Source organism: Homalodisca vitripennis, chromosome 2 (assembly GCF_021130785.1).
Source record: "Homalodisca vitripennis isolate AUS2020 chromosome 2, UT_GWSS_2.1, whole genome shotgun sequence".
NCBI lineage: Eukaryota > Metazoa > Arthropoda > Insecta > Hemiptera > Cicadellidae > Homalodisca > Homalodisca vitripennis.
Window position 1 is genome coordinate 146,670,995 of NC_060208.1, and position 122,031 is coordinate 146,793,025.

The 122,031-nt window shown below is 34.1% G+C and overlaps 2 protein-coding genes across 2 annotated transcripts; one reads left to right on the forward strand and one right to left on the reverse strand.

Annotated features, from left to right (window-relative positions):
- Positions 1-13,152: 13,152 nt before the first annotated feature.
- Positions 13,153-86,900, reverse strand: LOC124354861 (NSFL1 cofactor p47). Its single transcript, XM_046805619.1, has 8 exons — positions 86,635-86,900; positions 82,752-82,921; positions 74,666-74,836; positions 71,319-71,425; positions 29,061-29,205; positions 22,603-22,740; positions 21,175-21,378; positions 13,153-13,574 (listed from the first exon to the last, which is right to left on the reverse strand). Exons 1-8 carry the CDS (start codon positions 86,734-86,736, stop codon positions 13,442-13,444), a joined length of 1,170 nt encoding a protein of 389 aa, XP_046661575.1. The 5' UTR covers positions 86,737-86,900; the 3' UTR covers positions 13,153-13,441.
- Positions 47,777-62,066, forward strand: LOC124354860. The gene is made up of 6 exons (XM_046805618.1): positions 47,777-48,468; positions 53,944-54,298; positions 59,786-59,983; positions 60,330-60,520; positions 60,853-61,001; positions 61,567-62,066. The coding sequence occupies exons 1-6, from the start codon at positions 48,185-48,187 to the stop codon at positions 61,935-61,937; spliced, it is 1,548 nt and encodes a 515-aa protein (XP_046661574.1). The 5' UTR covers positions 47,777-48,184; the 3' UTR covers positions 61,938-62,066.
- Positions 86,901-122,031: the final 35,131 nt, after the last annotated feature.

Sequence of the window (122,031 nt, forward strand, 5' to 3'; positions counted from 1 at the left end):
TATTTAAAAATATGCTTTATCCTTCATCAGAATTCAGTTTCTATTATGACTAATCTTTGCAATGATAAATAAAATGCAAGGTAATACCTTTAAAAATTGGTATATATTTGGGAAAACTATTATTTGATCATAAGACAATTATATGTAGCTTTTAGTAGAGCAAGAACAAAAGATGCACACACAAGGAAAAATAAACAAGGGCAATTACTACACACAAAAATGTGTTTATCAAGTAGTACTATGGTGATTATAACACAATACACATTAATATTCAATTAAATAAATTAATGTCATTAAAATTGTGTTTGTATTTTAGTTCAAGAATAAAGGTTAAGATGCTATCGTTCAGTGAAACAAGAAAACAGTAACACTACGTTTCGAGATCTGCAATCTGATCTCTTCTTCAGGTAAAGAACTAACCTAATACATAATTACAAACTAGGTTAAAATAAACAAATCTTACTAAAACGTTATGGCACGCCTAAGTCAGGAATCACAACCTACATGTTGTTTGTCAACTTCACTACAGTAGAACCCCTCATATCCGGCCACCACGGGACCGAGCCCCTGGCCGGATAACGATTCGGCCGGATAAACCAACCTACAGTACACAGCACTTGACGAAACAAAACAATTGTACTGTACTGTACTAACCGGACTGGAAATAATCAACGAACTGTTTACAGGTTAAACCTATTAGCTCAACTGAGGACAACACAGGAAAATGTAAACAAATAGATACACCAAAATAACGCAAGAGTCGTGGGAGACTAGTGCGTGCAACTGCGCGTCTGCAAGCCGTGGTAAATAAATTTCGCTATTGGCTTCCGGGAAGTGGCCGGATAAACCGAGGTGCGGTAAAACCGAGGCCGGATATGAGGGGTTCTACTGTAACACTAAAGACATGCACTTAATACAAAACTATACAAAACACCAATCATTAAAACTAAACTACGGAATACAGGTCACAATACGTCTTCACTCGTCTACTAACCACCTACGACTGACCAGAGGGACTAGCCAATGGTAATCGTGACGGCTGGCTAAAACAAGATGGCGGAAATACAAGGGAAGGGGGACAGGAATGGGCCCTTTCGTTATTATTGGTTCATGCGAGATGAACTTCTTAAAACCATATTGTGACTCCGCATTGGTTTATTACAAATATCCGATCCGTTTGATACTTTTGGTTTTCTCTTTAGTTCATTTTTTAGAATTGGCAACCAAAGCGGCCTAATCTCGACTGATGGTTGACTGATTGGTTGGTCTGCCAATTTTATGTATGTTGCCTCAATTAATTTCCTTTTGAAGAAATGTGGTTCCCGATGTATTATGTGGGCTTCATCCCAATTCATATGATGGTCTTCGGACCAACAATGGTGTGCAATTTTTGACTTTTCTGTGAAACTTTGTCTAAGAGTGTTGTGTGTTTTAAACGCGGTTCTAATGTTGTACTTTCTACCTACTCTTCTAATTTTCTCCGATAATCCCGGCACATAAGGGATTGACATAAACGCAAATTTATCACAATTCTGTTTTTCTGACTCAGGAATGATTCTTCTGGTTCATTTGCACTTATTAATTACTAATTGAGGGTATCCATTGCTTCTGAGATCCGATTCAATTTTCTTAAATTCTTCTTTTTGTCCATCTTTATCTGAGCACAAGCTCTTTGCTCTATCAAACAACGAGTAGGCTACTCCTTTTTTGACAGATTTTTGATGGTTGGATTGATAATTTAAATATTTTCCTGTGTGTGTTATCTTTCGAAAAACAGTTGTCTTAAGGACATCCCTATCTCTTAATACACACACATCCAAAAAGGGAAGCTTGTTTTGGACTTCCACTTCCATTGTGAGGCGGATGGAAGGGGAAATACTATTAATGTGATTCAAAAAATTATTTAATTCAATGTCTCCATGAGAAAAAATAACAAAGGTATCATCCACATACCTCCACCAAATCTTCGGTTTGAACTGAGCTGAAGCCAAAGCTTTTCGCTCGAATTCCTCCATAAAGATATTGGCGAAAACAGGAGACAGTGGAGAACCCATTGCCATCCCCTCATCTTGACAGTAAATTTTACCCTCTAACTCAAAATAATTGCATTGAGTGCATAGTTCTAACAGTTCCATAATTACTGGCACGGGAAGTTTAGTTCTATCCTTTAATGTTTGGTCTTCTTCGAGACGTGATTTAATAATTCCGAGAGTTTCTGGAACTGGTACATTTGTAAATAGACTTTCGACATCAAAACTTACCAGCATTGAACAACTACTGAAAGATATACAGACGCTGATAAAAAACTCCAAGCACACCAATCTTGCACTGGCTACAGTTCCCATGAGATTTGACACCCCAAACCTGGATCTAAAAATATCTACAGTTAATGTAGAGATTGAAAACATAGCTAAAAATCATCCAGAACTAAAACTTCTTCCTCTACACATCTTTCCTCGACATGCATTCACTAGCCATGGGCTACATATGAACAAAAAAGGAAAGGTGAAGACTGCTGAAATGTTATTAAAATTGTTACAAAATAATTCCTCTCCAGTAAAAGAAACAAATATGGCAACAAATGATCGAATCACAGTACTGGAGGCAGAGATGAGTCAGATTATAGAGCAATATAAAGATGACCCATCGGTTGGTTTTGCACACACTATATCATATGATTTCCATGAAACAAAAAAACATATGTCTGCTGGGGTAGCAGTTGTATTCAAGCAAAAGTTTAGTCGGCCCCACATATCAGATCTCATTTATAAAAATCTAGCTTACCAGAAGGTACCTAATGGATCATCAGTGTACAGCCTTGTAACAAAACAAAAGTACTACAGTAAGCCTACCAACAATGACTACAATGATGCATTCTACCAGCTCGATCTAGACTTCAAGTCGAAAGGACTGAAAACATTGATTTGTTCTGCTATGGGCTGTGTTAGGGACCGTATTCGACCGCAACACTTTGCACAAAATATTCTGCAGTTTCAACACTCAACGGGAGCCACAATATACGTAATTTCTTATGACCAGACAGCACAAAGAGAACTGTGGAATGGGCTCACCCATAGTGAGTTTGTAGAGACCCTGAGAAAACTGTTTTCAACACCAAGAATCAAGAAGTTTATTGCAACAAAACATTCACAGATTTTACAACTTCAGATGTTGTGGGAACAGGTTGCTTGTCAATAATAAATACTAAATCTGTAATACAATTACATCAGAATAAAACTTACATTACATTAAAATATTACAAACATTAAAACATGTGATCGTAAAGACTGTCATGTAAAAACTCAGTTATGCTATAGTAAGCTTTACTAATTAGTAGACTTTTAACTGAGTTCTTAAAACAAGACATTTTAAGCTGTTTTAAATGAGGAGGAAGCTTATTATAAAATTTAGTTCCCATATAACTTGGTGAACTTTCAAATAATGTTAATTTGTGTACAGGAAATTGCAGTCTATCTTTAAAACGGGTGTTATACTGGTGCTCATGTTGCTTTATATTTCCTGAATTTAGACGATTATGAATAAAAAATTAAACAACTATAAATATACAATGATGGAATTGTCAATATTTCTAAATCTGTAAATATTTTTTTACATGAGGTTCTTATATTCAAAAATAGCATGGTTCTTATGTATCTCTTTTGAATTTTGAGGACAGAGATAATGCCAGAGCAGCTGCCCCATATTTGTATTCCATACTGTGCTAGTGAATAAAAGCAAGAATAATAAACTATAAGCCTAGTCTTAATGTCTACCAACTCCCTTAATGTAAACATTTGGTAGCAAGCTGAACTCAGTTTTTTGTTTAAGACATCTATGTATGGTCTCCAGGACAAAGTTTTATCAATAAGGAGCCCCAAAAATTTACTAAAATCTACAGCAGTCAGAGTTGTATTCTTGAAATTTATCTGAAAATTTGACAGGGTCTTGCTTTGCAATGTTTGGAATTTTACAATTTGAGTTTTATCACTATTTAGTACAAGCCCATTATATGTAAACCATTTTTCTAAATCTATGAGCGAATTAACAATTTCTGATTTAATATGTTGTCCTCGGTTACATTTTACTAGGGATGTAGTATCATCTGCATACAATATCAAATTATTTTTAACATTATAAGGCAGATCATTTATAAAAATAATAAATAATAAAGGACCCAAAATAGATCCTTGTGGTACACCACTACATATGTTTGCCCATGATGATGTATGTTTTATGCCATTATTGTTGAGTAATATTCTTTGCTTCCTATCAGTAAGGAATGATTGGAACCATTCCAAAGGCTTACCTAAGATTCCATAAAATTTAAGTTTACTTACAAGTAATGAGTGATTTACACAGTCAAAGGCCTTGGATAGGTCACAGAAAATACCAGCAGTATCCTGCGACCCATCCAAGGCCTCTAGAATTTGCTCAATCATTTCAGATGCTGCCTCAATAGTGCTGTGGCCAGAGCGAAAGCCATACTGATTTTTACAGAGGAAACCATTGTTTTCTAAATATGTACATAATTGCTTGTGGGCTATCTTTTCAAAGACTTTTGATATGCTAGGTAATATTGACACTGGCCTGTAGTTGTTAGGGTCTTGCCTTTCCCCTTTTATAAAAACTGGTATTACATCTGCATATTTAAGTTGCGAGGGAAATTGACCGCACATGAAAGAGTGGTTAATAATTAAAGCCAGAGGTTGTGAGATGTAAAACGCAGAAGCCTTCAGCACTTGCACTGGGATCTCATCCCACGCAACGGATTTTGTGTTCCTCAGACTCATTATTACTCTATGGACTTCTTGTGCACTAACATTTTTAAAGACAAATGAGGCTTGCTTATTACAATTAAAGTTACTTAAAAGTTGAATCGCAGAGTTGATCTGTGGGTTTGCACTAATTTTATAAGTAGTATTTACAAACATAATATTGAGGTGATAAGCAATGTGCTTAGTGTCTACACAAATTTCATCTTTTATTTTGAGTCTTGTACAGTCTTGTTTTGTAGTCGTACTAATACCTAACTCTGACTTCACTACATGCCACACAGCTTTACTTTTGTTTTTGGAATCACTGATATATTTACAGTTATACATTCTTTTAGCAGCAGTACAAACTTTTTTAAAAATGTGTTTGTAATCTTTTACATACTGAATAAAATTTACATCATTGCTAGATTTAGCTATTTTATGTAGTTCCCTTTTTTTCTTACTTGACTCGATTATACCATATGTAATCCATCTCTTGTTTTTTAAAATATTTTTAGATCCACATTTAGCTTTGACAGATTTATAAGGGAAAGAAGATTCAAAACATGTCTTAAAACTGCTAAGAAAACTATTGAAATTCTCCTGCACAGTGCTTAATTGACAAACATTCCATGATGTATTACTAATACAGTCAACCATACCAGCAATATTCTGAGCTGTAAATATCCTTTTTCTAGTGGAACCTTTTTGTGCTGTAAAATCATTCTTACAATCAACTGATATTAATAAGGCTCTATGGTCAGATAAACCTAGCTCAATATTTAATAGTTTACTTTGCTTAACTCTATTATTGGTAATAATGTTGTCTATACATGACATAGTTTCTTTAGTTACTCTAGTTGGCATTTTAAAATTGTAAGTATACCCATATGAAATCAGTAAATTTAAAAACCTATTTCGTAAATTGTAATCTCTGCATGACTCCAAAATATCAATATTAAAGTCTGATGTTATATAAACCTGGTTTCTTTTAGATTCTCTTTTTAGTGCCTTAAATAGTTTTTCAAGTGTAATCAAAAAGCCATCTACATTGGACTTATTTTTGTTATGATAAATTGAAATAACAAGTTGGCTCTCATTAGGGATTGCTATACAACAACTCTCAAAAACGAAATCTTCTTTGAGAGAAACAATCAAATCATTTCTTTCAATAAACTGTGTACCTTTTTTAACTAAAATACAGGAACCTCCTCTAGTACTACTTACCCTAATATAGTGAGAAGCCAATACAAAACATTCAAAAGTATTCAAATTTGATAGCTGAGAGCTGTTCAACCAGTGCTCATTGAGACTAATGACTTTAATGGGAAATTTATTTACAAACATTTGTAATTCTGTTAACTTTGTAAAGGACAGAAGACCTTGAACATTGTTTTTTTTTTTTTTTTTTTTTTTTTTTAAAGGAGAAGCCGATCTCCTATTATGCCTTATTCTGCCCGTCCTCATGGACCACTGGCCTGTGCGAGGATCTTATCAAACAGAATAAGGGGGAGAGTCGATACAGTACAAGGTCGATGGTACTGATAAAAAGTGCAACGGTCACAGACAGGATTCGAACCTGCGCTATCTCTAACGCAGACACAAAGTCCAACGTCTTAGACCACTCGGCCATCGGCACTCCCGATGGCCGAGTTACTTCTTTACTTCTTCTCTCGGCTGGTTACTTCTTTGTAATGAAGTAACCAGCTATTTCTATTAACAAAAGTATTTTCTAATATGTCTAAGTTATCAATATAATTCTCATAATCATCTACATTGTACATTTTGTCTAAAACCAACTTCAACTCTGTAATACTATTTAAAATAATTTTATTACTATCGCTACTCATCATTTTTGTTTTAAAGGGGGCCAAACATTTAGGTTTAAAGGGTTGGTTTGATTGACATCACTGACACTAGAGAGCCTATCCGAAGATGTTTGTTTCTCCTTCTCTTCAACTGGTAGTGGCTCGGAGCTTGAAGTGAGATCCAAGATGCAGGTTACTTCAGTGGATTTTAGACCATTGTGCGGTTGCAGGTGTTCTGTGTTGCTATTACTTTCATCTCTTACTAAAGGTGACTGCATCCGGATGTTTTCCTGCGACGTAGGCAGTTCTGGTTGAGTTCCTTTAGTCAGTTCCTCACATATTTTCTGGGCGAGCCACTGCTTTCCTTTATAATTGAAATGCATCCCATGCCGTGTGTGTAGCTGTCTGTCTGCTATACTGCTCTTCACCAAAGATACATTAGTAAATTTAACACTTATAGCCTCTAGAGATTCATTTGATTTTCTGATTTCATTATTTACACAGGACCAGTCCCTCAAATCGTGTCTTGTAGGCAAATCCACTAATATTATCTTAGAGCTCTTATATTTTTCTAAAGTCTCTTTGATTGAGGTGATTGCTTTTTCAGTCTCGTTTCGGGCTACGTCATTGGATCCACAAGCTATCACAAGAACATCATCTGGTCCCAGAGCTTCTCCATCAATGTTGTGGGAGTTCAAAATTTGCTCAGATAACCCCCCAGGCCTAACAAAGCCAACAGTCTCAAACGATGTTGAGTTTTTGTTTAAATGGAAAGCCAAGTTATGGCCATGGCTATCCGCACATATAAGAACTTTTTGCTTTTTTGGGCTTATTTGTTTGTTATTGTGGTTGTTTCCTCCTGCTGAACTGAGAAAACTTTTTTTGTTTTTTCTTTTCTTACTTTTAATCCTTGGCATTCATTTGAGATATGTGCATTGTTTGGTGTGTTGCTGCAGTTCTCTTTGTCAAATAAGGAGTCACTTTGTAATATTTCATAAGGATTTTTTGAAGTGAAATCAGGTTTATTTTGTGTTTGACATGCATTGCTCAACTTCCTATAATTTGTTTGAGGTATTTTCTGCCATTTATTGGCTTCAGAGACTACTTGCTGTTTGGAACTGTTTTCAGTAGAAGGAAAACAATGAAGACATGGAGATTTTCCTGTATCTTTTATTTCATTTGCTAATTCTTGTTTGTTTGTCTTATCTTTTTGTAAAATATTTATTAATTTCTCTAAAGTCCGAATTGTATCTAACATTTTAGCCATCTCTTGTTTGTAGATTATACAACTATTACATTTTCGAACTATTTTCTCATTTTGATTGTTTTTTTCTTGGCTTCCTCATCTAGCAGCAATATGAGGTTTTCATTAGCTTCTTTTTCATTTTTTATTTTTTGTTCTAAAAACATTATTTTGCTTAATAATTCTTTTTCTTTTTCATCAAATGATTTTTTCAGTGATTCAATGGTTTCTTCATTTTGTTTTACTTTATCTTCAAATTCCAGCAAATAAAGAGAGCTTGTGTTCTTTGCTACATGGAGTTCTTGTTTTAATTCTTCATTTTCTTGTAGTATAGATCTATTGATCTCGTCAGCTAGAGAGGAACAATTTAACTGTTCGATACAGTTTTCCTCATTGTCATTTTGTTCAACAGTTAGGACCTCATTTGTTTCAGTAAGGACTTCACAATTTGAACACTTCCAGACTACCACGTGATCCTCCCTCTCCATAACTTTTACCTGTGATGAAGTTAATTTGACAAAAAATGAAACCATTTATTACATAGACCATTACACAAGATTGCTGATGATCTAACATTTTTCTCACAAACTCCACAAGGATATTTTGCCATGATATTTTACTTTTGCACTTCACTTCCAGATAAATATATAATTTAATAAATAATTAAAACAATCATAAATAATATAAAATGCAATAATTTTATGTCCATATATAAAAGCCCTTTGTTATATGTCCTCTATTTATTATTTCTATTATTTACAAACAAAATTTAACTTGCAAAAAGTTTAGCTCTGACATTGATTTGAACCGCTGATCCCAGTATTGAAGGCAGACAGACAGTATTGTGACTTAGCCAACTGAGCTATCAGTACATGCAGATAAGAGTCTCTCAGGATCCAACCAGCCTGCTCACACAAAATCCAGCCAGAACAAACCACCCATTGTAGCAGATTTTTCCAGCAAACAAAAGTTCATGTAAACCCTGTAGTTTATGATCTCAGTCAGTGCCTGCTAAAATTATAGAAATTTATATAGTAAATTGTCAAATTGACTCTTAATTAGTTTTCTGTGATTTAGTTCTTGAAATCTTCTTGAAATCAAGGCCAGTAGAGGAAGCTCAGCAGATGGACCAATCAAAAGCTACTGATGTCACTTATACTGCAACATCCACAGTCCACCGTCCTTCTGCCATTTTCACTGCTTCTGAGTCTTCTCATCAGTCTGCAGGAGTCGTGCTCGGTGAAACTTCTAATACAAATCTTTGTTGCATGAGTGATGAACTGAGAGTACACACTGTTGGTGTAGAGAACGATCCAGAACATTGTGTTTCTTTTGTAAATAATTCAAATGTGAATAGTACCGTAAGTTTAGCTAGTTCAATAGGTTTTTTAGGAATGTAGGGAATGACAAATGTTATGCTAGTAACATTAAAACGTCAAATAAATTAAAAATTCTTCAGGTAAATATACAGTGTGTGAGAAACAAATTACTAGAATTAGAAAGCTTCTGTAAGGAGCATAACATTGAGGTGATCAGTCTGTCCGAACACTGGCTCACTTCAGAACAGGTGGATATATATACACCTCAAGGTTATGTTCCAGTTAGTTTTTTTTGTAGAAAATTTTTCAAAAATGGAGGGTCAGGAATTTTAGTAAAGCTGGGTACTGAAGTTGGAGTGATTGAAATGAATGAGTATTGTTTGGAAATGGATATTGAGTTAAGTTGTGTAAAATTAATTTTGCAGAATTTGTTTGTTATTTCTCTTTACAGGTCGCCTCAAGGTAACATTAATACATTTTTTGAAAAATTTGAATTGGCCATAAAGAAAATTATATCTAAAGACACAAAAGTTATTGTCTGTGGAGATTTTAATATAGAGATGTTGCAAACTGGTAACCAAAATTCGATTCGATTTCTAAACTTATTAAGATCACTCAACATTTACTGTACTTATTTGGCACCAACAAGAGCTAACTCTTGCATAGATAATATATTGGTAAATTTCTCTAAGGATTTGTATACTGTAAACTCTGTAGATGGCCACTTTGCAGATCATATTCCACTTGTAATCAGTTTAAAATATGATGACCTAGGCTTAAATACATCAAAAAACATAATTTCTAAAACATTCTTTCGTTCTCAAAGTGTAGACAATATTGAATTTTTTATTGAGGAATTGAAGAAAGAAAAGTGGAATATGATCACTGATTTTAAATTACGAAAGATAAATGTTTCAACAATGTTTGACAGTTTTTTTAGCCACTATATTAATCTATGGCATTTTTGCTCACCATTAATTAGTAAAAAACGAGGTAATAGTAAACTACACTGTAGAAAAAGTAAAATAAAATGGAACAATTGTGAACTTGCTCAGGAAAGAGATTATATGTTAAGTTTATATAATATTTATAAAAACATGTTGAGGAATGGATCAGAGCATACTGAGTTAGCTTACAATGCATATCTCTTTTGTAAAAGAAGCTATAGGGCACATCTAACCTCTGCCAAAAAAATAGCCTGTGAAAAGTACATAGACCAAGCACAAAATAAGTGCAAGGCAGCTTGGGAGGTTATATCTCAAGAACACTCTCCAAATTCTACTAGAGACATCACACTTGACCCTGAACAATTAAATTATCATTTTAAACATTCTGTTGATGAATTGGCAAGTCAAATTCCAGACACTAACACTAACATTTATGATTTACTAGGAAGTAGACTGATCAATCCAAATTCTTTTAATTGGACAAATATTAATTCAGAAGATGTACAAAAAATAGTTTCTAAATTCTCAAATTCTAAAAGTTCTGATGTTTATTGGATTTCTAATCATTTATTGAAAAAAACAATTGGTTTAATTAAGGAGCCGCTTTCTTTCATAATAAACAAATGTTTAGAATGGGGTTACTTTTCAAATATGTTAAAGATATCTAAGATCACACCAATTTTCAAAAAAGGGGATAAAAGTCTTCCTCAAAATTATCGCCCAGTCTCAGTTGTCCCTACTTTTTCCTAAGTCATTGAATCCATAATGTATAATCAACTTAGTAATTATTTTGAAAAAATAACCTCCTTTCTGAATCTCAATTTGGATTCAGGACAGGCCATTCAACAGTTGCTGCAGTAACCAAAGTAGTTCGCAAGGCATTGCAGGCATTTGAAAATAAGCAGTCAGTTTCTCTTTCTCTATTAGATTTAAGTAAAGCATTTGATTGTGTTTCATTAAATAGTATTTTAACTAAATTAGACTTTTATGGAATATCTTCAAAGTCTATGAAAATTATTGAGTCGTATCTAATAAATCGTAGACAGTATGTAAGTTTAAGAGGGACACAATCATCACTAATAGATGTTTCCTTAGGCGTTCCTCAAGGTTCTGTCCTTGGACCCTTCTTTTTCCTTGTGATAATTAACGATTTATCAAAAAATGTTGGTGTGAATTCTGTCATCTATGCTGACGATTCAACTCTGTTCTCCTGTCATAATAATCTGGAAAGTTTAAAGGCTACAATGACTGCAGCTCAAAGTAATGCTCAGAAATGGTTCACAACAAATAAACTTCTCTGCAATGAAAGTAAAACGCAAAACATATTGCTTAGCCTTTCTCAAAACGAACACCAATCTGTTAATTTACTGGGAATTTGTATTGACACGAAATTGAGTTGGAATGATCATGTTAACGGTTTTAAAGCAAAAAAACTTTCGAGAGTTGCTTTTCTGTTTTGGAAATTAAGATCTATAATATCTACTGAGTACCTTAGGACAGCGTATTTTGGATTATTCCAATCACATATTGCTTATGGCTTGATATTATGGGGCCATTCTGTTGCAGTGTCAGATCTGTTAATAATCCAAAAAAAGGTTATTAGAACCATTTGTCATGCTGCACCATTAGATCATTGCAAATGCCTATTTATACAATTACAAATACCTACCATTATTAATCTCTACATTTACCATATTATATTATACACTAAAGCTAACCTCAGAAACTTTTTCATTAGAAATCAATTTCATATACACAACACCAGAAATAAAAATAAGCTTGACATTCCTCAACATCGACTGGCCAAATTTGGAACATCCCATATGGTAAATTGTGTGAGATTTTTTAACAAGCTTCCAGAAATTGCTCATGTTACTCCCATAAGTAATTTAAAAAGAAAATTTTATTTGTGGCTTTTAGATAATCCATTTTATTCAATTGACGAGTTTTTAAATATGGATGTCAATATTCAGTTTTAAATCATTGGGTTTTAATTTTAAACTATATATTTATTTTACAACTGTAAGGTAAATGTTTTTGTGTCTCTTAAATCTGTTTTGTGGTTTTCAATGATAGTTTGTTTTTATATTAGTATGTTTTATACTAAAAAGTGTATTGACAATGCCTATTTCATTGTATATATGATCAACGGCAATAAATATCTTATGTCTTACCAGTTTGTCAGTTTCAGTCAACTTTAGGGATTTTGACTTCTCTACGAAATCCCTGGAATTTTTGATGAAAGAGTCAGTTTTTCCTACCAATGGCGTTAAGATGTCCAAGAGGACTTTAGACAATTCCCTGCAAGGTGAATCACGAGAACTAATGATGGGCCGGAGAGGGATGGTAGGTTTGTGGATTTTGGGAAGGCCATACATATGGGGGATTTTGGAGTGGTGAGGAGTTAATTTAGATCTAAATTTATCTGAAAAAAATTCTTTATGTTTTCTTAAGGTGTTTGCTACTTTGCGTTCAAATGAATTAGTCGGGTCTTTATTTAAAACTGTATATTTGCCAGTATTTAAAGTTTCCGCAATCTTTTCTTTATACGCTACTGAGTCAAGTACCACAGTAGCGTTGCCTTTGTCGGCAGGTAAGATTTTGACCGTGTCGTCTTTCCCAAGGATCGACCTGGCCTTTTTCTCCTCTATTGTCAAATTGGGTTTTGTGGGAGGAATTTTTCTGAGTAAAAGACTGGCCTCACAACGAAACCGGTCACCCTGTTCCTCAGGTAACTGTGAAACAGCCGACTTGATTCCAGTTACAAAATCCAGTGCCTTTACGTAGTGTTACTGTTTTCTTGTTTCACTGAACGATGGCAAATGTCCGGAAAAATCCTGTTTCCTTCACAATCCTTCCATCGTCAAAAATAACCTTCAAACAAAGAAAGGTTAAGATGTTACCTTAATGACTACTTTTAATTCGTATAATTAAAAAAAACTGTATTACTCAAGTATTACAGTTGTATATATATAGATATTCCTTTCTAAAACATAGTTACATAAAATTTAATTATTGAGAGGATTTTCAACTATTTGTAAGAAAAGGTCAACAATTATATAAAAATAATAATACACAAAGGAACTGTGAAATAATTTATTATAACAAGTACTGTATTTACAATCATTTGTATACAGAAATGCAAAAGTGAAAATTAGAATAGAAAATAATAAAAGAAGCATACTTATTACAAAACAAATATTTCCAATCAAAAATCTTTAAGGAAGAACGTTTTCACCTACTTTAAGAACGTTCAAAAGAAAATTCCAACCAATCTTTATTATGCTTAGTAAACTTTAGTAAGACTTCTAAGTTAACAAACATTTTTTTAGTTGATGGTGGTGAGAAGTGGAGCTACTGTAAGAACAAGTCAGGTGAGCCTCTGCACTATGGCGGTGTTGAGTAATCCTGCCTCTGCCAGAGTCTGGGAGTTCTGAGTCAGCTCTTTGTTGGGGAACGTCGTCAGCAAACTGAATGTCTGGTGTTCGAACTGGGGTCGGGCTCTACTTCTGAGTTAAGAACTTACAAGCACTGAAGCAATTGAATATAACCATTGTTTACAAACAAGGATAGTAACCTATTAGTGCAGTCATTGAAGCATTATGGCTCCGAATTTTTTTACTGTGAACCGAATTGCATAAAATTTTGGAATTAGGTTCATCTTACCCTTAACTTCAAAAGTGAAAATGATTTGAACTCCGCAACCACCCTGGGGGTGGTTGCCATCCCTTCTCGGGGGGTGAATTCTTTTTTTTTCAAAATAACCTCGGATATCGATAGAAGGCGTAATTTTAAGAAAACATCATCTATAACGTTTTTCGAAAAATCCAATACTTTTCAAGTTATTGGCAATTGAAAATTCAAAATTTTTTCACGTTTTTCATCGGTTTTTTGCAAATATCTCCAAAAATATACGTTTTTAATCGAAAATTCTTTGAAGAACAAAATTGTAGCAGGTAAAAAATGAACAATTTGGTTTTTTATAAAGTATTCTAAGTGCAATATTAAGCTATATATTAAAGATCAAAGCAGTTTTTTATTTTGTCTGAAATTTAATCGATGTGGTCAATGCCATCTAGCGGCGAGCAGATGCATTTTAGGCATTCTAATAAAAAAGGGGTTTGTAGTGCTAGAAATAAGCTTTAAAATGAGCACTATTAAAAGTCTTTTGCACGTAAAATAAGTGAGCTGTATTGCAAATAAGAGGAGCATCTAATGTTTTTTCTTTTAAATCAATGGGTTTCATAAGTGCCATTTCCACCAAAATTAAAATTAATCGTATTCCGCCTAGAATTAACTTTATTATGAAGAGTTTGATAGATTGTATCAGTTTGGCTGCTTCAGGACACATATTTTTCAAAAAAGACACGATAAAAAAATTCAAATTTTTAAAAAACCACCTTTTTTTATAATATCTCAAAAATGACGACAGATACGTATAATAGTGTAGGGATGAAAAATTTAGGTATTTTTCTGACAAACAATTTGGTTTTTTTGTTTTTTATGTCAAACAACAATTGACGGAGATATGATTGTTTAAAGAGCACGTGGCAGCGCAATCACAGCCTCTCTTAAGCCCTTTAACCCTTCACCGTTTGAGAAAAAGGTTTTTTACTATATATTGCAAAGGATGTTGTAGCTCTGTAAATGGTTTTTTATAAATTGTGATAGCATGAAAATTGAAGGAGTTATGGTCCAAAAACTTATATTTTTTTCTACTTAGTAAATGAAAATTTCGGAGTGTGAATTTTTGGAGCAATGTGAAAGTACGCAGTATAATAGAGACCTACATAATATGGCTCATATATTTTGGAAACGTAGGCATGAATACATACCAATGTTCTTATATGTATATATATATATATATATATATATATATATATATATCACATTTGAGTGAATTTGATATAATTTGTAAATATTTTATTCAATAAATGGCAATTTTTTAATCAAAATAAATTATTTTTAAATATGTAATCATATATAATTCCTGTTTTAATTTAGGGGTAGTTTTAAGGGTAGAAAAGTTTAAGAATATGATAATCATTTTCGAGAGTGTGGAATAATATTTAAATCCTTTTCATTTTATCAAAAAAATTTTATAACAATTTTTTATCAAGGGGTAGTTTTCAAGGGTTGAAAGAGGGTTAAAAATTTGATAATTATTATAGAGAATATAAAATATTACTTACTCTATACTTACATCATACCAAAGTATTTTTTTGTGATTTTTTCAATTTAGGGGTTGTTTGCAAGGGTTGTAAGATTTTCGAGGGGTTGAAAATGATTTTAATATGAGGTAATTGTGTTAGAAAGCACTTTACAATTTCACCACTTACTATTAGACATGTTTTCTAGCGATAAAATGGCTTAATGTCAATTTTTCCATTAAGGGGTTGTTTACACCCCTTAAAAATAATAGGCAGAGTTCAGATCATTTTCACTTTTGAAGTTAAGGGTAAGATGAGCCTAATTCCAAAATTTCATGCAAATCGGTTCACAGTAAAAAAATTCGGAGGCAAGACCGTATTTCTAGCTTCAATGACTGCACTATATGGAGCACTTCATATGATTGCCAGGATTGATGTGAAAAACTATAATAAAGATGTATAGTATATTTAGTTACAAGGTCATGTATTTAAATTCACTTATGCTGATCTAATTTTCCATCCTATAAAGCAATTATACAATATTACACATGCATTAAACTCAAACTAACACACATTTATTTTAAATATATTAAGGATGGGCAGATACAAAAAAGTTTTGTTTCCAATACTAATACCAAAATTGTGGTTTCAATTCTGAATTTAAAACTGATTCCGGTGTTATTTGTAACTAAGAGTATGGGCTGATTCTAAAACACACACACACACACACACAAAGGGTATTGAAAAGTCTTGAAACGGTCTAATATCTTCTGTACTTGTAAACGTACCAACATTAAACTTTATATAATTACTTAGGGCATAAAATTTAAATTTTTGATGCAATCAGTAGATCTTCATCACCTCAGGGGGGTGACCCGTTTGGAGTTGGTGGAGTTTCAATTTTATGCCCTATGTCACTGTATAGTTTTATGTTTGTATGATTACAAGTACAGGAGATATTACACCGTTTTAAGACTTTTCAGTATCCCTGCATATTAAACATTCTTCTAGAATTAAATTTACAAACTTCACATATTACAAAATATACTTAACCTGTTTGAATTGTCATGAAAAAAAGTTCAAATACAACAGAAATTAATACAAACACTTCATGAGAGACATGAAGGATTATGATTTTGTGATTTATAAACAGAAAACAAAAAGTGAGCTAAGGTTAGCCTGCTCGTTTTTTCAACAAGAATAGTGTGGACTACTCATAGCCCGCTTTGACGATGTACTTCATGAGCTGTAAAAAGCACGCTCGTCCTAAAAGCGTTAACTTAAATAAGAGGTATTTAGGGGAAAATTCTTACTTAAATTAGCTATTACAATGAATAGGGTAACATTAGTGACCTATTTTTTCCACCATTCTTCTTCTCTTAACCCCTTGACTCCATGCCCATATTATCACATTTCAAATAGCTGCTTAACTGCATGATGCCTAACAGCTGTTTAGCATATACATATTGGCCTCTTATAGTGTTTATTTAAACTACTACAGATCCTCAATAGTGCTGTTTAATTGCTCTATGACAATCAACTAAGGAACTTTCACGAAAGCACATGGTGAAGTTTTACCCCGATGTTAGAAACAGAATGTTACTTTTTATAGTTTTTACCCCCCTACTTACCTTTTCCTAAACCATATGGAGTGTCCCAAAGCTCACACTTAGGCCTGCTGTTCTTATGCCTCTTTATTAATAATATTGAGAGTGTGATTGGAGCGGGCCGGCCGCAAGCTTGAGCGCACCAGGATGACGGTACTTGTGCCCGGCTCTTCGGTGCACCAAACTATACTACAAATCCTAATAATCCAATAGATATTATAGTGTATACTATACCAATGTAGCCAAACGACTCATTTTTTCTTCTTTCCTGTGATAGAATAAATTATGTAATTTTAATTACCTTTATTATAAACTTCTCAATAAATATCAAAAATTTAGGACCATTGGTGTGGTTTGTCGCATCCCCGCCGGACGGTTTCGCCTAAAAATATCGCGTTTGTTCTTATTCAATTTGTTGAAGTATATCCTGTGCATGGCTCAAATACTGAAAATAAATTAATTATCATTTTCAATTATATTGAATAACTTTAAATTCTTTTTTATTTGATGATATTAAATTAAAATTAACCCTTTTTAGGACCAGACCAAAATTTGACATGTGCAAAGAAAATTTTTGCGTTTTTCTGGCCTTGCTCCAAGAACTGTGCACATTAAAAATGTGCGATTTTTCAAGCGTTTGAGAGAAAAATCATATCTTCAGAACTAATTACTGTACAGATTTGTTTTTAGGCTTAAAATGTTTATAATTAAATTGTTCATTGTGATAAAATAAATTTAAGTCATTATATAGCAAAAACAATTTGATTTATCTGTTTATCAAATAAAAAAAAAAGAAAAAGAATTAAAAAAAATTGAGTTTGATCTTCAATAACTACCAAAAATAAGAATAAACTATTTGTGGGAAATGGTATTTATTAGTTCTACATATAATTCTCTATAAACTGTACAAAATTTTAAAGCCCTGGAATAAAAAATAAAAAAGTTTGTAAATGAATTAAATTTTTTTGTAACACTGGTAAAAACACACTTTTCAGCATTAGCCTAACATACAAAACCTTATAGGCTACTAAGGATATTATTCGGTACTTTGGGATTATACCGACCACACCAGTATGAAGAACACAAAAATATACATTTATAGAAACAAACATGATAGAACGAAAAAACAACTCTTTAATTACAAAATTACAAACTTACAACAATTATCAATAATTGTTAATGGGGTCAGATTCCGTTATATGCCCCCAACGCTTAACATTTTTTCAATGAACTTAGAACGTTATAAAACGATGTAGTTGAGTAACAGAACTAACATTCCATCAATCAACAAGCGTTTCCAGGTATTGTGATCGGTATTGTTGTCGCTGTTATCTTATCTTTCTCGAGAATCCCGATTACGGCTGCAGGCCGCGCGCGGCATCACATGATTATTTGTTTTTTTTCACGGTACATAAAAAACAAGTTGTGTGTGTTTTTTTCAATAAAGAGTTTAGTTTTTGTGTTTGTAGAAATGTAGGGGTAAAACACGGAAGTACAACAAAGCGACGTACCAGCTGAACGGGCGGCGAGACTCTGCAATCACGTTATCTACTAGACCGTTCGACTTTGACCTCTGTCTGAGGATGGGGAGGGGTTTGCGATAAGATAATTCCTGTTTTATATTGACGAAATTTGTTCTACGCTAATCTAGTAATCAGTAGAAGCAAAATGTCAAATAACGATTCATGTCTGGGTGTGATCGGTATAATCCCAAAGTACCCTGACAACATTACGATGCAACATGGCCGTTAAAATATTTTTTTTTTACCAAGCTGATGATTCCAAAGACGTTTAAAATTTGATATCATAGTTATAAACATACAGGGAATAGAAAAAATAGTATATTTATTCCATATAGAAGATTAAAATATCTCTTAAAAAATATGAAAAGTCCGCTGGCAATAAAACAGATGGCTGGTCCTTTTCGCATAGTACGCCGCCGGCGATAAATCAGACGGTTGGTCCTTTTCGCATAGTACGCCGCCGGCGATAAATCAGACGGTTGGTCCTTAAAGGGTTAAAATCAAAAGTTCTGTTGTTCTTTGAGCTGTATGAGGGCGGGCGTTGTCATGGACAAACACAACACCAGATGTCAGAAGACCACGACGCTTATTTTGAATTGCTCGTCGTAGCCATTTCAAGGTTTCACAGTAAGCTGCAGCTGTAATCGTCGTACCACGCTCCATAAATTCAATGAGCAAGATGCCCTTAGCATTCCAAAAAACTGTAGCCATCAACTTTCTCGCTGAAAAAGATTGGCGAGCTTTCTTTGGCTTGCTTGGCAAAGCGGTATGACCCCATTGCATTGACTGTTGTTTAGTTTCGGCATTCACATAGGCTACCCAAGTCTCATCTCCTGTAACGATCCTGTTCAAAAATGTTTCTCCTTCAACGTCATAGCGAGTAAGAAAGTCTATGGCAGAACTCATTCTTTTCATTTTGTGATCATCAGTGTTTTGGAATCCAACGAGCACAAAACTTGTGATAGCCTAGTTTTTCTGTCACTATCTCATGCACAAGACTTCGAGAAATTTCAGGAAAATGATCTGAAAGTTCCGAGATTGTGAAGCGACGGTTCTCGCGAATTTTCTCATCCACTTTGTTCACCAAGTCATCACTGACGAGAGATGGTTAACCACTCCGGTCTTCATCGTGAACGTTCGTTCTTCCATTTTTAAAAAAACGAACCCATTGACGGACTACACCTTTGTTCATAATGTTTGGGTCATACACCGCACTCAATTCACGATGAATTTCAGCTGCTGTGTAACTTTTCGACCACAGAAATCTTATTACACCACGCACTTCACACTTAACGGGATTTTCTATCATGGTGCTCATGTTTTTACGTTGTAACAAAAGAACGCGCGATCGCACAATGCTCTCCCTTGCACAGCTAGAAGCGTACTGAACGGCTGCGCACGCCGATGTGAGAATGGCGGCGCTACCCCTACTACTTATCGCGCCACGCCCAAACGGCGGTTACTTTATGGACGACCCTCATATTATTATGTGTCCTCTATTAGTTAATATTATCTCTAATTACTGATATATGTAGTGTTATTTTTTTTATTATATACTCATTCTTATTGTTACTTACTTCTCACATTTTTTATTCAATTGATATTATTTTTATATTTATCATTATCTTTTTTAACTCACTATTACGTTTCATAACTTTTATTTTGCATGTTTCTCATGCTTAAACTGATCTCAATTTATGTTTTCTTTTTCTTCAGAAATATTGTAATACAAATACTAGTGCTAATTATTTGTGAATTGGTAGATTAACACCGGTAATAAATAAATACAGAAATTTCCTGCGGCTGAAATGATAACTGACGTGTCTTGAGTCCATGGTAAAGAAATACTCTTTTGAAAAACTATTTCTCGCCTCCATACAAAGTAAGAGATAAATGGAATACAAAGGAAGTGTACCCTAATAAATGTGTTCTGAAGTTTTACATTGATGCCTCACGCCTAGACTTTAGGGCAGGGTTTGGAGTATATGAGCCAAGAGCCAAACTGACATTGCCTTAGGTAAATATGCCAACATAAGTCATGGCAATTGAAACATGTGCCAGAAGGCTCACAAAAAGGAGGCCTAAAGGTGGAACAGTATTTAATAATTTCAGACAGTCAGGTAGCACTAAAAGTGCTCTACACCTGCTCCTTTGACTTAAAGGCAGCATTGGAATGCAAGAATGCACTAATGGAACTGACAAAGAAGAACAAAGTTGCCCTTGGTTGGATGCCGGGCCATAAGGGCATTCCTAGGAAAGCCATTTGATAGGACCAGAGCCGGGCTGTAGAGTAGCCTTCTCCTACAATAAACCTCTAGTAAATTTTCGAGAAAATAGGATTAGAACCAAGACTTGGAGAAAGGTCTCAGGGAATGAAAAAGGATATATGGTACAACTAGTATTTGGGATGCTAACAGGTCATGGTCCTCTTGAAAACATCTGATGGTTGGGTCAAAGCTAGACTGATAAATACAGACTCTGCAAAACCAGAAAAAAATCCTGGGAGCTTATCTCCAGAGCCCAAAGAACACTAGAGAACAAGTGCCCCAGTCTCATTAGTTTCTGTAAAAAGCCTCAGATTCTGAGTCTAAAACTAAAAAAAACTATTTGCTTTCAAATATCTATGTAAGCTAATTTTCTTTACCTGCTCCTGCCTAAGTGCTTACCAAAAATACATTTTAAACTTGATTTATTAGTTAAAAAATGTAAATCAAATATTAAAATACAATTTTGAAAACATTGGGAAAAAGTATTTGGTACCTTTATATTTTTCCTATTATCAATTGAATCTGTTTATGTTATAATCATGTTGCAAAAGGATACTGCATGATATATCTGCGCACGTCACCAACCGTGTGGGTGTGGTTGAAAGTAGCTACAAGTCTGGAGCCGTCAGCCAACCGAATCTGCACCGAGGTGGTGGGAGCACCGCTGTCCACGCTGACAGTTGCTTGCGCCTCTTTCTCATTTGCAAGCTTGTCCTTTTCGTCTAAGGGCTTAGTAGTGCCAACTGTAGTGGGTGATGGACTGCAACATTTACATTCTTATAGCACTGTCTGTTCCATTAGTTATTGGTCAAACTTAACCGCAACAAATCTCAGGCTTAAATTGTTTATTAATCTATAGTAATATTGATCTCATCATTAAATCTATCTTCAACTAAAGAATTAAGGGAGGAAATTATTATGAAAACCACAAATATGTACTTAGTTTAGGATAAAAGTCTACATATTTTACTTGGACATACTGGTTTTCAGTTTTATTCATAATTAATTAGGAGCTTACCATGTAATGGATGATTCAATTAGATATTACAATTTAAAAAAATAAATGTATACACATTTTAGTTTACTTACTTGATATATTTTTATTTAAAACATTTGTTAGAAATTGACATTAACATGAAAAATTATATCCATCAAATGGCAGCCTCGTACAGCCATATAGATTTTAACACTTTTGATTAAATTTTTCATCACTTTCTTGTTAAATTGTTGTGGTATTTGATAGATAACTCTGCAAATCTCATCTTTCAACTTCAGAATAGAGTTGGGCTTGTTTGCGTAAACCTCCGGTTTAAGAAACCCCAAAGGAAATAATATATTGGTGTGAGGTCATATGATCTTGCTGGGCAACGTTGATCACTGCAATGAGAGATTAAACAAGCAGTAAACTTTGTCTGTAACAACTACAGGGATTCTCGAACTATATGACAAGTGCCACCTCAAGTTGTTCAAATCAATATTACCACCCAATTCTTCCAACTGCGGCCAGAAGTAATTGCTCATCATATCCTGATAACATTCTCCATTGACTGTAACTGCATTGCTATGGGCATTTTCAAAAAAGTAAGGTTAATCACGTTGCCAACCCAAAATCCATACCAAACGGTCATCTTTTCCAGGTGCATTTGCTTCATGTGAATAGCATGAGGTTTTATAAGTCTCCAAGTACAGCAGATTTGCTTATTTACATAGCCATTGAGATAAAAATGAACTTCATCAGAAAACGTGATTTTGTTCACAAAATTATTATCATACTGATTATTCTTCAACACCCAGTTAACAAATTCATGCCTCTGTTGATCAGTCTGTTAAGAATCAGTTTAAATCCAGTATGCCATTAGAAAATAAGAACAGTATATGTCACACTGATGAAAAGGCAAAATCCAAGCACTTAGAGATAAGTTACGCAATTGGGAAATAGCTGATTAAAATTTATTAAAGTTTAATACTTTATACATTTTCTTACCTCCCCAATAAATGTCCTTTCCCTCCAAAAGCTTTGACTTTGGTCTTCTGAGGTAAAAATTCCTCATGCCTATGGTCCTCCATGTTGAGATGAACCTCTCCACCCGTTGCATTCTGCAGTAACTCTCTTGGTACTTCACTGTAATCAAACAATTCAACCATTGACATGCTACTTTTCATCACTCTCAGGAGTTACTAAGTTTTCATGGTTTGGCTATTTACCAAAAAAACTACAATAGCTTGAGTTTTACAGGAGATATCGTCATGAAACTTCACCAAGTTACACTTTAAATGTAAATAAATACAAACACACGCATGCACAAATACCTACTTGATGTATTAATTTTTTAGTATGTAAAATACTAAAAAAATTATATTAATACCGCCTATGTAAAATATTTTAGTATAGTATGTCACCTTCTAATTTTATTCTTATTAACAGTGTTATTTTTACTATTCAAACTAACAAAACGAAGTGATAACAATGTTTAGATTTCATTGCATGTAAACATACTATCTGTGGGCCACACTGACAACAGCAGAAGTTCCCTTTGAGGTCGTCAAAGCCACAAGAAATATGAGCTAGCAAGAAAGATATGAAAAAGTAATATTTATACTTCTTTTGTATATTAGGCAATATTTAATTACATTGTCTTGTAGGTCAAATAACCAATCTGTTGTTTGTTAAAATATCAATATTATTAGGATAGTTTGTGCCCATCCACCATTTCTTAAATTGCCCTCTTCTTTCAGGGGGAGGGGGAGGGGCATAACCCCCTTGTCACTATGTGATGGTGCCTATGGGTCACCATATCATCCCATCTTCTTTAACTAACCTCACTTGATCTGAACAAGTATAACTCAAACATTTTAAAGCTTTGTGAGTTCAAGGATAAAATACTCTCATTCCCAGCATTTTATTATTTTGTCTGGGCTATTATAGAATACACAACAATGTTGACCCTTCTGCTTTTCTTCATTTTCTAAATCCACAAAGAAACTAAATATATTTAATTTAACCCTTTTAATGCCGACGTGCGCCGCGAGCGCTCGTCACTGTTTTATTCGAGAAATGCCGACGTGCGCTGGGGGCGCTCTGTACTGTATCTAGACAGTACTACTATTGATAAAAAAAAATCTTTTTTCCTCTATGCTCAACATGTGATGACGTATATCAGCCGTTTTCAACCTCATTTATGTCCAATCATTCAGTGAGCGTCTTTGGTTGCTGTGGTAATACGTTGTTGCTAGGTTATGTTTTAATGGGAATTATTCGTGCTTTTCTTTTGTTTATTTCAGTTTGATTATATTATTATTAGTTTTGTGATTATTGTCAATAGATTTGACCATGAGTAAAAGAGCAAGATCGCCTGTAAGCGAAAATACAATTGTAAATAGTCTTGTACAAAGTGAATCAGAATCAGAATCAGAAACATCTTTATTCATATTAATACACATGGTGTACATAAGAATGGTGTCAATCCAATATAATAATAACATTATTAACATTAACATCATTGTTAACAATAGTAACAGGTCACAATTCATTATATAATACAATAGTTTCATACTAAAATTATTAAAATTACAAATGAAAATTTAAAAAATTAAAGTTAAAGAAACAAAAATGTAATAAAACTGTTTTTATCCATGTTTTCCACTATGGATTTCAAAAAATTCAGAAAACGAATACAGGGGAAGGTTAGTTAAATATATTTTTAGTTTAACATTGAATAAATTATTATTTTCTAGTAATTTTATGTAGTTTGGCAACAAGTTGAAGAATTTAGCTCCCATGTATTTTGGTTTTTTACAAAAAAATTCCAAATTATGTCGGATGACTGCCATATTATTTCTATTTCTTGTATTATATGAGTGGTTTTTACCACATTTTTCAATATCATTTATTCGATTTTTCACTGACAGTATAGTGTCATATATGTATGCACTATAGACAGTCATGATTTCTAATTGAGGAAAGTGGTTTTTTACGGATTCATTCCATTGTAAGCCGAGCATAATACGAATTGCCTTTTTTTGTACAGTTAGGATGGAATTTAAATTTCTAATTGAAGTTGATCCATATAGGGCAATACCAAAAACAATATGTGAATGAATATGAGAAAAGTATACTGAATTCAAAGTATTGTTTGTACATAATTTTGATATTCTTCGAAGAGCATAAAGACCAGAACCCATTTTTGAAAGTACATTGTCTATGTGTTTATTCCATGACAATGAGCTATCCAATGTTAATCCCAGAAATTTTACCTCCTCGACTTTTGCTATAGAAATTTGATCCATTCGTATACTAGGATTAATTTTGTTTCTACACCGGTTAGTATTAAATTCAATATAGTTTGTTTTGGTTGGATTTAGAATTAAATTATTTTCTTGGAAAAATTGATTTAAATTGGATAGACTAAGAAACGCATCCATTTCAATGTCATACTTAGTTGGTGCGCTTATTCGCAGAGTGGCATCATCAGCATACAAACATAATTTTTCCAATTCAGGAAGACCTTTTAGGTAGCAGAGAAATAGCAGAGGTCCCAATATGGAACCTTGAGGAACCCCAAAAATGGTTTGTTTTAAATTTGATTTGTAGTTGATACTAAAATTATTTTTAGTGTTTTGGTGAGCTATTTCTACAAATTGTTGCCTATTTTGTAAGTATTGATTTAAACCAATTGTATTAATTTTCTTTAATACCTAGTAATGCTAATTTAGACAGTAATGTGGTGTGACAAACACTATCAAAAGCCTTATGTAAGTCCATGAACACTCCTATCACTTTATCTCCTCTATCAATAGAATCAATCACGCCTTCTAGAAACTCAGTGGCAGCTGTGACAACAGATTTCCTTTTTCTGAAGCCGTGTTGTATGTTATCAATTAAATCATTTTCTTCTAGATAACTGATCAACTGATCAGCCATTGCCCGCTCAAATATTTTTGATATAACTGGTAGCAAAGCAAGTGGCCGATAATTTGCAGCATCCATCTGATCGCCTTTTTTGAAAAGAGGTTTAATTTTTGTTATTTTAAGTTTTTCTGGAAAAATTCCAGATAATAAGGAAGAATTAACTATATGAAGCAAGGGATCAATTAGAAATTCCATTACACTTTTAATTACAGGTACTGGTATGTCATCATATCCAGTGCTATAACTGTTATTTAAACTGCTAATAATTTTTACCATATCTTTTCTATCAAGTAATCTACATTTGAACTGATTTGTATATTCTTGTATATTAAAGCTTGAAGTGGTTAAATTAATGTTTAAATTTACTTTGTCCCTAATTATGTTAATATAATACTCATTAAAAACTTCACAAACTTTTTTAGGATGTGTTATTGTAATATTGTTGTGCCTTAGTTGTATGTTTTTTATGTTTAATTTAGGCTGACCAATTTTGGAATTAATAATTTTCCAGGTATCCCTTTGACAATTTTTGGATTTTTAATTTTTGTATCATAGTAACTTTGTTTTTTCTTGTATAATTTTTCTTTTTAAAAAGGTTGTATTTATGTTTGATGAGCTCAATATTTCTTTGTGATTTATTTGTTCTGGCCAGATTACTTTCATGGATTAAATTCCTTTTTTCTATTTTTAAATCTTCAGTAAACCAGGGTTTTTTATCTAAGTGTTTACGAACTTTTACTATTGGAAAAAAAGTATTAAAATATTGTAAAAATATACAAATAAATATGTCATATTTAAAATTATCATTAGCTGTATATAGTTGTAACCATTTCTCTAAGCTTAATGCTTGTTTAAAATTTTTCATATCAGTGGTCTCGCTGTTGCTAGTGAAGACGATCTTAGTGATCATTTTGTAGACAATATATCAGAAACTGATAGTGAATTAGGTTTAGGATTTGATGACGATACGGACAATGATCCTGACTATGAGGCTTCAGGTATGTCATCTGATGAAAGTGATGCAATGCCAGCAAGATCAGGTAGGGCTGTTCCGTCTAGTAGTAGGTCTAATGTAGATGCAATAATTGATGAAGTAGCAACAAACCCACCCTTTCTCCACGTCGTATCTGGCAATGATTCTGATAACGATGGAAATATTGATATTATTCCTGATTGGACTGTAGTAAATGAAAATAATGATAATGCTTCTCAGACTTTTGTTTTCAGTGAAGTAACTGGTCCAAAACATTGTCCTCCTCACGATGCCCCTCCAATATCATATTTCAATTTATTTTTTACTGTAGGCCTTCTTACTCAGTTCGTAAATATGACAAATAAATATGCCAGAGATTATATAAGATCACACACTCATAACATGTCACCTGAATCTAGGGCCTGTGATTGGAAGAACGTAACTATACAAGAAATGAAAGCATTTATTGCTACTCTCTTGAATATGGGTATTATAAAAAAAAACCCACAATCGAATCATACTGGTCCACAACTCGCCATATGAACACAAATTGGTTTGGTAAAATGTTTTGCCGGAATCGATTCCAATGCTTGTTACAATTTTTTCATGTAGCGGATAATGATTTTACTTTCTAAACCTGGACAACCTGGCTACGACCCATGTGGCAAGTTCAATTTTGTTGTAGAACATGCTAACCGGGTATTCAGAACATATTATACTCCACACCGTGAGGTGTCAATAGATGAGAGTCTTGTGGGCACAAAAATGCCACTCCCAAATCCTTCAATATCTCCCCAACAAACACCACCATCGTTGGGGAATCAAACTATGGATGCTCTGTGACTCGGTCAGCAATTACTGTCTGGCTTTTGTATGCTATAGAGGTAGTAGAGACACTGAGAGTAACTTAGGACTTCCCTACAATGTTGTGAAAAATCTTTTTGGATATTGGTCAATATTATCAAAAAGGTTACCATCTATTCGTTGATAATTTCTTTATGAGCATTCCACTGGCAAAATATCTGTCTGAGAACCTAACTTACATCACTGGGACAATTAGAAGAAAACCGCAAAGGTATACCACAAGAGCTAAAAAATAAATTTGCAGTTGGACAAAAGACTTATATGCGTAATGATAACTTACTAATGTTAGGATACCGTGAGAAAAAAACCCAAAAAAACCCTGTCTTATTACTGTCGACTAAACATAAAGCTGAAAGTGTAGAATGTAGAAGTAAAAGGAATCCTGACAAACTAAACAAGAAACCAACAATAATACATGATTATAATAAATTTATGGGAGGTATTGACAGTTCGGACCAAATACTATATTGCTACTTAGATGAACGCCGGACTGTCAAATACTGGAAAAAAGTGGTATTCAACATATTTGGCCGAATGATTCTGAACGCATATATATTATACAAGGAAAACACAGCTAGCAAACAACTAAGTAGACTGCAGTTTACTTCATCTATTATAGAAACCCTAACCGATGAATGGTTTCAACACAAACAAATCCTTCAAGTGAGCGCAGAAGATGTACCCCCCCAAAATCATGAATTTGGGATGGAATATTTACCTGGTCGAATGTTGAAGAACTGCAGTGTATGCAGCATACTTAGTACAAGTAGTGGGGGGACAAGAAAACGTACAAGAACAATTTGTAATTAAAGTGCAAGAAGGGGATTCATACTTTGTGCTTTGGCAAACACAAGTGTTAAAAAATTTTAAATTATGTACCCTATATTGTAAATAATTAGTTTTAATTTTATGTAACCTACTTTCTTTATTATTTCAACAAACAATTTACACATTGGGCTAAACAACACGTGTAAATAAAGTAATTTTGAATGAAACTGACCAAAATATGTCTTATTGAATTTTGCTGTAAAATCTGGACTTTACAAGGTTTTCGATTATAAAAATGCTGTAACTTCTCTATTTTTCAAGGTAAGTTCTTCAAATTTTGGTGTGTGTGTTAACAATTAAATATAGTACAATTGCCAGTAACTACTTTTTAGTTAAGGCTAATAACAAAGGTACTTTTTATATGTTCAAACTCATTTTTTTTTTTAGTTTTTGTTTTTTATTTTTTTGTTTTTTACAAATATAAATTATATAAATTTGTAAAAATTTTAATACTCATTTGTTTTTAAACACTCCACATTATTACGTAAAAAACAACACCTCAATGGATAATTTCCTTCAATAAATAAAAAAAGTTATACATTTTAAAAAAAATAGTTGTCAAATTATGGAAAAAGGGCCTGGCATTCTTCGCATGTACCTTTTTGAAAACAGGCTGGCATTTTTTCGCATGGTCATTAAAAAAATGTCTGGCATTAAAAGGGTTAAATGAGGTATAATCAATCTGTGATGCTTTTATTAAAATGCACTATAAAAAATTTTTTTGAAACATAACATACACAAAGTGTTATATATTTCTTCTTTATAGTAACAAATATTGAATTCAGTACGGATCAAATTTGGAAATTTTTAATAAAATGATATTAAAGAGAATGTAAAAACATTTATTTTATATATATAAAATTTTTACCCTCTGCGAACATAATCCAAGAACTCTCCATTAGCTGGATCAGCATATTCTCTTAGTGGTCCATCATCCATGCTGAAACCTTCCTTCCATAACTTCAGGGTTACTTCTGTGTGTGACTCTCTGCGGGCCTGGGGTAACGACACCACTGCAAACAATAATGAGAAATATCATCATATTGTGATTTCTGTTTAAATATAAAGCAGGGGCCCATTAATTTGAACCAATCAAGAACAGATTCTGTTTAGATCAGTCAATATGGTAATATAAAAAGTGTACAGATAAAAGTTGGCTAAAACTACATTATGATTATAAAACAGGAGAGCTTTAAATTTACAATGAAAAGAAATGGTACAAAGATATTTTTTATAATAAAGTTACTATCATCATTATACAGTTGATAACATAAGAGGGAACTCATTGAATTTGAGACTTAGATACCTTTATCATTTTAAATAATTTTCCTTAACAATCCATATAAAGATAATCCAAAATTAAAGATTAATATTATAACGACATAATTAAAAATTAAAGAATCGTTATTTGTGCACTATGAAGACGGCATAATGCCAAAACACCAAAACATGTGCCATGTTTAATTTAATAAAAGGTTCAACACTAAGAGTTTGGCTTTTATAACTGTAGCTCTAAATTATGGACTTAAATTGACAATCTTTTTAAACAAATGGTGTTTTAAACAATCAAATCTTTATTGTTGCTCTTATAAAGCTGCATATTTGACTTGAAAAGCTTCTATTTCAAGAGAACCTTAATATGTATGCTAGTGTACCATATCATAATGACCTGTATGTGGTTTAAAAAAAACATTTCTATAAGTAACCACTAAACCAACTACAGAATCATTCATACCAGTACAAACTAGTGATGGGTCCAAAATAACGGATCTGTTATTTTTTAACAGATAAATAAAGTAACAGGTAGACCTGTTATCGATCAGTTTCTCTTAACAGGTCTTAATAGGTCCCGAGAACTGTGGACTGGTGGGACTCGGAACGGAACAGAATAGAACAGACCTACCGACCGGGAGTCCGGGCCGTTATCTGTTACCCACGCATATGCCAGCCAGCAAAGCAGGTCTCAATAACAGGTCCCAGTTTTCTATCTGGCCACCAGACTGCAGCACTAGTTGGGTAGGCTGTTCTTCTTTCTTTCTAGTTTCTTCTGTTTCATTCTATTTCTCTAGTATTGATCCATTCCATTTCCATTGTTCAGGACTAGGACCGGTTTGAGTTGAGTTTCATTCATTCCTCATTCCTCCATAATAAACCAGATATGACTTGATGGAAATGAGAAATAAATCTTCTTATGATTATGATGAGGAAGAACTCATTTCCAAAATCGTTAAAAATTGGTCCCCAACATTTAAAGTTTTTTGTTATTATTATTCATTTTTATTAATTTATTGTCCACACCATTTTTATACCTTTAAAAATATTTGTTGTTAGTATATGTACCAATTAGTTATTATTATTCATTTTTATTGATTTATTATTATATATTTATTGTCCACCGTTTCATATTTTATAACTTTAAAATATTTTTTCGTTAGTATATGTACCATACCAATTAGTAATTTATTATTCATTTTTATTGATTTATTATTATTTATGTATTCTTCACCATTTCGGGTGGGTCCGTGAGGACCGAATCCGCCAGGGCCGAATAGTGAAATTTTCCGCCAAGACCGAAAACGAAACTTTCCGTCAGCTCCGAAAATAATCCGCCAAGGTCGAAAAATGGACTTTCCGTCAGCTCCGAATTCTAACGTAAACATTCCTATAACCTCGAATACTTATTCGTAGAGTCCGCCGGCTCCGAAATAAGATATTGTCCGTGAGATCCGAATATGTAATATTCCGTTAACACCGAATCCTATAGGGACGAAAGCAGTTGCAATCCAGTAAGGCCGATAAAACTCAATCGTCCGATAGGGCCGAAACTGAAGCATTCCGTCAGCGCCGAATTATAGCAGGAGCAGTCCGTTAACTCCGAATAAATACGTAACAGTCCGCCAACTCCGAATTGGGATTTTTCCGCCAAGTCCGAATCTGATTCTTTCCGCGAACGTCGAATATTGGACTCGCCCCCAAGCGGAGAGGTAATGCGCGCAGTCGGTGAAATGGGAGGAGCTTAGTGGCGAGTCCGCCCAGGCCAGGGGGGAATCACAGGGGGTTCCCCAATCACAGTGTTCCGGTTCACGAGCTCCTCATGCAGCGGCATAATGAGTGGTGATGGAGGGGCCCCTCTAGTGGTGGGAATAATCGAATGAAAATAACTGGTTAGTTCGGTTATTTTATTTTAACCGATTAGTCGGTTATTTTTGCTGCATCCAGTTAAATTAGTCTATAGACTAATTTTTCTATAAGTTAACTGGTTGTGAAGACTTAGTCTATATTTGAATTAATCGTTGATTCTGATCGGTTATTTTAAATTAGTCTTTAGATAAGTTTTTCTACCGACTAATTTTTCTATAAGTTAACTGGTTGTGAAGACTTAGTCTATATTTGAATTAATCGTTGATTCTGATCGGTTATTTTAAATCAGTCTTTAGATTAGTTTTTCTACCGACTAATTTTTCTATAAGTTAACTGATTGTGCAGACTTAGTCTGTACTTGAATTAGTCGTTGATTCTGATCGGTTATTTTAAATTAGTCTTTAGATTAGTTTTTCTACCGACTAATTTTTCTATAAGTTAACTGGTTGTGAAGACTTAGTCTATATTTGAATTAATCGTTGATTCTGATCGGTTATTTTAAATTAGTCTTTAGATTAGTTTTTCTACCGACTAATTTTTTCTATAAGTTAACTGATTGTGCAGACTTAGTCTGTACTTGAATTAGTCGTTGATTCTGATCGGTTATTTTTAATTAGTCTGTAGATTAGTTTTTCTACCGAATAATTTTCTGCAAGTTAACTGGTTGTGCAGACAGTCTATACTTGAATTGCTCGTTTATTATAATAAGTTATTTTTATTACTGAAATATCGTTCTTTAGCGATTAACTTTCGGTTAACTTTGGTGATTCGTAATTAAAATAAATTATAATTTTGCAATTTGAACGGTAATTATTTTGTAGTGTTATAAATGATATATGATAATATAACTTTTTAAAATGTTATGACTATAACGTATGCACAGAAAAAAGTAATAATACAATTACAGAATTTCGTTTTCAATTACGGTTCTGCCAGTGCGGGTTTGCTTGGAATTTTTTGATTGTATATTCAGGTCCGAACTCAGACCGGGTTTTCGTACAATTTCTTCTGGAGCCAGTCACACGTCTATATGAAGGGACTGTGTCTGGTGGGGGGACACGACGGGGCCCGACCGAATATCTTTACCAGGGCTCGCCAAAGCTAAGTACGGCCGTGAGTAAATTGGCCGCGCCGCGCCGCGTACCTGTCTCAACAGGAATGGTTCATTCCCCCACCACCCCATCCCTAAACTGTGGATAGAATTTAAAAGGTAATCGGTTATTCATTCGACTAAAATAACCGATTAACGACAAAAATAACTGACTGGTTAGTCGGTTATAAAATCCATTCGGTTATCCCATCACTTCGTACAGGTCAGACTGCGGCGGGCTCCGCAACAGGAAGGTTCATTGTTCTCTCGCTCCATTGTAGAGAAGAATGTTATGTGATTACATATAAATGACTCAATTAGTCCATCAATGAGTATAATTTGAATGGTATTTATTCTACGTCATAATTATGTTGGAAACGTGAACGACATTTTAAGAAATAATTTTAAAACTCACATGGAGCTTGAATATTGTATGAACATATTTAGAATAGAATAGAATTCAGAATAGAATATATTTATTTTTCGAAAGTAATTACAATCTATCACAACTAAAATAATCTGGTGCAAAATTATCAAAAAAGATGGTAATAATATTAATTCACATAATATAGTCTTAAATTTGACTGCAATTAAACTATACAATATCACAAATTATCATAATTAAAAGAATAAAAATACTATATATAAGTTTAAATGCAACACACATATTCTAGTATATATCCAATATATATTTACTTTCAAAAACATAGGGCCTCTAAGGCAAAGCCTGTGTAGAGGTTCCTTCTCCAAGATTAAACATTTTGCGCTACAAAGATTTTTTATATTTTATTTAACTACATAAATTCCCACTAAATAAATGCATTGTGGCAATATAACTTCAACAAACCTAGCCGCTTAGAATAATGTTTGTTTCTTTACGATATAGATTTAAACACAAATTAAACTTGTATATTAATAAGGTGATCAATATTATCTTTTTTTAAAAGCCAAAACTTCAATTTTTTTGCAAACAACTTAGCATTTGTACAATTTGCAATGCTTTTCGGAATAATATTAAAAATTCTAGGACCCATAAAACAATAACTTTTTGTAAAAAATGTCAAATTTGGCTTGGGTACTTCCAAACGTTCTTTACACCTTTACACATTTAATAACATCAAGTGTAGTCACATTTTCCTTCATCAATAAGTATAATCCTCATTATCATTATATTTCCACTACAATTATTGTACGTAAAATTTAGTTTTAGGAATTTGTGTTGAGTCTACACAGTCAATTCCTTGGTAATATATGCATCATATTTTTCATTAGCACATCAACTTTACAGGCATATAGTTAATCGTTTCTTTACATGTGGCCTGTAGTTAATAGTTAGTTAATCTCATTGTAGTTCTAGTATGGGCCGGGTATTTATAGAATACTAGCTGTTACCCGCGGCTTCGCACGCAATCTTAGAACCAAAGTCCTTATATTACTTAGTAAAAGCAATTATGATGTAGGCTAATATGATGGAAGTCCTATAAAAATTTTAATTTGTAGGCATACATCAGGTAGATATTATTTAAGTTCATGGTAAATAGTATCAGAGTTTAACTCAATTATTATATCATGTTTGGCACATGTGGGAGCATTTCTGGTTAAAATTAATTATGTACATAACGTCACAGCTGAATCTGCCTTGTCATCCCGATCAAGAAAAGACAAATCTCAGATCATACAGGTCTCGGAAACTTACTTCGGTCAAAAAGCGTATATTTCTAGTCCTCGTCATATATTTCAGGTCTAAGATATTTCCAGTACCATAGTTGAGTTTGCCTTGTTGTTCTGACGAAGAAGAAAAAGAATATATATATATATATATATATATATATATATATATATATATATATATATATAATATCTAATATATGTTAGTAATATATTAACATATATTAAAGCATTATTTGATGTTTCAACTGATTTTCCTCAAAAAGGTTGAAAGAAGTTTAACCCTTTTAATTTTATAAAATATTAGGTATACAGTGCTTGGTCAGTAGTGAAATGCAGATAACATAGACAAAAGGTACATTGTAAAATGCACAATGGCACTGGAAATATCTTAGACTAAAAGAAGATTGCAAGTTCCGAATGTGGAAATTTTTTGACCGAAATAAGTTTTTTGAGACCTACATCGTAACTTATATTATAAATGCGAAAGTGAGTTTGTTTGTATATTAACATATAGGCCTATTCGTATTCCAAATTATGAAAATCCTCATCTTGGTCTCTGAAGTTGTATTGCAGCAAGGAAATGTATTCAAAGACCTGTTAAATGTAATGTAATGTGTGTAATGTATGTTTTGTGTAAACATAGTTTGCTGACGGTAGATACAATCATAGGTTTAACTATATAGTTTAACCACTATTTTCAATTTGGTTACATTTATAGGCTTGAAAACGTACTGAGAGCTTCATAGTAGCATCACTTATCTCTACATTTTCTGCAACCGCTGTTTAGCACTGAGTAAGAAAATATCCAGATAAGATAATAACAGTTTTTGTGAAAATAAACTCTAAATTTTAGCAAATGTTAATTTATTCTGTGCTTGGTCAGTACTGTGACGCTAATATAAAGGACAGAGTCACTATCTAACTTACTATAAGCTTAAATAAAGTTGGTTGTAAAACCCATCTTAGTTGTCTTGAGAGAAGCTTTTCCCTGCCCTGTATACATATTTTCTTGATCGGGATAGAAGACAAAATTGTGGAAGAAAAGAATGCTAAGACAACATTAATTTATAATGGCCATATTTAATGTTACGATATTACACTTTTGACAGATTTTTCTTTATCGTGGCAACAAGGCATACTACATCGGCGTCGGAAATATAATTCACTCGAACAAGAAGTACTCGTGCACAAATAAAAAGCATACGAAATTGCAAGGCAATCCGTGAGTAACTTCTAGTGATATGATACATTCTATAATAATAATGATTCATTTCAACTTCTCTTTCATGAAGGATACCTCCAGGAAACTATATATTTTTTTACACCTTCATAAATTATATGTTTTGCAATACTACAACCAAAGAAAATTAAATTTACTTTTCATTTTATTAGCGTGTTAGTACTTAAATAGTTTAACCTGTGAATCCGTTTTTATATACTTACCGTGAAAACTTATTATTCGATGCAATTCATCTATTGACATTATTTTGATCAAGTAACAGGATTCGCGGAGGTTGCATAAAAAATTGCTATTCTATGTCTCAGTTCATTCTTAAGATGCACTGTGCACAATCAGACAAACAATCGTACAAAATAGAGTTTTTTGAAACTAAAATTACCTATAATAAAACTCAGTCTTGTATAAATGAAGTTTCATGCAAAATTTTAAACCTTCATATGAAGTCTTTCTTGGCATATCTTCCAGATAATACATTCAAATTTTTGTTCATTAAATTGGGTTTCATATCGGTGTTAAAATCATAAAATTCTACACACTAATTCACTATTAATTTACATATGTGTTGGGATAGTTAGGCTACATGCGTTAATATGTTAATGAGTTTATTTTTGAAATTTATTTATGTTGATACTGTCTCGTTTTTATCACGGTTGCCCAATGTAGTCTAAACATTTAGTCAAAATCCCATGGAGTGACATGTACCATAATTTAACTTTAATTAATTTAATTTAGCTTTATGGTACAGTTTTAAGTTTGTAGGTTAGTTCGTTTTCGTGCGGACAGATATACAGACAGACAGACAAACTTACAAATTAAATTTGTTTAATCCCACAAGTTACAGGCCTCGTTAGAGCAGTCAGTGAAAATGTGTATTATTATACTCTATTTAACTAAATAACTTTTTGACTTTTTGTTTGTGCACTAATCTATATACACATACAATTTAGAGATATAACGTACCGAAATGGACTCTTTAATTATTGATTTAGTATAATTACACTGAAAAGATACATATACTTATATAATCATTGGTGGTGACTTTTGTACAATTTATTGATGACAAATCTATAGTTGAACCATTCCTGTTTTGTAAAGATCTCCCTGATACAACAAAAGGACAAGACATTTTTAATTTAGTTGATAAGTTCTTTGAAAATTCCAAAATATTATGGCAGTCCTGTTTAAGTGTCCCATTTATGGGTGGGCACTTCACAGGCTTTCTAACGTTAGCAAAACAGAAAAACACAGATATAGTTTATACACATTGTTTCCTACATAGAGAAACTCTGATTGCCATATCTTTGGCTTCTGGAATAAAAGTAGTACTCGACAGATGTGTAAAGTTGACATACACAAAATAGCTTACCCACATTTTTCATATTATTCGTTAGTTCTTCGTAAGTTCCTGTTAGTTCTCACAAAAGTTTCGTTAGTTTAGCAATATTAAAAACTTTACAGCCTTAATTCAATGTGTCACCATAAAAATTAGCCTACCCAGATTAAATAATACGTTTTCGAAATTCATATCGTCAGTCCCCCCTCGTTATTTTTCGTTACTTCAGCAATAATATCTATTTTACAGCCCTAATTTAATGGCTAGGCATACTTCACACCGTGAAAAAGTGGCGAAACAAGATTAATGGGTAATTAGATTGTAGTAACATCGATGCAAAATGCATTCCAGACAACATACATTTTTGGTAGGTTTTGTTACGTTTGTCATTCACCACCTTTGTTTTATATTTAACGAAATATTAAGAACCCTTAAGTTTTCATTTCTGGCAATTTGACCCACGCAAAATAGCCCATTCACTTACAACTGGTTGGATCCTTAGTATACGTTAGTTTTGCTATTCCCGAAGTTCTTTATGTTGTTATTGTAACGCCTTTGTTATTATAACATAAACGCTATAAAATTAAAATTAAAATTAAATTAATTGGTTTGAACAAAATATTGCTTGTCATAGAAAATAGGTATTGTGAAATATTATGGTGGCTTGATAATTGAAATATTAAATTGTCCTATTTAAAACATTATTGTAGTTGCAATATTAATAAATACATATAACAAATGAGTTTTGGGGATATTATTTTATTAAATAATAAACAAACATTATAATCCAAAGGAAGTATCATCTGTAATTTACAATTTTAATGAGCAAAATAATATTTTTGCCCTGAAACTATCCTCCCGAAGACTAGACTAAAGTTTGAACAGGCTATTATCATTAAATATGAAAGATTTTTGTTGATAAGTCTGCTTCGGAATTTATTCTTAAAGAAGTTCATGTTAGAAAATGCTGCTTTCAAACATACGTCAACCCATACAAAGTAAGAAGTTTCAAGGCTAGTTTTCTGGATATTTATTAAGACAATGTAGACGTTTTATCCAAAAGTATTGACATTACACTTTCTCTTTTTGATGTTTAACAAATGTATTTTCTTGGAAATCGATCATTTCTATCTTGAGAGCAACTTTATTACTCCCGAAAATATTTGCACCTTCATTGCTCCATTCATCAACAGAATCCAGAGAGTAAATGTTACTAAGGATGTCGACAACAATCTCAATTTTCTTGAAATCTGTGAATTTGTTTTCAAATTTCCTTTTTAAGGTCCTTAATGAAACGTTTTGTATTGGCCGACGTCAAGCTTGTTGTCACTGATTATTTTTTAATTAGGGAAGTGCAGGCGTTCATTTTCAGGATCAATGTTAAAAAGATTTAGTTTGTGCAAAAAGCTTTTTACTTTTGTCAGGAACTGCCATGCAAGCTTTTCTTTGCCTTTAAGTTAAAGTTCAGATTATTGAATTGTTAAAGAATATCTGATAAGAAAGCAATGGATGTGTTTATTCTTTATTGCCAAGAAAACTTAAGTAGGTGATGGTTGATATCTGATCAATATTGAAAAGAAATGTCTTCGTCTTCTAAAATGGTAAAGAATCGTTGTAAAATGCAGTCTTTGCTTTCAACCTTTTAACCACACATTATTTTGCAACAACAGAACGTCATCTTAAGCATCTACTTCATAAAGAAATATTTTCAATTCACGATGTATTGCACGAAGACAGTTTGTTATTTAAATAATTTCTTGCATTATTCTCTCAAGAATAGGATTGCGTTTGAAGAAAAGCGCAGTATGCTGAATGATATAGTGGTTGGAAAAGAAATTTTCATTACTTTTACATTGATTTTTAGTAGGTGAACTAGTCGCTTTTGACCCAATAATCGCTGGTGCACCGTCGGTAGTTAGTGATAAAAGCTTTTTAAAATGTAACTCATATTTAACGAAATAATCCATTACCGCTTCGATTATGTATTTCCCTGGGTTTTTCCTATTAACAACAAAATAACTAATAGCTCATCAACAAAAGTTTCTCTAATTTGATCCAAAAAACGTACAAATATAATGAATTGTGCTTCAACAGTAATTTTACAAGAGTCATCCTTAGCCAATATGTAATATTCGGAATTATATAACTATCCTTTCAAATAAAAATGATTTTATTCTACCAAAACATGTGTGTTTTTTTAGTGAATTTGCAGACAATGGAGTTTCAACACCATGTTTTCCGTTATCACTAGAACATTGCCTACATCGGGCATGTGTTCCTTAATTATGTCAGTATCGTTGAATAGTTTCATGTGCTTAGCAAGAGTCCAAGAAATACATAAAGAAGCCTCTCCACATTCCACCTGCTCAGTCATTGATTTGAGTTGAAGATACGTAGATTGACAGTAAACTTTAGATTTACTAAGATTACTGGCAGGTGTAAATATATCAGCATATTATTTGTGTTTGATCTCATAATGTCGTTTTATAATCCATCTTTTAAATAACGCAACTGTTTTTTGACACTTCAAACACAATCGTACTGCTCTAACACGATTTGGTACCAATACGCGTGAAACAATACAAATCGGTCCATTCTGGCAAAAAACTGTTAATTTTCGACTTCCACCTTTCTTGGAATACCTGATGATGAAACAGGTAGTATGTAAACCGTTTGAATGGAAGTACGATAAATATAGCCTATATACAAGTATTTACATGAAAAACGTATAATACTTATAAGAAGGTTAGAAAATTAAAGAAAATAATATCGCCCTAAGAAATTTCAAATTTTAATTTCTCATGACGTATGGCCTAAAATGAATCCGATATCTAAAGTTTAAAAACATAATGAGTGACCATGTACAAGAAAAGCGGGGGAGTACTTCCATCTTTTGCTTCACCTGTACTCGACCAAGTTGTAAAAAAGAAACAGTAGAGCACGACTTGAAATTGGCCTTATTCGTTGTTCAACCTCTACAGCGGAAAATAGTGTTAACATTAACCAAGAATGTGAATAATGGAAATCAAGAAGTATTTTGTTTAATATTTTCCAACTTTTACTGGTTGTATTATACTACTATATTTTGCTCAATAAGTTAAAATAAATTAAGTTTCTTTTAAATGTAATTTTTTTTCTTTCACTTACCCAAGAAAATTATATTATTTTAATAAATAATATAATTTTCCTGATTTTTGTTGTATAAGTACGTTTATATCAAGTACTTAAGCTTAATCAATGGCATAAAGCAATAGGTGTGCCGTTTTTTGTTGTGTGCCGCGAGAAAAAAACCGTTTGGGAAACACTGATCCAGAATAAAAATGGAGGGTTAAGAAACGAGGTTGAAAAAAGTACTGATTGTAACATACCAAGAAAGAGACTTTGCTTATTTATAATCAAAAATCAATTTGATGAAATCACAACTGTGTAAACTTTATTAAATCTGTACACAATCTAATTGCCTTTGATGAAAAACTTGTTCCTTATAACGTCATAGTGACAATATATACCTACATATGGTTATTTAGTGGGTATACATGAAAGTACCACTTAAATAAAGTTATGATTAGTTCATCCATCAATTATGAGATGAACAGATCGAACTACGTTATGTGATATTGAGACAAGATATTCCAGGACGTTGATCTCCCAACTACTGTTTTTTCCGGTCAGGGTGTATCTATTTTCAGACATGTGATAAGAACCGTGAGAACCCCGGTAGGGGGAGAGATAGTGGCCAGCGTACCTACTGATCTAGCTTCCTTTCGAGTTCATCGCCTTTTCCCTCTTTTAAATCAAACTCTTTCCACTAATACTTGATTACTTTGAAAATCAATGAGCCTCTTCTTTTTGTCACACTTCATTCTATTTATCAGACAATTTATTGGACAATATTAGAACTCTGCATGTTGTGTTTAGAGAGCGATGTCTCTCAAGTTTAGAAATAAATAAAGCTGTCTAATACGCATATTTTATTTAGACCTGAGGTAAGGCGGGAGGTTTTGGAAAACAATGTACACAAATACACTATTTAATTGTAATTTAATGTGCAAATTTAAATCACTAGCTATTCATATTTTTAAAAGGAAAGGAATGAAATCAAATACTTTTCTTTTGTATGTATTATACTAATCTTCTGAAAGAATTCTTCGTCTTGTAAAGGACCAAAGAACATTGCTCTATGTGACAATAACAAAACTATATCCTAGACAGACTAATTCCAAAAATTTTGTAATCGTATTGCTAATAAATTATATGCTTATTATGAGAAGTATACGTATTGTTAGAAAACCTGAAGGCATTAGTTTTTCAGGTAGTTTTTTCCGATTTTTCTTTATCTCAAGCCGACCGAATATGTGACTTTCGTATTTAAAGAAACGTTCAGTCTATTCACATGCACATTTTCACATGAACAGTTGAAGGAAACGCTATTTCGGAGGCAGAGATTGAGAAACGTTTCAGAAACCTGTAATAACAAAGGCTTATCTAAAAAAAGATGTTTCGTGTAAGTATTGGTGAAAACTCTAAAACTGTATCAGAGGTATCTCTAATCATGAAACGACAGAATGATACAAACTATAAAACTTTTGTAGACTCTAGTGGATTATGTGACCAAATAAACACAATCCTTACATCTTTACCTTCTACTGACAAAATAGGAGATCTACCGTTAGTCTGTGTACTTCATCCACCAGATACCGAAGAAAACTACAACATACCATATAGTTTGCTTAAAGAAGTGCTTAATACAAACACAGACAAGGTGACTATATTTCTGTTAGACGAAACTCTTTACACATGTTTTTCCTAAATCTAATTTACTTTTGTGTACTTTCATGTATGTCAAGCAGTCTGGAGGTGGCTGTGGGATATAAAAACACAATGTGTTGAAATAAGATATGAAAACTAAAATGAAAAGTTTCCAAGAGGTACAACAAGCAGACTGCAAGAATGAAGAAAGTGCGACTTCAGTCGGTGCAGCAGAACAATGGTATGAGGACTAATAAATTAAGAATCGTGAAAAAGGAGTACCTATATGTGTTATTTTAAAACTCTTTTGGAGTGGAGAGCTCTATGGTGCTATCGTTTTGCAACATTGTGATGATCCAAAGGGATGATACAAACAAGTACTGTGAAGCGTTCGTGAGCTTTTTGAAAGATTAAAATGATGTAAATCTCTCGATAGACTATGCTTTGATTAATTATATTTGCAATTGATTTGAAAACTACCCGTGATGAAACCAGATTCATTGATTTCGCCAGTTATCGGTGTGATCAAAATATTATGGAAGCTCAGAAATCACTGAACTGTCAAGAGCTCACTAAATACTATAAGAAGTATTGTAATATCTTAAGGAAAGTAATTCTTGCTTCCAAAAAAATGGCAAATGACAGATTCATATTGGATGCGAGGAATAGGCCACACGCGATGTGGGAGATGGTTAATAGAGAAACTAACAAGTTAAAAATTAAAGCGGATGAGGATCTTGAGTCCCCTTCTTCCAGTGATTTCTAAATTTTTTGAAAAAGTAGTCCCAATCACAATTCTTAAACATTTTACTAAATATAACATTTTGTATAAAAATCAGTTTAACTCATCAACAGCCTACGCAGTGTTTGAACTAATTGATACAATTTTATTTTTCAATTTTGACAAAAAACATCATACTGCAACTCTTTTCTGTGACCTATCAAAGGGCTTTTGTTTGTGTTGAACACAGAAAAATGTTAAAGAAATTAGAATTTATGGCTTTTCAGTTCACAGTTCAATATCTTCATATTTATCACATAAGAAACAAAAGGTTACAATTAAAAATAAGTCTTCGATAAAGTTTTCTTCCCACTGACAACTCAACGATCGTGGCGTTTCCAAGGCTCAGTGCTGGGTCCACTACTATTTCTAAATTACGTGAAACGATTTTTCATCTAACCTAACTACATTATCTGTAGTTGTGTTTGCTGACGACACCACTATAAAAACAAAATCTCTTGATGATTTAGAGAATAAAATTTATCAAGCAACTGACGAAGCAGGGTAGTGGTTCTCAGCTACTGTTCAAAGAAAATAAAAGCCAATTATTAATATTCTCAACACTCCAATCGGCAAGCACGTATATTAATTTTTAACCTAACTAATATTAAAGTAACATCGTCATGTACATTTCTTTGTTTAGTTGTGGATAATTCAATATCATGGACAGAACGCATTATGTATTCCTTTTAATGTATATTTTGTGACTTGTGAATGTCCATTTGATAGAAGAGGCCGTTATTGTGACACGAATGAATAACATACTTCATGTTTGTCTACGTAATATTATGCAAGGTTATAGACAGCTCAGCCTCACGCTATAGATAGGATATACGGGCCAGCCAGTCTTCGGATATCTCTGCCACGCGCCTTGGCAGACCCGACTGGCGACTGAACTAGTGGTGGGAATAACTGAATGAAAATAACTGGTTAGTTCAGTTATTTTATTTTAACCGATTAGTCGGTTATTTTTGCTGCATCCAGTTAAATTAGTCTATAGACTAATTTTTCTACCGACTAATTTTTCTATAAGTTAACTGATTTTGCAGACTTAGTCTATATTTGAATTAATAGTCGATTCTGATCAGTTATTTTAAATTAGTCTTTAGATTAGTTTTTTCTACCGAATTATTTTCTGTAAGTTAACTAGTTGTGCAGACAGTCTATACTTGAATTGCTCGTTTATTATAATAAGTTATTTTTATTACTGAAATATCGTTCTTTAGCGATTAACTTTCGGTTAACTTTGGTGATTCGTAATTTAAATAAATTATAATTTTGCAATTTGAACGGTAATTATCTTGTAGTGTTATAGATGATATATGATAATATAACATTTTAAAATGTTATGACTATAACATATGCACAGAAAAAAGTAATAATACAATTACAGAATTTCGTTTTCAATTACGGTTCTGCTAGTGCGGGTTTGCTTGGAATTTTTGGTTGTATATTCAGGTCCGAACTCAGACCGGGTTTTCGTACAATTTCTTCCGGAGCCAGTCACATGTCTATATGAAGGGACTGTGTCTGGTGGGGGGACACGACGGGGCCCGACCGAATATCTTTACCAGGGCTCGCCAAAGCTAAGTACGGCCGTGAGTAAATTGGCCGCGCCGCGCCGCATACCTGTCTCAACAGGAATGGTTCATTCCCCCACCACCCCATCCCTTTGACTCTCCATAATCAAAGAATATAAATAATCAGTTCAGTTCGCACCTACTTATCTCCAATACAAGATCTTCTTTTATCAAACTTTGATGTTTGATTTTTTATAAGACATAAAAAAATAATTGTGTAGGTATTATGGTTAAGGTGTTTCGTGAATAATAGTGTTTTGTTTAAATACAAAAATGAAATGCGTTATATTGAGAGTAAGTTAAGCAGAGCATTAGGCTAATTGTTTAGGTGTAATTGTTATCTGTAAATAAACTCTGAAATTGTGTACTAAAATGTGGATTGAATTTAAAAGGTAATCGGTTCATTCGACTAAAATAACCGATTAACTAGAAAAATAACTGACTGGTTAGTCGGTTATAAAATCCATTCGGTTATCCCATCACTAACTGAAGCCACTTTGGGGTTGTAAATACGCGTGCGGGCGGCGCGGGTCTGAATGCGCCACGACCACAAACTGGGATGCTCGCAGAGGCTTTGTTCAATGTGCGATGTTATGAAAATCATATCCTGCTCGTCCGCACAGCACCTGCGTTCAATGTGCAGGTGGCCTACTGTTAGCACCTCATTCATGGCCTCATTCATGCACCTAACGTTCGCGCTGGCTGACCGAGTGAAAGATTATATACACCGAACAATAGAAATAACTACAAAGAGCACAAATTATTTCAGAACTTATCAGTAGGATAGAAACTTGTGCTTAAAATTCGTAATGTATCGTAGTGTACTCATTTCATCCAATATATAATCCATTATTTTTTTCTGTCCACAGCCAAATAGGGTTTTACATTTAACTCATTATACATAATTTAACTGTCTATTACGTTAATTAACTGACTATTTCCCTTGGTTTATTTTCTACATTTTTAATAATATTTTGAATCATTGGTAGATTAATTCCATTTTCGACTTCCTTAACCCTAGAGTAGACGGGCTGGGTCTGTGAGACCCAGGCGGTTTTGTTTGGATCAGAGCTTCAAGGTCAAAGTGACTCACGGTGGCGAGACTCCGTGTAGCTTTCCAAAACACTCCACATAGTGCTCTGCCGTTATTGTTTTTGTTTCCACGTCTCAGTCTTTGCGTAGTTAAGTGATTGATTACGTTTTGGGTCTGGTAGGCCCAGCCCGTCCGTTGGCGTCACGTTTTTACAGATATTTCGAATTGTTCTTATTTATTTCATCGCCTATTTTACATCGGAAAAGTGTTTATATACCATTGTTTTTATTGTAATGAAGTTTTAGAACATTTAAATAAATATGGCTCATAGACATATTGACAGAAGCAGTGAAATTGACAGACTATTGTTACGAGACTGTGAGAGTGAATCTGATGACGCTGATCCAAACTTTGAAATATACAGTGACCATGATACAGAAAGTGAATTCGATTTGGATGAAGTTTGTGAAGCAGGACAACATGAAGAGGAAATTGACAGGAAGGGACGGTCACTCTTACAACCTTACATGTCACTTCGGGCACAACAAGGCAACTTACCTAGGGAAATTCGAGCCTTAGCTGCAAAATTTTCGGGAACTCCTATTCCTGCAAAAGAAAACCCTGAACCATGAAAACGAGGCAGGTGCTCTGTGCAAAGACAGCAAAACTAAGTATTTTTGTAAGCAGTGTAAAGCGTGGCTGTGCTTGTCTCACGCGGAACTGCTGTGCCGGAATTGCGCGGAGTAGATCTAAGATAATGACACAACGGACACCTACAACTTGTATTTATGATTGTGAAAGTAATTTAGTATTTTTTCCCCCTTCTTAAGTTAGTTATAGTGATAAAATGATAGGTTTCATTGTGTAAATATCTATTTATAGAGTAGGAACAGTACTTGTCTTCATTTTGCTTTTCTGTATACGGAAATGTACATTTGCAAAAGTTGGTTTTTTTACGCCTATATAATAAGAAATCGGTTTTATTTCAGAAAGATTTTGCATTTTTATTTTATTATTTAGGTCTTTCTTATTTCAAAAATATGTATAGTTTAATTTTTATATACACATCATGGTAAGGATAACGTGTTTTTGAAAACATTTAATATTTTAAGTAAATTTGTAAGATCTAATTGGCTATTTTTTTATAAAAGCTCTTCATTTAATTACGACATTAAAACTAGCCAATACTAATACAGCCATGCCTGTATTTTAATGTAAAAATAAATTTGTATTAATAAACTGGCTAAAACATTTTTTTTTCATTGTTTTTATTTGGGTCTGTCAGACCCAGCCCGTCCTGATACACTCTGCACATGTAATAAATAAAAGTGATAGTTAAAGAAATAATGTTGTGATTTTCAAGGTACTTTTTCAACGAATCCATCGACGTAGAAGGGAGCACCACTACTTTAAAGGTACGCTTGCAAAAACCTCGATTAACAAACATCTGATACCCCTCAACTGTGAAAGTGTCTTGGATACTGAAATAATAGGTACCTGATATTTCTATTCCTGTTTGAAAAAATACTATACAGCTCCATCTTATTACATCATTAATTTTTTTTTAATATAAATTACAATGACTACAAGTCTACACTTTTAGACATATATTTTCTTTGAACAAGGAAATCTTAACATTGACGTCGGATATATAATTCACTGCAGCGAGAAGTGCTCATAAGAAAGCCTAGGAATTTGTGTGCGAAACGCGGGTAACATGAACGAGTTTAACATGAATTGTAATCGTGCACCTTTCAAAAACCTTACAGCATTTGTGTTTTTTATTAACTACGATATTCCAAATGTTAAACCGTTTAACGGTTAATAGTTTATCGTAAAGAGGAGTAAAACTAATATGGTTTAAGAATATATTTAAGAATATGTTGCGTTCGAAGTCATTGGTAACTAACTGCTAGTAACAAAAAATATTATCTCCTGTCGTTCCTGGATCACTATTTGAACGAGTTTTAAAATATGTCGAAAGAAAGAGGTTTACTTATTTCTAACAAAACCTAAACCAACTTGATGTAATTACAACTGTATAAACTGTGTTGAATGTCTACACAAACTAATTCCAATTGACAAAAAACTTGTTCTCTATAACTTCATAATAATAATATACAGGGTGTTTGAAAAGTATGGGTACGGCTTAATATTTTAAAAACCATAGGAGATAACATCTATAACCTTTGCACAGTGTTATATGGCTATGTAAACTATTTTTTCTTGGTATTACCATGACATATCAACCATGGGGGGACGGCCCACAGAGGAAAACATGGAAATCTTAAATTGAAGCATGGGTCGAGTGATACCTCAATTGAAAGAGCTCACTTAGTAGAGTTGAATTCCGCAAACCGCATCTCAAAAGGTTTATCCAATCAGAAATGGCGGGTTGTTTTAGGTACACATTGTAAAGTACATTATGCGCTGTCATTTCCGACTGGATCGTCGTACAGTATTCTGATGCGGTTGGCGGCATTTCACTCTACTAACCAATGTGTTTGCACTGAATTTTTTTAATTAGCAAATTATGTCATAAATTTATAACACAATAAATAAAACACTATAAATACCGATGTTTTTTAGTTACGTTATGTGATATTAAGGCAATAGATTGCAGGTGGTTCATCCCCCAACTACTGTTTTTGTTTGTGAAGGTAAATCTATTTTCAGAAATGTGATGAGGACACACAGTAGCGTAGCCAGAAATATCGTTCGGGGGGGGGGGGGGGGTCCGAAACCGGGGGATCCGGGGGACGTTTTGTGTGTTATAGTAAATATCAGATTTACGTACAAAAACACGGGTCATTTAGAAAAAACTGAAAATAATTCATTTCAGACCTAATTTTTGGAGTTAGACTTTTTTATAACCGCCATTGTATCACATTTACATTGCATTATAACCCAAAAAAATTTTGTCACACCAAGAGCCACTCACCCTGTATAGGTATTAGTCGGCGTTCAATTGATACCTAAAATCACCGTCCTAACATAATTCTATGTACCGGACCCCCTGGACCCCCCCCCCTTCGCTACGCCACTGAGGACACAATGTGACAACTCCGGTGGGGGGAGAGGGAGTGGCAGCTTAACTTCAGCTCATGTTTCCTTTTGTAATGTCAAAGTAACCCAACTATATCCCAGATAGACTAATTACGAAAATTTCGTAATAGTATTGCAATTAAGAGATTATCTTATCGTGAGGGGTGTGGTATTTTTAGAAACCCTGGAGGGGTTTTTTTCCAGGAAATTATTTTTTGGATTTCGTCATCTCATGCCGGCCGTATAAATAGAGGTTCGTTTGAAAGAAAGATTCAGTTTATTCGAGGTAGTCACTGGAGTCACTTCAGAGCTCTTATACCTGTATAATTATGGATATCGTTCGTAGTGACCGGGGTGTACTCTATGTACACAACAATTTTATTTATAAAAGTAACAAATTACAAAACAATATTCGATATTTAAAATGTAATATGAATACATGTTTAAGCCGGGCATGCTTTAATGAACAAACTGCTCAAGTGACCACCACACCCCACAACCACGATCCTGATGAAGTGGCTGTAGAACTTCTGCACTTGAAAAATGAACTCAAGGCCCAGGCAGTTACTGACCACAGGGCGCCGAGAGTCATATTTGACGATGTTTGTGTAAGGTAAGTAATAATAATTATCTTAACAGTATTAATTTTGTCTTTTGCTTTATTTTTTTAGTAACTCGTTCTTTACCCTTACTTAATTAGCTATTGATATAATTAAATAAACGTTTGACTTACCATTATTATTAAGTTTATTTGTCATATACATATTTTCGTGAATTATACTGCCATGGGCACATAAAAAAATTATATCCAAGATATAGAATGTTTTGGTGCATGTTAGGTTTGAATATATACAAAAATAGGTTAGAATTTTGAAAGATTCAGAATCTTAAATTGGGTAGATCTTACTTGAGTTCAAATCCAGTTTTACTTTGTGTGTTCCATTGACACTTATTCATCATCCAATCATTCTTGTCGGTGTAGTGTAGATTTAATACTGGTAGTAGTAATTCTTGCAGATCGGAGAGTTCTGGTTGCCATCCAATATTTAAGTGTTCATCATCTAGTAAATGTCTTTTCTGTTCATGGATTCAAAAACCAAGATTCACCAATTTAATACAAATAATAAAAAGTATTACTGTATTTAATAACTCAAATGTTGATTAACTTTGATGGAAAAAGGTTCTTCTCTATCTCATATTAAGACATTTATTTTAAGATAATAAAATTCCTTTATTGTAAAGTCACTAGCTGATCTAAAAATCACTTTATAACTCCAGGTGTTGTAAACATACTTTGCATAACAATCTCCTTGATACTAAGATATAATGTATTTTGTGGTATTTGGTCTAAATAAATGATTTTATATTTTATCTGATGATTCAATTTTACATAGTTTATTTATTTCTATCTTATATGTATGATAATTTGTTTAATGTTTTCTATAATAGGTTGCTAGTTTATCTTAATTTTAAAATCTATTGATTTATAATTTTTATCGTAAGTTATCAAAATTGTACGGGAGTATGTTCTTCTTCTTTAAGGGGAGCACTTCGCCCTATCTTCGTAATGTTAACATAGGTACACTTATCTCAAGAACTACTTGAGGTATCTTCATAATTCTTTTTTTCATTTAAAGAGGGCTTCTAGGGGAACACGTGGAACCAAAAAAAAAAATTTTTTTTGGCATATACCCTAAAAGTTATATATTTTTGTTTTAACGCTTGTCAAAAACCTATATAAATATGTGTATATGTATGTATATAAATATTGAACTCAGTGAAATGTGATGTTTTTAGTGGTTCCACATATGTAAAAACAGTGCTACAAACATACAAAAAAAATTTCATATTCCTACCATTTGTAGTTTTTGAGAAAAATGTACTTTTGTATTGAAAACCGCAACTTTCGGAAAAACACAAAAAACGGAAAAAAAATACTGCTTTATTACCTTTTTCAGTACATTCCAGGTGCATAGGCTGGCTGATCTCCTTCCTGCTCCTCATATTCATCCTCCAGACTTCTTTTTAGTAAGTTTTTCTTCTGTCTAATTTTTTTCTCTATATCTTCTTGAGCTTTCTCTGCCTTCCAAATTCGCCGCGCCGGTCAAGCTTTTTTCATTGCTGTAATAAAATGCTGCCCTGGTGACACTCCTATTTCTTGAAATACTTTGCATTTGCCAATGTAGCCATCATTAAAAGCTGTAACAGCTTCATATATGCCAAATTTCAAAGTTTTAATCTCCACAAATGTTCTTTTAGGTATGTAGGTCCAAATGACATTGTTGAGGGACTCATTGGGATTTTGAGTTTTTCCCTTAGTACATTTGCCCAGTAGAGTTGGATTGGCTAGATCTTGAAAAATAGGTTTAATAAATGTCATTAGGTTTTCAGGCAAGTGAAAATGGCTGCCATGATCATAGTTTTTCATTGGATTTTACGGCTTTGCGGTACTTACACCTACATCCTGAGAAACTAGGCCTAGGACTAGTTGGAGGGTTATGTTGATTTCCTTTGAAAACGCGTTTCTTGAAAGCAGGCTTTGAACGTGGCATTATAAAATTCACTACACTTATAACAAAAAATACTCAGAACTCTCCACTAAACTCACAAAAAACCATAATCATTTACGTAATTTTCACTGTCTAAAACAGAAATGTCAGTAACCAAAACATGTATGCTACCTAGGTTATAAGCAATGGTTATAAAACAGATGTTTTGTTGGTTAGTGTCAGTTGTTGACATAACAAACTGTCACTGCCAACCAAATCATGAACATGACTGCAACGAAGTAGTACTATAACAGCACCATTCAAAGTGTGACTGCTACAGGCCCGAAACTGCCTGCAGGCCTATTTAAAAAAAAAATATTTCGGACACTTCTAGTCATCATAAAAAAAAATTTAATACCACCATTGTTATCGGGAAATTCCAAACTTTAATAAAAAAAAAAAAAAATAATTTGTAATTTTTGAGATTTTTTACGAAGTGCTCCCCTTAATGGATTCCTGTGTGTGTGTGTGTGTGTGTGTGTGTGTGTGTGTGTGTGTGTGTGTGTGTGTGTGTGTGTGTGTGTGTGTGTGTGTGTGTGTGTGTGTGTGTGTGTGTGTGTGTGTGTGTGTGTGTGTGTGTGTGTTGTGTGTGTGTGTGTGTGTGTGTGTGTGTGTGTGTGTGTGTGGTGTGTGTGTGTGTGTGTGGTGTGTGTGTGTGTGTGTGTGTGTGTGTGTGTGTGTGTGTGTGTGTGTGTGTGTGTGTGTGTGGTGTGTGTGTGTGTGTGTGTGTGTGTGTGTGTGTGTGTGTGGTGTGTGTGTGTGTGTGTGTGTGTGTGTGTGTGTGTGTGTGTGTGTGTGTGTGTGTGTGTGTGTGTGTGGTGTGTGTGTGTGTGTGTGTGTGTGTGTGTGTGTGTGTGTGTGTGTGTGTGTGTGTGTGTGTGTGTGTGTGTGTGTGTGTGTGTGTGTGTGTGTGTGTGTGTGTGTGTGTGTGTGTTGTGTGTGTGTGTGTGTGTGTGTGTGTGTGTGTGGTGTGTGTGTGTGTGTGTGTGTGTGTGTGTGTGTGTGGTGTGTGTGGTGTGTGTGTGTGTGTGTGTGTGTGTGTGTGTGTGTGTGTGTGTGTGTGTGTGTGTGTGTGTGTGTGTGTGTGTGTGTGTGTGTGTGTGTGTGTGTGTGTGTGTGTGTGTGTGTGTGTGTGTGTGTGTGTGTGTGTGTGTGTGTGTGTGTGTGTGTGTGTGTGTGTGTGTGTGTGTGTGTGTGTGGTGTGTGTGTGGTGTGTGTGTGTGTGTGTGTGTGTGTGTGTGTGTGTGTGTGTGTGTGTGTGTGTGTGTGTGTGTGTGTGTGTGTGTGTGTGTGTGTGTGTGTGTGTGTGTGTGTGTGTGTGTGTGTGTGTGTGTGTGTGTGTGTGTGTGTGTGTGTGTGTGTGTGTGTGTGTGTGTGTGTGTGTGTGTGTGTGTGTGTGTGTGTGTGTGTGTGTGTGTGTGTGTGTGTGTGTGTGTGTGTGTGTGTGTGTGTGTGTGTGTGTGTGTGTGTGTGGTGTGTGTGTGTGTGTGTGTGTGTGTGTGTGTGTGTGTGTGTGTGTGTGTGTGTGTGTGTGTGTGTGTGTGTGTGTGTGTGTGTGTGTGTGTGTGTGTGTGTGTGTGTGTGTGTGTGTGTGTGTGTGTGTGTGTGTGTGTGTGTGTGTGTGTGTGTGTGTGTGTGTGTGTGTGTGTGTGTGTGTGTGTGTGTGTGTGTGTGTGTGTGTGTGTGTGTGTGTGTGTGTGTGTGTGTGTGTGTGTGTGTGTGTGTGTGTGTGTGTGTGTGTGTGTGTGTGTGTGTGTGTGTGTGTGTGTGTGTGTGTGTGTGTGTGTGTGTGTGTGTGTGTGTGTGTGTGTGTGTGTGTGTGTGTGTGTGTGTGTGTGTGTGTGTGTGTGTGTGTGTGTGTGTGTGTGTGTGTGTGTGTGTGTGTGTGTGTGTGTGTGTGTGTGTGTGTGTGTGTGTGTGTGTGTGTGTGTGTGTGTGTGTGTGTGTGTGTGTGTGTGTGTGTGTGTGTGTGTGTGTGTGTGTGTGTGTGTGTGTGTGTGTGTGTGTGTGTGTGTGTGTGTGTGTGTGTGTGTGTGTGTGTGTGTGTGTGTGTGTGTGTGTGGTGTGTGTGTGTGTGTGTGTGTGTGTGTGTGTGTGTGTGTGTGTGTGTGTGTGTGTGTGTGTGTGTGTGTGTGTGGTGTGTGTGTGTGTGTGTGTGTGTGTGTGTGTGTGTGTGTGTGTGTGTGTGTGTGTGTGTGTGTGTGTGTGTGTGTGTGTGTGTGTGTGTGTGTGTGTGTGTGTGTGGTGTGTGTGTGTGTGTGTGTGTGTGTGTGTGTGTGTGTGTGTGTGTGTGTGTGTGTGTGTGTGTGTGTGTGTGTGTGTGTGTGGTGTGTGTGTGTGTGTGTGGTGTGTGTGTGTGTGTGTGTGTGTGTGTGTGTGTGTGTGTGTGGTGTTGTGTGTGTGTGTGTGTGTGTGTGTGTGTGTGTGTGTGTGTGTGTGTGTGTGTGTGTGTGTGTGGTGTGTGTGTTGTGTGTGTGTGTGTGTGTGTGTGTGTGTGTGTGTGTGTGTGTGTGTGTGTGTGTGTGTGTGTGTGTGTGTGTGTGTGTGTGTGTGTGTGTGTGTGTGTGTGTGTGTGTGTGTGTGTGTGTGTGTGTGTGTGTGTGTGTGTGTGTGTGTGTGTGTGTGTGTGTGTGTGTGTGTGTGTGTGTGTGTGTGTGTGTGTGTGTGTGTGTGTGTGTGTGTGGTGTGTGTGTGTGTGTGTGTGTGTGTGTGTGTGTGTGTGTGTGTGTGTGGTGTGTGTGTGTGTGTGTGTGTGTGTGTGTGTGTGTGTGTGTGGTGTGTGTGTGTGTGTGTGTGTGTGTGTGTGTGTGTGTGTGTGTGTGTGTGTGTGTGTGTGTGTGTGTGTGTGTGTGTGTGTGTGTTGTGTGGTGTGTGTGTGTGTGTGTGTGTGTGTGTGTGTGTGTGTGTGTGTGTGTGTGTGTGTGTGTGGTTGTGTGTGTGTGTGTGTGTGTGTGTGTGTGTGTGTGTGTGTGTGTGTGTGTGTGTGGTGTGTGTGTGTGTGTGTGTGTGTGTGTGTGTGTGTGTGTGTGTGTGTGTGTGTGTGTGTGTGTGTGTGTGTGTGTGTGTGTGTGTGTGTGTGTGTGTGTGTGTGTGTGTGTGTGTGTGTGTGTGTGTGTGTGTGTGTGTGTGTGTGTGTGTGTGTGTGTGTGTGTGTGTGTGTTGTGTGTGTGTGTGTGTGTGTGTGTGTGCGTGCATATGTGGTATAAACTCCTTTAGTTAATCTTTTATAAATAAACATAAAATAATATGAACTATTCACTTTTCAAAACAAAACTGTAATAATAGTACACGGAAATTAATTAAATATGCCTAAATTCGAAAATGAGCAAGCTAATTTTAAATGTAACTCCCATTATTTCTTAGCTCTACTGGTTAGTTGGTCGTTAAGTTTCAAACTCGGGTATCTAAGATTTTTATCCTAGTGTATTTAAATGCATAAGGCTTTGCATAATTCAAGATTATAGATGTACACAACCTTATTTTACATACAGTTTTTTTTTTTAAACAAACAGTCTATTATACTATGATGATTTCCATAGGTTTCCCAGAGCAGCTTTAAGGATCGGGTATCCCGGGGTACGCTCAACAATATACAAATATCGTCAACGGGGAAACCCGCCAATACCTCGATCCTTACAAGAATTTTCCACCATACTCCTTGGAGACCAGTGGAGACATCTTTCTATGACCATCGAGGGTGGCGACGAACCACTGTTCCGAGGTGTCGTTGGCGGAGAGGCTGAAGGGTGGACAGCAGCCATATACGTTTCACCGCGACTACGGACTGCGCTGGTCAACACGCAACGGCTCCACATTGATGGAACATTCAAAGTATTACCCGAACAGCTGCATGCTTATCAGCTGGTGACAATCCATGGCGAGTTCTTGAATCATGTATGTATACAGAAATTAACTTGTAAAATAATATATGATAAAAAAAATCATCGTCCTAACTCAATTGAAAACATCACGTTAACCCCAATCACTGAAGTCCAAATTAGTTGAATTTCAATTCAGTAGAGTTTTTCAAGTGTATTTTTCGACCGAAAGTGATTTTTTAAATTTTTTTCAATAATTATATACACGTCTACAGTTTAATGACACTAAAATCAACGTCGTAACTTAATTCTAAGCAGTCATTTTACGTCCCCAAGACGAATTTGAACGAAGTGGTCGCTAATTTAAACTGTTCGCCGTGTTCCGGTCAGGTTACTTTGCGACATCACGTGACCGCGCCCTATAGAAATACCGTGATTACACTACACTATCCGAAAGGCCGAGCCCAAAAGTATAGTTTGATACTTTACGATTTAAACGAAAAGGACAACTCTATTTTTAACAACGACCACTTTAATAAATTAATTTAATGTTTGTAGATAAGAGTAGTGATAACTCTTCTTTTTTCTCTTGCTCAATGCTTTATTTTTTAATGTCTTAAAATTTCGGAGGTGGTCCGGACCCCTGGACCCCCCCCCCCTTCGCTACGCCACTGGGTTCAGGGAGATCGAGGAGAGAGATATAAACAGATGGGGCAGAACACTAATTGGCGGTACTTGGGGTGGAGTGGAATGTGCCAGCTGGCTGCGTTTCACTGAAAACAGGATACGACGATGCGCATGCGATCTATAGCGGTCAGAGTTTGCTATACTGTTGCAAGCTCAACCTTATTGCCTCCTTCCCTCTCTTCCTGTCTTATCACTTATCACTCAGCGCTACTTCCAGGTGTAGAACCCGCCGAGTCTTCTTACCTACAAAGTATTAGCAGTAACCGGAGGTCGTATTTTAATTATGTACACGTGGATAGGAGGAATTAATCGATCCCGTCCTATATAGCATGACTATGAATTTATAATAACCTAATTTGTTTAAAGCAATAATCGCCTAATACATTTTAATTCCAAATTTAATAGTTTGTTATATAGTTTATAGTTGCAATTTACCCGTTGTTTATCTTAACACTCTTCAGGTATATAAACATGTAAATGTGTTACCTTAATCTTGAGGCGTAATCTTTAGAAAACATTATTTCTGAAATAAAAAGATGTAGTGCATTAAATTAGTCTATATTACATGGTTTTAAACTAATCTATATTATATACGTAATTTGTGGCTGAAAAGTTATTTCGGACTAAACGATATGGCACCTACAAAAGACACAAACAATGTAAAAATTGGACTTCTTAAGGGCAATCAATGTGATTTCTTTACGCATTTTGTACTAAAGCAGCATTAACTAGATATTATCATCGATTAAAGAGATCATGTAGAAAAATTATCAATTGTAATTAAAACTCTTAATAACCCAAGAAGTTACTAAAACTCAGCGACGTAACTAGGTTATTCAGCACCCGGGGCAAACACCTATTTTGGCGCCCCTACCCCCCACCAATTGAACTGAAACTAATTCCTTATAACTCCTCTTAAAAAGTGTGGTGTGTCCATCGGTACCGGGTACGCTACAATTAATACTATCTTGAATCTTGATCTTAAAATACTCAACCTCAAGTTCAAAGTATATAGGCCTAAAATATATTTGGTAAATAATAGAATACGTATTTTCAAAAACAAATAGTTTATTTCAAAACAAACACCATTTATACTAAAACACTTATGATAGTAAATTATGTAAAATATTGATTTAAACATTTAATTGTTCTTAGAATTTAACTTTTCGGGCTTTTCTTGCAGCAAATGTACTGACAATCTCACTGAAGCATAGTTTTGAGGCTACCTGGTGCTCAATGGAAATAATCCCTAGGTTTGTCAGCCTCTGTTGCCCTGTCAAATTCCGTAAATAATTTTTTATTATTTTAAGTTTACTAAAACTTCTTTCATTCGAAGCCACTGAAACCGGAATTGTCAAGAAGATCCGTAAGGCAGTCATTATGTTTGGATATACATCCTCCATTTTTGTTCACACACAAAAATTTCAGAAGATCAATCGAATTGGCTGTTTGGATATTTGGTACTAAATCCAAACCATGGTATTTGAAACTTTCCACTTCAGTTGCCAATTCGTCTTTGTCCAAGTCTTCTTTATATTTGGAGGCTAATTCAATTGCTTTAGCCTTTAGGTCATCCCCACTCATTGTTCCAAAGCTAGCTCCGTTGAGAAAAACCAAACAAATGATTTATGTTTTGAATAGAGTTGAATCTTTCTCTGAGTTCACAAAGAATGCGATCGACGATTTCTAATAGCTGCTGTTGAAATTTCTTCTCTTCTGAGAATTCAGGTGCTTCATCTTCGGCATTCTCATCAAACATGCGCTTTTTTCTTCTCTTTCGAACTACTTTGAAATGAGGATCAAGGCCAAGATTTGTTGCCATTTCTTTGGCTTCTTTCATTGCAGCGTTTGAATAGTTTGCCCTTTCCGAGTCTAGTTCAGAGATCAATCGACTGATGTGTTTGGCCGATCTATGTATGGTGATATTCTCCACTTGTAGGAGCTTGTTCACAATGTCAATGCGGGTCAATTGCTTGTACCAAAAAACAGGAGAGAACTATAAACTCAAACTGCTTGACATTTTTCAAAAGATTAGCTGCTTCAGTTTTTGTTTCATCTGAGGTAGTTAGGCTGGTTCTGAGGTCATTTAAAGCATTTATAATTTTACCTAGATGCTTGTATATAAACTTGTACAGCTTCCCTCTTAGTCGACCATCTGGTGTTACTTTGTAGTTTTAGAGATAGAGGGACATGTTTTAATAAAACCTCCCATCTATTGGTCGAGGAAGCAAAAAAAATTGTACAAGCAGTTAAGAGTTCCAAAGTATGACTGTACCTCCCCTGACATACTAGCAGCATTTGCACCTACTAAATTTAAGGAATGAGCCGCGCAAGGCACAAAATAAGCCAGGTTGTTTTCGGCAAGAATCCTAGATTGGACGCCCTTTGTATTTGCCAGCCATATTCGAACCATTGTCATAGCACTGGCCCGGCAGTTCTTCAAATCTAAGCCATCTTTTTTGATTTTCCTCTGAAATTTCTTGCGAAAGACCCAATCCAGTTTTTTTCACCAACTTTTACAAAATCAATAAAACTCTCCACTACCTCCGGACCCTGTTCGGTGATTTTCACATAACGAAGGACTTGAGACATTTGCTCCAAATGACTTACGTCGGGGAGTACAGTCAAACATAATTGAAAAGTATTTTGAAGCCTTGATGTCACAAAATATGTTTTCTCTGACTTTTCCTGCAATAATGTCTAAAAATTCATTCTGGATGAGCGGCCGAAAAGTAACTGACTTGGCCTTTTTTATGGCGAAGAATGTGCTCTTTCAGAGGTGCATGGTAATGAGATACTAGTTCAATAGTGTTCAAAAAACCTACCGCATCTAGGGTCACTGAAATCCAGGTTTTCATTGGAGCCTCGTAATGGGCTGCCATCTTTTGCTAGGTGTAAGATTACATCAATGATAGCATACAAAACACCCTTCCAGTGTGCCTCTTCAAGTGCAATCATGTCTTGTAGTTCTTTGTCAATGCCAGAACGTTTACTTAAACTAGATTCTAAATTTTTCCAAGCACAAAAGCACTGTTTGTGATTTAAGGAGTTCTCATGCTCAGGAATCCGTTCACTCAATTTCTTCCACTGAGTGAACCCTTCATCTTTGGCTAAAGCAGAAATCTTATGTGGATGTTGATGTTCAGTGTGCGAAAAAAGTTTGCATGGGATACAATACAAGGAATTGTTTGATTTGCTATAGACTAGCCATGTTCGATGTACTTTTAAGCCATTAGGCATAATTTTTGTAAACCACTCTTTTCGTCAACTGTCTCCCATCTCTTAAAGTATTGTTAAGATCAGGTTCTATTTTCCCTTCATTCAATAATCTCGATACGAGAAAACATCTGTCTGCATCCGAAATGGTATTAGGCCACTTCCCCGGATCTTTTAGATCAATAGATTTAGTAGACTCACCATGGGTTGGATCAGTTGTCAAACTCGTAGACGTACCATTATTATACTTTTGCTCCGGTTGAAACATCTCGATCTCTTCACCCTCGACGTCATCCTGGTGTGACCGTGGTACAACTGGAAGTTCTTCCAGCTGAAGATTTTCCGTACCAAGATTAGCATTAGTTGAAAACACGTCTTGGACTGCATCAGCTGATGACCCTCCATCTTCAAAAGTCGTACTTTGTACTACAGCTGATTTCATCTGAAAAAATAAAAAATTCGAGTTACCTTCATTCGATAAAATAATATTATTGGTATATTTGTCAATTTGTGGTAGAACTTAGCTGTTTAAATTGTGCCGTATTTTATCTAAAAGCATAGTTTAACGCTAAATTAAACAATACTGCCGACAAAGCATCTCCTACTATACTATTTTTTTTAAATAAATTATGACGTTCTTAGTTCTTGGTTAAAGCGAAATGTCGTCTTCAAGTGTGACGATGACTAGATTTGCTGCTTGTTAGCGTTTCTAAGAAATAGCTTAAGAAGAAGAAAGCTTAAACCCTGTGTTCAATTATATATTTTTTAAACACAGATTCATATCAATAGTACGCTGCTACAGTTACAGAAAAGTTAATTATGATATATTTTTAAGGTTTCAATAAGTTAATCATTAATCTGTATTAGTTAATAAATACAAAGTAACAAAGTACTGTATATCTATCTTACCTACCTTTACTGTTTGTTTCATTTAGCCATGATGATAGAAGAGACGAGGATTGATGTGCTTCTTTTTTTTCTCTCTTTAGCTCTTTTGCGATTTTCCGCACCAGACAGTTTTTTCGACATGACTAATATTCACAAACACGAAAATAATATTGCTAGTAACACTCAAAGAAACAGCTCCGCAACCACTTTACGTTGAACCGAACCACTGATGATGTATATAATGAAGTAGAAGTATGAACTATTGTCAACAATAGTAGTGCACAACTGCACAACATACGCAGTTAGTCTGTTAGACAAGGTCAGGCCAGCGAGCATCGATGTGTTGTGTTTGTGGCAATGTGGCATGTGTGGTGCGGTGAGAGGGATGGGGGAGCTGCGGGTGGGAGCCGGGAGGGGAAGGAAGTGTCTGACGCCGCGCCGTCCTAGTGAGTCATTCCACAGATAACACAGTGTGCCCATACTCGTTCTGTACAAGTTCATGCAGACCGTAAACATGATTCGTAAATAGTCAGATAGCATTCATCATTTCACTTTGCATTTTCTTAGACTTAAATCAAATAAAAATAATAAATATAATGATTTTCTTTTGCAACACACCTCGCATTAAAAAATATTTTCAACAATTTTTATTAGAAAAAATCTGTGGCCGTGTTGGCACCCCCCCAACAACTTGCGCCCGGGGCACATGCCCCGCGTGCCCCCCCCTAGTTACGTCGCTGCTAAAACTAACAAACTATTCTTCGTGTTTCAGCTGTTTCCGGTAGCTTTTGTGCTAATGACGAGGAAAACACAGGACTCCTACCAAGGTGTTTTCGTATTTTTAAAACAATTGATTCCTGATTGGAATCCGCAGGTCATTTTGACTGACTTTGAGTTGGCTATGAGCAATGCTGCTCAGTTAGTATGGCCTAATGCTCGAGTAGTCGGATGCTTCTTTCATTTTGCACAGGTATATATAATAACTTAATATATAAGTTTAACTCTAATTATATTGTTTTATTATAACCATTCCTCGAGATAGTACCCAAATTGAAGCTCAGAGCAGAGAGCGCTCTGTGTATGCGTACCATTCCTTTTTTCTAAGAACATAGAGACTAAATGACTAAATTCCTTTTGTCCAACAGGGTTAACTGGACCTTTTCTTCGCAATGCGCTTTTTTTGCTGTGCCTCTTTTATCGTAACACCTTATTTTGTACAGTAAATGTTTAATATACTGTATAAAGGAAAAATGTGGACATTTATTATCTGGTGACATACAATTAGTTATATTATACAAGAAAATTTACGTTTTTAGGCAATCTATCGCATGCACAGGCAGCTTCGCCTCCAACACATAGTTGACACCAACGTACAGGCTGCTAAGACTCTTCAGATGCTGATGTCATTAGCTTTGCTGCCTGCTGAAAGAATTGCACTTGGCCTCAGGGTCATAACCCACTACGCAGTGCTGCACGGTCTGGCAGCCAGATTCAGAATACTGCTTCGGTAAGTTTATCAGGATGTTTGGTATTAAAAGCTAGGCCTTGGTGTTTCTCGTGTGCTCAAAATCAGTTTATTGTTAGATTTCCTATATAATTACTCTGCTTCCAGCAATTTTCAAAATCTTTCCTTAGAAATTAGCACAACTTAAGCCTTTTCGAGTAATTTTTATGCATTTTGGTACAGGTATTTTATGTTTTGTATTGTACATTTTTATTTCTCCAAGATATAGTCACAACAATATCGGTATGACAAATAATTGTTTTTGATTGTAACAAACTATGTCACGGTAGAATTTATTTTTTTATAGTTTATAGAGTATTTTATGTATATTGCAGCTATATGGAAAATTTCTGGATGCGGATGGTCGGTGCAAATCGATTTAGCGTGTTTGGCGAGCCGCACCGGACCAACAACGCTCTGGAGGCATTCCACAGCAGCTTATTAAGGACAATGGGGCCACATCCTGGAGTGTGGAAGTTCCACGGTAAACAGTCTTTTGCCATTTCATTAGACGTCCTGCGGACATATATAGATATACAGACAGATAGTAAATATTTATATCCCACCAGCAGACAAAAGAGAAGCTGTGCTAGCCTACTTGGTGATAGGTTTCAATGACGCTCAGCCAAATTCCATTATACAAATAATATCATAGATCTTATTCTTGTTTATGTAAAAAATAAAGTTTCATCCAAAATTTAAAGCTTACGCTCAGCAAATGACAATAAAAGTGCGATACTCTTTTAATTTCAATCTTGCAACTAAAATAACTTTATGTTAATATTAAACAAACCGGGTTTTATGCTTTGAATTTTTATTTGCACTTTAAGCATTACTTCGGCATTTGAACATTTATCTTGTCTTTCCAATTTATGTCTAAATAGACAATGTAGTATTGTAATTATAACTAATAAAACCAGAAGTCTACTTCTTTTTATTGTTATAGTAGTTAATATGGTCTTCCGTCTTCCGTTGCGGTCTTTATGCCTTCTCTAAGACATATTTTATACAAGTGTCAATAAACTGAGGTTGTTTATCTCGTTTCACAGATAACCTCAGGAAAATTGAAAATGCCCAGTGGCAGGACTACAATCGAATGGCGAATGGCGTACAGCATGTTCGCCAAAGAAGGCGTGCCTACGTGCGCCAAGACGCTGCAATACACCAGGCGTCAACCATGTTGATCCAGGGGAGATACAATGAGGCGCAGTTCCTAAACCGCGTGTCGCACTTTACCTTGTCGTTAGCCGACACAATGAGAGCTGAGCGAGTGCGGCTAGCGGCAATCCCTGGCAATGATGGGCGCCGTGTAGCAGCAGCAGAACCAGTGATGCCACCACCACTTCTGCAAGCTGAGCAAAATCGTCGTCCTGCCCCTGAGGTTTGTAAACTTACTGTTTTCGTTGTAGTTAATTTTTGACACCTAAGGAGGTCATAATTATTACAGCAATTTCATATTTCAAATTGGCTTTAAAGGTTTGTGTATATTATATTTCAAGAAAACTAATGAAACTAGAACCCCTTTCTTTCCTTGGCATACTTTTGCATGTTTTAAAAGTCATTCATACTCATTCCATTGTATGTTACAGATACAGCCACGAGCTGACCTCCCCGCTGGAGATAGGGAACTTCCTCCTCCTGCAGCAGTAGTGGTCCCACCGCCTCCTCCTCCTGCAGCAGTAGTGGCCCCACCGCCTCCGCCTCCTGCAGCAGTAGTGGTCCCACCGCCTCCTCCTCCTGCAGCAGTAGTGGCCCCACCGCCTCCGCCTCCTGCAGCAGTAGTGGCCCAACCGCCTCCGCCTCCTGCAGCAGTAGTGGCCCTGCCGCCTCCGCCTCCTGCAGCAGTAGTGGCCCAACCGCCTCCGCCTCCTGCAGCAGTAGTGGCCCTGCCGCCTCCGCCTCCAGCAGCAGTAGTGGCCCCACCGCCCCCTCCTCCTGCAGCAGTAGTGGCCCCACCGCCTCCCCCTCCTGCAGCAGTAGTGGCCCTGCCGCCTCCGCCTCCTGCAGCAGTAGTGGCTCAACCGCCTCTGCCTCCTGCAGCAGTAGTGGCCCTGCCGCCTCCGCCTCCTGCAGCAGTAGTGGCTCAACCGCCTCCGCCTCCTGCAGCAGTAGTGGCTCAACCGCCTCCGCCTCCTGCAGCAGTAGTGGCCCAACCGCCTCCGCCTCCTGCAGCAGTAGTGGCCCTGCCGCCTCCGCCTCCAGCAGCAGTAGTGGCCCCACCGCCCCCTCCTCCTGCAGCAGTAGTGGCCCCACCGCCTCCCCCTCCTGCAGCAGTAGTGGCCCCACCGCCTCCGCCTCCTGCAGCAGTAGTGGCTCAACCGCCTCCGCCTCCTGCAGCAGTAGTCGTCCAACCGCCTCTGCCTCCTGAAGTGCAAGCAGCTGGCCCTGCTGTTGCGCCACCCGCTCAGGCAGCACCTGGAAGGTACTGCGTAGTTTGTCTGATGGAGCGTGCTTCACACGTGGTCATTCCTTGTGGTCATGTGTGTTTGTGCGCTGAATGCACTGACAGGCTACCTGCCTTCCAGGTCATCCCTCATTGCCCTTTATGCAGGCACAACAGCACTGGGATTTATAGAACATTTTGGTAGCGTTATTTATTAATAATTTTTAGTAAGGTTTATATTTTTAATTTATAGTGACTGTTCCAATTTTGTTGTTTTATTTAGATTTTATGTTTCATTTTACTCTACATTAAGATATTGTACAATCTTTTTGTTATTTTGGGTACTTACTTAAAAAACATTGTGTCAATAATTGTTAATATTTTATATATAACTTTACTTATGTATATATTCTTATTTCTTATAGATTCTAATTTCAAATGTTTTTATAGCCTACGTCTTGATTGTTGTGTTCCAATTTTGTTGTATTATTTAGATTTTATGTTTCATTTTACTCTACTTTAAGATATTGTATAATTATTTTGTTATTTTGGGTTCCTGTTTAAAAACATTTTAAATCAATAATTGTTAATATTTTATATATTACATTATTTATGTATAGATTCTTATTTCAAATGTATTTATAGCCTATGTCTTGATTGTTGTGTCCTACACTTATATATAAATAAATACATACTTATATAAGTTAATATGTATATACAATATTAATATGTATATTTTATATTAAATTCATTTGTTCCTCTATGTATTGCCATTTACTGCCTTTTACTCTTTTTTTCAAAAGTACTATTTTAGTACTGCCACTAAAACAAACAGACTTACAGACTTGATAAGCGATTCCAGCTTATCCAGTGATCGGCCGGCTATAATGGTGGCATGGTGGCATTTTAACGTTTTCCCTATGAGAACAATGTTAAACTTCAAGCAATTTTACGAGCTTATATTTGATTGCAAAATTGTGAGGTAAATCTCATTACCCTCCGGGTGATACATGTTTTTACCTACGGTGATGGGTATATTTTGATTAAATGTGCGCATGTTAAAAAAAACATTTTTTTTAAAGCAAAAACTGTATTGTAGTATATTGTGTTGCATATCATTTTATTCTGTACATTCGAAGGAATCGGAAAATAATACTATAAGTGGACTTGCACTAATATGATGACCCATTGTACTCTGCTGAATGTTCAAATTTACTTTTGCAAAAAAGTTTTTTTCAAATTCTCACAACGAGTACTTTATTATACAAATAAAAATTAAAAATGTGGAATAGCCATTTTGCTCACCTTTTTATGTACATTCCGAAAAACTACACATAAATGGCTCAATTCATTAAAAAACTCAATCTATATATACAATAATGACTATGTACACCTCTTTTTCTGAGCAAACTTCACTGTGATTCAATATCAATGACATCTTCTGGTGTATAAGTTCTCAACCACACGGGATTGGAAAATTCTTGAATAGGCTTATTTGGATTAGGTGTATCATCTTCATCACTATCACTATTATTTACAGTATGATGAGAAATATCTACTTCAGAAGATTCTTCAAAGTTTGGAACTTATTCCTTACCGCTGCCAGAAGAATGACACATCTGAATCAAGTTCCGGCACATCTATATCACTAGTATCTTCCAAATCACTTATTTCATCATCTAAAAACATCTCTGATTTGATCTGAGCCTAAATTGTTATCCATTGCCACTAAATACAGCACAATTCAAAACAATAACACAGTAGACACCATTACTGTATGGGTGTAACAACAGCAGAAAACAGCTGGTTCAAATCATCGATATATCTACCGCCAAAACAATCTATTAGATTCCATAGAGAATATAAAAGAAACTCCAGAATTTCATGATTACGGCACTATATCAAACATTAGATTTCAACGAGAATTGTTGAAGGAACTAGCGTTGCAAAAAGCGCTTACATAATAGTAGCGCTCGCGACGATATCACCCGGGCGGACGATATAATCGTCGCGGCCGATACTATTATCACCGCGAGGGTAGACAAAAATACGCATCCAAACGCTGTTTTAAAATTTTTAATTATACAGTAGAATTCCGCCTATCCGAGGTAAATGGGACCGAGACTACCTCGGATAACGAAAATATCGGATGATCCAGAGACAATGTAAAATAGGTTATACATAACAACAAACATGTTGTATTTTAAAAAAACAGTATTACTTGGAGACAGAGATTCAGAATTGGGAGTAGAGAGCTCAATGGCGCTATCGTTTTGCAACACTGTGATGATCTAAATGAATAATACAAACAAGTACTGTGGTGTTCGTGCACTTTTTGAAAGATGTAGTATTACAATGATGTCAAACTTTTGATGCATAGACTATGTATTGATTGAGTATATTTGCAAATCATTTGAAAACTACCATGAAACCAGAGTCATTGATTTCGGCACTTATCGGTGTGATCAAAAAAGATTATGAGCCACTAAATCTAAGTCTAGTACAAGATTGATAAACCGAGTACTCTGTTAATTCTGAAAAGAAAACATTATGTATTCCCTCAATGTAGATTTTACAACTTGAGAATGTCCATTTGGTGGAAGAGGCCGTTATTGTGACACGAATGAATAACAAAATTCATGTTTGTCTACATAATATTATGCACGGGCTCAGCCTGATGCAATAGATAGGATATGCGGGTCCGCCAATCCGGATATCCCCGCCAGGCCTCGGCAGACCCGACTGAGCGATTGCTGAGACCACTTTGGGGTTGTAAATACGCGTGCGGGCGGCGCGGGCCTGACTGTGACACGACCACAAACCTCGAGGTGCAGAGGCTCTGTTCAATTGGCGATGTTACACAATCATCTCCTGCTCGTCTGTGCAGCTGGCCTGCCTCAGTGGCGTATCGGAGGGGGGGGTCCAGCGGGTCCGGACCCCCCCCAAATTTTAAGACGTATTAAAAATAAAGCATGGAGCAGGAGAAAAAAGGAGAGTTGTCATTACTTTTGTCTACAAACATTAAATTAATTGATTTATTTAATTGAAGTGACCGTTGTTAAAAATACAATTGTCCTTTAGTTTAAATCATAAAGTATCAAACGATACTTTTGGGCTCGGCCTTTCGGATAGTGTAGTGTTATCACGGTATTTCTATAGGGCGCGGTCACGTGACGTCGCAAAGTAACGTGAACCGTAACATGGCGAACAGTTTAAATTAGCGACTACTTCGTTCAAATTCGTCTTGAGGACTTAAAATGACTGCTTAGAATTAAGTTACGACGTTGTTTTTAGGTGTCAATAAACTGTAGACGTGTATATAATTATCGGAAAAACATTTAAAAAATCACTTTCGGTCGGAAATAAAATACACCTGAAAAACTCTAATGATTAGGTAGAACTTCAACTACTTCGGACTTCAGTTATTGAGGTAAACGTGGTATTTTTGATTGAGTTAGGACGACGATTTTTGTTATCATTAAACTATACAATGTACCTATATAATTATCGAGAAAAAATCACTTCCGGTCGGAAAATGCTGAGGAAAACCCTCTACTGATTCAGATTTTGACGATTTAGGATTTCACTGGTTGAGTGGTTGAGGTAAAAATGGTACTTATAATTTTGTTAGGACGTTTATTTTAGGTATTAATGCAACGTCCACTAATTATCGAGAAAGAAAACAATAAAATCACTTCTGGTCGGAAAATACCAAGGAAAAGCTCTACTGATTTCACTGGTTGAGTCGTTGAGATAAAAGTGGTACTTAGAAGTATGTTTGAACATTGATTTTAGGTATCAATTGAACGCCGACTAATACCTATATAATTAATTATCGAGGAAAAGTTGAAAAAATCACTTCCGGTCGGATAATACACCGGAAAAAATCTCTACTGATAAGAAGTTCCGACTACTTTGGATTTCACTGACTGAGGTATTATTTCATTTTCCTTGGTATATTCCGATCGGAAGTGATTATTTTTGTTTGTTTTCTCGGTAAATATATATTTATTAGTCGGCATTGAATTAATATCTAAAATCAAAGTCCTAACATAATTATAAGTAGCCTATCATTTTACCTCAACCACTCAACCAGTGAAATCCAAAATCGTCAAAACTTGAATCTGTAGAGAGCTTTTCTTCTGTATTTACCGACAGAAAGTGATTTTTTTCTCGATAATTATAAAGGTAGTCGAGTATTAATGATAACAAAAATCGTCGTCCTAACTCAATCAAAAATACCACGTTTACCTCAATAACTGAAGTCCGAAGTAGTTGAAGTTCTACCTAATCATTAGAGTTTTTCAGGTGTATTTTATTTCCGACCGAAAGTGATTTTTTAAATGTTTTTCCAATAATGATATACTCGTCTACAGTGTAATGATACAAAAAATCGTCATTATAATTCATTCATAAATACCTCAATCAGTGAAATCAAAAGTAGCCGAACTTCTAATCAGTAGAGTTTTTGCGGTGCATTTTCCGACCGTTAGTTTGATTTGTACCCGAGCAACACTCGAAAATTGCCCTCCTTCTCTAAAGGGATTTCGACCGTCAGTGGCCCAATGTCCCCGCAGAGGTATTTCATTTTCTCCACAGAATATAGTTGGGTCAACTATACGCTTGAGTGAAGCTCTGTTTTGTTCTTTTTCTTTCTTATCCAGTGAATCCAACATCACTTTGGTGCCTTCTATTCGGGCAGAATCGAACTTTGTGGTACTAGAGTTGCTGTGAGAGTTGTATTTGCCTATTACATCTTTCCACTTTCTATAAGGCGTAGTTACTAAAGCTCCATATTTTTGGTATTTACCTTTTACCAGTGAACTCATTGGCAAATAACACACAAAACGTCCCCCGGATCCCCCAGTTTCGGGCCCAAATTTTCGGACCCCCCCCCCGAACGAAATTTCTGGCTACGCTACTGGCCATTAGCCCTCTCTCATGCACCGCATCGTCCGCTCTGGCTGACCGAGTGACACAGATTATAAACGCTGAATATTAAAAATAACTACCGTGAGTATAAATTATTTCATAACTTATGAGAAGGATAACAAGCTTTCACGTAAAATGCCTAATTAAGTGTACTCTTTTAATCCAATATATTAATTTTAAACATTATTATTTTTTTACAGCCAAATAGATTTCTACATTTTAATCATTATACAGAATTTAACTGACTATTCCGTTAATTAATTGACTATTTCCTTTAGGGATTTTCTACATATTCAATATTTTGAATCATTGGTATTAATTCCATATTCGACTCCCCTAAAACTATACAGTACATACTTTGGTTAATCCTCACCGGCTCCAAACTTTCTGCGATTATCATGGCTTTATCTGCGAGGGATATTATAAGTACTATTGCTCCAACTAAGACAAGATTGATCTCTACTACTGTATGTATTGCTTTATGTAATATTGTAAATATGGATAGGATTAGTGGGAAACCGCCAAAAGATCAAACTATTTGGCACTTTATTTATTGGTATTAGGTAACAAGTAGCTGGAAAATGCATATAAGCTACAATAATACGTACGTTATGATCTTATCTAATCCTAACAAAGTAGTCAGTGTATCATAACTTAATTAACTGGTTTTATGTGTCTTGTAACCTTGGTTGGGTTTTCAATTCTTGAAAAATCCTATATCAAAGTATTGGATATAAAACTTAATTCATTATTTGTAATAGATAAAAGTTGAGAGAGTAACATAATAAAATATGTGCAATCTATGATTGCAAACATGTAATCTTTTTCCCCATTAAAAATATTTTACTGATATCACACTACAATTAACAATTTGTTACGCAAAATACTACGGTTACAGTAAAACCATATTAAATTGTAAATTTTGTAGTGAAAGGAAGATTCAAATGTGGTATTAATTTTAGAAAACCATTCTACTTATGTTTTGTGTTAGTTCGAACTCATTTTTTGTTGCGCCGTTCTATCGTTTATAACTAAGAGGGTGTAGATTTATTATGTGTTGGGCCTAATAGATGACAAGGTAAGTTCTTGAACAAACTGAAGATAAAAACCTTCTATAAAGTAATGTTTTCGTCAATATAATACACTTAGAATTCCTTTGTATAATGGTGTATGAGGTTAAAGATGTTTCATCGTAGTATTGAAATTATACGAGTAACTTAAAAATAATTAACATTTGGGTAAATATCAATTACATTAGTTAAGTACTAATCAAACTTTTAATTTAAAAGTAATTCTATAAAATCCAAGAAATAATATAACACAATATACGAAAATAATATTTCCTATTTACTGTTAATTTTACTAAATTGTTCTTTAGAAGCAGACAATTTGACCTCTTAAGTTTTTGTACCTATCTTAAATAGCTATCTCATTTCACTTAACGTAAAGTGTAGCGGAGTAGTGCCGTTAGCGGAGGGAGGAGTGTGGAGCCAGGCGACTGTAATTTACTGTCGACAGTAGGAGGAGCCAGCAGCCATCGCAAACTTGTATCCCTCCATGACTGCCCCCTCCTCACGATTCGGCGTTGACGGAATGGGCTGTTTTCGACGTTGGCGGAATGTAGCTGATTCGGCCCTGGCGGATTGGTATGAATTCGGAGTTCGCGGACAGTTGAAGATTCTACTTTAAATTTTCCTATAGCACCGATAAATTCTATTTTTCGTCCGTCAACAACGAAGAGTTTCTACATCAGTCCGTGAGCTCCGAATTTATTCGACTCTATAGGAATCTTTAATTTTCGCCTCTAAAAGACACATGAATCCGCCAGGACCGAATAATGAGACAGTCCGCCAACTCCGAATCCTCCTAGATTCCGTGAGTGGCGAAAAGTAGAATCGTCCGTGAACCTCGAATATTTTATATCTTAGTCCGATAGCTCCGAATAATTTGCTCTGCAGTCCGTGAACGTCGAATCATTCGGAGCAGACGGAAAGTATCGTTTTCGGTCTTGGCGGACGATTTCACTATTCGGCCCTGGCGGATTCGGTCCTCACGGACTCCACCCACCATTTCTTCTATTGTGTCTTTACAGTATTGATGAGTAGCAATTAGTTATTATTATTAATTATTTATGTTTAACTATTTTGCAAATTTAAAATATATTTTTATCATTTATTAATGTAAGTATTGAGAAATTAGGTACCATTTTTTGTAAAAACTAATAAATACTTCTGTAATTATATTTAAAATTAACAATGTCAGTTAATCATCTCATTTGTGTGTGTGACATGGTTAAATAAAAGGATTTATTGAATCATGTGTTTTATTTATTAACATAGCTGAAATTCATAAATATTAACCAATTAGCTAAAAGTCCAAGAGTGATTAGTTTGTTAATTTATAGGATTGAACAGTATTGTATTTGTATCTCTCTGTCTTGGAATACTCAATTTATGTAATATGTACAGAACTGAAATAACAGGTAAGGAACAGTTCAGTTCAGGGTCAGGCCCGGACCGGTTAGTAAAAATAACAGATTAGACCTATTAGCCAAAATAACAGATAAGACCTGTTAAGAAAGAACAGGTCTCTTAAGTGGAAGTAACAGGTAGACCTGTTATGGAAAAGTAACAGGTAAGCCCATCACTAGTACAAACGGTATTTCTGCTTTTTTTAAGACCCTAGCACATTTGTTTTTGTTTAGACAAAATTGTTTCATTTACTGTCACTGGCCAAATATGATGTTTTTAGGGATTTCTGTCAACTTGATCAGCACGAGTTTAGAGCTGAATTGTAGCATGTTTTATTTCTTACACTCATTATGTTGAATATTGAGAAATAGCATAATCTTAGGTATATAGTTTGGAATCTTCCGAATCCATTGGTACCAATGTCAATGTTATATCTGGAAAATAAACATGTTTAACTATACAAGATTCCATATGTGCCAATATGAATTACTACATACATTTTAAGCACATATTTTCCTGGCACACTAATTAATTTAAATATAATGGATTTAGTCACATAGCAGTAGTCTACATAAAATTTGATTGTACAATAAGTGACAAATAGAGTGCTGGCAAAATGGCCAATGCCAATGACCGGACAACGGAAGGGCTGTGAAAGTAGCAGTAGGCTGAAAAATGCCTGCTGTAGGTGTGCTTGTGAAAATACCAATGATTACCCATGATAATTAAGTTTTTCTAAAGTCAACTGTTTCTTTTTGTAGTAGCTTCAGTCCCATTCTTATATACTTCTATCCTTCTATTTTGTTATAACCCTACTATATATTAACAAAAATACAAGTTGTTCTTATAGCAATTAAAAAGATACAAGAATTACTAGTAATGAATTAATTTCCAACAACATAACTTTTAAAGAAAACAACATATTTTTCACCCCATTTGTTCATATCGTGGCAACAAGAACATATTACAATAAGCATAAGGTTAATGAATATGACCAGTCTCATTAGAAACCCACCTTCAGTATCATTGGAGGACTGCCCTAACCTGTAGCCAGTGCCTGTGAATGTGCTAGGCCTCTTGCTGCTACTGGCACTCTTGGGATCCACCACTTCTGCTCCATGTCTAATTACACAATATCACTATTAATACTTATTAAAAAATCAAACATAAATGTCAAATACATATTGATGTGAACAACAGAACTAAAGATAGGTTCTTACCGTCAACCAAGGTTCTGTACCACATATGACTGACAGATATTTAGCGAAAGATATGAACCTATTCAGAGTTGCTACACATATCCTGAAATATGAGGCATATCAAGAAAGTAAATGGAATTTATTTTCTCAACACATTGGCTACAGACATTGAGAAAAGTTGATGTGACAAGAAAAATGTCAATCCAATCTCCTGCCAAGTGCGAAATAATTTGTGTCATCTGTTATATTGTTTCGAAGGGAAAATCTCTGGTTGAGATTTATCATGAAGTAAAAAACTTCATATGGTAATAAAGCTATGAATAGGTCAAGTATGTTCTAGTGGTGTTGTAAGTCTGTTCATGATAATTAGAGGAGCAAAAGACCTTTGATTGCGATTAATGACATTCTGGAGAAAAATGAAATGCACTTCGCAACAATACCAAATTATATATATACAATAATAAACTTTTTTATGTATTTTTTATTTCGTACAATGTACATTTCAAATTCTAAGAATTCATCATCAGGTACTTTTTCATGAAAAACTATAAATGAAAAAGTACTTGATGATGAATTCTTAGAATTTGAAATGTACATTGTATGAAATAAAAAATACATCAAAAAGTGTTAAAAAGGTTTATTATATATATATATATATATATATATATATATATATATATATATATATATATATATATATTTATCAAACACTATTCGAGGCTACATCTCTAATAGCAGATTGACTGTAGATGAACTTTCTGCGATATTTTCACAAATCTCCAGATCTCTGCTCCATATCACAAAAATCTTCAGATACCAGGAACTGTCTGCGAATATGTCTGCGAAGTGAGACTCATAACAGCTGACAGATCAACACAAGTTGAATCAAGTGGAGGCCAAATATTTCCCTTCCAAACTTGACAAAGAATGACGCCGCATATTTTGCACTTGGCAGGACATTGGATTGACATTTTTCACGAAACGTATTGTTGCATTGACAGTTCTCAATGTACTGAGACCTCAAACCGATCTCATTGCGGAAAGGAAGAATCAGACTACACACCAACATGTCAGAAAAATCCCTCCGGCTGAGAAAGCCTCAGTACATGTATTTTCTGAATATTCCTTGTGAAATTCCCTGAGATTTTCATGTCTTTTAAACCAAACTCCGAAATATCCAAAGGTATTCGAGAAATGAGTGGAATAAAATTAGATGCAAGAAACAAATTTAATAGTGCTTTTGAGCTTTATTAGTACAGTGTCACTCAATGATCGGTGTTTACAAGTTACAAAAGAAAAAAAGGAAATGGCACTAATATTAATATTTAACTAACAATGAATTTCCTTTTCTAGTACTTTTAATTTTAAAATATTTTCCTCAAGAAAAGCCCTTTTAAGCTAATACTACATTCATTCTATTGAAGTACTTTCTCTTATTAAATTTCTCAATTTACTCTTTTCCATTCTCTTTTTTGAAAATTCCTAGAGGTAATGTATTTCGTTCACACATTTCTAGTGTACTGAAACATCTGTGACATGATCATAAAACTGTGTATCGACACCTTCAAAATATGGGACTATGCAAACAGTTTTATAATTTAACCAGAAAATTGCTAACTTTTTTTAATGCATTTCTTGAAAACAAAACTCTATTTCGACATATTGTACTTATTCAAAAATAAAAATTGCAGTAAATGTTTTCTAATAAAAGGTTTCACAAAAATCTTAACTGCTTTCTCATTCTGCCAATTTCAAGATCAAAAACAATTCAGCTAATGTACATTGCTAATAATTCACTTAGATGCTTGAATAAAGACTTGTATTTTAACACTTTGAGTGCTGGCCCTAAATGACATGTAACTCTGTAGAATGCTGGGCGTTTTTGGTGGTTTTCAAAAATTTATTTAAAAAAAAGTATTTAAGGTATGAGAAAAATACTTACATGCCTTAATTCAGCTTACTTTCGTCTTTCTTTTAACGTGAGATTGTTAGTGGTTTTTTAAAAAAACTACACATAAAAAATGTTTTTTAAAAACATTTATTTTTGGAAAAAAAATTATTTTTTGAGACAGTTTTTTTTATCTAACTTACTAAACTAAGCATATATAAAATTATTTACAATGACCCATTTACAAATATAAACTGTCCTTTGCATAATACAAATCATGTTTTTATGTTTTGTAGTTTTTTGAGAAAAAACTATGCCGTCATATTGATGCGTCGGCATCACTTTCGCTGTCAGCACTGTTTTCAGCATCTGTAACATAATAATATACTATGTAAAATATGAATATATTTTCATTTTATTCATAAGAATAGAATATTAGTTGAATAAAGTTAATTTATTATAATACAAATTATAGTTTGATTCACGAAAACAATAACATAACCAAACTTTTAGACTGATGTTTATATGATAAATAGACTTACTTATTCTTACCTGAAGTATGTGTCTAATCTTCTTCCATTAAATCAGGATCAATGTCAGAATCGTCAAAAATACTATCTATACCAATAAAACTATCTTCATCTAATACATCACTGATCGCAACGTCGTTCAAACTGCGAGAAGCCATGATTGCGACATCGACTGCCGGCTGCAACGAACGTCACGTCAGCGGCACGTAAACAACACGACCGAAGTTGCTCTGTCATTAACCTCATACAATACATCTGACGCTTTCTAGCGGTGAATTGTGTTACTAAAAACCCAAATAACATTGTAGAGTAGGCAAAACCCGTTTAAATACGGACAATGTAATATAATACCAATTGAAATGACAACCACGTAAAACTACGGGATTAGCATTCTTCGGAAGTTTCGCCGTTCCGTAAAATAACGGGATTAGCACTCTAAGTGTTAATACACTTTGTTAGTTACCACAAAAATCAAATTATCCATACCTATGGCGGAAAGGGTGGACTCAATGCCACCTTCTGCTTCTTGCACTATCTGAAATCTGGCACTGTCACAGACACAAGTGATGGATGAGGACTTGAGGACTCTACATTCCAGGACTCAAATCAGTGATAGTGTCAGATTTCACACACTGCAAGAAGCAGAAGGTGAAATGAAACGAAACCTATCATTCGTATCCTATCATGTTCATTTCAATACCATACTAATTCATATCAGAGATATTGTAACGGTACCAGTACTCACTCTTGGACAGACTTGAACATCTCAGCAACAATATCCTTCTTCTTTTTGCCAGGCCCCAAGACTTGCTGTCCACTATGCTCAGACCCACCTGCATAGAATGCTTGGCCTTCTTCTTCATCAGAACTGCCACCAATCTCCGCCTGCAGACTGCTCAGTGTTGCCACTCGGCTGCTATTAAAAAAACAATTTATTGAATACCTCAAACTGGTAATGTTGGTTATTGAAGATAATAGTAATAAATACCTGTATATCACTATGTTTCATGTATTATTGTCAATAGTAATTTACAGTATAATCCAACAGCAAGTTGCACTCAAATCTAATTCATCCAATCTGTTTAGGTGACCATGATGTTGGAGAAATGGGATATATGCAAATAATGGGAAAATGTAAATGCAGTCCATATCAAATAAATACAAAGACATTACACTTATAGAATTTGATCATAGTAGTAGTAAAGTTAGTCAAGTTAATCATTAGTAAGTTAGTATCAATTTTAAATTGAACCAACGTTTAAATCAATTTTAAAATAATAAAAATGTTAAAAACATTAAAATACTGTTTTCTGGCCTAAAAATGAATACAACTTTTGCATAACTCCAGTAGTGTGGTACATAACCTTTTAGGTTTGATTGAATGTAAAAATTGTTCATTATTGAAGGAAACATATTGTGCAAAATCCTTATTTCAAAAGAAAATCCTCTTTAGAATAAAATAGGATATAATTTATTGAGATATAGTAAGATTAGGGCAGTCCTTAAATTAGGGTAAAATATATTTTCATTAAAAATACTGTATTTTTTAAATTTTAAACTGTTTTAACACTTTTACGATGCTGCCCAATTTCCCAACTTCTTTTATGCATTGACTTTATCAATAATAATGGCAAAAAAACTGGAAACCTTTATTTCTTACATTAAACGTCTAAGTATAACGAGAAAAGTTTGTAGGCTTTGCAATTTTGCACGCACAAATTATTTTGATATGTGTTTTCAATGTTGTTCCGTGTACTCCAAGGGGTACCTAAAAAATTAATTTACCTTAAAATTAAGGAATTGTGCGGCCGACAGAGTACACAGTAGTCTGAGGTATTTATTCAAGTGAGGGATCATATTTAGTACACCACAAAGACAGGCAAACAATAAAAACACAATAAGGAAATGCATAGCATAATGTACCCCATTGGACACACAACAAGCTTTACGAAAGCCCGGTGTGTACCCAGTCAGGTACACAACAGCAGTTGTGAAAGATCACGTGCACCCGACGGGGTACACATCCTCGTGAACGTGTTAAGGGTCGCTACTACCCTTCAAAGTTTAGAAATGAAGGCACCACGGGAAAAAAGGGGGAATGTCAGATTTTTCAAAATTTTTCAGGAATAGCAATTTTCTCCTTAATTCTATTGTACCACTTACATTTATTTCCTAATCTTTATAAAACTTATCTATGATTTAGCCTACCTTATATTAAACTTATACATTATGTACTAATAACATCAGTGTACCATTTTAATGGTGAAATAAATAAATATATTATATGAGTACAAAATAATTTTGCTAAAAAGGGGGAATGTCATTAATGTTTTAGGAAAAAAGGGGGGATGTCACCAAGGTTAACTAATTCTAGAAACCAGTACTAAATTAAATGGCATAAAACGTTATATTTAAAATTGTCTTCTTAAATATGGTTCCAAATAAGAAAAAATACACATTTAAGTTAAAAAAAGGCCTTTATTGGTAAAAAAGTAAAATCGGTACATATTACCTTGAGAAAAATTAAAACATGTTTGAAATCAAACAATTTATCAAATAGGTCATTTTTTATTAGTCCTTTTTTCCACTCTGAGTAGGCCTATTATTATTATTATTATTTGTCTTTTTAGACTTAGGAAAAACTTCTTTGTCAATGGCATTTCTTTTGTTCCTTTTCTCTCCTTTCTCAAGTTTTTGGAAGAAGGGTATAAAAATGTCTGGCTTCTACACCACAGAACATCTTTAAAACTTGTAGATCTGTGTACTTTTCATGGGTAATAGGAAGAGCCCCTAAAACAAAAAAATTTCCTGAAGCATGTTGTTGAAACATTTAACAATATTTAAGTCCAATTTTCTATTAGGAATTTAAATTTAATTTAAATTTAACTATCAAGAAAAATGCTAAGATTTATTCAATATAATTAGGTTGAATTATTATTAAAAAATTATTTATTAATAACTTTAGAAGTGGTCAAAAATATTATTTTTATCACATTTTGATTGCTAGCAGTGAGTAACAGTAAAATGGAAAAAGTCTTACCCTCATAGGCATAGTCGGGTAGAAAAAACTCTCCTTCAGGCAAGGGTTGGTCTTGTGGTAGTGAACCTGGTTGGTTAATGACATGGGCCTCCCAATGTCCATGGAATGTTGCTCGGTGCTTCAGGAAACGGGGATGTTCTTTAAGAGCTACTAACTCTCTTATCGGCCTTGAAGGAAATGGGCACTTTTGAAAAATAAAATTGATCTAAGTGTGAAGACCAGTTCCGTACAAAACTCCCTCTCAACTTGGATTACATGGAATGGTGAGGGTTTGACTCTAGCACCTTTAATTTCATCAATCCAATCTTTAGGCGTTTCAATCCACTTCTTTTGATTGATGCTAGCCATATTACGGTCACACTCTAAATACGAGTGACCACGAATTGGAAAATTCATCTGAATTTTGTCTAGTCTCTTAGTGTGATGGACAATGTAGTGGATAGTGGCGAAAAAGGGTCCCAATTCTTGTTTTTGACCCCCGCAAGAATCACACAAAAAATGTCCAGTTCTTTGACAGAGGGGTCAAGAATTGTCATCACAAAGTAAAGCAAGAAAGAAGCCACCTCATTGGCACCCTTGTACGCCACTGTTTCATCGTAAACAAAGAAAAATGATTCGTCTGTGGACAATATATGTATATTGAACATACAAAGTGTTAATTGTCGCTTGTAGTACACATCGTTAGTTGTTATATGTGGTACTGGCAAATTCTTTTGGAAGTCCATTGCAATAGTTTCAACCTCTTTTGATTGTTGACTTCTTTGTTTAGAGGCACGTTTGCGAATGTAAAACATATTGGCTTTTTAACAAGTGTAGTTTTTTTTCTGATGTGAGCTCTTTCAATTTCTTTTCTGATTTTACCCTTGCTGTAGTATTTTCAGGACAGGATTTAACAACATGTTCTATAGCTCGAATCTCAGCAGCGAGTTTGTCACATGAACTACAAGTATCCATTCTTGGATAGCCAAAACTGATGTTGAATTCTGATTTGAAAACGGTTCTATATTTCTCGTATGATACTTTTTGGCCTGGGTACGCTATCTTTAAACAATTCAAACATCTTTTTTATATTTAAGTCTGCTGGAAGATAGATACGGTTAGAAGAATTCGCACTGTAGTGACTTCGTTCACCTTTAAACGAACCAATATGCTTGTAAATCGCCTCAATTGCCTCTTCTGACAAGCGGGTGTTTACGATTTAAGTGTTTGGCCTCGACCATCCTTAGGAGTTCCTCCTTTTTTTAAAATAGTTCTGATTACTTCAACCTTTTTTTTTGTGATTCCATGAAGCGACCGAAAAGCTTTTACACAAACAGAATTTCTACCACAGATTCCTCCCTATGAACTCGAACACGATATGAATAATGAGTTGTCATGAAATTTAGCATTCTCTTCTGGTTGCCTAGATCTCCTTTGTGAAACTGTGTTTAACAATAACCAAACCGGTTAAGTAGGAATTCTGTTCATTTACGTTCATTTGGTTGAAATTGGATATAATAGTAGCACGTTCTGCAGGTACAATCATTTGAAAGCATTTTAACCTCAAACAGGTAACAATCAGGCCCTATTTCATGTGTGGATGCTAGTAGCTTTTTCTTAACATCACTTAAACGACCAGTTACCTTTCGTTTCTTTGAGGTATTAGATGATTTCGAGCTGTTACCTTCACCTTCAGATTCCATAACTCACTAATTAATTAGTAACACACACACAACATCTTAAACTACAAATTATCACAAAACATAAACATAGCCTCAACAATCAACAGTGCACAGCTACAACTTCACTGACTGCAGCTGAGTGAAGCAGAATAATATAAAGACAGTGCTGCCAACTGACATTCCCCCTTTTTCCCGTGTTTCACAATGACAAGTCCCCCTTTTTTTTCCGTGGACTGCGTATTTTCAAACGTCAATATCTTGCTGACTATTCCCGTTCTTTCCATGGAAACCAAATATACAAAACGAGATTAATGACAGGTTTCCAAAAATACAAAAATTAAAAAAAAAAATATTTTTGACATTCCTCCTTTTTTCCCCTGGACCCTTCAAATGTTAAATATAGTCTGTTAGAATATAAGTTGCATATATAAGCATTTTCATAAAGATCAAACAAACGTTTCATAGTGTTTGGAATGCGATTGCAACACCCCAAGAACAACTAAATTTTTGTTCTAACTCATTAGTTTTTACTGCATTTAACGACATTAAATAATATGATATAGTAAATATTGCTCTTGTTGTTTCATCCTTTGTATGAAACCTGGATCAACTATGATTCATTTCAAATAGTTCATCGCTGTATTTCATTTTTTCATCTCTGCATGATTTTTCACTTTGTTCTTCTGGAACATTGTCATAAAAAATGCAACAAGCTCTTCTGATAGACTATACCGGTACCACAAATAGTGGAAAAACTTTTCACACACACAAACACTTTGAAATTTCCTCGTTGACACTTCCATACTCTTCTAAATTTTTCAAAAGCTGCATGTCATCTCTAGGGGCATTGAGGGAAGATGGAACTTGAAACTAGCTTTTAATGTGTGCACTTTCACAACAAATAAACAAATTCCAGCTTTTGGTCCTTAACCCTCCCAGTGGCAACTACTTTTTCTCTAAGTGGCGGGACTTTTTCTCCTATTTTGTATTGTATCAATATATACATATTTTTTAGATCAAACAATTATACAAATATGACATATTATATATCAAATTAAACTGCACAAAACACACAATGTAGCAGTGTTAAAATAATTTACTTACCTTGGTTTAGTTGAAAAGTAGATGAGTTGAAAAACCAAAATATTTTTTTGAAAATTTTAATTTTTATGTTTGGCTTCAATTATGAAATTAAAAAATAGCTAAAATCAACTATTCTTGATAGCAGTTTTGTTCTAAATTTAATTTTAATTTGAAAAACACACAGTTTAAATTAACTAAAAAAAAAATACACTAACACTAATGACATAAAAACTATTATGTACACCAGTTTTTATGACATTTTAGTCTGTATCTAAGCCATCTTCTTTCTTCCTCTTTCTTCCAGGCCTTAGAGGTCTCCAATAATGTTCCAAGTAGGGAAAGCACTCTCTGTGAACTCCACTATAATTATTATTAGCACTCACATCAATTCTCTGGTTTTCATCATCAGAAGTGTCAACATCGTCTTGGTTAGGCACATCGCTTCCGGATGAGAAGTCCTCTAGGCTAACGTCGTCGGGGAAATTATCAGCTTCTAAATCACTAACACTTACATCACTTAATTCTTCATCTGCTACAAGTTCCCTAATATCACTAGAACATAAAGCACTATCCATTTTAATTGTTAGAAACAACAGAACGCGAACAGAACCAAACAAACAAACAACGCTGTTGTCGGACTACGGCCACTGTCAACAAGCCGCGAGTGTTCTATCAACGCGACTCGCCAAAGGCGTTTAAAATCGACATACAGTAAACAAAACGTAAAGCCAGTACAATATAATACTATATGAAATTAAAGTTTGGAATCTGTTCTTTCTATCCATATCACTTCAGCGCGGATACGTCGCGGAATGTTTTTATAAGCCGCTTAACAAAAAAGGCTTACATAAATAGACGCTGCAGCGTCTTTGCCACTGGTAATAGAAAATAAATAGACGCTGCAGCGTCTTTGCCACTGGTAATAGAAAATAAATAGACGCTGCAGCGTCTTTCACCACTCGGAGGGTTAAACAAATAAAACTTGAATGAGTATATTTATTGCTTTTGCCATCCAGCGAGTTTGATGCTATCCATCTGGAACTCTGAAATTAATGCCTCTTTTAAGAAATATTATTGTTGGCTCCAAAACCTCACTGTAGTCTTCTTGAGACTGGAACTCTTTAAGTTGATTATTTTTAAACTCAGTGGTATTTGATGCGGTTTAATCACATGAATGAACAATCAGATTTGGTGGGCTTAAAACTTGTGATCAATAGTGTTCCACAAACCTGTAAATCGCTTAAACATTAAGATTTCAGACTCCGTTGAAATTCCAACTGACTTAAAAACAAAGGATTCAAGCATAATTTCAAGGATAGGATGACGACAAGCCAACCAAAACATTTTTTACATCTTTTGTTCTTAAAGGATACAAGCTCCACTATATATCCCCGCATTTACAGAAGTTGTATCGAAACTCATACATTTCACTTGATTTGTGATTTCCCCAAGATTCTATGGTTTCATTCACAGCAAATACTATTTCTTCTCCTTTTCCCAACTGTAATTTAGGAATGGAAAGTAACTAATCAACACCATTTCTTAAGACATTAATAATCTATCCAACTCTTCACAACCTGAAATTTCTTCTAAAATGTATTCATCCCAGTGAGCGATCCCGAAGCTGAAAATTCTGGTTTTAGGTATTGACTTCTCTTTTATTTTATACTATGACGCTAGATAGAAGATTTGATCATATTGTACTCAGTAGGATCACATCCTATGCCTTTCAGTATGTTTTTCAAAACCATGGTAGATTTTCTGTCACTTAACTTTGCTACATTACAGTCTAAAATATTTCTTCTTCCCATTTTTTTGGAGGTGGATCATAAAATAAAACTGCTTCTTTATATTCGTAATTATTTTTACTTTCAGATGAGCTGATTTCACTTGCACATTATTGCTCTTACAATATCTGAATGAATTGATGTTTCTTTTTTTTTCAAATAGTAATCTTTTGTGTACTTCTTTTGCTCCTTCATCTTTTTAAAGCAATGTTTTTCTCAGTGGACTTTGCTTGTTTCTTAATAAAACATTTATCAAAATTTCCCATTTTGCAAGCCATCCTTTTTTTCTTTGTGCATTTTAATCATATCAAGAGCTCCAGTATGTGCTAAATTAAATAGATCCTCCAAAGCTATCTGCCAGTTTTCTTTTTTCTGTTTTAAAGTTTTTGTTCGCTTAGATTTATTTCCTTTACTTTTGACAAGCTTTTGCCATTCTTTGAAGAGTCCTTCAATTTTATCGATAACATGATTTTTTAACCTAGTATGAATATTAGCCTTTTCCCAAATTAGTAACACGTGACTAGAAGTACAGCCAGCTGAGTCTCTTATATTTAAGTTTAATTAATTTTTTAATGGATGAAAACTGTAAGACATTTTTTACGTAGCAGCTTCATTTGTTCAATGATGTTGACATTTGACTGACAAGCCAAACATCTATAGATGGCTTGTCACAATTGGGCCCTTACTATTAGATGCCATATTTCAAGGTTTTACACATTTCTTAAAATATTTAATTATTTCAAACTTAACTAAACAATTTTTATACTTTTCATTTAAAAATATGAAAACACTTTTATATACTGCTATAATCTACAACACCAACAGTACATTATTTACAATCACGTACTATATGCTAGTTTGATAAAATTCAAGAGAAAAACACAACACCCATCTGCACTATTATTCCTCGCATAGTACTGACTTGAAATTAAACAATCGAGCTAGGCTTTGCTTGGCACGCAAAGCCAACTGTGCGGTTTGGACCTGAAACATTCCTGTCTAGACATGACTGCTACATTTAGCTGACTCTATCCAGAGTTTAATGTGAGTGGGTTAATGCAGGGGGATGATTTATATTCCAAATATATTAGAATGTTTGGTAATCAATGTAAACATTTGAATGTAAAACTTTGATAGTAAACTTTTTTTACATCATGAAACAAAAAAGGTATGTGTCTCGGGTACATTTTAAAACTTCATTTTTAAGGACCATCCTAATTATTGAAATAACTTTCTAAATAATAATAAGACAATCCTTACTTGATTGCTGCAGCTCTTGTTTTAGGTTTGGTTGGTTCTGTTTCCACATTTTGACGCATTTCTGGGGGAGAAGGTGGTGCGATTTCTTCAATGTCACCTCCAGCTTCAATCTCCTGAATATCATCGTTTCCATCTCCTTCATTTGTATCATAGTAGCTTGTTAGTGCTACCTAAAATATAAAATACAAGTATGTACATACCATTAATGAAACCTTAATAAAACAACAATTACTACCAAATCCATTTCTAAATAATTGAATGTTTGTTCTTTATTTCTTAGTATGTCAACACAAGTTTTACTTTTTCTAGGAATTTGTTGACAACTAAATAATCATAATAATCTATACCTATTCCTAAACAAACAAATTCAAAACAAATGTTCTATCAAACAGCAGTATACGTTACAAGTCAGTTGAAATTAAACACTACGCAAGTTTTCAACTATGCATTGTGATAATACTGAAAGAGAAACCATACAGGAAGGTAATTTGTGACTGGTTATTTAAAACCCTTTCACAAGATATACAGACACGTTATATTGATCAAATATGAGTTCAGATGACTTTTTTAGTTAGATATTCACGTTGCAACAGATGTCTGACTGAGTCCAGCCATGGACCGGAACACCAAGAGAGCGATGCCGGACTGAGTTTGCCTATGGACCCCAAAAGGTTAGTGCAATATTGAAAAAGTAATTTAAATAGATTCATATTTAAGATTTAATAAAAATGCTACAAAATACGCCTTCAGCATCGTCTTCTACCACGATTCAACAAGCCTACTTATTATTGATAGTAAAAATTCACAAAACTCACACCATAACATTTGTAACAGTTTGTAGGTTCTAGAAAGATCCAGAACTGTATTTAGGAAACATCCAGATTTAAATTATCTCAAACCAATAATAGAACGAACAGTTATGTAAAAAAAAGGAAAAGAATGTCAATGAATGAAGAAGGAAAAAGTAATGTCTTATTTTATTTGACGAAGTTAGGACTAAGAAGCCCTCTCTAACACTTAACCTAAGGACCAACAGCTTAAAGGTGACTTCCAATAGATAGGGGCAAAGAGGCCTTCTCGCCAATTTCACTTTCTTTAAGGAGTCAGAAAAAGAGAACCAATCGTCATAATTACATGTAATATTCACTGTATGTCAAAGTCTGTTCTTTCTAATAATGTAGTTTTTAAAGTCCTTGGTACGAAAAATTTTTCCAAAAATAGTGGCCTTGTAAGTATTGGCCGACTAAAGTACAGTTTCTTTATATTGTCACTGGCTGCTATCTAAAAGCTAAAGATGTCCGACCTGCTATGCAATCTTGACAGATGTTGCTATTTGAGTCATCTGCATTCTGGTCTGTTTAGTTTTACGTTTTCATTTTGTATTGATCGAAAATAGATTGTTATTTACCTTAGTGACATCCGCGATATTTATTTTTCAATGGAAGTGATATTTCTGATGGGATGGGATTGAAAAGAGCCCATGTTGATGAAGATGACAGGGGTAGATATAGGCATTTTACCTAATTTAAAAACAAGTGTTTGTTTTAATTTTGTTTTTAACATAAGATTTTTTTTAATTTTCTTGACAAGCATAACAACTTGGATGTTTAGTATATTTTGGATTTTTAAATTGAAGGTGTTTCGTGATTTTAAGGGCTGCAAAAAATAATAAAAAAGTTTAAATATAAACTTTACTTTGTATTTATATAACGATTACTTTAAGCGTTACCACTTTACCTAAAGTGGTCTAAAACCACTTTTAACAATTTCTTAAAATTGTATACTTTTATCACGGAAGGACGTTTAGGTAGTCATAAACCATATATTGCACAACAATTATTAGTGTTTTAATTTAGGCTATATGTCAATTAGTCAATCAATCAATAAGACTGAGAGAAATCAAGGTTTCTGGGTGGATGAGAATAACAAACTGAGGAGGTTTAGCTATAAGAGGAGAGGATAAGGTTATCATCATTCATGTGAGAATTTCAGCAGAAAGGATAGGTCAACCACCAACTGCATTTGAAGGTGATTTTAAAATTTTTCTGTACAGCAATTTTCCAGTTTTTCATCTAGTTTACCACAGTTTCTACCCCCATGGTGTATGCTAATGTGCAATTTATTTGTATACATATATTGACGTTGCTTTCCCTGATAGGTTAGATTTGGTTGCGAAGTAATTGTTTTCCTCCTTTGTGATCTAGTGAGTGATGTTTTTATGGATATTTATCGTAAATGTTCGTGTTGTCAAGTGAACTTTAAAGTAGGCTATATTTGTTAGGCCTACTTATTATTGTGTCAGAATGAAGGGAAATGTGTTTTCTTTTACTTTGTATTGTTTAAATTCTTTGTGTACTTCTACCATAGAAAGTAATGGGTATGTAGAATAATATGGTTAAAAGATGAGTTTGCACTATATTTCTCTCAAGCTTTAGTGATCAGCCTGGAATTTTTAATGTTACTGATCAGTACTACCTAGAGGGATGTTTTGCATATGATACCACCAGAACGGGTCAGCATGCTGATGGCCAGAGGCATTATGGAATATCTGTTCAACTACAAGCTCCATTTACAAGATAAAAAATTTTGTCTTTCTTTTTTAAAGGAAAAAGTGTGTTCTTATTTACTTTGACCGGCTTAAGTAAAAATTTACCAACAGTTTAAACTTAGGAGCATCACACATCCATGAATGTAAAGATAAACCTAATTTTCATTTCTTTTATAATATGCTACATTTTATCCTGAATAAAATGATAAATAACACTATTTTGCTTAGCAACTGATTCTGAAGCTAATTTTGTTATAACTCTTTGCAAGTGGTTAAAAGTTGACAGTGAAGAGACTAAAATGCATGCCAGTTCTAGGGTTAAAACAATTATTTGTAAAAATACATAAATTATGATGCTGAGATTTCACACTGATACTCCAGACATCTGTATAATTAGATGTTAAATTTATACAGATATTTTTTGATGTTCGTATATACTAAAGTTGGCTTCAAAAGAGATCATTTACATTTAAGTAGGGGCCTAGGCTTTATCAGGTTGTTATTGATAATTTTATTTCCAGATTCTATCTAATCCATTTAATGGTTCAATAAGGAACTGGGTATCAATTTACAAAATCGTGACCATGGAAAGGTATGTTCATTTTTTTTTCCTGAAAACTACAATTTTTCCTGAAAACAATAGTGAAGAAAAAATTCGTCGGCAACGAAAATCAAAGGAGTTACGATTTTTTGAAATCCTCTGAAAACTCTGTTTTTGACAGTACCTCTGGCAATTTTACTGAAATGATGAAGTTAATCCTGTCAACGATGCCTGCCCGCTGCGCAGTGCTGCGCACTGCTTGCTCTTTTCGAAAAAAAATTAACTCGAGCTTGCAAAAGTCGAATCCCAGATCACGTGATGCCCCTGATCCTTAACCTCCAAGTGTTGTTCGACAAAATTTTGTCGGTTATTTTCCATCTTTAATGCAATAATGCCCGAAAGGCATCAATATAATACAATGATATACTTTCCCCCCAGTTTATATGCACCTGTGATAATAACACTTGGCTATAAATGCCCAACCCATGAAAAAAAGTCCATTTTTCATGGTCACGGTATTGTAAATAAATACCAGGAACTGTATATAGCTAAAATAATAATTATTATTTGTACAAATGTGTAGGCTAATAACATTAGCTTAGCCCAGTGTAGATAATATATAACTAGTGATGTTAGGCCTATAATGCTAAGGATATTTTGTGTATGGAAGTATAACTACCACTAATAACTTGTTTTATAAACATTATTTAAACTTATGTGATGTTAACAGAAGTACATTTCTCAAAATCATAGACACATCAATTTTCCAACAAACGAATTGCACAACCACTTACATCTAGTTGCCAAGCTGAAGATTCCAAGTAAAATTTGGCTCTGTCTGCATCTAAGCCGGTAATACCAGTAAACTGAGATAAAAGGTCGTCTCTTTCACTCATTATCGCTTTTAAAAAGTGATAAATTTAATATGAGTGTATGAAAAAATCTAATTTGAACTAAAAATTATACTAAAATTTAATAACCTAAACAATTTGACAGTCATGCACCTCAAAAATGCACCAAAACGACTATTTCCACCGGACACTGACAGAAAACAAAGTGAAAAGAAGATGTTACAAAAAACAGCCGGTCATGTTAGGCGTGGGTAAGAAATAAAAACAGTGGAAGAGGAAATTAAACAAGAACAAATTTTATATGATTAATATGAAGGCCAAATTCAGTTAAAACAGGGTAAATGGTAATCAACATTAATAAAAAAATAGTATTCAAAGAGTATATTCTTTTTACTTTAATTTAAATCATAAACAATTAATAATTTAAAATTATCTCAACTCAACAGACTGCAATGTTCATTTTTTGTTCTTATGACTTAAATAATCATAACAATTTATGGGTTGCAAAGCTCATTTGTTCTTATATGAGTTAAATATTCACCATAATAATTTGTGGATAGACCCATAAGTGAATATATATATATATATATATATATATATATATATATATATATATATATATATATATATATATATATATATATACACACACACACTTATATATACACACTTTTATATATATAATATGTATCTATTAATGTTACTTGATGAAGAAGTTATTTATAATAATGCACTGTTATTAATAGCATAATTATGGCTTTGTTTTTACTCATTAATTATTGTATGTCAATATTCATACTGCACTAATGAATTAACTTTTTGCTATGTAAATTTTTGAATGCTCATTTGTTTTTTGTACTAAAACGATAATGTTAATATATACTATGCAGGTTTTTTATCACTATTGTTTTTTACTTAGTTGTGTCTTTAAATTTCCAGAGAAATGGTCTTTCTTCCATATGGGGATTGTTGGCACGAATTTTGTTCACTAAAGCTAGTTCTATTCGTTAAAGCATACATAGCGGTACCATATTAAATTGTTCATTCTATAAAATGTAAACAAATTGAAAATATTAAATAAAATAATTAAACATATGGTTGTACTGTCATAATACAATGTTTACACAGAATACATTTAACTAGCTCTTTGAATTCACATTACACTACTTTATAGACCAAGATAGGATTTTTCCTGCTTTTTAAAGACCAGTGAGACGTAGCCTAGTGGGTTTACGAAATAAGAATAGGCATATCATAGTGGCCCTGGGAATATCCATATACAATTTCTGTACATTTGGTTGAATAGTTTATTCGTGAAAGCAGAACAAACAAAGAAAGGTACTTTCGCAATTATACTATTATTAAGATGTTGTGTATTATTAAGTAATGTCAGATTATTTATTTTAATCAATACTGTACAAATTTAATATTTTTCTGTAATATTTTAATAATTTATTTTTTTCGTTTGCGACCACATAGGTCATACCACACGTTTCAAGTGGCAAAAATTTTAGAATTGGATGCAATATCTTCAACACACTGATGAATCTCTTTTGTTTCTTACGGCTTTCGAACCTTTTCTTTAATTGGAGACTAGTACTTGTTTCTTCGAGTTTAACATTTTTAGCTCTTAAGCATTAGTGATCAACCTTTTGGAATTTGATATTTTACTGATCGGGGTTCTTTTCCGTTAATTCACTACCACGCGATTCTTGCCCGCTGCGCAGCGCTTTGCGCTGCTTGCTCTTAAAAAAAAAAAATTAACTCGAGCTTGCAAAGTCCAAGCCCAGATCAACTCACAAAACTCAGACAGAACTAACGCAGGTTTCATTACAGGCAAAAGATAAGCGGCGCGCGTTTATCACTGACAAGATAAGACGAGTTGGTTCTTTTCCGTTAAATCACTTCATTCCAGGTATTTACTATTATTAACTAACACAAATGGCTAAAGAAAACCAAAATTTAATCTAATTGAAGTACAAACATCATTGGTAGTGAATTAACGGAATTCCAGACCTTAAAACTAATGGTAGTGAATTAACGGAAAAGAACCCTGATCGGTACTATCTCGAGAGACATTTTTCATTCGTCGCCATTTGGGCGCCGGAGCCATTGTCGTCAGAACTGCCCTTTCAACTACTATAGCTTCTTTTACGAGTTAAAAAAAAACATTTCAACAATACAAACCTATGTTATTTTACCTTTGTACTTGAAAACTGTATATATGATAACCCAAGATGTTTATTTACACACATTGTTTGAGTCAACAGTTTGTGTTAGTCAACTGAAACCAAGCAATATCCTCGTGCATTAAGATGGCGAAGAATCAACGAAAACGAGCGTTACTATGAACTATTCCATGTTGTTTAATTGCCTCATGTAGCTGGAAGTACCTACGTTAAGTTGATACAAGCATTTTTTAGAAAAGTTTTCCAAACAAAATTCTACCAGAGATCTTGACCTATATCGACTCCAGGAGAACATATATACGTAATCTATGCATTCTGTTAGCAGAAAAAGGACATAACACTCTTATTAAAACATCTATGTTTCCAACGACTGTTCGTGAGTTCAAAATAACAGCCACATAAGTAGGAATATTAAAATATCCACAATCAAAACTTAATTAAGTCAAAAGTAGAAAACTACTATTTAAGGTAAAACTGATTGTGGGACAACAGTATATTGGGTGGTTGGTGGAATTATCGAGCAGTAAAGAATCTTCCGAAAAGTCCGAAAATCATCGATTAATTAGTTTAGGATACTCGTGAAATTTCACCAATATTTCACGAAGACTTTTAAAGGAATGAACCTCATTAGATCCAAAGAGACCTAACATCTCAGATCACAGATACAAGCTTCGATGAACGGAAATAATACTCTTATCAAGGTTCAACAATTTAGAGTTCTAGAAAGCAATGCATCCTGAACAGAAGTTACATTGCATTAGTCTGATATAACTTCAAGCCTTTCGTAAAAATTGAAGATGACTTCACTAAAGTATGTGCGAATGATCTTAACGTACAAGATTTTAAAATTGCAATGATTTTATTTTAATTGCTTACTGATAGGTAAGGCTGGGTATAAGTTCCAAAATCAACAACGCTTAACAGTATACAAGTCCACTTACAGTACCATATTAGCCCCAGATCAGAGAGGCAATTTGTATTTTATAAACGCATTATCTAGTTTTTGATGAAATTGATAGACATTTTCCCAAAGAAAGATATTGATTGTCAGCCACGCTTGCTTTCGTTGATGTTGAGATGGAAGGGTACGAAAATAGTTAGTACAGTATTATGAATTAATCATTTGCTCTTAATGACGTACGTACAGTTCGTGAGTTGGTCTATGGATTAACATCATGAAGAACCAATAATAGCTTACAAGACATAAAAACAACTATTTGGGTAGTTTATTTTCACTTGATATCGACTAATGGACAACCAGCTTGCGCCTTCTGCCCTTAAACCCTTTGTGTAAGTATCAGCTACCAATAATAACTCAAAACCACGCTTTTTAAAAACGTTATTAATATGCTATATGACGGCTTGCGGAAATGATAACTGTCTCAGAAAAGCCCAATGAAGTGGAAACTTGGTAATAAAATTTTATCTTGTGAATATCTCAGCTAAGTTCGTTGGCCATCTTGGTACGCCATTTCGTGTCAATATGGCAGCTATTCAAATTCTTATAAATTCACAACACCGTTATTTAAGTACCTACAAAAAACCCAAAAGTGTTTTGGAGCGCTCATAACGTTTCCAAACATTTCATAATTAACAGTTCTTTTTTATCTCGAACGGCTTTTGAAATATCGATTACAGTAAATCCAATAACAATTTTCTATCGCCAAAAAATTGGCGTTAGTAATGCAGGATCAAGTTCAGATTTTGTAAAAAAATCTGTTTTATAAATATCTTAACTAAGTTTATTAGCCAGATTGGTACGCCATTTCGCCCCATTACGGCACTGTTCAAACTTAAAAAAAACATTCACAACTCTATTATTTATAAAATAATTAGAGAAAGAGAAAGAAATTGTTCTGAAATGCTTATAAAATGCCAAAAACTTTTGTTACACAACATTTGTTGTATCTTGAATGATATTTGAAATATTGAGTACACATAAATTTTAGATAATAAATTAATAATATTTAAGTTGTCAACAAATCTACCCAGTCTATTTCTTCTGACTGAGCTGGAAGGACTATTTTATTTGTTATTTTTGTTTGAAGTGTTTTTTTATTTATGGAAAAATGTCATAGAAGAATTTTGCGTAAGATATTATATACCTACTGTTTAAATAATACAATTTTGATATCTCGTGCAGTTGTGTTATTATATTATGTAGTTCTAGTAAAGTTACATGTTTTTGGATATTTAGTACGTAGGCCTACCTACTTTTAACATGAAAATTATCAGTACTAATTCCTTGTTATCTGAGCGAGTCTAAATCTAATCTTACTATAACTTACTTTGTCTATGGCATTTTTAAATTTATCAAGTGATATTTGAACTTACAGCCTGTTGCATAATTACAATTTTATTGGCGTATGTAAATCAAGAAATATTTAAGTGGAACCAATATTGGCTCATTAAAACACTACTCGAGTTAAGCCTTTATAGATTTAATTTTCTCTTTATCTAAATAAATGTTATTGAATTGGTTACAATACATGGAAATAAATCATAATATTACATGAAAAAGCATTACATATAATTATAACACTGAACATCTATTTAAGTTCAACGGTGCCTAAAATAATTATTAGTGTTTAAAAATAATTACATAATAGTGACATAAATGTATAATAAACCATTCGTATGGTATATCCGATTTACATAATATTTATAACTATTGTAACACTGTAAATAAAGTGATAGTCATTTGAGCTATCCTATGCTTTTATATTGGTTTTGTTGTCATTTTCATTTTCTTTTGCAAAACGTACTACATTTTGGGAACACAATTCAAGTAGAACTCTGTTACAGTTACAATGTATACTGTTTGCTATGTATAAAAGCTTATCCAAACTCAGACATTCTTTTGGTGTTAATAACTAGATATAGTAAGAAAAATCTCTAGTCATGCACTATATTCTTCCAATAGTAGTTCCTACGCCTGATCGTTGGATGGTGCTGTGAACTGTGTTCCACTGAGATTTCTTCACTGTTGTTTCTGTTCTGCGCATATACAGTTTTATACTGATCTTATTCTCCAGATAGTTCTTGCTTTCATATTTGTTAAACAAAAGAACAACACGTTCTCTTATAAACTAATATAAGTTCTAAAGTAAAAAATACTCTTTCTGGCTCAGCCGAAGGAAGCAGATCGATTTTGTGATAACTGAAATATTAATAATATATTTCCTATGGTAATTCTAATTTTTTAGGCCTAATGAACCTTACCAGAAATTAAAAAGCAGCGTTGAATAAATAATCCGTGTTAAAGTAAGTTATGTTCTCAGGTGGTTTGCACTCATCAAAATAATGAAATAATTCATGAAGAGAATGATATAAAATAGGCCTATAATAAACAAACACAACGTTAAAAAATAATGTTTAATTAAATCAACGAAATTTGCATATTTTTTCTGACATTTCCAGATATGGGTAGTCTTACTGGTCTCGGACGTATTTTATTAATTTTTTCAGTTTATTGTACATAAAATCCGATGAATTCAACACCTAAATTTACACCATGAAAACATCAGTTTTTCTTTATTTCCATCCTTTCCCATAAAATCGGGCGAAATCTTTCTCTACCCGTAGTTTGTTAACAGAGCGGTTCCTGACATATGTCTCTATGAACGTTTTTACTTATTATTATGAGAGGAAACCACATGTGAAGTTTGTCGTAAGGCACCCTGTATAATAACGTTATACCTTAAAATTGCATGCAATGTTTTTTCTTTTTAATTTTTTTTTTTTCATAGTTTAGTTTAAATTTGGCACCACCTTCATCAAAATGTGTTCTACAATCTGTGAGGCAAGTAATGCCCATTGGAAGAAAAACTACATTTCAACAACTTATTCCGCCCCAACGATACGTGTTATGTCTCAAAGCTCTCCTAAAGGAGGATCATCTAAACCTCGGACGTAAACAGGGGAGTTTCCCTTAGGATCTCTGAAGTAACTTGTGACTGTAAAAAAAATTACATCTGCACTGTATCCTGCTCTTTTCTCCAGGTAAAATTTCATGTTACCTCTGACAAAGAAGCCAAACACGAAAAGTGAAATATTTCCTAGAATTACTTAGATAAGTTGTAGTAATCTAAAGATAAATTATCTCTTCTATCTGCTTAGTCTGCATTATTCATGAGGTATTATATGCAAAACTATAATAAGAAATAAAATAAGTTATTGGTAATTTATTGGTAAAAGTCCTAAAAATTTAGAGCGAAACACCGGGTAGGAGATCCTATATTAGTTTTGAAAAAAATTGAAAAAACAGTAAAAAGGAGACAATAGCGGACTTTGTTGTATAAGCTCTTCTTTTTGAAGTTGTTCAAAATTTAATTTAATTTAGAACGTATCGCATTTCTCTAAGTTTGTGTACCCATTGCATACTTATAATTTTGTATTTAACGTTTCCGTTATTTTGTAACATCCTGAAAATATACCACTAAATTTCTTAACTTTTTCGGTTATATTATTCTAACACTTAATTTTATACTTTTCAATGCCCTGTTGCGCATATAATGAATTTTTTATAGTTTTATAAATTTTGTTTGGTGAAGTCACTAAAATAAAGGAAAACATTTGTGGGTGTTCAAAACTGGCTTGGTATATGCAATCAAGGTTATACACTGAGAACTTAGTACCGCTAATTAGTAAAGGATTTGACATTGATGAGTGGAGGGAATTCTTTCACAGTCGATTAAGTCTTATCTTAGTTTTAGAGATAACGATAAGAGTAAATCAGCTGCGTCTGACACTAACGCTAAAGAAAAACTGCTAAACAATTAATTATCAACAGCTACAAATATGTATCAACCATGTAGTGCCATCAGATAAGTTAGAAGCTGGGTTAGATTCTCCATGGAGTACTAGTTAAATAAAAACTACGAAAGATCGCTGGGGAAGAAATACAGCGATCTTCAGTTTAGTTTCTTGCATTAAGACAAAATTTCAAGTTTATAAAATATTATTGATAGGTATGTATGCAGGAAATTAATTGATCCACTGCAAAGTTACTTGAATCTTTCTTTGCATTATTACAATAATCTATGAAGAGTGGCGCCATCAGATAAGTTAGAAACTGGGTTAGATTTTCCATGGAGTAATTAAATAAATACTATGAAAGATCGCTTGGGAAGAAACGTACGAATATTCCAGTTTCTCTCATTTATGATTCAAATTTAAATTGATAAAATATTATTTTTAACACTATTATTGTAAGTGGATGAGAGACGCCTGAATACTACTATCCACACTTTACACGACTGTTTAACAAACTGCATTATAATAAAGTGGGCGCTCTGGAAACTGCGTTTAGTAAAAATAAAGCAGAAGGTGTGTCAGCTATATGGAAATTTCCTTTTACTATGGAATTATAATCTAATATAGGTAATCTAATCGGTGAACCTTATGAATTATACAATGCATATTAGTAAATAGGTATATATTTTGATTAGATTAAAATGCAATCTAAATTTTGGTCGTAAGATATAAAATGGCGTATTTCTTACACCAAAAATGTAAATTTCACGAATAAGAAATCTAAAATTTTAACATTGCGCTTAAGGTACAATTAAAAAGTATTGTTGTTTTAACTGAAATTTTAAGGTTGGTTTATTTTTTATGTTACAGGTTATGTATAATCTCTAACTAATGTTAAAGCACTCTGTTACTAATTTTATCAAGTAGGAAAAATCTATATAGTTAATTCCAGCCACACCGTACGTTTTATCTTGCCTTTTAACTAACTGTTCGTTAAGGTTGGGCAATAGTTAACATTAATGTTAAGTTAAGAGCCGTCTGTATTGAAAAGACCTTGAGTTTTTCCTTGTAAGACAAATATTAAACGTCATGCACTTTTACGTTCTTATTTTCCATCGTAAGGTCATAGAAGATGTCTCATTTTAAAGATATAATCATAGGCACCTAATCGATTATTAGGTTTTTTGTCAAGTATGTGCTTTTTGAAAATTTAAGCGACGAAGTAAAAAAGTTGTACTTAAGTACTGAGTAACTTACAAAATTATAAAAAAAACTTCAAACCCCGTTTGGATTCATACAGTATTAATTATATTTTTCAACTAAAAATAAACTCAAAAAAGTAGATGAGATTTAACATTGTTCTCATGGGACTGCAATCAAGATGGCCGCGAGTAAAATCAACTTTTATAGAAAGACCTAAAATGACTACTTCAAATTTCTATAATTTCTTGTAAAGTGACACAAAATTTTTTCTGGCTTCAAGAAGGGTATATTGAAGTATTGTGACTATTAGGCTATATTGAAAAACATTACTCAAACCAAAATCGATTGCACCGCCTTAATAACAAATGTACTAAGGTTAAAAGCAAACATGGTGTTTTTCAGTTTTATGGCAGCAAAAAGCGTGGAGGAATAAAATTAGTAATGACAGTATATTACACTAGCAAAAAACAATAAAAATGCAAAATAGAAAACAAAACGAAACTAATACTAATGTGTAATCATGGCTACAAAAGAATATGTTTGTATTTAGCATTCAGTGTAAATACGAAATATAATTAATTTATGGAGATTTGAGTTAAACTTGCAGTGAATAAAACGTCATAAAATACGTAGGCCGATCGCAGGTTTTCAATATATTTTGTTTTTATTTTTAGAATAAAAATTTTTGGGCTGCAGATAATTAAGTAGCGTATTCCTTATCCCCAAACACGTTTATTTTATTAATAATAATAATTTATTAACTAATTATAATACAGCTAATTGGTTAATTTATTGGCTTTTTATTATAAACCGTCATCAGTAAGCTGTGTAAGTTTTTTAGTTTGCACAAATAGAACATTTAACCAGGATGGGCCTGCAGTTTGCTAATTATGAAATATGTTTTGATTTTTAACTTTTGAGGACATTGACAGATGGTTTTTCATTATTTGTAGGAATATCAACATTGTTCAAACGATCTGCTCTTTATTGTTTCTATATCTTTGCGAACGTTGTCTTGAAAGTCTTTTGGGCGCAGTTTAGCTAATTCTTTGACCTTGTTTCCTTCACTTCATCAGCCGTATTTTTATTTACAACTACTTCTGCTTTCTGCGTTTTCTAAATTACAAATTCTACTTCGCTGTTTTCGAGAGCTTTCATCACCTCTTTTTTATTTGGTTTTGTGAATGAATCTGATGAATAATAAAATTGTCTTCGTTTTCCTCCATTATAATATTTTTAGCTGAGAAAGAAATACATATTTACCACCTGAGAATCCATATAACAATAATATATACGTTCTGTCACAGCTGATTACAGACACCATTCTCATTGCCTTAAAACATGCTTTAAATAGAATGTTAGTTTAGATAAGTTGTTTATATACCAGTTTGTTTACGTTTCGGTAAAGCTGTCATTCTAGTTTGAAAACACGTGGAAAATATAAACATGCCTGAAGTTCCATGATGCGAAGCGAAAGTCTTTTCACCGTGCAAAACATACATCCATAGCCCGTCAAAAGAAGAAGTACTTAAAAAAATACCCAACCTGCTCATACAAACAAAAAATGATTACATTCAGTGGCGTAGCGAAGGGGGGGGTCCAGGGGGTCCGGACCCCCCCCCCCCGAAATTTTAAGACATTAAAAAATAAAGCATGGAGCAGGAGAAAAAAAAGGAAAGTTATCATTACTCTTGTCTACAAACATTAAATTGATTGATTTAATTGATTAAAGTGACCGTTGTTAAAAATATAATTGTCCTTTCGTTTAAATCATAAAGTATCAAACGATACTTTTGGGCTCGGCCTTTCGGATAGTGTAGTGTAATCACGGTATTTCTATAGGGCGGGGTCACGTGACGTCGCAAAGTAACCTGAACCGTAACACGGCGAACAGCTTAAATTAGCGACCACTTCGTTCAAATTCGTCTTGGGGACGTAAAATGATCGCTTAGAATTAAGTTACGACGTTGATTTTAGGTGTCATTAAACTGTAGACGTTTATATAATTATCGAAAAAAAATCACTTTTGGTCGGAAAATACATTTGAAAAACTGTACTGATTAAAATTTCAACTAATTTGGACTTCAGTTATTGAGGTAAACGTGGTATTTTTGATTGAGCTAGGGCCACGATTCTTTTTATCATTAAATTGTACTCGACTAACTATATAATTATCGAGAAAAAAAATCACTTCCGGTCGGTAAATACAGAAGAAAAGCTCTCTACAGATTCAAGTTTTGACGATTTTGGACTTCACCGGTTGAGTGGTTGAACAACTTCTTATCAGTAGAGTTTTCCCGGTATATTATCTGACCGGAAGTGATTTTTTCAATATTTCTTCGATAATTATATAGTTATTAGTCGGCGTTCAATTGATACCCAAAATCAATGTTCTAATTTATTTCAACGACTCAACCAGTGAAATCCTAAATCGTCAAAACTTGAATCTGTAGAGAGCTTTTCTTCGGTATTTTCCGACCGGAAATGATCTTATTGTTTTTTTTCTCGATAATTATATATGTATTAGTAGGCGTTGAATTAATATCTAAAATCAACGTCCTAACATAATTCTAAGTACCACTTTTACCTCAAAACCACTCAACCAGTGAAATACAAAATCGTCAAAACTTGAATCTGTAGAGTGCTTTTCTTCGGTATTTACCGACCGAAAGTGATTTTTTTCTCGATAATTATATAGGTACAGTGTACAGTTTGATAACAAAAATCGTCGTCCTAACTCAACTGAAAACACCACGTTTACCTCAATCACTGAAGTCCAAATTAGTTGAAGTTCTAATCAGTAGAGTTTTTCAAGTGTATTTTCCAACCAAAAGTGATTTTTTAAATTTTTTCGATAATTATATACACGTCTACAGTTTAATGACACCTAAAATCAACGTCGAAACTTAATTCTAAGCGGTCATTTTACGTCAAAACTTGAATCTGTAGAGAGCTTTTCTTCGGTATTTACCGACCGGAAGTGATTTTTTTTCTCGATAATTATATAGTTAGTCGAGTACAGTTTAATGATAAAAAAATCGTTGCCCTAACTCAATAAAAAATACCACGTTTACCTCAATAACTGAAGCCCGAAGTAGTTGAAGTTCTAATCATTAGAGTTTTTCATGTGTATTTTATTTCTAACCGAAAGTGATTTTTTTGTTTTTTTCCGATCATTATGTACTCGTCTATAGTGTAATGATACAAAAATCGCCATTACAGCTCATTCATAAATACCTCAATCAGTGAAATCCAAAGCAGCCGAACTTCTAATCAGTAGAGTTTTTTCCGATGCATTTTCCGACCGTTAGTTTGATCTGTACCCGAGCAACGCTAGAAAATTGCCCTCCTTTTCTAAAGGGTTTTCGGCCGTCAGTGGCCCAATGTCCCCGAAGGGGTATTTCATTTTCTCCACAGAATATAGTTGTGTCAATTATACGCTTGAGTGAAGTTCTGTTTTGATCTTCTTCTTTCTTATCCAGTGAATGCATGATCATATTGGTGCCTTCTACTCGGCCAGAATCGAACTTCGTAAAGTTTCTGTAGCTATACAAGAATATTTGTGGTACTAGAGTTGCCGTGAGAGTTGAATTTGCCTATTACATCTTTCCACTTTCTATAAGGCGTAGTTACTAAAGCTCCATATTTTTGGTATTTACCTTTTACCAGTGAACTCATTGGCAAATAACACACAAAACGTCCCCCGAATCCCGGGTTTCGGACCCCCCCCCCCCGAACGAAATTTCTGGCTACGCTACTGATTACATTCATGAAATAAAACAAAAACGTAAGTGTGTAGCAATGTGATTTAGTAATAATGAAAGTAACATATACTACTACATCTTTGAGAAGTGAGTAACACAATACATTAAAAGAAGATTAATGTACTATGGGTGGAAATACACATTCAGGAGACGAACGATAGTTTTGTAGCCTTTACGAAGGCGAAATCTGAACAAATTCCACTTCACCACTCCGTTCACTATTATTCTCATTCCTCTATGTCCACTGCCTAGTCTCATTACTCCATGTCGGTCGTGGGGCAACGTTTGCGACACTGCCACTCCTCTCTGGTCGACACTGACCCGCTTACTGTCCGTCTGTCTATCTGTCTCCGGTCGGGTCAAAGGGCGACAGGCGCTACGGGAAGTCGATAGAAAAGAACACATTATTTCTAAAAACTACTGCAGAGGTTTTGCGTTAGAGAAATCCATAAGAAAGTTCTCTTAGGTATTACATATTTATAATAAACAAACAAAGAAGTGACGTCAACATTCTCAATTTTTAAAGTAATAATGATTATATACTGGCTTTTATAGTTTATTACTGTGCGTGATACACAAAGCCACTCAAGGTTTTTACAAGTCGCTAATGCACTCGTCATTACACATTATCTCAGTTAGTATGCACACACCCCACTCCAATGCTTTAATGTGGATAGTCAACATTACGAATAGAATGACTATAAACGAGATAACGTTTTAATGAGAGTTCGGCGATGGTAACGTAAACATGACTATAAAACTCCACGTTAAATTACTTTAAAGTCGTTTACATATAATTTTAGTTACTTAAAAAAGTAAAATAAAAAGCTTTTTGTTTACTCGTAAGCTACAGTGGACCGTGAGCTTTTTTAAACATCTTTTTGCTTACGTTTATAAATCTGATCCTTGCACTTGATCCTTGGATTAATGAATTCCTGCTATTTTTGTCTGAGCGACTAAGGGGGTAGAAAAGTTCTCTCTGGCTTTCTGCAGTATATCTCGAGAGTAAATAGGGTAATAGCAGTGTTTTATTCATTGACAATAGAGTAGAGATTTTGCATGAATCTTTATTTCTATGGAGAGAAGATAGACTTCGATTATGGCATTCCTTCATTGAATTTCGACAAGCCAACTCAAGAACGAATTAAGCTACGGTATACACTTAAAATTCTGCAATGGTAGTTTTCTACATAGACAAGACATCCGGTTCATGTTATCTATGGATTTGGCTGAGCGTTAACGAAGCCTTCAATGTCCACAGCATAAATCTCAAGAACGTATTCAGCTAAAGACTTGAATTTTTGTATGATAATTCAGCGAAGCCTGTTACGTGATATATGGTGCTTGCTCCTACCTCGTATAGCGAAGGAAATGTGTTTTTATTTTATTAATACTGACGGAGAAAGAGATTTCTACCTTAAAGCCACGTAAAGATGCAAAGTAATATACATATAGTAACATAATAATTAGTGTTTGCATTTTAAGTTATTACTATCTACAAAAAACAAGCAATGTTGGAGTGAAAAAAACTTTTCAAAAATTTTCCTTGTTATTGCACCAATTACAAAACCTTTATTTTCTTGAGATTGAAAACAAAATAAAAGGGCTAACATGATTAACATGATTAAATTTCTCAATATTTCAAGCTCAATATTTTTGAAACTGATATCAATACTTAATGATTTGTAAAATCAAATATTAAAACCGCAATTTTTATAAAATAAGATTTTTCTATATTCCATCAAGAATGAATCATTATTAAAAAAAATATTTAATTAAAAAGTTATTTTATGTAGCACTTTCTACAATTAGTAGGCCTATTTTATATTGCTACCTAACTAGTATTTATTTATTTCCCTGCGTGTATAAAATACATTATTAAAGCGAATTAATTAAGAAGCGTTAGTATTATTTTATTGTTCTAATAGTTGTACATTTTCGCACAAAAAATAAATAAATAAACTAGAGTAAAATAAGTGTAACAATATCAGCGGGTAAACTACTAACAGATTTGTTTCAGTACATGAAAAACCCCTATATGATTCAAAATAGATTATGGGCAGTTTTTGATCAGGTTCAGGAAAAAATACACGAAAATAGGTCAGGATAGGGTTAGATAATTAGGTTTCATTTTAACTACAGTACTGGTTATAACTTTATGAAGTGATGTACTTAAATGATTCATGACTTCAGCAAAATTCAATTTTGTAATTCAAGATAGTTACAATTTTTATAAATAAAGAAGCAACAGTCTTAGATCACTTTGTTCAAAGGATATTTTAAACATTTCTTACGCCTTTGTACAGCAATTTTTCTATGGATCCAATTACAAAATATACCCATATATCATTTTCAATTCCTCATGGAACAACCAAAAACTTTATTTTATGTTTCTTGTCTTTAAGAAAGACATCGAAAGAGCTGTGACTGATAAACTTTTAAAAACCGAAACCCAACTTAAGAATCTGTGGCTTGGCCCAAGTAGTGGAGATATTAAAGTATCACTGAATGTTGTAGATAAAATACGTTGAAGCTTTAATTTACAAGTTTAAGTAACCTTCGATGTTGTAAGTTAAAAATGTATCATTGACAATAAAATTACAATGACAAAAAAGTAAACTAAATGTATAACTGTGACAAAATATTATTTCAAAACCTCTAACAGCAAGCTACTTGTTAAATTATTCCGTTGAAAATACTTTTTCCACACGCAGCCAATAGATTATATAAGCGTGACATTATTTTTAGTTATTGATGAATCGTTCTCCACTCAGATTACATTAAGAGACAATTAATTTGTTTAGTTATATCACTGCTAACAGTTTAAATATATGACACTTTTGAATATTTTGATTATTTTTTAATATAAAATGGATATAGACTAAAAACCCATATAATGTTTTGCCAAACACAATTTGCGTCTATAGTACTTGTGAATGAAGTATACGATGAGACAAGTCCCGATAACGAAAGGCTGGCTGCTTTAGTTGACAATCGCGGCATGGCGCTGTCCCGGACATAACAACGCTCAAGGTTGGAGACAAGCCAGGGTTAGATCTCATAGCTGGAGTTATGTTTCCACTTCCCCAACAAAATCCTACTGCATTGCCACAAGCCGCTGGCGCATCGACTGACTACTCTACGTTATTGAAGTTGACACAACCGGTCTATCTATACTTGGAGTGTTTCGTTATGTTTTATCTTGTTATTTACACTTATTAATATAAATAATTTAATAATCTCAATGAAATATTTTTACTATAACTAACTGCAATCATCCATGAATCTAAATTGATCGATCGTTAAAACTGCCAGGATGCATCTTGTACATCTGTGAATATTTGATATATCAACAGTATATGCCACACGTTGGCGTATTTTGAAAATGTATTTTATTTTTTCAAACCCCTCATAAACATTATACCGATTGTGGATTTTGTTTAATTCATAATATACCAAAGTCTTTCAGATGTTCAAACTGAAATTTCTTAACAAAACTTATAACTTGAGAAGAATCTAAAATTAAAGATAACAATATTATACGATTCTCACATGCTGACCACATTGCACACTTACTGTAAACAAAGCAAATTGAATGTGAAATAATAAGAATCGCGAGACTATTGTATTATGTTCCCTCATTTTCTGACTATTTCATTCTTATTCGAAACACTTCCTACGTATTTATGCGTCTAAATTGTCGCCCATGACCCATTAATAGTAGTCGTAGTCTTTTTTAACACCAAAAAAGGAGTTCTAGTTGTGGAACGGGCTGACAGTAACGCAACGGCCAGAAAACCCAGCAAAATTGAAAATAAACAGTGGCGGAAACAAGTTGGGAAAATAAACAAACATTTCATTTCTATTCGTTTTTCGACGGGTAACATTTCATAAAAACGTAATAGAATTATAATGGGCAATTAATTATGATGGTTATTACCATTTCACCAATGCAAATATTTCAAATATTATTTTCTACAGGAGTTTTCGGTGTTAAACTGTATGCCACAACATCTCACGGGTCACATTATTGAGATATACCCATATCTGTACAGTAGTTATTTTAAGTTCGTAATATCTTCCATGGGGGCAGATCAAACAAAGCAATGAGCCGCACATCCGGGTGTCATGTTGAAGGGTTGTGTCGAAACCCCGTACGAATGCAAGTGGGCGGGGTCAGAGGTCAGCGCAGTGACCCCGGGAGCGGCAGCAGGCCCAGGTCCGACAGCAAGGTCGTACACAGGATCTGGGTCAGTGCATTCTGTAACCGATATTACAACAGTCAACAATGGTTTTGTGTTTGGATAGTTCTCGGTAATCGGTCGATCGCTCTAGTAGCTGACCGAGCAGATACTGGAACAATTGATATTAATAAATAAACATGGTCAAATTGAAAGGACAGCTTAAGACATATTTTAATTATTTTGAGGTTATGTGTAATAAATATGAGTGACGAAATTGTTCAACTGCATCAATTTGTATGGTTGTATTGTTTATTGAATATAAACACTATCATAGCGATGAAAAATGTTTGGATTCAACTTTTAGTGAATACTTATAGAGAAAATTAAAATAGCGGTTGCCTTCGTAATAACCTCTCCTCCCGGGAGGGTGAGATTTTCTGATCGTAGCCTCTAGACATAATTGGCACCCAAACACTGGAACCCTCGACAAACTGAAGTATGGAGATACAATCCTGAAGTCTAAGTTTTCAATATTTGAAAAATGAGGTCTTACTACGTTACGTGGTCACAGCTCGAACTATTGGATTATATTTTTTTTTAATTGGAACTAAATAATGGATCTGTTATGCGATTGATGTGCATTGAAACTGCTGGTATTGTTCCTTTCCTCCCTGGTAGTTACTAAGCAGAACTCTATAGAAAAATAAAGTAAGGCAAGCTAAAAGAGCAGAGAATCGTAGGACGCTACATACATCTACTCGAATCAGTAAAGAAATTTCCAGACCGTCCAAGAGATGAATCTCCTCTGGACAGCCTCAACTAGTAAATTTTTGTAACTTCCAGAGAACGATGGCAGATTCAAGGTGGATTCGGACTAACAATTTAAACCATCAAACCAGAAACATTGAAGTAAAAAGTGCACCTTAAAAACAATACTGCTTACATAATTAGGTGAAATGCATCGGAGTTCAGTTTGGAACCTATAAGAAGACCAAAGTCAATGCATGATATGTTCCTCTCAACCCTTCTGCCTGTAATCTCACAAAAAGAACACATTATAATACAACTCCTCACAATGTTACACCACCGAAGCCATACAATCCATTTAATATTGAACATATAATAAATAATTAATAAAACTTATTTTTGAATTTTAATTAACTCACAATGAATATTATAACAGCTCGATATAGTATATTAGAGCTATTAATACAAGACATCGAAAAATTATTAGAAGCAAAATATAAGTGGCGTGCTGAAGATTCGTGCAACCCAAATATCCTCGTCCTCCGTCTCTGCAAAACGTCTTCTCCAAGTTCCTAAAATGATGTCGCAACAGAACGATGTACTGTTTTCACTCTTCCGTTTAGGATATGATCGTTACAAAACTATGTTGAAAGTACTGCAGGTCCTACAACTTATAGTTTTTCTTCATTAATGTTGTTCCTCTTTCCTTACACATATTGTTTTGTAGAGTAATGGTAATTATGCAGTTAACGGCTCACAAAGATAATTTTAGTAACCTAAACTCTACTTTATCCAACACTAAAAGTTTACCGATTACGCAGAATCAAGATGTTAAAATATCATCATCAAGTTACTTATTTTTATCAAATTAAAGCTCATCGTAAAGTGTAAAAAGTTAATGATCACGAAGAAGTTATTGAAATATCATCACCAGCTTAATTAAACAGATATTTTGTGTTTGTGGCCGATTACTAGTTTTTAAACCAACTTCTGCGATACCTTTAATGTCCCAAGACGTATAACTCATAAATAAAACGTCTTTGGACCTCAGTTCGTCCAGATCTGCTATTATCTACCGCAGTCGCAACTATCTTTACTCCTCCCAGTCTATTGTCCATACTCCAGGTTCCCACAGGTGAAGATGACCTACGACCGGATACCCTCGCGGCCGTACTGCGAATCCATCTGGGAATTTGATTCATGCGCCGTAAAGCTGTCCGGGACTGCGGCGCAATTATTGGGCTTGCGCACAACGCAGCGGCCAGCCCGCACCCTCTGGCTTGGGCCTTGCTGCAAGTTTTAGCCACACTAGTGGTACTTCGATAAGCTTTACGGAGTAATGCTAGTCTATATATATAAAAATGAATGTTTGTATGTTTGTCCTTTATGGAATCGTGAACTATTGGACCGATCATGATGAAAATTTGTACGTATATGTATTTTTCCACGGAGAAGGTTTATAAGCTATGCCCATCCCTTTCCCGATTCAGGATTCCGCCCCACTGGTTACAGAAATAACCATAAGAAATGCATTGCAGCAAACATATGTTAACGTCTTTTCAAATTTTTAATCAGCTGTTCTTTGTAAACATATATTACACTTATAGTTTTAAAGCATAGAGTAAGCTTAAGAGAAACGACAAATTTTGTTTAAACTGTTTTTGCAATCACTGTTAAACATAGACTTTACTATCCAGATAATACAATTCAAATTTGACGTAAAAATTCACCTTTAACTGCAATATTTATTTAATATAAACCATGCTCATGCTTGATCAGAAGAGTAATGCAGATATCATAATTACTATCTTACGTTGGCTACAAATATAAAGAATGTTATAAAATCAACCTTAGTTGTTTTTTTTGACAGAAGTATGGTTCTCAAAACTCCGTGTGTACATATTCTCTCGATCGAGACAACAAAGCAAGCTCAATCGTGGCATCGGAGATATAACTAATTTAATCTAAAATTTATTATAGTAAAAAAAAAAATATTTACTAAGTAATATAAGGACTTCGGTTCTTAAGATTTGCGTGCGAAGCCGTGGGTAACAGCTAGATAGAGGCAGGAATATGGTACATACCTTCATAATACGCCCAAGAGGCTCACGATGGAACGACTATCAATTATCTCAGCAATGTTTAGAATGTGATAGAAAAAGAATAAGTGAATATAGTGTACTGTTTTCAACGGGAAATTGCGTGCGAAGCCGCGGGCAACTTTTGCAAAAAATTATTGAAATGCGCAGCAAAGCGCGCCGGGCCCGCTAGTTCAATATAAATATCAGTTTTAAGTTTGGCCGAATAATAGCCCAAAACATTTCTAATTCTGTATAGTTTTTAACATGAGACATATTATCAACATGTGGTTGACGTTACGAAATTGTTTGCTGGAGTTATGACAGAGCTGTTACCCTACGTCATCACACGCAATTTCCTACATGAAAACCCGAGGGCATGCTTCTTTTGAATGACATTCTAAACTCTCCTGAGATAAGTGTTAGTCATTGAAAAATATTTAAGCACAGTGTTTTGGTGCCTTGAAGTCGGAAAGTTAAAGAAGTGCTTTATAAAGTACATGTGAAACAACTCGAATTTCTCTCCAATTTTTCATTGTATTTTATTGAATAGCTCCAAAGATTTCAGTAACTATTGAAATATTTTAGGTCAGTGTGAATTTTAAAGGAAATTTAAACTTCTCTAACCATTCACTGGGTAAATTTTCCATAGGATGCTTAGTTTTAGAGTTATAGGCAACATACTGAAAAAAGCACGAAAAAGTCGTGATTTTTTGGCCCGCTCTAAATGTTTCACAAATAAATGTCAGAGGAGAACTAGTATACTACCCGTACATACTTATACATCCGCGAATAATACGGTACCCCAAAATTCCATTAACTTTGGAATTATGTCCAGGTAACCCGCAAAAGTTTTACCTGACTGGTGGACTATTAAGACGAATGATTATAGATTAAAGTTAATACGTACGTATATTATAAAGTGTGTGTATGTAATAAATTAATGAAAAATGTACGGATTTAGTAGATTTAAGCTTAATGGTTTTGTTGTGAAAAGTTTATTTACTTTTACGAATTTAATTAAGATGACACTCTATACCTTTCCCAATTTTTAAAAGGGTCAAAATTAAGTATTTTATTTAAATTTTAGGTTATTTTACTGAACTTTGTTTTCATAAGTTAAAAATTTGCATGGCAAGTTTAGAATTGGGTGAAAGGGCCAAAGCCACTTTTGTTCATATCTACCATCCTATCAAAGGCTTGACCAAAGACACGATGAACATAGATGAGATCAAACAGATATTGAAACACTGTTCTGACGATAGTGCTCCCATTTCTGGAGACCGCTAAGGAAACGTATGACCGGAGAGAGAAAGAACTCTAGTTCGCTATCAAGCGTTAATTTCTCTGCATATGGGAAATAAATATGTTTAATTAAAGTTCCTGTCTCCATTTACCTCTGAAAATGTGTAATTTGGTAAATTCATTTATTGATATCTGTGACTGCATCCAATAATTAAACCTAGTTTGCGATCAGATAAAATTGATATGTGACAAACGGCTTTCAAATATTGAATTTGTATTTTTTACATTCGTGTATATGTGTTTCATCGCGTTTGTGTATTGTTTGCATCGAGCCTCAAAATTCCTCACAATATTTTCGGATAGTGATTAGTGCAGGTAAGAGATATACAATTTCAGTATGGGAGATACCCTTTGCTTTTGAAAATAATATCAGATATAGTAGGTGTTAAGTATCTGCATTGAATGATACATAGAAATGAGGTAATGTTGTATATACACTAATTGATTACAGTTAACTTAATTATACTGATGTATCGGTTCTATATCGTTCTAGCACTTAATCGCGGCATCCCGCACGTTCCCCACAATAAAAGCAATGGATGAACATCAATCCAGGCATTCACGGTGCTAATAATGGAAACTGGAAAATATTTAAATCTCTAGAATGACTTAAAAACCATTTAATGACTAATTTCAAAGATCAGTGATTTTTAGCTCTTAGGATAAAAACCAATTTTTGAATTAGAGAGCACAATCAGAACAATATGGTGCCATAAACTAACATTGCATGGGCAAACGGTCCAAAGCAATTTACAATAATTACACATAGCATTATGCACCCTACGATGATAATGAAAACATAATTTAGACAAATTATTATAACGTAATTAACATTACAAAACATATCTGTAATGACTAAAATTCATGGACGCTGTAAACCTATTTCTTAGCGTGGAATAAGCCATAGTCAATTTCGATTACTTCCCTTAATAAAAAAGTGGTGGTGGGGAGGGAGGGTTGTATTCACTCCACGAGGAATTACAGACATCTAAAATAGAAAATGTTGGTAATTTTTTAATCAAACCCAATTAAAAATAATAAATAATCTTTTACATTACTTATAGCGTCGTGGAGTGGCACCTTTTAAATAGTTTATGACGTAAGGAGTTTAAAATTAAGATGAATTAATTTTTGATTAATCATAGTTTCAGAAAATGACATTTTCTTTGATTAATTCTTAAAAGGTATGTAATTTTTAAATTTGCATTCCTCCAAAACAATCTTTTGTGTAAAAATTATTCCTATTTTTTTTCAACTATTTTTTTTTGGCTTTATTACATGTCGTCCCTAAATTCTTCTTCAATTACCTACCATTTCATGTAGAAAGGGCAAATGTGTTTTTCTGATTTAGAGCTGTGAACAAAACTTAGTTTAAAAAGGTCTACCAAAAGGTATACAAAATTGATTGCACGTCGTAAAAAGGAATGTCTATTTAAATACTTTTGTTCAACGTCTGTATTATAAATTAATCTAAACCCCTATATAAATACTTTTCCAATGTTATTTTCTGAAAGTCACGAATATACATGAAAAATATTTTGGTATTTATTTGTTTATTTATTATAGTAGTTTATAGTGAAAATTTTAAGGCCAGTGGAGCGGAGCGCTGAACTCGGAGAGCGAAACAATTGCTAAGTACGCATTTCTGTGGTAACATGAATGTCGGTGCAGAATTTCACGGTCCACGGTCCAGTAGTTCCTGAGATTTATCGGTCCGTGGATTTGTATTGGATATATAGGCGAGTCAGAGGTACAGTCTTTTTTGTATATACTGTTTTTTTTTTTAAATTTGTATATAATAGTATATGGACAGACAAGGTTTGTATAAAATTGAAGGTCAAGGATAAGCATTTCAAATTATAATCCATAGGGAAGAAAAATTGTAGATATTCAAAACATAAGATTTAACCAAATAAATAATTTTAGAAAATTAAAATCCAAAAATAAAATACTAACTGCGATAGAATAGCTGGTAGAGAAAATGTTTGAAATTACTTAATTCCATATTTTTATTCAAGAGGGTGATAATAATCAGGCATTCTTCATACAGAGATCGCCGCTGCCTAAGGCGAAACAGAGATAAGTGAGCGAGTTCCTTATCTTCGTATCGAGTATCTTCTTGTAATCTGGGCAGATATCGCTACAGGCAACTATTTGAAAAGAACAACGAAGAGCCAGTTTATTGCACAGCGATGATCGCTTGCCCGAGCTCTTCGCACATTTTTGTCACCGCATTAATTTTATTACTAAAATATGAATTCTATTTGATGCCCGTAGGACCAGTTCTCAGCATTTAAACTCTATTGACACTGTTAAATAGTTTTAATATTACCAATCTTCAATTTGTTTGTAATTTTTATTCTAAATAAATAGATATAGCGGAGTATCAATGGAGGCGACAAAATGTAACGAAACTGTTATTGAACAGACAGACGGATGGAAATACGGACGGGTTAACCTTTGACCGTTTAACCCCAAAATCACAACAGTTCCTCTTTAAACCAAGTTTCAAGTCTCTAAAACTGTTCTAATACGAGTTATCAACAGTGAAATGGACTGACTGTCCTTTGACCTTTTGTCCAAAAATTTAATAGAAGTTTTCTTAGACCAAGAGGAACTTAATACACGAGTTTCGCCACTAGGACCTTTCCCATGAAAAGTTACGGCACAGGCAGACGGACGTACTGTTAGAATATTCTTTACAATACATTCAGATACATCAGTATGTTTGTGTTTGTATATTAGTTAAAGATTTAAGGTAGAGCATTTAAATTTGGTACTTGAATCATTAGTTTAGTTCCAATTTATGAATTATAGACAAATCTTCCTACGTACCTTTTAAAATGGTGGTGGTTAACAATCTTAGAGATACCAAAAGTTACGAAAACTAAAAGTGTTGACTGATATATAAAGAATAGTACAAACAAAAGCATTTTATCATAAAATATATACCAAGTTCAATAAAGTAAGATGAAATTGATTTAATCGGTTCAATACTGCCTTGATCATAATGTATTAAAACGTTAATGACAGAAACAAATTTGGTACACGTGTTATATATAGACGAGTTAGCGTCACCACACACTTTTGCACCACAATTCATTACACTGGGTTTAGTTGAATGCACTGGTTATGAATTTAAACATCTGCAACATTCAATAACAGTCAACCATTACAACGAGATTTAATCATAGTTTTGTTTATGGACTATAGTTTTGTCAACGGCAATGCTATGGCAGATGCGGCAGGACACAGGGGTGTTACTAATTAATTGAATTTCCTATTCATATCGAATGCAATGCATATGTGTATTAAACCATTTCAGTTTAATTTCTGTATGCTTCTCCATCCTTAAAATGTTAGGTGGCAAAAAAATAATTATTACTATTTCTGAAATGGTGAAAACTGAAACATTAGATTAAGGAATCCAGAGAAACCAATGAACTTAACGGTTCAGATTAAGATATTAACAATAATATAACAAGGGGAGATATTTTAACGTTCTTATTTATCCATGCTGCAGAGTGCAGAGTGCCATCAGCAGAAGACTCCTGTCACCAGAAAAAGTGGCCAGTATTGACGGCTGGCGACTGGCGACACGTTCATGAGTAAGGCCGCAGATATGACGAGATCTCGAGGTATTCGGATGTCGAGTCGAGTCATCGGCCTTGCGCCAAACCTGTTCTGCAAACCAATCGAGTGGCGGACAGCTTCTGCATTCGGCAGCTCGCAGTCCCTGCCCTGCCCGAGACCGCAGTCACTGGACTCACGTGGGCGTCGCCCGGGGACAGTGCACAAGCCACTATATTTCACGGTTATTTATACTATCTTGTTGGCTATTAAAAAGAAACATAGTTTTGCGGCAGTTGATGGATACAGTGGCTTCTGGTTCTGAAAGAAGAAAACAGAAAATACTTCTGAGTGACAACAGAGGAATCTTGTATGAAATCACGATAATACTTGCTTTTAAAACACCATACCACATTTATCTCGGTACAAACTATACTATAACCAAATCAAGGGTGTTAGTGAAATGAGTGCTATAGTTTTAAAAAACTCGACCTCTAAGATCATATGCCAATATTCCTTTGGGGACTTCAGCACAGCCACATTTTCATCTTTAGAGGTTTCACTTGCCCATACCGTTCTTTGTATACATTTTCTGCTCCGTGTTATTGGAATATGTGACAAATCCTTACATTTCTTATTCTTTTCGGCTCTAGTTCTGTTCCTAATCGCATTTGGCGTTTTTGTTTTTTTATTTCCTCGATCGTTTCTCTATCTTCCAACAACACTTAAAGCCAGTTACATCAAGGTCAGCTTGGTTGATCATATGTTGCATTATACTATAAGTGGCAGCAATGAGTTAGGTCATAAAAACTATTAGTTATTAGGGTAGTTGGTAGGATTTCAAACAGCTGATTAAGGTAGGTTTTTCGCTGATCCAAGTTTGTTATTATGTTTTGTTATATTTTTTTGTTTTATATATAATATAAGTTTAATTACTTAGGATTCTAAGTACATTGATAATTGTAATAAAGCGGAAATTGTTGCCTAGTAAAAATAAAAAAGGCGTATTTATAATGTGAATAATATATTCAAGAGCATTACTGTCCTAAAGAATATTTGGTGGCTAAATGCCTTCTCAATCTGAAAACCTTTGATATTCGGAACTATTTGACATTGACAATTATAAAACTTAATACACAAAGTGTTAGGCTTACAGGACTTCAACGTCTAGGGTTTATAAAACTCTGTTTATATTAGATTCAGTTGAAAAGTTTTTCAATTTTTAAGAGATTAATTCTATTTTTTAATGAGAAAGATATTTGTGATTGTAAATGTAAATTATCCGTACTATTTTACTCCTTAGAAACAAATAGAGGCCAAAAGACGTTGAGTTGGCTCCGTCTCAGAAGATCCAGTGCTAGAGTTGACCGATAACGACTCATCATCGGCTAATACTAGTAAACTCGACACGATACGATCATCTCGTGCGGCACGCTGCACTTGATTGTTTCTGCTAATGCGATACCTTCATCATGTTCAGATTTTTCTTCCTGTCCGTTTCGTGCTTATTATATTTATTTGCCACAGCACCCAGTATCTGAAAATTGTAATTTTAGAGATTCCAATTACAAAACCTGCACAGTGTATCTACTAAACCTCGTGTCATAATAACAACTGTATTAATTAAACAAGAGATAACTCATCCAATGATTTAAAAATTGAGTCAAGGAAAAAAGTGAGCGCTTGGACTGCTATTGGTGGAATGAGAGACTCAGGTAGTGAACATTTTAATAGTAACAATCAATGGGCCGGACTTAAGATCTATCTAACATCCTCCGGACCTGAGCACACGTCGTCCGTATAAATTATTTTTCTCCTGTGTAACTAATGCTATAAAAGGTTACACAGCAGCAATATTTAGCGTTGGATCTCATAGCTAATTGAAATAATTCCCGTACCTCAGCACATCTCGTGCATACGAACAACGACTAAACAACGAACACGCATGCATGATGCATGGGACACGTGAAGCATTACGAACAAAGACTACATAGTAACTTATATGATATATATTTAACGCGTATAATATTAAGTTACATGATCTAAACTGGATATTTTCTATAATCATACACCTAGGTTTATATTGAGACTCCATACAGAGCAACAGTAAATGCTCAAAGACTACGTCTCTACAAATAACTAATTGTGTGCTAACTTAGGTATTTTAAGGTTTAAGCATGATATGGGGTATCCAAGTTTTTAACACTAAAGGACCCAAATTGTATAATACATATATATTATACACGTCTTATCCTTTGAGCGATAAAGTGCAATAATCTAGCGATAATTAAGCAATAGTCTAGAAAATACGCTAATTCTAAATTTTAAGTATAGTCTACTATTTAAATTAATTGTAAAATGTTGACAAACAAACTTAACTAAATTAAATTAACTAGCTTTTTGGATATTTTAATCTTTATTCTATTGTATTTAGAAATGTATTAAACGTTATATGTTTCCGAATAGATTACGTTAATACACATGTGACATACGTGTCAGATATAAAATTACAATACAACAAAATATAACAATTATTCTAAATAAATAACCTAACCTAAACAATAATATATTGAAGTAAAAACTGAGTTCCATTCAAAACCCTGTACGAATATTAACCTGGAATTAGGAAAACTACAGTATATTGCAAGATATTTATTTTTACTCAATTCTTCTCCATGTTTCCTATAATAAATAACAAATCAAAAATTATGTGTTAAAATTAAGGTTAATTTCAAAGGTTTTGATGTAGTTTATAGCTATGTGGATGATTTTAGCACAACATCTACAGATTGAGTCACTGATGGGAACGCTATACTGGTCATTATAATTCACAAAAAACTATGGAATTTAATAATAAAGACGCTGTAGCCCAAACATATAGAACCCAGAAATATCATTGGAAGAGTGTTAACAGCGCGATCCTAAGGCCAGACCTACAAACAGCCATTAGCGGTACTTAGATCATTACTAACGAATTCTGTTGACTTGTCGTAATTAACCCCAGTGAGTCATTTGTTAAAGTTAACTTTTGACGAAGGAAGGATTGTGAAGGACTTTCCTTCACTTCTTCACTTTTCAAATGTTGCCATCATTCATTCAAAGATACAAAATATCAGTGAATTTTTGTATCACTAAACGATAGCAAATGCGCAGAAAATCCTGATTCCTTCTCAATGAGTTGTCTACATCCTGATTGTGTTTCCACTACAGTTTTAGTATGGATAATAAAACAAAAATAACTAGGACAGTTATAGAAACAGCTGATAAAGTTTTACTAGTGTATAGAGTTATACACTGAGTTTTTAGATAAAAAAAAAAACAAATAGAAATCAATAGGGGCTATTTTTTATTTCTAATAATTTTTAACTAATACCAATTCTCTATATAGTCCGGAAATCGTAATTCTTTATAACTGTCCAATTTAAACGACAATGTAAATTCCCACTAATATTTGTGTTTCTCAGTATTAATAAACACGCATACTTGTCTCCTAAATCTCGCTTTTCTCCATAAAAGTGGAACGTAAAACAAGGATTTAGATTTAAATATTAACTTCTGCTCAACATAAAAAATAATCGAAATTTCGTCATTAGATCAAATTTAGCATGATCAATTGACTGGTTACTTGTATTGACCAATCATTATGAAACTTGTCATTGTACGTAGTTCCTATTTAACTGCGTGATTAACGAATGTGTAAATATTACGCATGTACATCTTGGTATTCGTCGTTGATTAGTCAGTGTTTAAAACTCATATGTATCGCTCTACATAGTATAGATAAATAAAACTAATTTAAACACTACTAAGCCAATACGGTAAATTAAACCAAATTAAATTGAAACGCAGGTTTTCAATATAACATTGTGGTTTTTTTATTTATAATAATTCCAGACAATTCCTTTCGGTAAGGACAACACGTGCTTTTATATTTAAAATGTTCAGAGAAAATATATAGAACACTTTGAAATTTTCAAAGTCCTTGAATTGATATGAAAGATCTGAGACTCTAATAAAAGTTCACAACAGCGATGACGTTGAGGTGTTTGAGACATAAATAGCAGACTCAAGTGTCTTGTACATAATTCAACATCAGAAAAGTGGGCTCTTGTCACATACAAGATTCAACAGATCTCCTCCTAACGCTCTCCGATACTTCACAAGGTCTCACGTGGGCAGAGGGATTTCTGCACCAAATACATTTTTCTCTCTTGTTTTTTAACATTAAATAGAACTCCTCTGGACTATAATTATTTGACAGAAATAATCAAACTGTATAAATACAGTAAGTTTATGTACATTTTTAAAATAAAAACCGCTTTAAAAAATGAAAGTAACGTAACAGAACATTTTCAGACATTTTCCATCGTTCAGTGAACAAAGAAAAAATTTATACTACTTTCGAGACCAGCAATCTGGCGTTTTCCTCAAATAGATAACTAAACTATAACATACAGTCTTGGTTTAAAAAAATCATAAATGGCAATAATGAATGACAACAAACATGTTGTGGGATAACTGTTAACCGTCACAGTCCTTCCTTTGGTTAAAAAAGAATAACTTCTGGATCTGCTTCTGGATGATTTTACATTTGCATTTACTGTTTTGTTAATACATTACGCACACTATACATCGCTCAACCCCATTACTAGTATTATAAATGTAATAGTTAGTCCAGATATAACACGTAATGATTAAGAGTCACAAGTTACTAATATTAATAGCTATTTTACCCACCTTCGATTGTGGTTATCTTTCAAAAACATACATCGATAAAGTTCTGGAACATGTACATTGAGTATTAAAATGCTAATTTATAGCATTAAGCAAATTTGCCATATCAGTTGTGTATGTTACACAACATATATGTGACATTTCAAGAATATCTGTCTACTCTCATCTTTATGATTCAACTTCTAAAGAATGACGAATGTGAAAAAGTAAACTATTCAAATACATGGTGACGAGCATACCAAAGGCCAAAATGGACGACATACAGTTGTATGTCGAAAGAATCAATGAAAAATCGAAGCTCAAATGAAAAACCAAGACACAATACACATGTACCTCTATCACTTATGCACGCACCACAACAGACAAGTTTAGAATAATAAGACACCTCATGGAAACCTAAAGAAGAGATATCATATCTCGAAACATCGTGTTTCTGTTGTTTTAAAACATAAAGATGGCAAATTTCCTTAAACCTGTAATTCTTTGAAATTATTCATGGAGGTCAAACTATAGAGTGGTTTCTCCAGAACTTACTTATTTGGAATGTAACCTCATGTTTTCTTAAAAGCACTTAATCATTACTTTTACCCTTTACTGACTAACGGAAATATTTTATAATTGGGATTTTAGAGTAAATTGACTCATAATAATATAAATCGCTATATTTGTGATTTAATCGCTAATCAATAATGGAAAATAATAGGCTACCTAATATTTTATCTAGTCGTCTCACATATTTATGGGAAAGTAAAATACCATCTAAAAGGCATTCAGGTGATGTATGTGAATTTTGTAATGTAGAGTTTGGAGAAACAAGGAAACGCGGTGAGGCGGGTTTAGCTGTAGAAGCGTGCAACATTATCTTCTAGAATATTAATGGTTTTATGTATTCATAATAGTAATTTTATGGTTTTGCGTAGATTATCTAAAGATGTAACACGGAATATGTTATCAAATTTCTTCGGGTTTAGATGATTGTTTATTGCAGTGCGGAAATGATTTGCTCAGATCGGGATTCGAACCATGGTCCCTGATGATAAACTGAAACGCTAACCCCTCAGCATATATCATTATGAACGACAGTTTGGCATTATGTATAGTATAGTTATAGATACAGTAATGTACCATACACGAGCATCATTTTAAATAAATAAAACTTAGGCACGACCTAGGTAAACCAATGTGAAAAAATTAAATATGCGTATCAATAGTACATCGGCGTAAACCAAAGTATGTCTATTTATTTCCGTCAGAAATAAAACTTTACAACATTTATATTTTAGTGTTGAACGATGCACAGTCCCTCTCACGCCTCTTGCCTCACTATGTGAAATGTAAAGAGCTTAAAAGTAGCCATTCAATGGCTATTAGAAAGGCAAAGTGAAGTATATAGAAGCAACAGAAAATACGTTATGACAAAAGAAACCCCTCCAGAAGTAGGAGTGTGGCTTTTAAATGTGAACGTTCCTTTTCTTACTGCTTTTTAACAGCATTTAGGATTAAGTTCGTCTCGGGAAGAACTCCAGTGGCATGGAAAAACAACTCAGCCTAATAGTTCGTGACTGGGGCTGTCAACACAGTGGGTGGGGTGATTTGATACGTTGTCAGCGCATCATCGATAATACTGTTTGGATTTTATTGGGTTTATGTCATTGTTTAAGCGGAGGAGCGGGGATATCGATTGTTTGGCATATTTCTTCATTTCGTCTCCTAAAATCCTATGACGTCCCTACAAGTTTTTATTATTTTAGCTCATAAAACTAAATTCAGCATTAAAAAAAAATAAACTAAATTATTCAAATTGATTCATTTATATTCCCCTAACAAACATTTATTAAAGTGAAGACATCTTGAGTTTAACATGACGAATCTTAAAAATAGTCATTTAAATTTTGCTTTAAGCATGAATAGGATATGAGTCATTCATTTGAAGGCTAGAAACGATCTTTAAATTTCTTATATAAGTCTTATTTATTAACCGTACGTAAGAAATGACACGACTCAATTCATATCCAGTAAATTTGAGTACCTGAACTTTTTGGAACAATCCTTATTGAGAGCTTAAAACTGATACGCCTCAAGCGGGTTTTCTTTAAACGGGTATTTTTTGCCTCAAGGTGTTCCTTTTGCCAAATGAGGTGATCCATTTTGCTGTTTTTTAGTTTGTTAGAATCATTAACAATTTTCCAGTCGGTGAAATATGATCAAAGCAACCTTGAGATGTGTCATGAAATTAGTATAAATCGCCATCCTCACAGTCTACTACTAATTCAGCTGCAAAAAAATCGGGAAACTTCTGTAACATAGGAACCATTGGCAGTCTAACAATATAAATACTAGAAATACAGAGGTTTTCTTGTTAGAGTTGTATTGTTTATACTTTTTTAAGTTATAAGGCAAATGAAGTCCCATATCTAAGGAAAGCCGTTAGCGACTATTTTAAAAGAAAATAGTTGATATGTGTTAAATAAACGAACGCCCAAAAATGGAGTTCAGGGTCACCCAACACAAGGGATGCCCGGGGTAGTACGGTCGCATGTTGGGGAATCAACGTAACAATGGAGTCATTAATTGTGCCCGTGTGTAGAGAGGTTGGAACTCTGATCAATAAGTTTGTCTTGGTGCATGTTTCTGGTCTTGCCCTTGCGTTGGTATTGCAGAACTTGCATTGTATTATATTGTATATCGCTTGCCGGTGTCTACTGCATGCACTACATTAGTTGTTCATGGCACGACATGGTGGTTACGATGTTTATAGTTTGAAATACTAATAAATATGGACGAAGAGTTTGTTTTACCTTACTTCTGGAAAACATCTTTCAGAAGAAAAAAAAATGGTTCTGTTAACATTAATTTTATTATTTTTCTTTGTTTTAACGTTTGCGAGCTGTAAATCGCTTTCAAAGATATTTAGATAAATAATCATTTCAATAGCTACATACAGACTGTACGACCACATACGAAACAAAATGCACGCTATTTTTGGTCGTCTTCTGTAATATAAATCTTGACTTGCAAACCTGATGTTAAGTGACTATTATACATTTACCAAGTGAAGGCTAACTTGACGATTTGGGGGTCGATAATAATGCATGGAATATTCTGAAACTACATACGAACCTCATTATATTTCTTGAACTAGAACTAAGACAAACGATGGTAGCCTACTGAGTTACCCTATATTAAAATGCTGTTATGGACTGTTATGGACAGAATTCGTAGCTATAGCACTAGCTGGACACGTAATAGTTTTCGGAAGTTAAACAAGCCATATGTGGAATGCAACAGAACTCTGCTAGACGACACGTCAGTAGAACGATATAATACTTTTATTTAATAAAAGTGATAAGAAATGGAAATGCACTAGCGCATTCACACTCAAGACTCTAAATTGAAATTTTGTGCAGGTGGCTGTTCAGTTCCACAAATTCACCTAGTTTTCAAGTTAATTTAAGACTATACTTGTTGTCTTAAGGAGGTAATAACACGATATTATTTTAACAGGTCTAGAAACTTGTTCTCAGGAATTTCCAGGTTTGCAACAGGAAGACAACCATTCCAGCATCTCCGCAGATCCTGAAATACACAAAGAAAGTAGCAGTCGTTAAAGTAAACATGTACCAGAGTCTTGACCTCCTCTCTGCAACTCTCATAGTGTTTTACCGTCTGTCATCTCCGCCTGACGTAGTGATCCTGGTGCCGTAAACGTGGCCAATAATAATACCGTACAGCAATAACTAATGAAAGTGCTTCGGTAGCACTACAGTCGTGTCTTCTCTTGCCCTAGTTGGAGCCAACCGCAAAGTCACAATTTTGTAAACAGGAAAATAGGATATTGAGGACTCTTACTTCATTTCAGCACCTTATATGAAGCATATTCAAAATTAAATATCTATTGACTTTAGCCATAACTAACGTGTAACAGCCCAGCTGTAAAAGTTCTTTGTGGCTGGTCGTTCAGTGTAGACCTATTGTGACCTGTATGCTTTAGTTCAGTTGTAAAATTTAGTATTTCGTTTTTATTACTTGAATGTTTTAGAAATAGTATCCATGGAGTATATAACACAATGTTCTGTCATGGTTGGTTTATTTTAACCTAGATTGTAGTTATGTGTTAAGTTAGTCTCCCACCTGAAAAAGAGATCAGATTGCAAATCTCGAAACTTTGTGTTACTAATTTTTGATCACTGAACGATGGAGAATGTCCCGAAATCCTGTTTCCTTTACAGACCAATGTAGCCATATGTACAGTATTTACACTGGGGTGTGATACTCTCACTATACAATCTGAGATATTACCAATTAAATATGTTCTTACTGTCAGTTAATTTATCTGCAAAGAACTAATCTGCCCTAGCACAACCACATGATTTGTAATTAAATAATAGTATTTTTCTCTGTATTAATTGTGAACATTTTGTTATTTATAAACTGCGGCAGCAGGTCAATGACTTACTAGGTTGAGTTCTAATTCACCAACTCTTAAGAGCCAAAAAGAAAAGTATACAGTTTATATTTGGAATAAACTACAACGATTAATTACAAATCTTGTTTTATAATTAATTTGTATTTAAAATGGGTTTTACCGTGATATATTGCAAATATTAAAATTTAGTATAAGGGTGATAAACCCGTCGTACAAGCTGAATGTGTAAGTAAAGTTCATGGATGGAAGCGCCTGCTACTGCAGTATATGGTGATGGAATCCGCACCGGATTTTATGGCCAGTAAAACTGCAAATGTTCACGTTGTGCTGGAAATGGAGTGCGGAAATACAGAAATGCCAATGTGTTTTATCTAAAGTGGAAAATAGCATTTGAGCTGATGGTGATGACTAAAATCTCCTTGATGGAAATCTTTAAAACTTGCAGTAGAACAATTTTTTACGTATTAACCAATTAATTAAATTCAATAAACACAAAAAGGAGATGCGGTTAATTGAATCAATGGCTTATTCTTCGAGGATTTACTAAGATATGGTCTGATCCCAACAAAGAGAAGGCTTCTCTGATAGATGCCCATCATGTTGACTCATCACAGCCGGCCATGAAGAAGACTCGCTGACACTCTTCCATCTCAGAGGCTGAGTGATGGAACTGCTGACCACTTCGTCTCCAGCGTGTTGTAATACTGAGTGCATTGTCATGAGGAATGCAGCCGCTTCTAGAAACTTCTTTACAACTTGGTTATATTTATCCCATAAAATATGTATTAATGCAAAACAACTTGGAAATTATATCCAGCTCGACAAGTGGCGATGACTAACACAAATAAACATGCAAATTGTTTCGAAGCAGTGAATTGCTTTACTTGTGCCATCAAATGAGTTGAAATACAAGAACTAAAAAAGCAAAGTAGGCCATTTAGAACCAATTACAAAAGAACACTTTGAATTACAGCATTCTTTTATTGACGTTTTGTTTAACAACAACGAATAAATAAGCTTGTCTTAGTCGAAGAAGACGAACTTTTATCACTAATTACAAAGTTATGAAAATCCACTATTAAGTAAAATAAAAACAAAATACTATGTACTTTAATGTTTTAATTCCATTAGGTCGGTACAATAATTTGCAGGAGTATTGCAGCCAGGACCAATTGATAACAGTTTAAAAACGGCAAAAATAAAATATAATTATTTAAAAACAAAACAAGACACATGCTAAGCTCTAAGATAAGATATAACTCTTATTGATTTTGGAAAATGGTACACAAATGTGATAGTAAATTAAATGTTTGTTTTGTAAAAAATGATGATTTGTTTACGATAAAATTAAATATATCAATAAATTTGAATGTTTTATTAGGTTTTCATACTGGCACGTTTATGTACCTTCCAGCCTATATAATTAAACATTCTATAATAATTGCTATTGACCAACTGGCACATACTTGTGTCACATAAACATTCTACTCATATTTCAAATATTCAGGGGCATACCCAAATAAAACTTCAAACAACTGAACTGAACCGTATTTTATCTACATATTAATGCGTAGTCTTGAACACTAAAAAGTTATAAAAGAAGTAACTGATGATATTTAGCAACATGTTGTAAACAAAAATTCTGTCCTTTAGTCCTTCTTCATTAAATTTAGTGTTTATGCTACGCTCTGAAGCAATATGGAATTGGTAGTCAATAATTGTTTCTCTTTGATGTTCTTGCATACACTGCAAACATAGAAGGTCGTTTTCCTCTCTGTGTTTGGTCATTTGCATTGCAGGCATCGGAATCTTTTTTTGAGCGTCAAGGGAGATGATTTTCAGTTGAGGGTCGCTTTTTAGGTCGTTTCACAGCAATTGCTCGAGGAATCTGCTGCACTTGAAGGTATCTCTCTATTACTGAGTCTCTGAAGAGCAAGTAAGTAATATTACTGTCTTCAGGGAATGGTTTTGGTACAGTTACACGCTATCCATAAGATGGAAGAATAATTTTATGTTCCGTCGTAAGGATTTTCTGGGCTTAAGGAATACCTGATCATCTGATCGCTTCTATCAATTATTCCACTCATGGATTCGTTATAAGTTACATCTAACTAGAAAAGTGACATGGGACTGAAAACAGTGTTACCAACTAAAAACAATAAATTTACCTGTTACGTCTGCATAGCCAGAAATCGAGTGGTACTTAATTGTTCCACCACACATAACTATAGACCAGGTGCATACTATACACCGTAAAGAAATGATTTCATATTATGTTCAACAGTTACAGTGTCACATATTTGTGCCTTTGGTTTATTTTAATCCCATCAGATGACAAAAATATGTGCCGCTGGTCTGTGGTAATGAACCAGGTGGCACAAAGAT

Excerpts from the sequence above, each read along its gene's own strand:
- LOC124354860 (XM_046805618.1), top strand. The coding sequence starts at position 48,185 with ATGGATATCGTTCGTAGTGACCGGGGTGTACTCTATGTACACAACAAT. Across the intron at positions 60,521-60,852 it reads AGATTCAGAATACTGCTTCG|CTATATGGAAAATTTCTGGA; the intron begins GTAAGTTTATCA and ends TGTATATTGCAG. Across the intron at positions 61,002-61,566 it reads TGGAGTGTGGAAGTTCCACG|ATAACCTCAGGAAAATTGAA; the intron begins GTAAACAGTCTT and ends CTCGTTTCACAG.
- LOC124354861 (XM_046805619.1), bottom strand. The coding sequence starts at position 86,736 with ATGAGTGAAAGAGACGACCTTTTATCTCAGTTTACTGGTATTACCGGC. Across the intron at positions 82,922-86,634 it reads CTTCAGCTTGGCAACTAGAT|GTAGCACTAACAAGCTACTA; the intron begins GTAAGTGGTTGT and ends TTTATATTTTAG. Across the intron at positions 21,379-22,602 it reads AAAGGACATTTATTGGGGAG|TCCATCACCCACTACAGTTG; the intron begins GTAAGAAAATGT and ends TAAATGTTGCAG.